Consider the following 144,179-nt stretch of genomic DNA (forward strand, 5'->3'; position numbering starts at 1 on the left):
CATAACTTTAGACTCGATTTCAACCGGGACAACGATCAATAAATATTGTAGGAACGCATATGCATCCAATATATTAATTTGAACCAAATTCATGACCCCATACCAAAACTTTGTAATACCTTTAAACACATTAGTTGACAGGAAAGAATCATTTTAGTTCATATTTTTATATGTTTGAGCTGTTGGTTATTACTTTTTGATGGGAACTTTTTTGTGGTGTAATTTGACAAATTAGATTGCCTAAATTTTAGAATCCGTTTTCACAATACTCGTAATACATTTGGGTTATCTTGTGGATTACCTATAAAGTCAAAAGGGCATTGATATTAAGAGAAAATGGTATGTGTAATAGCCATTTCTTATTAAATACCTTACCAAGAACAGCAGAGCAAAGCGCTTTCAGTATTATTTTTACCCAGGTCACTGGATTCAATATCTATTCTGCACTTTGCAGTGCACATGCTCCACTCCCTAGGGAGCATGACAGCTAGTGGCCTTTTTAATGGGTTTGCACATGCTATCACACTGACCTTTGCATCTCCCGGGTAACCATATAGTACCTGGGTGGAGAGGAAATTTTTAAAGTTAAAGATAAGCTTGAGTTCTGGTAGTGATGAAAAATAAATTCTCACAGATTTCAACAAAACTGACACTGAATGTTCAAGATTACAAATAAATGACATGTGCCAAACCATTTTTTGTAGAAAATGTATGTAACATGCTGCTGATTAATGAACACAGAAAGATAAGGAAATCAAAGTAAAAAGGCCCGATACCTTGTGCTTAACACAAGTCACTATGTGGAAATCAGAGTTGTGGTTTTTATTGAAGTTGATTTCCAGCAAGTTTTTGTGAGTTTGTTTTTATTCCACTCGTTCCAACAATCCAGAATAATTTATAGCCATGATCTCTCGACGTACGATTCCCATACCAGAGCTCAAGATTAGCTTCAATTTCTGTATGTAGATATCCATGAAAGTATATCCCTTTATACATGTAAATACCTGTACCTGCATTTCTGTGACACTAAATTCACATTAAACTCGGCGGAGAAATGGACAATAAATCAACAACAAAAAACACAGAAGATCCAAGACTTTTGTGACTTTCAATTTTATTAAATTGCACTCTCCGCTTTCTAAACCCTGTACCTCATGATACACATACATTAAAAATATGTAGCATATAAATTGACTGCTATCTATTCTTTCTTTATATTACAAGCAACAAAAAAGAACAATTACCAATTAAAATGTACTTTCATTTAAAAAGTATTTATACAAAGAAGAGTCTTCCATTTTACTGCAAAAACTTAATTCTAGCATATCTGTTCATGAATTCCTATTTTTTTTAAATTCATTCAATAAAATATATAACTCTCATGCCTCTCCTATCAACTCTACTGTAAATAACTCATTAGTAGTGTGAAGAATATAAAGCACGCATTATGTGTAAGAAATAACTGAAAACTGGCTGTTGTGACAAATAGTGATGAAAAGCGGTAAAAAGCCGCGTTGGCTGAAAATAAGGTTTTTCTAAATTGAAATTTGCAAATGAGGAAAAAGGAGAGGGCCTCAGATATTCAAACATTCTGACAAGAGTTGTTAATATACAAACAAACAAAATTGTATTTTTCTTTTGTAATGCTTGATATCAGTTCAGACTGTAAATAAATAAGCTCTGAATAAGGATGTCTCACTCAATCTCACACCCCTCTACAGAACTAAATATATAAGAGGTTGACAAGTCAATAAGGTAATAATAGAAATGACAAAATGAGAGATAGAGAGAGAGAGAGAGAGAGAGAGGGGGGGGGGTGGTGGTGGTGGTGCTTATATGTACATCCAGAGAGCAGATAGAAATAAGTAATGAGTTAGGAAAGGAGAGACAGCACTATATACGAAGAAACAAGAAAGAGAGAGTACGTCGAAGGGTAAATTTACTCTTCACCAAATACTGCATATATTTTAAAGTAGGCCGGCATGTACTTCATTGGCTTCTTTTAAAAGTTTGCAATAATTCCAAATTCAAAAGTGCAATTCTAAAGTTATCTGTTGACATTTGAAATGGCATGAGATATTTGAAGGCACAGTGTGGTGCGATCACAGTGAAATGTTTGTGAGAGTTGAGGCTGGTCTTCGTGAATACATGAATATATAATCTCCTTATGTAACTTTCATATATATAAACACATATACAGTATTCCTCTTCCGTGTACTAAATATTATAAAACTACTCATATTCCAGATTCAATGTTTCATGTTAACAACAACGACTTAGAAATGTAAAAGTTAAAATAATAAGAAATAGATTTTTTCCCTTCATTTTCATGCTTGATAATGTAAAAATTCGTTAAAAGGGATATAAGTTACATCTACATACTATGTACATGCCCATGTTATGGCAATTAAAAATATTAAAAATATATTTTTAATAATTTGAATATATAGCGAGGCACGATGGCTCAGTGGCCGGTAGAGCAGTGGTTCGTAACTGGGAGGTTCCGGATTCAAAACCAGGTTGATGCGCTAGAGCCCTTTGATATAAAAGCATTAATCCTCATTACCAGAGAGGACTTAAAGCCATAGGTCCCCTGGGTGCTTACTTTTAATACATGCATACGCAGGCTTTCTTAGCAGTAGGGTTAAACAAACAAACAAAAATAACATATACATTGAGTACACTTACATGCATGGACACACATACAGAAAAATGTTCTGACAAAAGATTCTTTGAGTTAAATATTTTTCCCTCGGTAAGATAATGGTATGAACTCTTGGCATTAACTGGCTTGACATTTCATACTACCGTAATTAACGTTGTATAAACTGCCCTCGTGTATTAACCGCACCCCTCTTTTTCGCTGACTTTTTTTTTTGCCGACTTTCTTTTTGCCGACTTAAAAAACAGTAGAGGACCTAGGATAGAACCTTGTGGTACGCCGTGTAATAGAAGAAAAATTGGAGGAATTATTATTATAAACTACATATTGAAATCTATCAGAAAGATTACTTTCAAACCAAGATGACAGACAAATTTGAGCGTTGTTCTAGTTTCCAAGTGGTGAGTCAACACACCGATTACTGAGCTGGGAGACATTGCCAGGCATAGTGCCAGGTGGAGGGGAATGAATTGAAACTTTTTTTTTTTTGTGTACCGTGTATAAACGGCACCCCCGACTTTGAATTTTTTCGGCGGCAAAAAAGGTGTGGTTAATACACCGTTAATTACCGTAACTTCTTGGCTATAAATAGTTCCAATGGAATTTTAAAAATTGAATAAAGGCAGTACTATATAGATAACATAACACCCTCTCCCACCATACAGGTACTCATTAGACATTCAAAATCTCTGCTATATAGTTTCAAATGTGGGCCGAAATGAAATAACTTCATTTACCTTTGCTAACGTATTTCATTTCAATCAATAATTAGTTTACAACAAGTAAGAATGGAATACATACAGTGAAATTAATGTTCGAATTTGCCTTCATTGTTTACGAATAAGGAAAAAAATAATGAGGAATGATTTTCTTGGTACAGTACTAACAAGAAAAGACTTTGTGGCAGGTTCATTCCACAATCAGAATAATACATAAAATAATTTTAAAAGAACATTATATTTTTTCTTTTGATTAGATGAAACTTACTAAAACACAATTATACTGGTTTTGTTTTATAAAAGCTAAAAACATCCCAAAGTGTACAGATTTTTGTTGTTTTTGTTTTAGTATAAAAAAGAAGGAACATATTTATGTACATGATATGCTATTGGGTGATGATGTAATGATTTATTATTCCATTAAAGAAACCAAAATCATAATTTAAAATTCATAATAAAAACAAATTAAATCATTTTACAATATCTTAATTTAAACCATCATTAAAAACAATTAAAGAAAAACATAATTACTGTTACATCATATTTACATTGTTTATTTACGAGTGTGCCCATCCCCAGATAAAAATAAACTGAGAATAAAAAGAAGGTAGGATGAACAAGACTTGCCCAAAAAGGTGGGGCAAAGAGAACTAGTATCAGTACTTGGAGATCTATTATTATCATAAAACCCTCAGAAAAAGTTTGGAAACTTAATTTTGTTTGAGTATATAAATATTCTCTATGACCTGTAGCTCTCAAACTTACATATACATGTACATGAATTGCAACGTCAAGTGTGAAATGACTCTCATAAACAAGAACTGTCTTAATCAATTTGATGTCATTTTCAATTTCCCATTATAAATGTGATGAATAGTCATCTGTAATACTCCACAGAGAAACGTGCGTACTGAGTGTGAACATTACAGATATTAATGCAGACATTGCTATGCATCAAACCAGATTAAAAATACAGAACAGAAATTAGAGGGAAAAGTTGGACAATATGATATTTGTCCACCACAAATTGTTTGAATATAGTAGAAGAGTAAGTGTGTCAAAATTAAGTAAATTATATAAATAATAGGTTTGGATCGCACTATTACTAAATTAAGCTCTAGATATAACAGGAAGGAAATATATAAATACATACCATAATATATATGTGTACACCACACTGTACATTAGGAATGTAATTTTACTTGCACAATCATATATCATTCACCTTCTAAAAAATATATACATCAACGTAGTATGCAAAAATAATCTCATATCATTCCAATAGCTATTTTACCTTAGTATTGCAAATGAAATCAAATCGGAGATGGCAAAAATAGTTGTTTAGTGAGTGAATATATTATCTCTTCACCAATAAATACATAATTTACAAAATATGTACACGGCGATTGAAGTAGACTGTGCTAGTACGATAAGGCGAGATTCACAGACAGGTACTTTGGTAAATATTTGTGAAAGACGTACCTACACATGTATGAGTAAAAAAAACAGTTACTTTACTTCTACATTTCATCTGCTTAAGTGCAAGAAGGACGTTAACTGGTACACCCTATCAACATCCTTCTGGCTCTAAGCGATAAATTTCTCTTTCCTTTTTACATGTGATCTGTTTGGAGCTTGAAGGGCATTAACTCATTTTACACAGAGTTAATTACTGGGAAATCCCCTTTTGTCTCTGAAAATATGATATTATGTATTTGGAGCCAGAAGGGCATTAACTCATCATTTTACACAGAGTCTGCGCCCTCCTGGCTCCAAACAGACAAAGTGCTTCTATTCATAGTTGTGTTAAGTCATTGCTGCTGAGATACTGTGATAATACTTCCATTAAATGCATCTTTTAAGCTCTCATTACACCATTTAGTACAGTGAATAACAACACAAGGAACTTATGATTATGTGCAACCTGAAAAATAGTCCCAAACAGAAACTAGATCTTTAAAAAATTCTATTTGATAATAATATCAAAAGGAAATATCATAATGGGGACCCATATTTAGTGATAAGTAGATTGAGGAATAAAACTATAACCAAAAGGGAAATTGTTCATGTGTTTAAATGAGATACAAAGATATAGGTCTTGTATCTGTAAACAGCTTTTCAAAGAAATGTAACTTTTCAACTACACATTGGTTCAAGACAAGGAGTCATTTAAGTACAAAGTTTTGATACCGGTAAATAGAATAGAAACAAAGGCAAGCAAGATGGCTCGGTAAATTGAAATGAGATAAATAACTCTATAAACAGATCTATTGCAGCAACTTTAGGGCCCATTAGATAAAATGTCTTTTCATTTTCGAAGGGCAATAAGTCATAGAGCAAGAGTAAGCCTTAGATTGAATAAGTTAATAGAATATCCTATGTAATTTTAGGGCATTTAGGGCATAATATAGGCAAGAAATAAGATGATAAAGTGAGTACATAAGCAGGACGAAATTGTAAAGATCTATAATTTTGAATACAAATATTAAGAATAGAGCATGGAAATCTAGCAATGAAAACCAGATATTTATTGGTCATCTTTAATTTATCTTCATCCCTTCAATAACAAACCAAAGAATAGCACACTTACTTGTCTATCTTTCAATTTAAAGATAATACTTCAGATTCATTTTGAAAATTATTCAGAGGAGCTACAAAGTCATGCTTACATTATTTCAAGTATTTTTAAAAATAAAGTCAAGGGACTGATAATAAATGAATCATTATTGACTGGTGAATAACAAACGAAACAAGAGGTATACTAGAAAGTACATGTTTTTGTAATATAGTGCACATAGGATTTAATATATCATGAATTTTTTACAATTTGCTCATTCTTTTATCTATTTAATAGTCACTGCTACGAAAGATACTTATTGCACTAACCTATTTGGCACTGCAAATGTATGGTGTAAACTTGGTCTTAATTGCTTCTCAAGATAAATACCTATTCTTGATTTATTTTGTAATGCTACAAATAAAGAAAAAAGTGGATTATGACCCTGTTTAAAATACAGTTAGGTATATTCATATCAGTAACATACTCTGCTGCTTAATACAAATAGGAATACAAATGAAATGGTTTTACAACCATGAACTAGTTCCTCTGTAATGGAGAAGCTCTTTTTTCATGAAACATGCAATAACATTTCACAAAACTTGTCATCAGTGACAAAAGACAGTTTTTGTTTTAAGCTACTGAAACCCTTGCTTCTGATTGGGTATCAGCAGATTTGTCACTGATTTTTGTCATTTGTCATTGAAAAAAGGCATTGTGAAATGGGTCCTAGGTGCAGGCACAAAGAAATTTACAAGGGAATTCCCCCACACAAACTATTAGGAATGCTCTTGTTATAAAGACCTTCAATTGAGCAAACAGAGATAATTTTTAATGCACAGAAAAGTGCTTATTAGAATTTATCCAGATGAAGAGACATTTATAAAATTGCTGCATTTCAAGAATTCAATCTGTTTAAAAGCATCCTGCAATAGACTTGCAGCATGATCAAATCGTAACATCTGGAAGGGTTCCTCAAAGGTTTGTTGTCATTACATCACTGGCTTCCCACTGTTCAGATGATAGATCATTCTCTTGTAGTGATTCGCTGGTCCCAGACATCCCTGAAACATCAATATCCTGTGGAGTCACGTCATAGGAGGAGTTTAGTATGGGTGCAGCCCTCCTTGGGTTCGGGGGAGTGCTGGAGGGAGAGACGGTGTACGTGTAGGAAGAAATCTCTGATGCTGGGACGAGCGGGGTGAACTGGTCGTCCAGGAACTCATCGAGGATCTTATCGCTGCTGTTCTCTTCATCGCTGTTGGGCGGGATGTTCCCAAAGGCACCGGGGCGTTTCATCTTTGGGGCGACCGGAGGGGGCACCTTGATGGGGGTGCCAGCGGCGCTGCCCTTCTTGGCCCCTCGATCCAAGGACTGGTGCCCGCTGTCGATGGAGCTCGGTCGGGAATCCGCTCGCCCCATCCGGAGGAGATGGATGTCATTGTGGGTCTGAGAGTCGGCTAGACTGCCGGGGTAGGGCTTCCGAGGGTCACATCATCATCATCATCATCATTACCATCACCATCATCAAACTTTTCAATTATCTACTTGATCAACAAGACTTCTATAATGGCAAAAAGTTAGCTCAGTGCTGTCATAGGAAGATATGAAACTACTACTGAGATATGACACATCATCATCTTCATCATCATCATCATCATCATCATTGTCATTGTCATCATAATCATCATCATCATCATCATCATCATAATCTTCATCATCATCATAATCTTCATCATCATCATAACCTTCTTCATAATCATCTTTATCATTACCATCATCAAACTTTTCAATTATCTACTTGATCAACAAGACTTCTATAATGGCAAAAGTTAGTTCAGTGCTGTCATATGAAACTACTACTGAGATAAAATACCTAATTATCATCATCATTGTCATCATATTCAAACAAACTTTAAAGTACATGTATGAATGCTTCATATACTTACTTTGCACCGTCAACAGTCATGAAAGCATTGTTGATGTTCCCTGATGTGATGCTGTATGTTATGAACTCTCCATCAGGATCTGTAGCCTAACAAAAAAAATCACAAAAACATTATTTGAAATAATTATAACTATAGATGACGAGAAGAGGAAAAAGAAGTAGGATGAGAAGGAAAAGAAGGAAGAAGAGGAGGATAATATGAATTAAAAGAAGGAAAAAGAGGAGAAAAGAAGAAGCATGGGGAGAAGTAGGAGGAGATGGAGGAGGAGAAGGAAGGAGGAGAGAAAGAAGATGAAGAAGACGAAGAAGAAGAAAGAGGAGGTGGAGAAGAAGAAAAAGAAAGAGATGGAGAAGGAGAAGAATGAAGAGAAGGAGGAGAAGAAGTGAAGATGGAGAAGTAGAAGAAGAAGAAAAAGAAAGAGATGAAGAAGGAGAAGAATTAGAAGACGAATCCATTGAGAGGGATAAACAGATAAAACACGTTTTCCAAGGATGTAAGTACAAAGTAAAGATAGAGCAACAGGACTTCTATGACAGTCAAGAGCTATCATCAATATACTACACAAAATACAAGACTAGGAAATCTATCATAAAATTAGAGGGGGGAAGAACAGTCCATGAATACACTGTGTGACCGTTTTTTTGATTTCTGAAGATTTTTTTTCTTCCACATGTGCTGCAATAAAGATTTCCATGGAAGAGTGACATCACTAGAAGTTCATTCTGCAGATCTTACAGCTATTTTGAGATGCAATTAACAATGCTTACTCTGACTGTATCAACGAGGGCGTTGAAAGGCAGGTTTTCATCGGCACTGGTTGAGTAGGATGTTTGATCAAACATGGGTGGCCTGTTATTTACACCAGAGATGATGGTGATGTGAACAAACACATCAGATCTGTCAGAAAAAAAGGTTGATGAAGAAGAACAATATTATTGATAACATTGACCCTACCATCAACATCAACAACTTGATGACCATCACCACTACCACCATGTCCATCATTATCATCAACAGCATCATTATCAGCAGATCAACAACACCACTATCAGTAACATCATCACCATCATCATAAACATCTTCACCAACCTCATAATCACCATCACCATCTTTACCACATCATCGTCGTCGTCATCATCACCACCACCACTTTCATCATAACCATCACCATCAACATCATCCACTATCTTTATCATCATCAACATCATCATCATTCACAATCATCATCACCACCATTATCGCCAACATCAACCCCTCCATCATCTTCATCATCATCATCAACAGAATCACTCATCAACATCACCACTCCTCCTCCCTTCCTCACTGTTTATTTAGGTCTTGAGGAGCCTGACTATCCGAGGCACGAAGCTGGATGATGTATTCCGAGCCGATGACTAAAGACCCTTCCGAGATGAGACGGATAATGACATCGCTATTTTGCTGCACCACGGAGAACAATGCTCTTGCTGGCACGGAGACAAATATATGATCGATGATTGGTGGTAAGGATGTTGCGTCGGCATCAGTAACAGGAATCTATGGTTTAAAAAAAATAATAGTAGTAATAATTCAATGAAATCTACAATCATCCAAATATGTCTTTATAATGTGTATCTACCTACCTATCAATGGTATAAATCTACCAATGTTACAAACAATGATTTACTTCCTCTCAAAGAGTCAATTTATCTCAAACTCAATTTTCCAATACCTAATTTATGGTCTAAGTGGCTATTGCTTGCAGTTGCATAATATGTTTTTGTTTTTATTTAAATTTAGAAATCACTTACTGAAATGACTTCAGTATTGAACGCAGCATTGTCCTTCAGGTTGACTGTATATTGATTTGTTACGGGATCAAAGTACTGGTTTTGTTGAAATTCCGGCGAGTTATCGTTCAGGTCACGGACTAAGATGGTAACTTGGAGGGTCGGGAGCTGTTGAGAAGCTGATGAACAAATAGAAAAGATAAGAATTAAAAATAATGTATTATTATAAAAAAAATAATAAAGCTTAAAGATAACTAGAGTTCCTTGCAAAGTGCCAGCGCACCTTATTTAATAAGGTATCAACGGTACAGTGCTTAAAACATCAGTATTAATTAAGAGCTATATAAATGTAACTATTATTATTATTATTATTATTATGATTATCAAGTGATTGCAAAGTGAAAGAAAGTGGATGCAAATAGGAAATAAGAACACCAGGGTAAATTAAAAAAAAGTTACATAAATATTTATGTAAAAAATTGTTTATTCCAGGAATGAAGCAAATCCCTTTTTTGTCCCGATAAATACAAAAAGAGTCATAATTTTCCCAGAAACAAAAATATTGGCAAAGAACACTATATGCCTGCTTTGTTTTTTTCTCAATTATTCCAATACCAGTTTTATGGTAACCATGCTTTATTTTTTAACCTGGGCATTATTAATTCTTGTGACATAACAAATGATAGTATTTGAAAGGAACGAACTTACCATCAAACTGTCCTGATGTATTGGTTGGCCTTGCTATTATCTGCACAAGAAAAGAAAATAACAATGATCAAACATTTGGAATATAATGAAATAATAAAAGCCATTCATTCAGTTTAAATGTGCCATTTCGGATCGGACACAAGACACAATATGAGATAAATAACTACTTCCTTTTGAGGGCCAATGAAATTCCATGATTTTCCCCTGATATTGGTGAATTTTCTCAAATTCCCTGGATTTGTTTTCCTTACTGGAATAAGGAGATATCCCATTTTCAAGGTTTTCCCCAATTTACAGGATACCCAGGAACCCTACAGCCTCATTCAGGTTTGATGCGGCAAAACCAGAGAGTTAACAAAAAATGATGGCGTAAAGCGTAAAACACTTCCCGTTTGTTTAACTTATAATACAGAGCCTCTGACAGAGGCAGACGTGTGTTTGTGGTGCTCCGTAAATTCCCATATTTTGTGCGTTTATAGTGCACTTTCTTTTGACTGTTATACATCTACGTCTTGGAAATTTTCCTGTGATTGTGGACATTTCACTCTTTTCGACGGTATGTGAACATTTTCCGAGATATATTCGTTTTTCGTCAATTTTAATCCAGTTTTTTAGCGAATTTATATTTCAAATTTGAACACTCTGCGTAGCATCAAAACAATTGTGCGCAAAAATATTGCGCCATACTAGTTAAGTTACGCAAAGGACCAGCAGATACCAACGCAGCAACGTAACCATGGAAACTTTACCAACAAATTTACGTGGACTCCGCGTGAAGCAACTACGTGCTGAGTTACAGAAAAGAGGTATGCATACAAACGGAGTAAAGGCGATCCTTCTTGAAAGACTAGAAAATGCAGTAGGCCTAGACGAAATAAGGAACACTAATGCCGCTGGTGATGTAGATGAAGATAAACATGAAAAGCCAGATGATGTCTTCAATGATGACGCAGACTGCCGACAACTACTGCATAATGTACTGAGTGAAATAAAAGGCTTGAATAGTAGGCTAGATACTATCGAGAAGAAGTTCAACAATCTATTCGAACAGCATACTTCTACTTCTACTTCTACGACGATACTCAGCAGGATCCATAAGTCAGGATGTAGTGCAAGGGAGAAGGAGAAGGAGAAGGAGACGGAGAAGGAGAAGGAGAAGGAGAAGGAGCAAGGGAATCTGAGGGCACAACAACAAGTATCTAGGCCTACCACCAAATATTTCCCGACAATTGCTACGCATAACCGGTTTGAAATACTATCCGAGATCACGGAATCAGACAACAGTGCCAAGAGTGTATCAATGCCAATTGAAGATCAACTTCGTGACTACAAGGCCAAGCACCTGAAGTTGTTCTCCAAAACCAACATCACCCATTCTGAAGTTATCTCTGATGACGCAACTGATGACAGCGACGCAACTGTTGACAACGACGCAACTGATGACAGCTCAGACCGATCTTTGTCAACACCTACTAGTACTACTTCTACTTCACCACCATACCATGAGCAGATAGAGGGATACCGCCACCGACATAGTGTGATCCGCAACAAACGAGATGTAGTTGTGGTCGGTGATTCCATGATAAAACACATCGACGGAAGACATCTCTCCCGCAGCAAGAATGTGAGGTGCGTCTCTTTTCCCGGTGCAAAAGTGAGAGACATATTCACCTCTTCACCTTGCGAGTTTCTCAAGCCAGGGGGAGAACTGATCATCCACGCTGGCACCAATAACATCTCTGAGGGTGCTGGTGAAGTTTGCCACCAAATCACAGACCTCGGCAAGTCTGTTGCTGCCGAGGGGTTTAACGTCTCAGTCTCTACGATCATCCATCGTAGAGGGGAGAGTGAAGCGGACAAGAAGCGGGTTGATGAGATCAACTATCTGATGGAGTTGGCAGCCAGCGAGAACAGATGGGGCCTCATCATCAACAATGATATCAGCGAGCAGCATCTCGGGCGTGATGGCGTTCACCTCAACAGAGCCGGTCAACGAATCTTGGCAGGCAACCTGAAACGCCTCATCAACAGTGCTGACCAACCGACAACACGAGGCCATGGCTGGACTCAACGGTCGTCCGATCAAGTTACAGGCAGTGAACCTGGAGCAAGGCGGCATCAAGCCATCTACCGAGAAAACCAGAGTCTTCATTCTGATGAGGAGAAAAGCAGCCCCGTAAAGTCCTACGCCGAATCTGTTTCTGGGAGATCTTTGGATTTCAGTGCAGTCAAACAGAGGTCACGACTGAAACCAGCCTTCAGACCATCCAAGGTGGACATGAAAGACTGGGCGAAATATCTTCAATTTGTAAGAAGGGTATTGAATTAAGTGAAAGTTTGACAAAATCTAGTGATGATCCGAAAATTATAGTTGACGGTCGAAAATATAAGTTCCCTTGTGGGAACTGTGATAAGCCAGTCAAAATGTAATCAACACGGCCTTCTGTGTTCTTATTGTAAAAAATGGTTTCACACTAATTGTCAAGCTATCAGTTTTTCAGAGTACCGCAGGTTATATTATGAATGCCCTGATGAGAAGTGGAATTGTTTAACATGTTGTCTGCCATCTTTTTGTGACTCATTATTTAACGACGATTGTTTAGAGAAAGAAAGCCAAAACGAGTATAGACTAAAAGAAAACTATTTTAAGATAACGCGCGTTACACCTGAAAAGCAAGCGATAGCAAGAGTAATTCAGCCAAACCTCAGAGATGAAAACACTTCTCTTTATCAAGAATTTGAAGAAAAGTTTAAAGTTAAAGGTCTTCATTTTTTACACCTTAATGTGAGGTCTATTCTAAACAAGATATCGGAACTTAGAATTCTTTTTAAAAGAAAAAGGCTGTCTATTATTGCTTTCACTGAAACATGGTTAAACAATTCCATAAATGATGAAGAAATTGAAATAGACGGATATAAAATCATACGCCATGATCGATCCTCTGGCTCTGGAGGTGGTGTATGTTTCTATATCAGAAATGATATTGCATTTAATATTATGGATGCTATAAGTACTGGAGATACGGAATCCCTGTGGATAAATTTGCTTATACCAAGATCAAAACCAATTGTTGTTGGTGTTCTGTATCGACCTCCGAAAAACAATTTGTTTATCGAGAAATTGTCCAATATTCTTGATACATTAAAGAAGGATGACGAAATAATTCTTTTAGGAGACATGAATATTTGTCTTCTTCGCAAATCGCCACTGGCTAAAAAATATATTGACTTGTTGAGTCTTCATGGGTTTAGTCAACTCATTAAAGAGGCAACACGCGTTACACCTACATGTTCTTCTCTATTGGATCATGTTGGTTGTACCAAAGAAAATAAAATAAGTCAAAGTGGTGTCATTGATCTAGGTATTAGCGACCATTATTTTACTTTCTGTACACGGAAAAATGTTAGACTGGCTATAGGTCATCACAGGACTAATGATATCAGATCCATGAAAAAATATACAGAAGAGTCTTTCAATCTTCAACTATCTGTTGTTGATTGGTCACGAATAACTGACTGTACAGATGTAAATGAGGCATGGTCAATATTTCAACATGTTTTTATCTCAAATTTGAATATGATAGCGCCACTGAAACGGATAAGAATAAAACAAAGATCAGAAACTTGGGTGACTAAAGATATTCTTTCCCTAATTCAAGAGAGAAATATAGTATACAAAAAATGGAGGAAAAGAGCAAAAGATGAGAAGCTCTATAAAAGATACAGAGTATTAAGAAATATGGTCCAAAGAGAGGTGAAAAAGGCTAAACTCGATTACTTACAAAACAAGATAGAAGAAAATAAACAAGATTCGAAAAAACTTTGGCAGAATCTAAAAAGCTTAGGATTGAAAAATAAGAAGCGAAAAGAACAAGAATCTGTCATTAAAATTGATGGGGAATTATGTCATGATATAAGATGGCCATCGCTGATGAATTCAATTCTCATTTCACAAATGTGGCTGCCAAATTAGTAGACAAACTCCCCCCTTCCAAAGACTTTTTCAGCGCAGACAATGATTGTATTCGTGACTTTTACGAAAGAAAAGGTGTACGTGAAAACAGCTTCGAGTTATTACCAATCAGTGAACAATTTGTTTTCAAAGAGTTACGTAAGTTGAATGTATCAAAAAGTACTGGGTTAGACTTGATTCCAGCTAAATTTCTAAAAGATGGTGCGAAGGTTTTATTTAAGCCTCTAAGTTACTTAATGAACCTATCTATCTTGACGAGTACTTTTCCAGAAGATATGAAAATAGCAAAAGTGACTCCACTTTATAAAAAGAAAGATAAAACTGATGTTAGCAACTATAGACCTATTAGTGTTTTAAGCGTAGCATCAAAGATTCTAGAAAAATCGGTCTGTGTTCAAATTGAAAGATACTTCAAAGAAAATGATATAATTTATGAATTTCAATCTGGTTTTCGACATGATTATTCGACTGAAACATGTCTAATTCATTTGACTGATTATTTGAGGAGAGAAACTTCCCAAGGACGCTTTGTTGGTATGGTGCTCCTTGATCTGCAAAAAGCTTTTGATACAGTTAATCATTGCGTCTTATTGAAGAAGTTACAACTAATGGGTTTTGATAAGGCAAGTTTAGATTGGTTCAGATCCTACTTATCTAATCGGCACCAAGTAGTGGCCATTCATGATATTCGTTCCAAACTAATGCCTATAACATGCGGTGTTCCTCAGGGAAGTATTTTAGGCCCAATTCTATTTTCAAGTTATATAAATGATATGTGTATTTGTATAAAAGACTTCAAACTATTATTGTACGCAGATGACAGCGTACTACTCTATTCAAATCCTGATCCTAAATATATTGAGGAAAAGCTCAGTGAACAGCTGTCTACGTGTGTCGATTGGATGACTGATAATAAGCTTTCTTTACACTTGGGAAAAACAGAAAGCATTTTATTTTGTTCTAAAAGTAGTTCTAAAAAGTCATTTGAATTCAAAGTGACACACAATAATCAAGCAATCAAGAGAAAAGAGTCTGTGAAGTATTTAGGCATTGAGTTGGCTAGCGCAATTTCATTTTCATCTTTAGTAGAATCAGTTGTAAAAAAAGCAAATTCTCGTCTGAAATTTTTGTACAGATATCAAAGTTGTATGGATTTAAAAGCAAGACGTACACTCTGTTTTGCTCTTATTCAATGTTTATTTGACTATGCTAACCCTGCATGGTACAGTAACATAAACAAGTCAGATCAAAAGAAGTTGAAGATTATACAGAACAAAATGGTGAGATTTATCAACTGTTCTGGTCCAAGAACTCATGTTGGCTATAGCGAACTTTCTAAAGCTGGTTTTCTTGAAGTCGACCAAAGATCAAAACAACTCGCATTGCATCACGTGCATAAAATATATCATACTAGGGCGAATCATTATATTCGATCCAACTTCGATCTTGTTACTGCCGTACATGATTATAATACAAGAAATAGACGATTCAACTTTAACTTACCAGAAAGAGTAGGTAGTATTGGAAATTCGTTTTATTACAATGCCATAAAACATTGGAATTCCCTTCCCAATGGTGTAAAAGAAATAGGAAACTATGATCATTTTAAGAGGAAATTAAAGGAATACCTAATACTTGACAGTCAGAGAAGAGAAGTGAATGACATGTTATATGATTGAAATTGTTATTCTTCTGTCGGTTCATACTTTTTCATGTTGTATATACTTATGTTTTCGTACGTTATAGAAATTCTACAAATTCATCATTATTTTCCTCTTCTTCCTTCTCCTCTTTTTCTTCTTCTCCTTCTTCTTTTTCTTCTTGTACTTAATATCATTTCTATCATCAGTTTAATGTTGTTATTATTATCTTTAATAAGTAGTTCTTTTAATTTTCTTATCTGTCTGTAAATATTACTATTTTAATTTATTAATTGTATACATGTCTGTAAGGGACCCCACTGGAAATAAGCTCTCGAGCTTTCGTGGGTTATCCTGTTCAAGCTGACTTATTTTTGATCTGTTATTATTGTATATTGTTGTATATTGGAAGCTTGTCGAATAAAAATCAATCAAGTTAATATACGCAGGACCCAATAATTGATGTGCGCAGTTGTCTTTCATTCACACGTTAACTGCGTCATACCTGAAAGCGCCCTGAATTTTCTACCATAAGGTTACTCCATTTGCTTACAGAAACATTGTAGCTTGCTTGTGTTTCAGCATCCAGTGGGGTGTTAGAGAGGCCGCTTTATGAGAGATAGACTCCATTGGTTCCCACGAGGTCTAAGGTGAAAATGGAGTTGTCATTCAACAGATAGCTCAAGCCGGCTTCTTCATCCTATGAGAACAAAAATGAGAAAAGGAGACATTATATTTATATAATATTGGATCGATGGCCTGAGTGGGATGCAAGCTCCTACAAACTTTCTTTGCCTCTCTGACTTGGTGCATTTATTTTGCACGAAACAATAGGCACCGATTGATGTAGGCCTAAGGATTGCATTGTGCAGTACATTGGATTTGCAAAATTAGCTATTTCCAGTCTTGATTAGCTCCATGACCATGACAACCCTTTTAACATCTGTATGAACTCAATCTTGAATTGGAGACAGTTATAAAAGTTTGAAGCTTTTGGTATATATATCTGGCACATGCAGGGATATTATTTCTGTAGTTTAAAAGAGTAAAAGGGGAAGTCCATCCTGATATTAGGTTGGTTTAAATAAAAGCAGAAAAATGAGAGAAACAAATAAGTGAAAGTTTGAGCGATTTCCGTCTAAAATTAGGAAAGTTATGATTTTCTGAAGTTGTCATCAGTGAAACACAGATTGGCAACACTGAGACGTATCTTGCGAGGTCTGATCCAATTTGCTGGGTACAGAAAATTTCATAAACTTTCTTTTTCTTCGTCATCAATGACAAAATGTATATGTTTTTTTACAGGGGATGTATAAAAATGTATTTGCAATTGCTATAATTGAAAATCTTTTTAAGGGAAAACGTCCATTTTAGACTTTTTGTTTAAAGTACAGGGCTAAATGTTAGGGGACCTCGTAAAATACGTCACAGATTTGTGTTTGATTGAATGCACCTTCAAAAATTCATAACTTTTTATCAGTGTTTGCTCTAACTTTCACTGACCTGTTTCTCTCATTTTTCTGCTTTTATTAAAGCAACTTGCTATCAGTGTGGATTTCCCCTTTAATATTCAGTCTTGATAATAATTACCTGATCCAGATCCGGGTCTGTTGCTTGGATGAGCAGAGGAACGATACCGTTCGAGTCAGCTGTTACTCGAGTTCCCGCAATAAAATTCTCAGAGATATAACCAATCATTGTTGTACTTGGGAAAGTTGGCTGGAAATCATTGATGGGCGTTACCTCGATGATCACGGTCGCAGTGCTGCTGCTTGAACCTTTGGTGGCCTTCGAGGGGAGTAAAATCAAAGATTTATTAACCCATAGATAGCAGTTTAGAGTTAATTTGCTTAGATCTCAATAAACTAGCTTTTCCTCCTCAAATTTACACTAATTAATTAAATTTTTCACTTGTATATACATGTAGTTTTTAAAAGTATATATATTGAATTAACCAGTGTACACACTATTACAATTATTTTAATTTCCTACTTGTATATACATAGTTTTAAAAAATATATATATATACCGGTAGATATTGAATTAACCAATGTGTACACACTATTAACAATTATTTAATTTCCCACTTGTATATACATAGTTTTAAAATATATATATATACCGGTATATTGAATTAACCAGTGTGTACACACACAAAAAAAATCAAATAGCATTGCCAATTTAAATCATCAATCTGTGATTATGTAAATGTTCACTTACTGCGACAGATATGACAAAGACGTCATACTCGGATCGGCGGACTTGTTGAAGAAGATTTATCTGCCCCGTAGTAGGGTTGATAGAGAAGAAAGAAGAATATACTTACTGCGACAGATATGACAAAGACGTCATACTCGGATCGGCGGACTTGTTGAAGAAGATTTATCTGCCCCGTAGTAGGGTTGATAGAGAAGAAAGAAGAATATACTTACTGCGACAGATATGACAAAGACGTCATACTCGGATCGGCGGAATTGTTGAAGAAGGTTTATCTGCCCCGTAGTAGGGTTGATAGAGAAGAAAGAAGAATATACTTACTGCGACAGATATGACAAAGACGTCATACTCGGATCGGCGGAATTGTTGAAGAAGGTTTATCTGCCCCGTATAGTAGGGTTGATAGAGAAGAAAGAAGAATACTGCGGAGGTTGCCCTGATATAGACATACAAAGAGCAAAATATGTGATGTTGATCGTGTTTACTGATTGTACAACATACGCTACAGCGGCAAATGGTTGAGCAGTCATTTTGTAACACTGATCCAGATCATGTACCAATAAATGATTTATTGGGTAAAGGCGCCATTGTGTATATACTGATTGTAATCAGCTACCATGCAATGCACGGCAGCGATTGGTCTTAAATTATCTGCACGTGTGTGATACAGCTAGTGGATTTCCTGTAAGAAAGGCAACCGGGATGTTCTACTATTTTTACAAGCTCCAAAGTCACTGCTGTCAACATGAATAGTGGAGGAAAACCTAGAGTCTACATAACTCGTAGGATTCCCAAAGAGGGTCTTGATTTACTCTCGAAAGCGTGAGTACATGCATGCTACTGAATCTTTACAAATTAGATTCGGTTGATCGCGTTTTCTTCCACTTGCCCGTATACCGTACGCGTGAGTGGTATCTGTGCAGCACCTGTCGGTGATCGGCCAGCACAGGCCGCCCGCCCGCCACGCAAGCGTATCGCTGTATGATGATGGGGGTGATTAAATGTCGAACTTCGTAGACATTTTACTAACATGATTAAAGTCTTTTGATATTGGACATATTTGATCCACGATTTTTCGATGTCTGTTGAGTCTTGCACAATTATATTAACATCTCAAAAGATGAACAATTCCAATTTTAAACCATTCTGATGAAACTATAGAAATTTAATTTCCAAAAGTATTTTCAGTTGGACTCGAGATTCAGAGTTCAGACTCGGTCATTTGAATCAATCGCCATGATTATACTGGATTATATAGACCCTAGTCCTAGATCTACATGTAATATTGATCAGTATGGTAGAGCAGCGCTCAAAATACACGGGGGCGATGGGCGATTCGCCGGCCCCTGTGAGCTCCATAATCGCCCCCGTCAGGTTGCTCACGGGGGCGATTGAAAAATTAAAAATCGCCCCCGTGGAATTATAAAATAAAGATTATCTTTTCTGATATAACTTTAACACAATATTGAGTATCAATTTTCAAACCTTAAACCAATGACATGGAACTTAGATGGCGCTTTCTCTCCCATCTCTATGAGTATTACCGATACAAACAACGGAAGCTCGCAGTGGCTATACTGCGCCGGTAGTACCGGTGTGCACGCTGACGCCCAATATCTGCTGGAGCTGGAGACGATCGCGTAAGGACTGAAACATGGAGAAGTTTTTTGTTGTGAAAAGTGTGAATCCTCTGAAATCTGGTTATTCTAAAAGGCCAGCAAATAATGTAACTCGACCAGTAAATCAATATTGAGAAGAAGATCACCAAAGATGTTGCAGGGGCGGATCTAGGCGGTTTAGGGGGTTTAACCCCCCTCCCCCCTTGGGCTGCCAAGTGAAAATGTGATGTGCATAGAAAATGCTATCGTGTGTTCACAGGGTGCTACAAGAATTTTTTTCACCACTTGCCCTGTCGGGCAAGTGGGTTTTCAATTTACTTGCCCAAACAATATTTCCACTTGCCCAAAACTTTAAAGCGAAAAAGGACTCGAGGTTAAAGCATTTATTATCTCGTAATGATAAGTTAGTGTTTTAGATAGCAAATTAATGCACATACATGTACAGTGTAACTGTACTGAATAATAACCTAATATGTCAAAGAAAATGGTCAACAAAGGATGGTTGAAGGTTTAAAAAACGCATTTTATTGATTCTCCATAAATAATCAGATTCACATGAATCTCGGCAAGGTAGAATGGTTCAAGCAGGTTTAAGTTTTTAATATTCAGTCATGTATATCATGCCAAAATTTGTAAATTCTTACTAAACTAGACTAAACAACGTCGCTAAAACCATGAAAACAAAACAACAACGGCTTATATTCTGGGGGTCTCGATACTATTATCAAAATGACTCGCTCGGTCGGATCTTTAGACCGCAGTAATAAATTGAAAACGAGACAAAAACATTCATCTGATTTATATGAGCAGCGAGTTTTAAATAATATGTTCACAATCATTAACAGTCATTATGAATAAATATCAAACATTTGACTTTTTGTACTTACTAGAAAATCCCTGTTGTTTATTCCATTCCGATTCGCACGTGTTCATTTCCCTAGAATAATGACGTCATATTTGGCGTGATTCAACCAATCGGCAATCAGAGAATAGCAAAGGCCTGTCGGTGCGGCCTGCAGAGCTAGAGAGAGAGAGCGCGAATAAGCTCGCAGCTGGTACGATCGCGCTAGCTGTCTCTAGCTAGCTCACGGCCGGCCGTGCGTGGAGGCGGAGCGGCATTCATGGCTTGAAGTGTCACTGTTGCATGCGCGCTGAGCTAGCTGAGCTGGCTAGCTGTCTGTGAAGTTTTTTCGAAATCGGAACGATCGCTTTTTTGCTTCTGGATTTTGACGACGGGTAAGAAGTTGACGGGTGAATGGTAGAGTTCTTGGACACTAGGAAATTACTGTAAAAGTATCACTTGCCCGAATCGGGCAAGTGATAATTTGATTTACTTGCCCGACGGCTCAATTTGGTTGCCCCGGGACGTCGGGCAAGCGGGTTTGTCGCGCCCTGGTTCAGACCTACACAGTATTAGTAGATGTTTATAGATGCCAGGAAAACATCTTTTACGGGGGTTCAAAATAGCAACAACGAAAATCGCCTCGCCACTATGCGGCTCGTGGACGATGCTCCACATCGTATTTGGGTTACCCCCACCCTTAGCAAAAAGTGAGATCCGCCTCTGTGTTTTGAAAGGATATGGTAAAGACTAAAAGTAAAGAAAGAATGTAAATAAGGTTGCTCTGAATAATTAATAAGTAAATTTCTAAGAGGGAAATTGTCATTTTAAATAAATGATAATGATAAAATACCAAGGAATTTAGGAGTTTCATGGGTACCAATTCAATGGAAATTTGTATTAAAATAAGAGCCCCCATCAGCACTAAAAGAACCTCCGTGAGAAGGCTCATGGGGGCTCTTTTTTTGGAAGAGCCCCCGTGGACAAAAAATTAATTTGAGCCCTGGTAGTGACAATAATAATGGTAGCATTATTTATTTTAAACTATCATCAACAATGATATGATAATGATTATGATAATGATAATGGTAATGGTGATGATACAGATAATGGTGATGATGATAATAATGATAATGATGGTGATAATGATAATGATAATGTAAATGTAAATGTAATTACAAATTTAAAAGTAAATGTAAAAGAAAATGTAAATGTAAATGTAAAAGAAAATGTAAATGTAATTGAAAGGTATTAAATGTAAATGTAATTGAAAGGTAAATGTAAATGCAAATGTAAATGATAATGAAAATGATAATGATATTCACAGTGACAAGTGGTAATTTATAATGGTATTAACAAGATAAACGTGCGTACATTTCCAGCCATAGTGATGCTCAAGGGATTAATTTATCTATCAAAAAGGGAAAAAAAAGGTATAAAGTAAAGAACTAACAAGATAGATAGCTTGATAGATAGACGTTTAACAAAAATTAAAGAAAGGAATACAGTGCATCCCAGAAAAAACGAAACCGAGAATTTTGATGTTTTATCATAACTTAATCACAATTATAATTGATAAATGACACATATTTGAAAAGCTTAGATCCTCCTCTTTCATTTGATGCAACTCATATAATGCATATTTCACGCATGAGTGATTAAAACCAATTTGAAGAGAGGAAAACAATAAGTCACTTGGCGGACGATATCTGAATTTCAAAGAGAAAATCACATTTCTAGAAAGTTGAGTTTCTGCCCTTTCATATGACACATCAATCAGGAAAAATGAGCTAGGAATAACAAAGTTCTGTTTGTTTAAAGTAGTGCTTGCATTTCCATAATTGTTTTAAACGAATTCGTTTTCACTGGCTGCCTGCCGTATCAACAAACGAAATTAACAAAAGACTTGACTCCGTTTCGTTGACAATCAGCCGTAGACGAAAGGTTTCCTCTCTTCAAATTGTATAGTAACATGTAGACAGAAATCATACACTGCGAATTCGTTGTGTAACGACTTTACACAACATAGGGTGGTTCACTCCTTACACAGGGGTTGTGTTAAGTTGTGTAAATAAAAATTACACAACTTTACACTGCAAATTTGTTGTGTAAAGTTGTGTAATGTTTTATTACACGACTTAACACAACCCGTGTTTAAGGAGTGAACCACCCAATGTTGTGTAAAGTCGTTACACAACGAATTTGCAGTGCACACACATGTAAATCTGAGATTGTTCATTAATATTATGTTATTAAATACAGTTTGCAGAATCATCAGTAAATAACTATGTTTAGCATTTACAGTCTAAAAAAAATGGTTCCATAAATTAATATATCTGTGTTTGGATCAAGCAAAAAAATGCGTTTCCGGAAGCGAGAAAAAAAATATGGAAAGAGGGGAAGGTCGAAATCTGTTTACATGCAATACTTTTAGTGCACCACGAGGACAACTATATTATGTCAAAGTCATGTTAATCCAGATAAGGTTATTCGAGGAATAAACTTTCAGATTCATATTTAAATCCCAATAAATAATATGTAGTCAAAATTAGATATAGTAACTAAGGTACAATCGACATGTCTACGGGTGCTTCCACTAAACGACATGACTTGAAAAAATAATATGAATGGATATATATGTAATGTTATAGATTAATCATAGTAAATTATAAGTTATTACCATGGAAATAGGTAGTTTGTTCTCTTCCTACTTGTATTTCTTCTCTCTTCTCTCTCCCTTTCCCCTTTCCTAATCTTTCGTAAGTACATCTATATCTACCTAAGATAATAATGATAAGATAGAATGAAATAATTAAAGGTACATTTTGTTGTTTACAAAAAGATCCCTTTCCCTATATAAGGCCGATTACATGCTATTTGCTAGATTCCATCTCTCACACAGGTAATTCCTAATTTGGAAGTCCTAGTTTATGGCCCATATATGGTTCCAATTAATATTCTTGAAATGTGTTATGGAAGTATGAACACAATCGACTTAAAAATACAGTTTTATTTGATGTTTTGTCTGACCCAAACGCTTTTGGGAACAAAATAGCAAAGACTTTCGAAAAAGGCAATTCCAATGGCCTAGCCCTCACCTATTGACATTTTCGAGCATTACAATGATGTATTACGTAATCTGAACATGATTCCTATGGAATTTACAATAGGGTATTGAAATTGCCCTTGAGTTGAATTCTCAAAAGTCCTTTGCGATCATGTTTAGGGCTGTAAACTTCATACAGTCATCATATAAACAGAAACGTTGATGTGCATGGTCGGTAACATTGTATAGGACAAGATTACTTGGACTTGACATCACCTGTGCGAGGTGGGGCATGCTATTTGGTAGCTTAAAATAATAGGTATAATTAATAAAGTAAATAATGAGAGAGGGAGATAAAGAGAGAGAGAGTGAGAAAGAGAAAGAGAGAGAGAGAGAGGGGGAGAGAGAGAGAGAGAGAGAGAGAAGGGGGTAGGGAAAAAGAGTCACAGAAAGTTGCGTGATCAATACGAGGTCATAGTTAATGGTGTCACAGTCTTGTAGGTATCAAATATTTTGTCTAGATATCAATTGGCACAAGGTGAGAAAACATATATTTGTTTGTCTTGTACAATGATTGCCTGAACGAGCAATACAGCTGCAAGATAACGTTGTTGTATATAATCTCACACGTGAGGACTAATGAAAAAGCAACGAGGAAGCTAGCTCACACATAACAAATAGATGTAATTAAATGTACTTCATTAAAAAAGAAAAGAAACTAAATCAATCACTGAGAAGAAAAGCACGCACGTGCAACGAGGAAAAAATAAGAATAAGATAACAGCCCAGTATATACATCAGCCATCTTTCGAAACTAACTACGAGGGTGGCGCTAATTTTCTCTTTCGATTCATAATTAAATAGAGAACAGGATGAGCTCAGAGTTTTTATGTCGACCATTAAAACCATTTTTTTCTTCTTCCGCAAAATTGTATTTCTTCAAGCGAAACATTAATCAGGGGGGGGGGGGCACTGGCGTACCTATGGGGGGGGGCAGGGGGGCAGAGTGCCCCCCCTGACGGGCTCCAGGAGAAAAAAAGAAAAAGGGGAAAGAAAAGAAAAGAAAGGAAAAGGAAAGAAAAAGAAAAAAGGAAAAGGGAAGAAAAAAGGAAAGAAAGAGAAAAAAGGAAAAAAAGGAAAGAAAAAAGGAAGAAGAGAAAAGGAAGAAAAAGGGAAGAGAAAAGGAAAGGAATAAAAATGGGGAATTAAAAAAAAAAAGACCATGGCCGTACGCACCAGGGGGGGGGGGGCAGTTGACCCCAGATATATTGAAAACGTACAGTTTTTTTCCTGAAAATGTAGTGTAGGTCTATACCAAATCCTTCAATTCTACTTTTGAAAATGCAAAAGTACCCTCATGACCAGTTCGGTCGCTCGAACTCCCTTCACTCCTTTTGCTTTTGAAATTCTTCGAAAACTTTTAACGCATCTTTCCCCTTCCCCCACCAGAAAAATATTCCGCATACGGCCCTGAAAAATGAAAACAAATGAAAATAGGAAAATATAAGTGATATAACAAATTTGAAACTCTTCGCTGGCGCGAACTGCTTGCTAGCCTATTTTGTATTAAATGTTTTCACTTGCTCGTCCCCCTGAAAAAAGAAAAGGATTAGTATTGCCTGGAATACAATTGTGCCTGCCCCGACGGGCCCCGACCTGCAACCATGGCAACAATAACACACAATTATGTACCAAATGTTACTAAAAGAGACTAATTCATTTTTCTCGCTCGCTACACACGCTCGCGAATAAAAGGAATTGAATCGCGTTAAACGCGATTGCGTCCATCCTGACCTGCACCAATAAAAACAAGTTTATTTATTAATTTCTATTAAAAGAGAATTTATTTTTTTTGCTTGCTCGCTATGCTCGCTCGCCAAAATGGAATTGACACCGCTAACGTGCCCGCCCCAACCTGCAATAACCAGTTAATAATTATGTACCAAACGTTATTCAAAGAAGTTTTGGTGTGCTCGCGTGCTCACCAAAATGGAATTAACATCACCTTAGACATGATTGTGTAAGCCCTGCCCTGCAACAACAAAAATCTGAAATTTATGAACCAATTATCATTACAAAAATTTTGCTCGCTCGCTACGCTCGCTCGCCAAAATAGAAATAACACCGCTTTTAATAATTACGTCCCTGACATGGAACAATGAACCCCAAGTTTATATACCATATTTTCCCTATAAAAGAGAAGTGATTTTTTTTGCTCGCTCGCTACGCTCGCTCGCCAAAATAGAAATAACACCGCTTTTAATTATCACGTCCCTGACATGGAACAATGAACCCAAGATTTATGTACCATATTTTCCCTATAAAAGAGAAGTGAATTTTTTTTTGCTCGCTCGCTCGCCAAAATAGAAATAACACCGCTTTTAATAATCACGTCCCTGACATGGAACAATGAACCCAATTTTTATGTACCATATTTTCCCTATAAAAGAAAAGTTTTTTTTTTTTCACTCGCTACGCTCGCTAGCTCGTGGAATGATGTGCCCACCACTAATAACCTGCTACAATATCATTAAAAAGAGAAATGTAGGGGGTTGCCTGCCCGCCAAAATGGGATTGACATTACCTTAAACACGATTGTGCCCGCCCCCTACCTGCAACAATGAAACAAATTTTATTTAGCAATTCATTGAGAGAAAGATTTTTTCGCTCGCTAGCTAAAATGGGTATAACTTCACCCTAAACATAATTGTTCCCGCGCCCGGCATGGGACAATTGAACCAAGTTTAAGTGGCAATTATTAAAAAAGAAGTGATTTTTTTTCTTGCTCGCTACACTCGTTTGCAAAAAAATGAAATTAACGTCGCTAACAAGTGAATGTTCCCAGCCCCAACTTGCACCAATACCAGTTTATATACCAAACGTTACTTAAAGATTTTTTTTTGCTCGCTCGCTCGCCAGAAGTGAAAATTAGCATCGCCTTTTTTGTTTGTTTCGGTCGCTTGCCCCCCCTGACGGGGTACCCCAGGTACGCCACTGGGGGGGGGGGGGGGGTCTGGTCTAGGTCTCTACTTTTCTGAAGAGGAGTGTTAATTACACTTGTGTAATAAGATTGACAAGGTCTTCATGTCTTTTGTCCTTTCTGCAATTTATTCTGAATAGTTTAGTTGTGTTTTGTGGCCAAGTTTCTATTTCGACATCACCCCCGCGTGAGAACAGTGAAGATATATATTTTCGAGCTCAAGTACTTCCTTATTTCAGCTTTTAATCAACTACAAAGGCGATATGGGCGCGACAAAAAAAAATGAACAAAATAGGCTAAAGTTCAGTCGATTGCAACGGTTTTTCCCTCTGGCATTCACGAGTGTTCATAAAATTATATAATACTTGTATATGTTTAAGAGAACTAGTCCAATTTGACTATACTACATTGCGACGATCATATCCACTATACAGATTGAGTAATGCGTATGCAAATGAAGATTAGATTTGTATTTTTAGAGCGAGCACATTAAGGCAAAATCGCCTACATTGATAAGCGTGGTATCAACGCAATAAAAAAAACAGCTCGTTCGAAAAAATACAAGACATGAAGTAATTTGCACCAAGTAGTTAAACATGGTCTTGTTTCTGTATAACATACGTACACAGTGTCGATGTAAGATAACGTTAAGTGATTGTGACGATTGGTTTATTTTTCTGAAACTTGTCTGTTTCTTTATAAGTTTATGGATTTATGTATTTAACCAGAGAGTGTAACGAGAAAAAAAATCCAATCTGAAGCTATACTAACTTACACATTGCGTCTTACGCTGTCAACTTATAAATATAACATTTTCAAAGAAAAATCGTCAACATTTATAGAAATGTCATAATTGGTTTAATTTCTGAAAAGAAATCAAGGCCTAAGGTTTTGTTTTCAAATCACAAACACAAAGTGAAAATTGTTTACATCACAAGGCAATGTTAAAAGCTGTCTTTTAATTTGTCGTTACTTTTCTTAACTTTAATGATCTGCATTGATTTTTATTTGATAGTTTGTATTTTGATATGCTTTTTCAAGTTTACACTCATACGCGAATGTATACGGGCTTGGACCAGAAATTTCGTACAAAGGGAAGAGATCTGACCATTAGCTGCATGTTATAACTTGTAAAGTTGTAAGAGAAATAATGCCGACTATTAATGATAATGATGAAATAGCAAATAATTTAGGAGTTTCATGGGTACCACCAATTCAATGGAAATTTGTATTAAAAAAGAGCACCCGTCTGTACTAAAAGAGCCCCCTTGAGAAGGCTCACGGGGGCGCTTTTTATTTTGGAAGAGCCCCAATGGACAAAAAATTAATTTGAGCCCTGTGGTAGAGTGCCCAGTATAGTATTCGGTCACTTAAGGGGAAATCGCTAATATTTTGAATTCTTACCTCTTTTATTTGGCAATCTACCCATCAAAAGAAAAGAAATTTAATCCTCTAACAGGATTTTATAGTCACTTAAAATATAGAATGATGATAAGCAAAATACTTCCGAAAGAAGACGGAGTATTTTTCTGCCCAGAATTCGGTCGCGCCGAATAGAATTCGGTCACGCGATTTGTGCGTGGTATCTCCATTGCCAAGGAGCGAAGCGTATTTGCGCACTATTTTCGCACAATTGCGCGATAAAGCACTGAATGTCAATGCGTTGACCGAATACTGGACGAGCGATACCGCATAGCAAGGGTATCCTATAAATACCTCTTGCACATCGGCAAGTGCGTCATTTGCAAATTCGCTGCGATGGAGCGAACACGGAAGAGCTCCTCTTCACACACATACTAAATTCATTGCGACAGCACACGTAGTTGTTTCGCAATAGACTTCTACATATGGCTATGCATGTTAGCGCATGTGCTAACAGAACGCGGAAGTGCAGAAAGTTGTGCGACACTGACCAATTTCGAGCTAAGTTGGAGATCTTTCCGAGGCCCTAAATCTGATTTAATTTTGAGAGCTACGAAAAGTTGTTCAGCTGCCTGATTTGTGCAAGTTTCGTGGCTCATAAATTATTTTTATGCCTCCGCTACAAAGTAGCCGGAGGCATTATGTTTTTGGGTTGTCCGTCCGTCCGTACGTCCCGTTCTCGTGATTGCGTTATCTCAAGAACCGATTGGTTGATTCCCGCCAAACTTGGGTCATGTATGTATCTCACAGAGCCAATGATCTGATTAGATTTTGGGGTCACGAGATCCAAGGTCAAAGGTCACAGGGCTCATTATTTATGCGATAATGGCTCGTGATCGCGTTATCTCAAGAACCGATTTATGGATTCCTGCCAAACTTAAGTCATGTATGTATCTCACAGAGCCAATGAACTGATTAGATTTTGGGGTCACGAGATCCAAGGTCAAAGGTCACAGGGCTCATTATGTATGCGAAAATGGCTCGTGATCGCGTTATCTCAAGAACTGATTGATGGATTCCTGCCAAACTCAGGTCATGTACGTATCTTGCAGAGCCAATGAAATGATTCGATTTTGGGGTCACCAGGTCAAAGGTCACAGGGGTCTTTATGTATCCAACAATAGCTTGTGATCGCATTATCATGAGATCAAATAGACAGATTACTATCAAACTCAAGTCATGTATGTATCTTGCAGAGCCAATGAACTGATTAGATTTTGGGGTCACCAGGTCGAAGGTCAAAGGTCACATGGCTCATTATGTATGCCAAAAATAGCTTGTGCATGCATTATCATTAAAACCCACAGATGGATTACAATCAAACTTGAATTTAAAAATTGCTCTATGGCGGAGGCATCATTTTTGACTGCGCGCAGTCAAAGTTCCATCTAGTTTAAATTGTTACAGCTGTTGAAACGGCTGTATGACCGAATACTTGGAATGGACCGAATACTGGGCGCGCTACCCTACATGTAGTTAATTTATGGGGAAGATTTCCTTTTGCGACAGCCTGCACCCAAAATTGAAGAAAAAAATATGGGTACAGCTCTAGCTTAGAATGACATAGACCGAATTTTCTGTCTCTTTCGTTCGTTAGCCTCTGATTTGGGTAGGGTCGACTTCTCTCTTTAGAGACAGAACAGGCCCATACGCTTTAGGGTTCATGTTCTGTGTAACGTTTCTTTACACCAAACTTGGCAAAACTACCGGCCAAACTCCATATTTCACTGGATGCATATCCGGTGCATCTTATTTTGAAAATTAGGTATAGCCTGGGCTTAACTACTTCGGTTCCACTTACCAACTAGACTGAAATAATCTGTTTAATGGTCCCTTTTTAGGAAATTATGGATCAAAATCGACATCCATGTTGAAAATCTTGCAGCCGGTTTTTAAACTCTCGCTGCGCATGACGGCGTCTAAATCTCATCCCTTCTAGTCTACGCCAAAGGCAAAATGATTATGAAGGAAAAACTGTGCACGAGCTACGAGTTCGTAATGACGTGAAAATGCTGGAAAATGCCCTTTTTTAATTATTGATACAAGGAGATGAGACTAGAAGTATAGATCTAGTCTTTATCGACCAAGCACTGCGTGATAAAAATCTGAATTTGCAATGTGACTAGATCTCATTTTTATACCTGTCTTCATAAGGAGTGTCGTGGCCGAGGCAGAGTGGTTTAAGGAGCTTGACTGGAGATGCGAAGGTCGAGGGTTTGAATCCCGACACAGCACTAATATCCTTTGGCAAGATATATACCTGCACTTGCTACTCTCCACCCAGGTATTAAATGGGTATCCGGTAGGCGAGGATGCGACCGTCATTGTTGGTCAATCGGTTTTTGAGCGTCAAGTAATGCCTGGCTAGAATGCTACCCAGGGAGAGGTGATTGTGCACAGTGTGTGCGGGCACGTATTGAAACCAATTGACCTGGGTAAGCGCCTAGAGATATTTGTATTAAGCGCTATATAAAAACGGAACATTGTTATTATCATTCATAGGTGTGAGGTTTCAATATGGGACTCTGATGATGCCGTCCCCCAAGATGTCCTTCTCAAGACCGTGCCAGGGATCAGTGGTCTCTACTGTCTCCTGTCTGATCGTATCGATGCTGCAGTCATAGATGCGGCTGGACCGGGTTTAAAGGCCATCAGCACCCTCTCTGTAGGCTATGATCACATCAACCTGGACGAATGCAGGAAGAGGTGGGTCGAAGAATGGAGTTTACAGTTTCTAAATACATCCAGGACCTACATGCATGTAGTCTTGTAATTGGTTTTTACAGATGTGTATCAGTCAGATATGACTATATTGATGTTTGATGATTTAGTTGTAAGTTCTAACATCGAATATCAAATCTGAGGTCCGTCAGAGTCGATTTGTTGGCAAAGAAAAAGATCTGACCCTTGATGTATTATGTACCTCTTAACCACCTTGCATTAATTGTGCTGTATTATATTGTTTTGTCGGTAGTGAGGATAAGTGTCCTAATAAGGGAACAGCGAAAAGAAATCTCAAAGGGAATCTGAGGGATGTTTACTTAACATTCACTTAATATAACATTCAGATAAAGTTTGGCGTAAAACCAGTCGATATACATGTATGAGCAAGGTTATTCCCCCCCCCCACCCTTCAAAAGAGAAAAAAGAAAAACAAGTATTTTCTAAATTGAATTTGTGTATACATGTGTATTAGCAGCCACTTTTGCCCTCTTGCCTATCAAATGGACGTAAAATTATCATATCTTTTTGGAAGCTTTCCATTCTACAATTAACGTTTCCCAAGCATTCAGAGATAGATGAATACACTCTGTCAGACAGGAATGTCTTCAATTAGAAGCTTGAACATTTTCAATGATTGTTTGTATTTCTTATCTTTTAGAGGGATCCGTATAGGTTATACCCCAGGTATTCTGACTGATGCTACGGCCGAGCTTACTGTAGGTCTCCTATTAACAACATCGAGGAGACTTGCCGAGGGTGTCACCAATGTCAAAAAGTAAGTCATAGTTACATTTATCTAGATCATCTAGACTAGGTGTAACAAATTAAAAACTATGTAGAAATTCTTGTCATTAAAAAAAAAAAATAACCAAAAAAACTATTATAAGAAAGTTAGTTGAACAAAATAAAAGCCTGAAAGTGGTCATTCTGGAATAACATGATGTATTGTATATTTTAGCACTGGAGAAAATATTGGGTGATCCAATCCAGAGCAATTTAATTTTTCAGATTTGTATAGGTCTAAATTGCTCTCTATTTCTTTTATTTTGTAATATTTTTTATTGTTGTTTGTAGTGGAGGTTGGGGTACATGGAAGCCCATGTGGCTCACAGGACCAGGTCTTCTTAACAGCACAGTGGGTCTCGTTGGACTAGGCAGGATAGGCATGGCAATCGCCCAGCGTCTCAAGCCGTTCAGGGTCAAGAGGTTCCTCTACAGTGGCAACAACAAGAAACCGAAAGCAGATAGTCTGCCGGCTGAATTTGGTAAGTCATAGAGGTTGCGGTCTAAACATTACTCTGCAGTCAGTTTTCTCACGCTAGCAGAATGCCTTCAGCTCACTTCAAGTTTCCTAGATATCTCACACTAAAATCCTTGTAACCTTAACTTATAAGTTCAGTTCAAGAGAAATCATAACTCTAACACTAATCTATACTTTGTGATGAGAATAAATAATTTTTTTTTATTTAATTCCAGATGAACTTTCAACTCTCAGTTCATGTTGCAAAACAACTTGAGATAGGTCTCATGTAGAGTTTCTTATACCGGTATATCAGCACCTCTAACTAAAAGAGAATTTTAAAAAAACTGCCAGTAAATGTAGAATGAACTCGATAGCATTTAGCTATTGTAAGTGGCACATACTCTTACCTCTCATTGAGAGCAGTTTTATAAACCTGATGCTACAGTAGTTTTAAAGGGATCCGGTAACTTTGTCTCAGATTCTGAAACAAAATCCTGGATTTAGCTCATGATGCAATGATAATTATAAACCTTTAGGTCAGTCAGGAACCCCATGACTTTTACAAGCCGATCGCCTGTCTGATTATCAAGATATTTATGATTGGAATTATAAATTTTGAAAACCGTTCGCCTGACGGTTTTCATAACACTACAGTCTATTGGGGAAAACGAGTATGGTAAAACCGGTCACTCAATGATTTTTACTTTTTTGAGGCACTTCTTGATCATTTTGAAGCGCAATTTTTTTAGGGCTTCAATATTACACCATATCACAGACACTGATAACACGTAGGGCCGTGTATATCAGATTTAACATTGTTAAACGATCCCTTTAATGTGAGATTGGGTACGAATTGTTGGAATTATGTTTTCTCATATTCCTTGTAAAATATTTTTTTTATATAATTTTTTGTTTAGTATACAAGACCCACAGCAAAGGGTCAGTGTACAAGTAAATGAATACTGTTTTGCCAAGACACACACATTGTGTTAATGCACAAAGTACATTCTTAGTGTTATAAAGTGAGTCGTTAACTAGGTGAAAAGTCGCTCACATATTTGTTTCTGTACATGATTAAAAAAAAAAATCAGTGTGCCCTTTGAGGTAATTGTATGTGTAATCTTGGGAGCAGTGCAAGAAAAATCTCACTTGGTTTGAATGTTGTGATTGTTCATATGTTTGTTACATTGTACAGTTTATGATGTTTTAACTCTTTATACGATACACCAATAATACAGGTGCCATGTTGTATAATTAATCATGGGATAGATAACCAAGAGATTCAAGATTATTCAACTGTTTCCAGTGCAAGATTAATCTATACCACTATGTTTAGGTGAAGTTGTTAATGGGAACTAGAATTTAGCACAAGTGCTAGTCGAGCCTAGTTCCATTCTTTGGCAAGATTTTTTTCTGTTAATTTGTTTTTACATATGAATGTAAAACTTGTTTGTTTTGTATTTACATATATCACTATAAATAATACGCTAAGACTCCGCGGGGGGCATGACGTCTCCGCGAGCCTTTGTATTCTATTGTTTTTTAATGAGATCGCCGACCAAAGTTGGTGCAGCTATCTCCTCCTGAACCCTCCCCTCGGGGTACTGGTGCCCGGTGCCATCGTCCGCAGGAGAGTCTACTCTGTGGAATTGGCTATACTCGGCCCGAGGTCCTCCTCCGTGTCGACGTCCAGGGCGAAAACAGACGCGATATGCATAATGCATGATATGCGTGACAACAGAGATACCTCATGCATATTCAACATTACATCCGTATCAAAGAGACACATAACAGATGACCATCAACTCACATTATGTTGCGTATTAAATGCTCTATGCAAAGGGCGGGATTACCCCCGAGTAAGCCATCTTGCTATAGGGTGTGCTTTGTACTAGCTGCACAAGCCAGTGAGATACACGGGGCTAATTCCCGTCGATGTCCAAACTTAGAGACCTATTTCCATCATGATTGCCACGATTTTTATATAGTTTTCGTGAATGGAGGTATGAAATCAAAGCTTATTTTGTGATTATTACGGCCATGTATACTGAATTTTGATTATCATTTTCTAAAGGAAAGTTTTCACAAGAAAACCATTGGACTGACAGTTCAGTCGCAAGCTAACTTCAGTCAACACACGTACAGTATACACGGTGCTGCGGCCGGGGCCGGGGCCGGGGCGCTTTGACTGAGCTGCGCTAGAGTCGAAGAGTATGGGGGGCCAAGCAGGCCAATATTCGTACAACTATACAATTACACATACGTCTATCCATCCATCGAAGAACCCGTCAACACAACAGCGTCGGGCCGAAGTGCCATAAATTTGTTTCTTATATTTACAGTAAATGACAAGAAAGCATTAAATAAGGTTATGAATTGTACATTTGCATATTAATAGTTCAATATCAACCAGACAGAAGCATGTGACTTCATGCATTGCAAAATTACAATCAGTTGCGTAATGAGTAAAATTGTTGGGGGGGGGGGGGTGCAGAAAAAAATCTGCATCACCATGCACCATTCTTGCATGTTACATGAAGGCTCCTAGAAACGTTTTTCAAAGTGGGGGGGGGGGGGGGGTCAGATCGCAGCGGGTTGAGTGTATATAGGCGTGGGGTCCACGGGTTTCAAGGGGCTATAAACCCCCGAAAGCTCAGGGGTTTTAGGCATTTAATTAGGGTCAGATAAGTATATTTTTATGCCTCCGCCACCGAAGGTGGTGCCGGAGGCATCATGTTTTCGGGTTGTCCGTCCGTACGTCCGTACGTCCGTCCCGTTTGACCGTTATCACAATATCTCAAGAACCATTTAAGATTAAAACTTAAGACTCGGGAATAGTATTTATCACCATAGGAAGACGATCTGATTAGATTTTGGAGTACGTAGGTCAAAGGTCACAGGTCACAGAGGTCAACTTATGAAATTCCTTGTATTGAGTTTGTTAGCGCGATATCTCAAGAACCATTTGAGATTTAAACTTCAAACTTAAGGATAGTATGTATCACCATAGGAAGACGATCTGATTAGATTTTGGAGCACGTATGTCAAAGGTCAAGGGTCACAGAGGTCAACTTATGAAATTCCATACATTGAGATTGTTATCATGATATCTCCCCATAGGAAAGAAATGAGCCTGCCGCATACTCCTGCGGCAGACTTGCCGCAGATCTGCAGCAGACCTGCCGCAGACAGTCATCTTTTTCACATGCAAATTAGTTTTGCCGCAGACTTGCCGCAGACTTGCCGCATACTCTTTCAGTATGATGAAGAGTCTGCGGCAGGTCTGCCGCAGACTTGCCACATACTCTTTCAGTATGATGAAGAGTCTGCGGCAGGTCTGCCGCAGACTTGCTGCAGACTTGCCGCATACTCTTTCAGTATGATGAAGAGTCTGCAGCAGGTCTGCCGCAGACTTGCTGCAGACCTGCCGCAGACTCTTCGTCATGAATATTCATATCTCATATAGACCTGCTGCAGACCTGCCGCATACTATTCATATCCAGTACGTGGCAATAAAGTATGCATGTAGAAGAACCAGTGATAAACTGATTGATACTTCATAATCGATATTACCAATTAGGTAATACCAATATATATATATATATTACCGATTAGGTATATTCTATTCTCAATTGTATTAACTTCATCACATTGATCATTTGAAGTGTATTCAAGAGTAACATTTAAAGTGACACAGGCTCGTACACATATATATACTAAATATGTATATTGTTTCTTGGTTAGTAATCATAGTTTCTTGGTTAGTAATCAATATATCTATTGCTTAAACGTGAATGTAATTGTAACATGATCAGACAAAATAATCTATTGGTTAATAATGGCAAAAGGAAAATAGAAATCACAAAAATGATGTGCATTGTCTTAATTTGCTTAACAAATCATGATAAATGTATTTTTCTGTCACACGTGTAAAGTAATAATGAATATGCATGAGATGATTGGTTTCAATTGGCCCTATTAGACTTTAATGGGATTTCCTGTGGCAGACCTGCCGCAGACTGTCCCTGTGGCGTACTGGTATGCGGCAAGTCTGGAGCAAAGTTTCGCCCTGCCGCAGATCTGCCGCAGACTGTTCCTGTGGCATACTAGTATGCGGCAAGTCTGGAGCAAAGTTTCATCCTGCCGCAGATCTGCCGCAGACTGTTCCTGTGGCATACTAGTATGCGGCAAGTCTGCAGCAAAGTTTCATCCTGCCGCAGATCTGCCGCAGACTGTTCCTGTGGCATACTAGTATGCGGCAAGTCTGGAGCAAAGTTTCATCCTGCCGCAGATCTGCCGCAGACTGTTCCTGTGGCATACTAGTATGCGGCAAGTCTGGAGCAAAGTTTCATCCTGCCGCAGATCTGCCGCAGACTGTTCCTGTGGCATACTAGTATGCGGCAAGTCTGCAGCAAAGTTTCATCCTGCCGCAGATCTGCCGCAGACTGTTCCTGTGGCATACTAGTATGCGGCAAGTCTGGAGCAAAGTTTCATCCTGCCGCAGATCTGCCGCAGACTGTTCCTGTGGCATACTAGTATGCGGCAAGTCTGCAGCAAAATTTCATCCTGCCGCAGATCTGCCGCAGACTGTTCCTGTGGCATACTAGTATGCGGCAAGTCTGCAGCAAAATTTCATCCTGCCGCAGATCTGCCGCAGACTGTTCCTGTGGCATACTGGTATGCGGCAAGTCTGCAGCAAAATTTCTTTCTGCCGCATACTTCGGCATACTCTTTGCCGCAGACTAAAAGTCTGCGGCAGGTCTGCGGCAGGTCTGCGGCATACTTTTCACTTTCCTATGGGTCAAGAACCACTGGAGATTTAAACTTCAAACTTAGTGATAGTGTGTCACTATAGGAAAACAATCTGATTACATTTTGGAGCACGTAGGTCAAAGGTCAAGGGTCATAGAGGTCAACTTATGAAATTCCATACATTGAGATTGTTATCATGATATCTCAAGAACCACTGGAGATGTAAAAACTTCAAACTTAAGGATAGTATGTATCACCATAGGAAGACGATCTGATTAGATTTTGGAGCACGTAGGTCAAAGGTCAAGGGTCACAGAGGTCAACTTATGAAATTCCATACATTGAGATTGTTATGTGGACGCATTCTCATTAGAACTGACAGATGGATTACTATTTAACTCAGGAAATCTTGCAGAGCCAATGAACTGAGTAGATTTTAGGGTCATGAGGTCAAAGATCAAAGGGTCATATATGTATATGAGAAATTGCTTGTAATCACGATATTCTGAGAACATGTTAATGGATTACAATTGAACTTGAATTTGAAAAATTTCTTCCGTTTCGGTTTGTAAAATTGCTCTATGACGGAGGCATCATTTTCGACTGCGCGCAGTCGAATTCCATCTAGTTAATACTTTATTTGTGACACTGGCAGGTCACTAATTGGCGTGGGGTCCATACGAAGATTTGCGTAGTGTTGCGTACCAACTACGCTGGCTTACGTTACTATATGCTGAGGGACGCAAACAATTCAACATGTTTAATTTTTTCGCGTACTTTCGGTGTAGAAACTTGACACAGAAAGTACGCCTTTTTACGCAACACTACGCTACTGTACGCCATGCCTACGCAACAGTGCGCTACCCTACGCCAGATCGACAAAGCAGTAAAAGCTTTCCACACAGTAAGCAACCGTAAGCAATCATAAGCAAACCTGTACGCCAGCCTACGCATAACCTACGCAAGGACTACAGTGAAGCAACATTTTTCCATTAATACGCAGCCTAATTTATGCGTAGTCGGTACGCCACACTACGCAACTCTACGCAGTTCCAGTCTGAAATAGGCTTAAAGAATAACTACCGGTAGATTTTTTTTTTTATGAATGGCAAACAAAGTTCTTGGTGGTTTTAATTTAGAGAGTCTCTATATATCTATTTACACCCCTCGCCCCCCTCTAGAATCCCGCGGATTTCCGCGGGTCCTGCTAGTACAACAAAATAATACAATATCATGTAACTTTTTTTCTTTACTAAAATGAAAAAATAAAAATAAAAAAGCTTAAGCGTTAAAGCATTATAATGAAAGAAGACAAATCTTTGAAGAAATATAATCATACACATGTACGTACATGCACAAATCCTGTAAAAGCTTAAGGCCGCTATAATCGTTAACAAGGAAGTGTATACATATATAAAAGGAAGACGAGTAATATAAAAGGAAAAAACGAATGGGGATGGGATTGAGCCCACGTCATTTACATAGAAGGTAGGTAGAAAGATGTCTACGAAAAGATAACCAGTGTTAAAAGGGTTGTCATGAGCTAATCAAGACAGGAAATGGGTAATTTTGAAAAACCATTGTGTACTTGCACAAAGTAATCCTTCTGGCAATAGGTGCCTGTTGTTTTGTGCAAAATTGCATGTATGGCAAACGAGCAACCGTGCACAGTGGTGAAGAAAGCAGCCGAAGTGTTGCTGCATACAAAAAGTTATGACCTTATTTAATGATGTGTATATGAATGATGAACATGTTCCTCTTTATTTCCCCACAGTTTCCTTTGAGACCCTAGTGAAGGAGTCTGGTTTCGTGGTGGTTAGTTGCTCCCTCAACGCTCAGACCAAAGGGCTCTTCAACAAACAAGTCTTTGAGAAGATGAGCTCCAATGCTATCTTGGTCAACATTAGCAGGTGAGAGAAGAGGGGTTAATACACTGCAAAGAATTTGATTCCTTAAAATGCTAGAGCACTGCAGTGGACACCATGTTAAAGGCAGTGTGATAATAATGGAGCGCCAGAAGTGGCTATGTGCTAGACATATCACTATGCATGATTCCACTATCAGTATTACAGTCAAACCTGTCTTAGTGACCACCTGTCTGTAACGACCACCTGTCCATAACAACGACTTAATTAAAATCCCCCGTGAGATTTCTGTACACCAAGACCACCTGCCTAACGCGGCCAGCGGCCTCTCATTTTGTATTATTCATATTTTACTTGTTAAAACAATTTTTTTTGTTGCTGCTGTAAACAATTATGGACAATTCACACCCTAAATACCCCTTTAGTTTGCTTGACAAACCACAGCCCAAGAACTTTATGTATGTAGATTTAAATGTGGACCTCCATATTAATATTGTTATTGAGATAACTGAAAATCCAGATTACCATGCAATTCCAACTTTTCATTTAAAAACAAAATATCTCTAATTTTTCATTTGATGGTGGTTGCAGAGGAGCTGTTGTGAATCAGGATGACCTCCACGAGGCTTTGACCACTGGTCAGATCAGAGCAGCTGGTCTTGATGTGACCACTCCAGAACCTCTACCCACTGACCATCCACTCCTCAAACTCGATAACTGTGGTAAGTAGCCTACCCAGTTGTATCCATTCATACAGAGTTTCATGTGGGAGTGTTCACATAGGCATTGTTTTATACACATGAACCTATTGCACGGAGGCTGTCCACTCTTGTCCAGTGATACATACATGTAGTTCAACTCATAGCAGTTCAGGGTTTCCTAAAAGTCTAAATGAATCAGCTATTCCACTCTTTCATAATTAAAGGCAAAATTGAAAATGTGTATTAAATGAAACAGTGTGAATAAAAATCACAAAAAATTAACATTATACACAAAAATTGCAATTATAAACTTCACTCTGTGTTTTCAATTTAGAGGCTATAATGATGATGTTCAATTAAACTGCTCTTATTCATGAATGGTACAATATATATTGAAGCAATGGGCCGACCCCAGCAGTTTTTGCTCATTTATAAATTGTAATTCATAGCATTTTTCTGGATGAAAAAGGTGACACCAAGATGCTGGTTAATGGGGATGTGTTATGCTACAGTGTTGAGCTTTATCAATCCATGTACCGGTTTCTCTCAATTTAAAAAGGGCAAGATCAAAACCCTTTATAAGTAAATACCAGTTTCTATCAATTTGGAAAAGGCAAGTCTAAAAATCTAAGGCAACTTACTTATCTTTTGCAAAGGGCAAGGTTGAACCATAATGCTGTGCAATTTTAAAATCAATTTTTCTCTTCCTTGTTTTTCAGTTGTCTTTCCTCACATCGGCAATGCCTCAGAGGAGACAAGGATAGCCATGTCCATCCTCACGACACGGAACCTATTAGCCGGTCTCATGGGCGAAGAGATGCCAGAAGAGGTCCAATTGTAATGCAGGTCGGACTTAAAGGTATAGACCAGTTTTGGAAACGCCCCCCCCCCCCTCTCAAAAAATGAAATGGAAGCTCTTATTACCAATCATGTGAAAGAATATGTTTTGACTAATACGTGAGGATACAAATTTTGCCGGGAACCCGCCTACTAATTGATATATGTGGTACGTGTCGCGTAGTCCCATATACATCTTTCTGTGTACAGTGCTTGTAACTTTACCAAGACTGGACCAAATTTCTTAATCATTTTGATGATTCCACAACCTTGCAGTACACACCAATACTTATATGCTAGATGATCAACCTTTTCTGATAGCAGATCGATTCCACAATGTTTCTTTCACGATGCAATCGCATGACCAGAAGTCTTTTTCTTTAAAGTGTAACAATCACAAATTAATTTGTTTGTTTTATATGTTAGTTGTTCTATGTCGTAATACTGTTTTCAAAATATGACCTTCAAATAGTACTTCTAAAAAGAAATTTTGGAAGTTTAAATATACTCTCACTGATCAATCATAAAGGCAACTGGTCAGTAGAATACTGGACACACCTGTATAAGATAGGGCTTCTAGGATACTCAAGTTGGACTTGGGTTCCAGGTGCGCAGTTTTGTGTTAATCTCTGTTTTCGTCAAACTCCTTCACCCTGTGTTCTTTTATATGATTTTATACATTCTAGCTGTACAAAAATTGTGTTCTGTTAGGTGATTGGTACATGTACCAGTGAAATACAGACTGTTAACTACAGGCGTTACCACCGCAAGTGAAATAAATGTAGATTTTAATTGACTTTGCAGCTTTATAGGTTTTGTTGGCACTATGAAATGCTGCACTAGCCCCAGCAATAATAAAGGGCATCGTTTCACAAAACCACCATAAGTACAAGTTCACTGACATGCCATTGAAACACAGTATTTCAATGGGTTGTTGTGGAACTTGTACGGTCTTGTGAAACGCTATCCAGGTATGTAAATTGAAAGTGACAAGCTCTACACTTAGTGATGGTATTCTGTGAGAGGGTATTCTTTATAGCAAGGTAGTAGAAAAAAAGCAGCTGAAAACTATTTATTGCTGATCTGAAGAGAAAGATATGCCTACATCTTAGTTTTCATGAATAATCAAATTCTTTATGAATATTACATAATTTTTTGTAAGCAAATATACGAATTGATCAATCTGAGAGAAAGCATATTTACAAACACTGAGAACCTAGGATACCATCTGCTGAGCTGAAAACTAATCATGTAAAAATCTAGATAATCAAACGTCAAACGATATGCATTTCTTTTAGAAAAGATGTCTAAATTCACTACATTTGTTTGGTAAATATGTCTGATGTGTTTGTGTATTATTTTCAATTTTTGAAGGCTACCTAAAAGGCTTGTTACCCTTTGTTGTTGTATTCATGCATGCAGGGATTATATCTCAAATATTATAACATATTGTTATTACAGGGTAGAACCAGCCAGACACAAAGTGTCAATAGCTCAAATTATTTGTAGGTCTCTAAAGAAATTATTTCTTGAGTTTCATTAATTATGATCCAGCCATTCTCAAGTGCTGCTACAGTAAGACAATTTCCAGAGCTTTATCTTGTAGAATAAGTTCATCAAAAATAGATCAGAGAAGCAAGGTCATTATTTATCAGGGAGCTCTGTACAGTGTGTGAGGAAAGTACCCTGTATGTTATATTTTTCAGGACTTTCTGTAATGGTGCTTGGTATAGGTAGTGTGTAATTTGTTGGCGATGTTTGATAATTATTTATAATTAATTTTGTGTGTATACTGTTGTATATTCAAGGGAAAATAAATGCAAAGGGCAATTTGTCCCCCTGAACTCACAAAAAGCCCCATCGATGGAAAAGAGCCTTTGTTAAAAACAAAGAAACAAAACAAAAATTCTATAAACTGCTGCATCTACAGTTCACGGAAAGAGAATCCATGATTACATAATCATTACAAATGATACATTATTGTAAAGGGATATATACATGTAAGCAGGCTTTTGAATGATACTAACGTCAAATACGTTTTTAGTAACAACAGAGATATCAATGCTCAAACGAGGTCTGGAGTGGCAGAACTTTTTAGATTTGAGGAGTTTAAATACATGTATTTATACCAAAGATGTGTTGCTTGATGTACAAATGATACATGTTAACTGGACAATGTGCACATGAAATAAATAGTAATAAAGGTCTTTATCAAAATTACTGTTTCGAGTGTCTTCTTTTTGAATGGTTATATAGGTTACACACATTAGTTGACAGGAAAGAATCAATTTAGCTCATATATTTTTATGTTCAATGATTTTTCTTCCTATTCTCATAAATACAGTTGACTCTGCATTTAACTAGCTCAAGTCAAATTTTCCATAAGGCGACCAAATAGATTTGATTTGTGTAGATTTAGCACCTGGGTGAAGAGAAGAAATTTGGATAAAATGTCTTGCTCAAGGACATGAGGCTGCATAATTATAGAGGGAAGGTTGATCCTACATGTAGAAATATACATATACATGTATCACTCACTATGAACATGACCGACAAAGAAAGCGGACAAAATATACAGTTCCTCAGGTAGACAAAGGAACGTCCCTTCACTGCCATTATGTAAAAAGGTGAATATGCATGTGACCCCTGTTCTACACATTTTTACATAATAGCAGTGAAGGGATGTTCCTTTGTCTATCTGAGGAACTGTATATTTTGTCCGCTTTCTTTGTCCGTCATATTCATAGTGTATGAGAAGGTTGAGTTCTGGGGAGAGGTGAAAATACTTTGTGTCCGTTATCATTCTTATTATGCAAGTGTGGAACAACAGAAAAAAAATGTTCCCTGAAAAGCATGGCTCTTAAAATACCTTTATATTTTAAATATGACAAGTAACAGCTAAAAAACGAGGACCAATTTTTGTACTGTGCTCGCTACTTAACCAAGACTGCGTCAAATTTCCTTTCATTTTGATGACTCCAGAACCTTGCAGTACACACCAATACTATGCTACATGATCAACTTTTTCTGATCGATTCCACAACGTTTCTTTCACAATGCAATATATCGCATGACCAGAACTCAATTGAGAGCACTTTTTGTAAATTAATTTCTGATGTACATATCCATGCTTGTATATCCCTTTATACAGTCAATGTGCATGTAAATACCCGTACCTGTATTTCTGTGACATAAATTCACATAAAACTTTGCATAGAAATGGACAATAAATCAACAAGAAACACAGAAGATCCAAGACTTTTGTGACTTTCAATTTTATTAAATTGCACTCTCCGCTTTCTAAACCCTGTACCTCATGATACACATACATTAAAAATATGTAGCATATAAATTGACTGCTATCTATTCTTTCTTTATATTACAAGCAACAAAAAAGAGAACAATTACCAATTAAAATGTACTTTCATTTTAAAAGTATTTATACAAAGAAGAGTCTTCCATTTTACTGCAAAAATGTAATTCTAGCATATCTGTTCATGAATTCCTATTTTTTAAAATTCATTCAATAAAATATATAACTCTGGTGCCTCTCCTATCAACTCTACTGTAAATAACTCATTAGTAGTGTGAAGAATATAAAGCACACATTATGTGTAAGAAATAACTGAAAACTGGCTGTTGTGAGTTTGTGACAAATAGTGATGAGAAGCGGTAAAGAGCCACGTTGGCTGAAAATGAGAAAGAGGAGAGGGCCTCAGATATTCAAACATTCTGACAAGAGTTGTTAATATACAAACAAACAAAATTGTATTTTTCTTTTGTAATGCTTGATATCAGTTCAGACTGTACATCGCTGAAATAAATCTGAATGAGAATGTCTCACTCGATCTCACACCCCTCTACAGAACTAAATATATAAGAGCTTGACAAGTCTGGTAATAATAGAAATGACAAAATGAGAGATAGAGAGAGAGAGAGAGAGAGAGAGAGAGAGAGGGAGAGGGGGGGGGGGGTGGTGGTGGTGCTTATATGTACATCCAGAGAGCAGATAGAAATAAGTAATGAGTTAGGAAAGGAGAGACAGCACTATATACGAAGAAACAAGAAAGAGAGAGTACGTCGAAGGGTAAATTTACTCTTCACCAAATACTGCATATATTTTAAAGTAGGCCTGCATGTACTTCATTGGCTTCTTTTGAAAGTTTGCAATAATTCCAAATTCAAAAGTGCAATTCTAAAGTTATCTGTTGACATTTGAAATGGCATGAGATATTTGAAGGCACAGTGTGGTGCGATCACAGTGAAATGTTTGTGAGAGTTGAGGCTGGTCTTCGTAAATACATGAATATATAATCTCCTTATGTAACTTTCATATATATAAACACAAACAGTATTCCTCTTCCGTGTACTAAATATTATAAAACTACTCATATTCCAGATTCAATGTTTCATGTTAACAACAACGACTTAGAAAAGTAAAAGTTAAAATAATAAGAAATAGATTTTTTCCCTTCATTTTCATGCTTGATAATGTAAAAATTCGTTAAAAGGGATATAAGTTACATCTACATACTATGTACATACCGGTATGTATATGAATATGTACATGCCCATGTTATGGCAATTAAAAATACATTTTTAATAATTTGAATATATAGCGAGGCACGATGGCTCAGTGGCCGGTAGAGCAGTGGTTCGTTCCGGGAGGTTCCGGATTCAAAACCAGGTTGATGCGCTAGAGCCCTTTGATATAAAAGTATTAATCCTCATTACCAGAGAGGACTTAAAGCCATAGGTTCCCTGGTTGCTTACTTTTAATACATGCATACGCAGGCTTTCTTAGCAGTAGGGTTAAACAAACAAACAAAAATAACATATACATTGAGTACACTTACATGCATGGACACAAATACAGAAAAATGTTCTGACAAAAGATTCTTTGAGTTAAATATTTTTCCCTCGGTAAGATGATGGTATGAAACTCTTGGCATTAACTGGCTTGACATTTCATACTACCGTAATTAACGTTGTATAAACTGCCCTCGTGTATTAACCGCACCACTCTTTTTCGCCGACTTTTTTTTTTGCCGACTTTCTTTTTGCCGACTTAAAAAACAGTAGAGGACCTAGGATAGAACCTTGTGGTACGCCGTGTAATAGAAGAAAAACTGGAGGAATTATTATTATAAACTACATATTGAAATCTATCAGAAAGATTACTTTCAAACCAAGATGACAGACAAATTTGAGCGTTGTTCTAGTTTCCAAGTGGTGAGTCAACACACCGATTACTGAGCTGGGAGACATTGCCAGGCATAGCGCCAGGTGGAGGGGAATAAATTGAAACTTTTTTTTTTTGGTGTACCATGTATAAACCGCACCCCGGACTTTGAATTTTTTTTTTGGCGGCAAAAAGGTGCGGTTATTACACCGTTAATTACGGTAACTTCTTGGCTATAAATAGTTCCAATGGAATTTTAAAAAATTGAATAAAGTCATTACTATATAGATAACGTTACACCCTCTCACATCATACTGGTATTCATTAGACATTCAAAATCTCTGCTATATAGTTTCGGGTTTGGGCCAAAATGAAATAACTTCATTTACCTTTGCTAACGCATTTTATTTCTATCAAAAATTATTTTACAACAATAAGTAAGAATGGAATACATACAGTGAAATTAATATTCAAATTTGCCTTCATTGTTTACGAATAAGGAACAAAATGAGGAATGATTTTCTTAGTACAGTACTAACAAGAAAATACTTTGTGGCAGGTTCCTTCCACAATCAGAATAATACATAAAATAATTTTAAAAGAACATATTTCTTTTGATTAGATGAAACTTACTAAAACACAATTATACTGGTTTTGTTTTATAAAAGCTAAAAACATCCCAAAGTGTACAGATTTTTGTTGTTTTTGTTTTAGTATAAAAAAGAAGGAACATATTTATGTACATGATATGCTATTGGGTGATGATGTAATGATTTATTATTCCATTAAAGAAACCAAAATCATAATTTCAATTTCATAATAAAAACAAGTTAAATCATTTTACAATATCTTAATTCAAACTATCATTAAAAAAAATTAAAGAAAAATATAATTACTGTTACATCATATTTACATTGTTTATTTACGAGTGTGCCCATCCCTAGGTAAACTAAAACTTAGATTAAAAAGAAGATATGGTGAAAAGACTTGCCCAAAAAGGTGGGGCAAAGAGAACTAGTATCAGTACTTTGAGATCTATTATTATCATAAAACCCTCAGAAAAAGTTTGTAAACTTAATTTTGATTGATTATATATACATTCTCTATGACCTGTAGCTCTCTATACTTACATATACATGTACATGAATTGCAACACAAGAACTGTCTTAATCAATTTGATGTCATTTTCAATTTCTCATTATATATGTGATGAATAGTCATTTGTAATACTCCACAGAGAAACATGCATACTGAGCGTGAACATTACAGATATTAATGCAGACATTGCTATGCATCAAACCAGATTAAAAATACAGAACAGAAATTAGAGGGAAAAGTCGGACAATATGATATTTGTCCATCACAAATTGTTTGAATATTGTAGAAGAGTAAGTGTGTCAAAATTAAGTAAATTATATAAATAATAGAAGGTTTGGCTTGCACTATTACTAAATTAAGCTCTAGATATGACAGGAAGGAAAAGAAACAAAACAATAAATACATACCATAATATATATGTGTACACCACACTGTACATTAGGAATGTAATTTTACTTGCACAATCATATATCATTCACCTTCTAAAAAATATATACATCAACGTAGTATGCAAAAATAATCTCATATCATTCCAATATCTATTTTACCTTAGTATTGCAAATGAAATCAAATCGGAGATGGCAAAAATGTGAGTGAATATATTATCTCTTCACCAATAAATACATAATTTACAAAATATGTACATGTACACAGCGATTGAAGTAGACTGTGCTAGTACAATAAGGCGAGAATCACGGACAGGTACTTTGGTAAATATTTGTGAAAGACGTACCTACACATGTATGAGTAAAAGACAATTACTTTACTTCTACATTTCATCTGCTTGAGTGCAAGAAGGACGTTAACTGGTACACCCTATCAACATCTTTCTGGCTCTAAGCGATAAATTTCTCTTTCCTTTTTACATGCGATCTGTTTGGGGAGCTAGAAGGGCATTAACTCATTTTACACAGAGTTAATTACTGGGAAATCCCCTTTTGTCTCTGAAAATATGATATTATGTATTTGGAGCCAGAAGGTCATTATCTCATCATTTTACACAGAGTCCACGGCGCACGCCCTTCTGGCTCCAAACAGACAAAGTGCTTCTATTCATAGTTGTAATAAACCATTGCTGTTGAGATACTGTGATAATACTTCCATTAAATGCATCTTTTAAGCTCTCATTACACCATTTAGTATAGTGAATAACAATACAAGGAACTTATGATTATGTGCAACCTGAAAAATAGTCCTTTTTTCATTTGATAGTTGCATTTAAACGTCAAAAATGAATATATTAGTTTGGTACCCATATTAAGTGATAAGTAGATTGAGGAATAAAACTATAACCAAAAAGGACATTGTTGATGTGTTTAAATAAGGATATAGGTCTTGTATCTGTGAACAGTTTTTCAAAGAAATGTGCCTTGTCAATTACACATTGGTTCAAGACAAGGAGTCATTAAAGTACAAAGTTTTGATAAATAGAATAGAAACAAAGGCAAGCAAGATGGCTCGGTAAATTGAAATGAGAGATAAATAACTCTATAAATAGATCTATTGCAACAACTTTAGGGCCCATTAGATAAAATGTCTTTTCATTTTTTGAAGGGCAATAAGTCATAGAGCAAGAGTAAGCTATGGATTGAATAAGTTAATAGAATATCCTATGTCATTATAGGGCATTTAATATAGGCAAGAAATTAGATGATAAAGTGAGTACATAAGCAGGACAAAATGGTAAAGATCTATCATTTTGAATACAAATATTAAGAATAGAGCATGGAAATCTAGCAATGAAAACCAGATATTTATTGGTCATCTTTAATTTATCTTCATCCCTTCAATAACAAACCAAAGAATAGCACACTTACTTGTCTATCTTTCAATTTAAAGATAATACTTCAGATTCATTTTGAAAATTATTCAGAGGAGCTACAAAGTCATGCTTACATTATTTCAAGTATTTTTAAAAATAAAGCAAAGGGACTGATAATAAATGATTCATTATTTACTGGTGAATAACAAACGAAACAAGAGGTACGCTAGAAAGTACATGTTTTTGTAATATAGTGCATATACACATAGGAATTAATATATCATGAATTTCTTAGGATTTACTCATTCTTTTATCTATTTAATAGTCACTGCTACGAAAGATACTTATTGCACTAACCTAAATGGCACTGCGAATGTATGGTGTAAACTTGGTCTTAATTGCTTTTCAAGATAAATCCCTATTCTTGATTTATTTTTGTAATGCTACAAATAAAGAAAAAAGTGGATTATGACCCTGTTTAAAATATAGTTAGGTATATTCATATCAGCAACATACTCTGCTGCTTAATACAAAGAGGAATACAAATGAAATGGTTTTACAACCATGAACTAGTTCCTCTGTAATGGAGAAGCTCTTTTTTCATGAAACATGCAATAACATTTCACAAAACTTGTCATCAGTGACAAATGACAGTTTTTTTTAAGCTACTGAAACCCTTGCTTCTGTTTGGTTATCAGCAGATTTGTCACTGATTTTTGTCATTTGTCATTAAAATAAGGCTTTGTGAAATGGGTCCTATAGGTCTATTGTCAAGTGTCAGGCACAAAGGAATTTACAAGGGAATTTCCCCTCACAAACTATTAGGAATGCTCTTGTTATAAAGACCTTCAATTGAGCAAACAGAGATAATTTTTAATGCACAGAAAAGTGCTTATTAGAATTTATCCAGATGAAGAGACATTTATAAAATTGCTGCATTTCAAGAATTCAATCTGTTTAAAAGCATCCTGCAATAGACTTGCAGCATGATTAAATCGTAACATCTGGAAGGGTTCCTCAAAGGTTTGTTGTCATTACATCACTGGCTTCCCACTGTTCAGATGATAGATCATTCTCTTGTAGTGATTCGCTGGTCCCAGACATCCCTGAAACATCAATATCCTGTGGAGTCACGTCATAGGAGGAGTTTAGTACGGGTGCAGCCCTCCTTGGGTTCGGGGGAGTGCTGGAGGGAGAGACGGTGTACGTGTAGGAAGATATCTCTGATGCTGGGACGAGCGGGGTGAACTGGTCATCCAGGAACTCATCGAGAATCTTATCGCTGCTGTTCTCTTCATCGCTGTTGGGCGGGATGTTCCCAAAGGCACCGGGGCGTTTCATCTTTGGGGCGACCGGAGGGGGCACCTTAATGGGGGTGCTAGCGGCGCTGCCCTTCTTGGCCCCTCGATCCAAGGACTGGTGTCCGCTGTCGATGGAGCTCGGTCGGGAGTCAGCTCGCCCCATCCGGAGGAGATGGACGTCATTGTGGGTCTGAGAGTCGGCTAGACTGCCGGGGTAGGGCTTCCGAGGGTCAAAGGTCCCTGACGGGGAGGTTGATTTAGATGGGATGGATGGAGTAGAGGCCTCAGAGTTCGTATATGAGCGATCCTAATATAACAAATTAAATCAGAAAACAAAGTTCAGAAAATAAATAGTAGTATATAGCAAAATATGATAAATGTTAATAACATTATCTTGAAACAAGGGCATAATACATTATTTTTTCTGCATCATTTGAAAATTTAATTGTTTACTAAGAAAACAATATACAAGTTGCTTCATATACAAAATGAATTACAAATTGAAAGATAAAAAAAGGAAATGGCATAATTTGAGTATAATCAAAACAATTGTTTCACAAAAGTTAACTTGGGTATGTGAGACAAGACAGTTGGTACAAACATACTTATAGAATTGATGATAATACCATAAATACTTTAGATCTTCTTTTCCTCAAACAATTATTTGATGGATACATTGGACAGCAATTTTTCAAAGGAAATGTTAGAAAGTGGTGAAATTTGGAGAAACAATGAATTAGAAATAGTTCAATTAAAGAAATCTTGAAATGAGTAAATTCACAGCTGTTAGGTTCAGAGTAAAAAGGTGTGGCTCTAGAATGCAGAATATTGGTAGTGAAATTGAATTAGGAAAAATAATGTATTGCTTGAAAAAGAACAAAAGAACAAAGGATAAACTGTGCCTCAATGTATTTCACTGATACGTGGTGTACTTCTCCCATTTAGTCACTTAACCGTTCTTGGAATTTTCTATAGGCATTTTGGGCAATGGTTTTATACAAGGATGTTATCGATAAATATCAAGCGTCACATACTGAACGCAATCTTACAAAAAATGTTTGAGTAAAAAACGATCTACTAGTCAAGAAAAAGTCAATTGTATTGCCTGCAATTATGGGGTGTATGATAACTGCACTACAACGTTTTAAAATTACAAGAAATCATCTAAATTGTAGATTGTGCTTTACCAATAACTTATATTCTGATTTTTTTTTCTTTGACGAAATGTATTTTCAAAATCAAGAACTTAATTCCTGAAAAGGTACATGACTTCTTGAATAAGATAGAGACCTATTTTGTTTAATTTGAATTCAAACATATCAACACGTACTGCATGGTTTTACCAAACCTTTACAAAACTGGATCTGACATACATGTACAATGAAGGTGTGCCTATTTTATTTGGTTTTCCTATTTTATTGAGACACCATGTAGACTACATGAAAGTGCAGAGAACTTACAAAAACAGAAAGTTGAAGCTAAAAGATCAAGATGATGGGAGGCAGATGACCTAGATCAGCTGACACGTGAATGACCCCCAGAGCATGATGGTGGAAGGTTAAAGGTCAAAGGTCACAGGGTGGGTATATGTAAAAGATTGGAGTTCGGTATATATTTTCATTTTTAGTGATGAAGATGAGATGAAAAAGTGATTAGAATTTGTAAGAGATGATCAGAGATGTATGTCAAATAGATAATAAGATGGTAGGAAAAGAAAGAGGTCTCAATCCATTTTCCAAGCAGCAAATTGAGTCGTGTGGATTTTGACATTGTTTTAGATTAGCATGAATACAAAAGTTGCATGATGTAAAGTTAAATTCAATGTTATTCAAAACAACATGAAAGAAAGAGTAAAACAGAATAGTTTGTGTATCATTGTATATAGTTGGATATTGACATTGTTTAAAAATAGCATGAATACCATCAATACAAAAGTTGGATTATGAAAATTAGAATCAAGGAAATATTTTGATCAGAGAGAGAGAGAGAGAGAGAATCAGAATAATTTGTGTATGTGAGTGAAATGTGAATTGCAAGGTGGTATTTAGGAAGGATGGGAAAGAGAGAAAAAAAAGATAAAAGATTAGCATAATTTTCCCATCTCAAAGAAACAAGGCATATGCCCAAAGAACCAGAGAAAATATGGATAATTATATAACAGCTCTGTACAGGCCAATGACAAAATAACAACATGAATATATTTATCAGTCGCAAACATAGACATGTGCTAACAGTGCTACATAAACTTAACAATGGAACTGTAAAACTTGAGAATCAATAAATTGATTATATTAATATTTGTAAAGTAAAGAAAATTTAAACCCCAAAATATCAATATATCTAAAATTTCAAGTTGAATCAAACTGTTTTTGACTTTTTAAAAATTTGATGAATTAATCTTTAGTTAGATATTTTAATTCATTAATATTTGATTTATAAATTCATCTTCATTGAAAAATTCCTGACATTAAAGTATTAAGCAAGAACATTAAAGTACCAGAAATCTCAACAACAATTTTAAGCACATCAAAGTTTTTAAAAAAATCCCAGCAAATTCAGTAAACATTGAACACATTAATTTGCTTGATTACATAAAAACTCTTTCTACTAATGCTCAGAGTACAGAATCAATTTACAACAAGTCATTTTCTTTACTTTTATCAATTGTACTCAAAACACCCAGAAGGAAACCAGAAGAAAAGAAAGGACACCAGAAGGAAAGAGAGGAAAAATAAGAAGAATGAAAAACAAGATGGACTTTTAGGGTGAGATCTTGTTTTGGGTAGGACTATACGCTACCAAGCCAACGTCATATCACCCTTTTTTAAAAACTATTAAAAAAAAAAGACATCCCTGCTTCATTTGTACTAGGAGCTGTGGTAAGAGGAGACATAATATAAATGTACTATATTAAACTAGATTAGACTAGCTTCGACAAGACTAGCTCCGACTCAAAAAGAGTAGACTAGAACTGACTTGACTCAAATAGAGTAGACTAGACTAGACTCAACTCAAATAGAGTAGACTAGACTAGACTTGACTCAAATGGACTAGATTGAACTGGACTAGGCTAGGCTAGGCTAGACGAGAACCTTGTCCTACATACCTCATCCCTGTCAATGAGGGGGTTGGACTTGGTCTGGTACGGTGAGGATGAGAGCTCCCTCTTGAGGTCCGGATCGTCATCCACCGAGAGGGCGTGGTTGGTGTACCCCGTCCCCGGGCTGAAGAAGGTCGAGGGGAGCTCTTCGGACCTGGAGTAGGCCGGGAGGGTTCCTTGATTGCTGTAGGAGGGCGAGTCCAGGTCCGCACTGCCGGGTAAAGTGGCTGTCATACCTCTATTAGTCAGGAATAAAAAAAAAATTAAGGGTAAAAACACTTTCAAGTATAAAATGTAAAGAACATTAAAGGTAATACAAAGTTTTGGTATGGGGTCATCAATTTGGTTCAAATGAACATATTGGAAGCATATACAATCCTACAATATTCAGTGATTGTTGTCGCGGTCGAAATCGACTCTAAAGTTATGAAATTGTAAATAATGAACACTTTATGTTGAATAGCTCCCTCTCAAGGTCAAGGTATTAATTATGCTATAAAACAATGTTTCTTGACTAAAATTGACCGATTAGCTATTCTCGTTCGGAAATTATATACCACAACTACATACTCTGAAATTTTCATGGTCGCAGCTACCATTGTACGGCCGTAGGAGCTATTTGAAATTTATCGTGTTTTAGGGGCTACAATTTCTGATGTTTTTAATACATCCACAATGGCATCCAAATATATTAAAATTGTCAAGAATCACTATCCACCCATTTTTCAAAATTTCCCAAAACTTTGTAATACCTTAAAGGTTTCTGTTGCATAATAAATCACTGAAAATATCTCAAACCCATAAAAATAATGACATTTTCTGGCAACAAAATACATATGGCACTGGGTTATGATACAGGAAGGTACACTTTGTTGATAACTTCCAAAACATATAGGAAGCTTATTAAACATAAATTCTTCAAGTATTATTACAACGTTAATTGTTTTTTCATCAATATTTGAAACTGAGTAGCAGAAGAACTACCACACAGCATTGCATCTCGAATCTCATTCTGTGTAGTGGTATCATGTACCACTCAAGTAGTCAAATTTGCTATCGACATGTACATGTATGCTTGGGACTATCAATGGTCACAAATGACTTTCTTTAATAAACAGAAACGGGATAGGTAAATTGCTTGTTCCTATAGAATGCACGTTTGTATTTTCTGTTCAATTTAACAAAAGAAAATTGAAAGCACTAGTTGTGGAACCAAGGTAGCTAGTCAATCTTGTTGATCTATAGCGCCCGCCCAAGGGAAACACAATAAGTGGTCTTTGTAGACAGGTTCCTTTAGTACATTTTTCAATGAGAAACCATTTTCAAGGGAAACACAAAAAGTAGTCTTTGTACACAGGTGGTCTGTGTAGACAGGTTCCTTTAGTACATGTTTCAATGAGAAACCATATTCAATGAAAACAAAAAAATGTGGTCTTTGAAGACAGGTGGTCACTATATCTACATGTATATCTATAAAGCACTTAGAAACATTTGTATTAAGCGCTATATCAAAGCGGAATATTATTATTATTATTATAAAGCAGGTTTGACTGCACATGTGAATGTTTGTCATCATACTGACAAACAACAAAGGGGTTGGTTCATGCAACTAAATCAAGATGAGATTGAGTCTAGCTACCTCATGAGATTATCCTCTGGCAAGGTACTGGTCCCAGCTAGGATGCTGTTAGCAACAGCCATAGCTTCCTCATCCTCAGGCCCAAACTCAAGAGTACGTTCCTATAAGGGAAATAGATTGATTGGTGGGTTGGGTTGAACAAAAAATGGGTGATTGTTCATCAACATATTAGTCATATCAATAATTCTGTAATATGTATATGGATTAATTAACCAATGCATGAATAAATGAATGAAATAATTAATAAATTAATCAATAAATCAATCAATGAATATTAAATAATTCAATTTTGTTCTTCAATGTATTCATTTACATAAATCAATAATTCAATAAATTGATTATTTATTCGTTAAAATCACTTATAGATTTCCATCTATCAATCAATTACTCAGTCAATCATATCTGTCAATAACCATTACAGCAATCAATTAATTCTTTATTATTCAACCAACCAGTCAATAAGTCAATCAATTAATCAACCAATCAATCAATAAAGCATTCAATTAATCTATCATTCATCCATTCAGCCATTTTCTCATTCATACCCTCTAAGAATAAGATGATTACGAATAAGGAGTAAAAGAATTAACGGGAGAGAAAAGAAGAAGCAAGAATAAAAAGACAGGGCTCACTCTAAAGGTAGAATGTTTAGTATTTTTCCAAGTTGATTTTTACCTGTGTTTCACCATCAAACTGCCCGTCAAGCTGGTCGCTCGCCAGAAAGCTAGGTGTACCACTAAAAGCAAAGAGATTAAATGAAGGCAATTTAAAGATGGTCTTTCTTGACATATCATTTTTTTTTCATAAATTAGCCCAAACATTTATCCTGATTGAGCTGATAGAAATATTGATATGTATAAATTGCTTGTAAAATAGTTCCACTACATTTCTTAAATTCTCAATGACGGTATATTACTATCAAGCAGAAAATATAACACCAAATATCTCCAAGTGAGATCCCCTCTCTTGTGGATGAATCAGTATAACATATTTGAATAACTGTATACTAATATATATATATTCAAATTTGAATAATTGCATAATGTTATTTGCTTGTCTACTAATCTACCAAAATGCTCTCTTTATCTGTCTTAAGTGTAGAAAATTATATCAGATTTGAGTGAATTCTTGTACTTGAAATGCTATATCTTTCTTCTCTATTCATACACATCGTAATGTTAAAACAAAAAATGGAATTAATTGGTTAGGAGCAAAAGGGGACAACATCAGAAAACAGGAGGGCATGCAATGTATTAGCAATGCATGAACATGCTACTTAATTAAAATAACTTTGTATTCACACTTACAGTACATAGCTGATTAGTATAATGTATAATATAGCTTTTATTCTTTTTGTAGGTGACATCCTTTTCATTTCCAAACGTTTCATATATTTTCTTATCCTCCTATAATTTTTCTTGCATCATTTTCCATTCCTAATTGCACCATTACCTTTCAGTATAAATATAATTATGCTTGATAAAAAGGGGACAAAAAAAATCATATCAGATTTTAAATAAATCCTAGTACTTGAGATTGTATATCTTCTACTCTATTCATACACGTTATGCTTGATATAAAACTCATTAAATAAGTGCACGATGTATATTTTATCACAGCTAGTGAATCGTGCAAGCATTGTTTTCTAGATGCAGAAAATTCTGTCTTGCATAATTTGTAAAATATTGCACTTACTTTGGAAACATATCATCGCCCCTGCAACCGGGAAGGACCAAAGAGAAGCAAATATCTTGTTTAATTAGCAAAGACATAACTGTATTTGCATAACATTTTAGAATTAAAAATAATAACATGCCCCAAAAAGTTGATTCAAGACAGACTGCTGCTGCCTTAAGTCATCTTTTTATCATGTTTTCTTAAAAATAAATGATTTCAATTCATTTGCAATGATCCATTGGAGCGCATAAATTGGGGAAATGGAAACAAACAAAAAAGAGAATGGGAAAAGAATGACATGAAGACAATTATCAAACTTTTGAGGGATTAATGGAAGAATTTATGCTTCACAAATTAATAACAAAGTAGGATACACTTGTAGAGATGAAAAAGATATAATATTTCAACAAAAAGGTACATGTTAATGTATAATCCAATATAAACAACAACATTCATGCCAAAAGCAGGAGAGGACTTTAGTTGGAAAATCTAGCTATAGAGGCAGAAATGAACATGCAATATAATCAGAAAAGCACTTTAAAAAACACTGTCCCTAACAACTAGTACCTAATTTAACCATGCATTTTGTTTTCTGTGGAGTTTCTTTCTTTTTTTTCAATAAAAAAAACATGCATTGGGTGAACCAGATATAAGGATTACATAGACTACATGTATATTACTTTTCCGCTCAACAGAATTACCATTTTTTTTAATTTAAATTTTTAAACTTTCACTTATATTTTCTTAGGAGTAAGCATTGGGTCAAGCAACAGATACTAAAGAATACTAAACCTTTACGACTCTTCTGAATTACTATATGCTATTTGGGATTTCTTGAATTTCAATTTTTTTTAAACTTTTACTTATATTTTCTTAGGGGTAAGCTTTGGGTCAAGCAACAGATACTAAGAATAAACAACCTTTACCATTCTACTGAATTACCAAATGCAATTTGAGATTTCTTGGGGTTTTTTTTATTAAATTTTTTTAACTTTCATTTATATTTTCTTATGGGTAAGCATTGGGTCAAGCAAAAGAAACTAAAGAATAATAAACCTTTACCACTCTTCTGAATTACTATACGCTATTTGGGATTTCTTGGGGCTTCTTGAATTTCAATTGACAAACCTTTTCTTCGACCCCTTGGAACTTTTGGAATTCTTTAGCTTTTTGAAACGTCCTCCTTCTGGTTTCTCACTTTTGTTTCACAATAAATAAAGTTTAAAACAGTTTCTTTTTAGATTTTCGAACCGTCAATTAAAAAGAAAAAAAGTATTTTGTTGCTGGTCTAATATAATCAAATGAATTGGAATAATTTTTTTTAATGAAATAGAAATAACACTATGAAACCCCTACTTTATTTTACAAATAGTTTATCCCTGTATATAAACAGATGTGTTTAACCTTAAACAAAATTGTATTACTTTATTATTCTTTAAGTTAAATAAGAGTTGAATATAAAGAACAAGAACTATTATTTTACTTGTTATTCAGATATAGTGTGAACCCAAATGAAGATTTTTATGAAATTACTATTTTACAATGATTTCCACTTTCAAGAAATATTCTTATGGAATGAAAATTGTGCACACTTGACACTATGTTTTAAACCCAGCATATCACAAGTTGTTATCGCTAAATGTTAATTGCCCGAGTTTTGTTACCTTGAAATCATTGAAATATTAAACAATGAATCTAATTTTACAATAGGAGTGATCAATTGAATGATGAAATGAGAATAGGTATTAAATATTATAGAATATTATATATCTCATGAAACAAACAAAATAAAGCTTGTGTTAAACGCAATTTCAAAGACATTATGTTAGTCAAAGGTTAAAGGTGAATAGGATTTTAGTTCCACACAATATGAATGAAAAGGTACATAAAATGAGAAGAGATGGAACATGTTATCAAATTATCAACAATTCAAACAATTTATAAATAAAGACCTACTCACGCTTGATTTGACTGATCTTCATAATATACAGGATTTGATCTGTAAAAATTATACAAAATTCATCTTTGTTTATCAAATTAATTAAAGGATTTTCATAAAGAAATTCCAGGCCAGCTTTTAAGAATGCAATTAGGAGTAGGAAATTTTTTTTTCGTGAATGGTTGATTGAAAGAAAGAATGAATGAATGAATGAATAAAGAAATAGATGATGCTATTAATGTTTAAAAAAATGGAATTGATGTAAATGTTGAGTATTTGAAATACATGTAAGTCTTTATTGTATGGACCATATACAGCAATATTGAATACTCTGATTTTAAAATGGCCAAATTAAAAAAGCTGTACTCCTTAATGGTTCCTCCATTATATTGACATTCATGAATAGATTATAGCAGAAATAACTAAATGATGTAGAGTGTAGAAATTTTGTGTGGAGAATTAGATCCTGTTAGGATATGCAATAAGTCATTTTAAATAGATACACATGCATTTAACGTGCTTATCAGTGCAGATATACAGAAGCATCAGGAGAAAATTGGTTAAAAATACTTGATAATCAAGGATACTAAATGAATATATGATGGATAAGATACAATGTATGTGAATGTATCCAGAATATTTAAGCAAAAAAAAAATCTCTTTGATCTAAATACCTGTTGTTTTTTGTTTTTTACAAAAAGGTATCAAGCTTCTAATTGCACATTACAGATTAGGAAAAGTATGGAGGAAAATACAACAATGACTCAACTAGCATGTTATTACATAATTATAGCTGTTTCATTGGCTGATAATTGTGCATTTGATTCAAACATTTGATTACATGTTTTGTTGTATGGTTATTATAGCATTTTGCATGATAAACATGAAACTACTATCAAAGCAAGAGAATGATGTACATTTTACCCATACAATCTGTTTCACAAATTTAGAAGACTAAAATAAATAGTGTATATTCTCTATATAACTTTGACAAATAAACAACAAACATACATGCAGAATAATATAGAGGTATACACTTGCAAGCAAAATGGAAAAAAAGATATAACATAATAAAATTGAGAAATGTAGGGGATGGGAACAAAATACATGAAGAAAAAAAAAATCATTATTTAGAATACCAAATAACATGGTATAAAAGGTTTCAGTCAGTTGATGATTTTCAGCATTCAAAAGGCCTCATATTTCTGTTAACAAAAAAGATATCAAAGGGGCAATTTATAACCACTGACCAGTGGGGACTTTCTGCTGTAAGAAAATGATACATATTTTCTAAATGTGTATGGTGTTACAACTTTTTTGCAAGCGTTACAAAGTATCAAAAGTGCTTATTTGGTAAATAAATATTACTAATAAACAAACAATATATGTATGACAATGCATGCAATGATGATTATCGACTGTATGAAATGGACAGCTTCAAACATGAAAATGTAACCAATCACCAATGACTTAATTAAAAGCTAGGGACTTGATGAATTCATCATATACACTTTACAAAAAGAATTAATTTTTGGGACCATGTTTTATGAAGGGATTTTTTTTCCCCCTCATGCATCTCTGTTCCTATAAACTCAGTCATTATATATGACAGAAAAAATAAAACAAAAATTATACACATGTTTATAGTTCTACCCACAATACACAACTGAATGGTGACAGTTCAATGAGACTAAGAATATCGAACTGAGTTTCATTGGGTCTGGAATAAGTAAACTAATCCCTACTTTCAACAAAAAGAAGTGTACAATGTAGAGAGATGGAATTGGAAAGTAGGGTTTAGTCTATCTAATCTAGACTCTGTATAGCACAGTTTATTCAAAAACATGGAAAATTTCTCTCTGCCAAGCAGACTGGCTAACAATACATGCATACATGTGCATTTACAATGGTAATTAAACAACATCCACATCTAATATAGATACTAACCCATTCAGAATTAAAGCTTCAAGCTAAAATATTTTTTTTAAATTTCATTTGCAAATTGGCAACAGTGGTACCTTTCTTTTGATGATGTAGGTTTCTAATAAAAATTCATGTACCTGAAAAGACCATTTATGAATGAGAATTACTTGTGGATATATATTTACAAAATTTCAGAATTGGCCATTTATATGGGAAAACAGTCATTTTGAACTTTGTAACATGTTGCCAAATTCATTTTCTTTTGATAATTCCTGGCTTCAAACAAAATAAAAATTGACACATTGTGAGCAGACATTTTTTATCTCTCTATGTTCATACATCAGGGGGGTGTTTCACAAAGATCCTAAGTTGTAATTATCTCTAACTTGTATTTAAAAATTGGATTTAAAAAATGGAAAGCTGGTAGCATCTTTGAAAGTATTTTGTAAAAGTTATTCTAAAAGGCGTAGAATGTTGATTCAAGTCATTCATATTTTCTATTATCAAGGAGATTTCATGTAATTCATGTGGAATTAATGAAAAGTCTAAGATACTTGAATTTTTGCTTTGAATATATTTCATTTCAAGGCTACAAATGGCTCTCCATAATTTTTAAGTCCAACTTAGAGTTAAGTTTGACTTTGGATCTTTGTGAAACACCCCCTGGTATATTTCTTAAAATTCTAAAGTTGAAGTTCTTAAAGCCAATTATTCTGAATGGGTATACGCAGTTGTAATTGAGGGAAACTTCATGAACAGATGTGCACAGATGTGAAATGCATGAGATGGAACACAGACGGGGTGACAGAAAAACAAGATTGAGTTGCGGCAGAAAACTTACGTCGAAGGTAAAAAGGCTTTATCAGGACACTGAGCCCTGAATGTACAGTGAGCAGAAGAAGTGAAGATAGGCAGATAGCAATGAGATACTCAACCAGATACAGTCCCTCCAATATACATTAACTATACCCAAACTACCCTTTTACCCCAATGGAGTGGTCCAATTTGTCATATGGAGGATTACTGACAAGGATGATACCACTCTATAAGAAGGTGACCAAAACTATAATCATGCTTATCTATGTTTAAAAAATACAACTCAAATATGAATTGAAAGACCTTGATATAAAGACCAACCAACAAAAAAAAAGGTCCACTGTAACCATTTGTAAGGGACAAGAACTTCATATTGTTGTATGGCTATACAAGAAAATAAGCCATAAAAGTATGTCTTTAAGAAATCTTTCATATCATCTGGATATTCTACATCTGATCACTTCCCAATTCAACCAATCCCATTGATAAAGGTGGAAATCCTCTATGGAAGGAACCATTTCCCTTAGCAGGGTGATACTAATTTTAAAAACCATGTTCAGAATGTTTTTTATTTAGCATTTAAAGTACTCTGATCTCATATCTTGTAGAATCTCAATTAAGTAGAATAGAAGCATTCCTCTCTATTTAAAGAATCAACACTGAATACCAGACTTAATTTAAAGACATTTCACTTAATGGTCATAAAATGTCCCAAAATGGAAACATAACATCTATATCTATTGCAAGAATTACATGAAAGCAGAAGAATTAATAGTTACTGACGAACTAAGAAAAGTCGCAGCAAGGTGTCATTAAATAAAGCTCAGTTTAATGATCTGGATAAAGATATTGAGCAGCGTATAGTCTAAAGAGTGCAGAGAAATCTGAAGGGATACATCAATAGTGTAGTTTTTGCCCTGTTAGGAATACACACTACATAAGGAAAATAAAATTCGACAAAAAACAAACGTTGTTTTTAATACATGTACATGATATGGATCATAACATTGTTTTCAAATTTACCAATGTACATTTTCTTTGTATGCATTCACTTATACACAAGTTTGATTCAAATGCTTTAACATGCCTTTTGCACGCATTTAATTCAACAGGTTTTATGATGAAAAGTTCTAAGATTTCCTAGCCACTCATGTAAATTCCTTTTGATTAATTTGTAATAATAAAATACAAAACTGTATCACAAGTTGAACATTGTTGCAAAATCGATATAGAATATATAAAATGGTTTTATTAACTGAGTCACTAGTATTTCAGGGGATGAAACTTGGTCGAATATTGCCTAAATATGGAAGAGTGCTCTCTGTCCAATGACAAAACATGTAATCAGGCCAAAAGAACTTGAAACGAAAACTGATCAGGTATGTGAGATAGCAATAGTTTATCTTATGTTTTTATTTCTAATTATAACTAAGCATATAACTGAAATCCTTAAATTCCGTTTAAAACTCAGTAATGACGAAATTCAGCTGCACAATCATTCAATCTGCCATCATTATCATATTTTTTTAAAACGTTAAAAAAGTCATGAAAAGAGATGAATCAACTTACATTTCCAAGTCTTCACCATTTCCATAAGGGTTGAATGTGTTATACATTGATGGGAGATACATTCGCCCTGCTTTATCTTTCTCCATTTCTCGTCTGGAAATGAAAAGATAAGAAAAGAGGTTGTGTTTAATAAGAAAAAAAAAAAGATTAGACTTACCATTTAAACATCTTTTGATTGAAGAACCATCATTCCAGCTCCATCTTCCTCTAAAGTTCTCGTAATCATCAATATAATCATAATCATTCATCATCATCATCATCATCAACAGCATCATATCAACATCATAATCATCAACAACATCATATCAATATCATTGACCGGGGTAATAGTATATTTGTAAAGCGCTTAGAGACGTTTGTATTAAGCGCTATATAAAAATTAAATATTATTATTATTTATTATCATCATCATTGTCCTCGTCAGTAATATTATCACCACCATCAGCAGGATCATCCCCCCCCTCCCCTCCCCTCCCCCCTCTCTCTCTCTCTATCTCTCTTCCTCCTCCTTCTTCTTCTTCTTCTTCTTCTTCTTCTTCTTCTTCTTCTTCTTCTTCTTCTTCTTCTCCTCCTCCTCCTCCTCCTCCTCCTCCTCCTCCTCCTCCTCCTCCTCCTCGACTTACTTCTTCCATGATATGATGACCACACCGATGGCTATGACCACGCAGATGAACAGCACACAAGCTAGGCATATGAGAGCAATGGCTTCCACCGTAGGGCCATTACCGTCTGGGGATACTCCTGGGCCCGTCGTGGGTTGGGTCGGTCTCCTGATGTCTGTAATTGTCTTATTCTCTACAATGGTTGAATAGCGCTCATTGAGTGAGGTGTTTTGAGAAAGAAGGATCCTAGAGGGGGGCAAATGTTTATTTGTAGCATTGAATGATGGTGAATTAAACTTAACACATAGATAGGCAAGCAGAAAAGAAGTCCAAGTTAACAAATAAAATGTAGATATTTCTATATTAGGAGATATGTAACACAGGTGTGTCAAATCATGAAAAGCTGATCTCTTATCCTATCTAAAATGAAATACATGACTGGGTATTAGGATATTCTTTATTTTACCATAACATGAATATTTACTACACAGGAAAGAAACATCTTTTGGCAATTTTTTGTTCAATATTTGATCTATTGTAGAAGATTTCACTGATAGTTCACTAAACAAATGGGCAGATTTATTATTAGAATTATCAGGAAATGTAGACAGCAGTTGTCAAGTTGAATTAATAACTCACATGTTTAACAAGGCTGAAGGAAGTCCTTACTACACACCTCAGACAACAGCAATTGTTAAATTTAAATCTAATTGCCACTGTGCAAAAACACACAAGTTCACATCCACTGTAATTACATTCTATACCAAAGTGAAGTCGTCTTAAAAACTTAGCAAATACAGATAATAAAGTCTGTTTTGGGCACCAGAAAGCAAGAACATTTGCACACAGAGAAGTTCTGTAAAGTAAAAGAACCGAAGCAACCTGCAAGCAAGTACAGTTGAACTTATCTATAGCGACTGCCCAAGGGAAACACAAAAGTGGTCCTTGTAGACAGGTTCCTTTAGTACATGTTTCAATGAGAAACCATTTTCAAGGGAAACAAAAATGAGGTCTTTGTCAGTAGACTGGTGGTCACTAAAGCAGGTTTGACTGTATATTGTTTGGATTTCATCAATGGGGTTCTTACTCCACCATGTCGTTTCCTAGTATTGGGTCCCCGTTGGCGTCGAGGGCATAGAAGAGGACGTCCGATCCCGTCGGGTCCAGACCATTACCGACCTCTCTCTGGCTCACATCCTCGATGTACACGTCGGCAGTGAGAGCCTCTGATAGGATTTCAGAGAGGGCGTCCTGGTTCTCTCTCATAAGGTCAGGGTCGATGTTACCAGCCAGGATGGCACGATGGGAGTTGTCGATCAGAGATATCTGCATGAAGATCAAGGAGTACAGGACAATTAGATGGTATACCTAGCTGGTGGGAAGAATTCCTTGAATGCCTTCAGCCTTTCTTTTAATGACGCAACTTAAAGCCCCACTGTACTACTTGTAGCTATCTGCTCCCTCTATATAGAAAACAATGCATAAGTGGTGCCTGTTGGTTCCACATGATTCTATTTTTCTTGTGTTAATTGAGAGCTGAGTTGATGAGATTACAATACACCTGTCAGTGACCAGCAGGGTGGTCTTATCCTTCCTGGCCAAACTAGTGCAGACAGGTTTTAAGCCAAGGAGTATGTTGTATGATTCTGTAGTGTCTTGAGTATACATTGACATGGAGATACATGTACATATATAAAAATTGACTGTTGAATCTATTGATTTCAAATGGCTTAATAATAGAGGAATAACTCAGGTCCTATAGTTAAAGGGTTCACTGTTTAGACCTCACAAAATATTGTAGCATTTCACAAATACAATATTCCGTCATTCGATTCTTTGCTCGCATACAAGGCATGTTCTTTCTCTAGACCTAGGCCTACTTCTTGCAATAGCTGGGTTCTTTCTTGATATTAAACATGCACATATTTGATTGACATTTGAATTTTCATATTTAAAAACAGATAGGTGTATGTTTTTAAACTACCGGTACAGGTTAAGGTTCGACTGAATCATAAATACAACAATATTAATTTTCAATTCTCTTTGAGCTTTACATTTTAACTTGGAAAACATAAACATAAAACAGAAATATGCAACACTACTGCAGAAAAGATAGGTCATCTCAAGGATTTTCTTGAAAGTATAAAGAAATTGTATATTCCTAATTGGTATGGTATGGTATTTATTTCATTCTTCATAAAAAACATATACAATACATACAGAGTATTAAAAAAAAAAGAGAGAAATATATAAATACATGTAGAAGGGTAACATTACAGATAATATGAATACAATAAAATTAACAAGGAAATTAGTTAAGAAAGAAAATTTATGTCGAATGAGGGGTCAACAAAAAAGAGCATTTAGCCTTGTTAAACGTTGACCCCTAAACAAATACGTAATTAACATAACATTAAGAAGAAAAAGAAAGCAGGTAGAAACAGTAAAACGGAAAAGGAAAACATTGTACAAAAAAAATAACATATATATATATATATACATACTATGATATTCAGGTTATTGAGTACAAATTTGATAAAAACAATCGGAAGGAACGTTTAAAACTATTTAAGGAAGGTTGATTCTTTAGATGGTTTGGAATCGTATTGTCAAGGGTAGAGAATTCCACAGAGCAGTTGCTGATGCCGTGAATGATGAATATTCAGAAAATGAAGGATGAATATCTAGAATACCTAATTGAGCATGGTCTCCGCCATGGAGAAGTTATTGCTTGGATCATAAACATAATACAGAAAAATAGAACACTACTGCAAGAAAGGATAGGTCTTAAGGGCTTTCTTTTGAGTATGAAGAGAATATAGAGAGAATATATATTCCTAGTAGAATTCCGCAGTGTAGTTGCTGATGCCACGAAGGATGACTATCTAGAAAATGAGCGATGAATTATGTAGAATACCTTGACCATGGTCTCCGCTATGGTGAAGTTATTGTTTGGATCTTCTGCCAGGACGGTATATTCAAACTGACTGCCGGCTTCCTCTCCCTCAAGACTCTGAGTCGTACTGAATATCCCTGTAGCTCGGTCTATCCTGAACAAAGGTTCTCCTTGTACCACGGCGACAATGGAGTAGGTGGATACACCGTTTTCTCCCTCATCATCGTCAAAGGCCTGGTGGAAGATAATAATAATAACGTTTTATTTACCCAGGGTAGCCACTTCAGTTATAAAACGGCTCTTCCAGCGGGCCCTGCATAACATAATATGTTATTACTACCCTTCTCCAATCTAATATGCTGAGCGCCTAGCTAGAAGGCAGAAGGTCCTATTGTTATAAGACTTTGGTGTGACTCGGCCGGGGTTCGAACCCACGACCTCCCGTTCATGAGGCAGGTGCTCTAAGCACTGAGCCACCATGCCTGATATTATAACATGTCGAGAGAGATAACTGTAACTCTCCATAATCATAGGTCAATCTATGGCACTCTGTCACATAGATATTTTGTGATATCTTTAACTAATATATACTCAGTAATATAAATCAAATATTCGGGGGAACTTTTTTAAACAAGGCCACCATGGGCTTTTTCTTTGTTCTCCTATTTCATTTGAAGTTATTGTATAAACTGAACATTCTTTGTATGTATATATACTTGTATGTTTATTTGCATTTGCTGTGTTTTTTATGAAAATAAACAAACTGAACTGAGGTATACAGTTTAGTTGGACACCTACATATACATTTATGTTGGCAAACACGATCACTTATTTAGCGTTATCTAAAAATGTGTTTTTTGAAATAAAATCTCTTATTTCAGGAACCATTAAATGTCTAATTTTGAAGATTTGATAAATAGCCTAGATATGTCAAAATGTTATCATAAAGTGATAACGCATAGCTAAGATGCAAGTCTCTCTGCCTCTACCGGGTACAAAACTAGGAGTGATGAAATTTAAACTGGCTTAGACATTCTTTACACATACACTGGAACATGCCAAATTCTTCTGATGTGCTTGTATTTTGCATTGGTTTCAAATAACAAATAACCATGTCCATAACTGAGCAACTATTTCAGCAAATAATCTCATCCAGTACCATAGAATATTTAAAAATGACAATATTGATATATTTACCTCAACTGCAATGACCTGTGTCCCGACCCTGGCTACGGTAGAGACCCCAGCGTAATAGTTCTCCTTGAGAAAGTATGGTCCGTTGTCGTTGATGTCTGCAACGTTCACGTAGATGTAGACAACGTTTGGGTCGGTAGGCTCAGCTACTTCTGAGAAGAGATCTAGGAGGTGAAAAATTGAAGATGTCAAGATGAAGAAAAAACTTGGTATTAAAGGTAATACAAAGTTTCGGGAAATTTTGAAATTGGGTGGATAATGATTCTTTACAAATTTAATATAATTGGATACCCCTGTGGTTTTTTTTTATAATCACTAGAACATTTAGCCCCTAAAACACTTCTGCTTTCGAGAAAAATTCAATATAAATTGAATATAAAAATTTACCGGTGCTCCCGGTAAATTTTTATAAATTTCAAATACGGCTGTACAATGGTAGCTGCGACCATGAGAATTTCAGAATATGTATAGTTGTGATATATAATTCCCAAACGGAAATAGGTAATCGGTCGATTTTAGTCAAGAAACATTGTTTTATAGCTTGATTAATATATTGACCTTGAGAGGGAGCTATACAACATAAAGAGTTTATCATTTACAATTTCATAACTTCAGACACGATTTCAACCGCACAACGATCACTGAATATTATAGGATCGCATATGTTCATTTGAACCAAATTCATGACCCCATACCAAAACTTTGTATTACCTTTAAGTTCTGTTTGATCAAAATCAATATTGTCTTTCACTCTTACGTTACTCTCCCTCTTTAACAATTTTTTTTTCTCTCAATTTATCTGTAAGAGTAACAAATACAAGAGTAGCAATAATAATTTGTGAAAATAGTAATATTACATTCAACTTTACATTGCCAATTTAATGATTTTGTTGCTAAAGTTACTCTAAAAAATTAACAGCATTACACTGTTTGAAAAGCACCAAAATTAATCAAACTTTTGTCATTTACTCTTTCTCCTCCTGTACTCATAGAATCTAGTCTGAAAGGTAAAACAAAAAAATGAAGACATACATGTATAAGAAGCTTTGTACAAAACAGGGTACATTGTTCTTCTAGCTTCAATTAATTTACCTGCTTGGCGCCTCTTTCTCCGACCAGTCTGCTCCGGTAGATTGTTTTCATCCGGGGTAGCTCCTTGTATGTTGGCCTGGACCGAGATAGAGTAGTTTTCCACTAATTCACGGTCGAGAGTCATATTCGTGTAGATCGTTGCTACGTTGTCGGTTGTATTCATTGTAAAGGCACCTGTAGAAAGAATTTCCAGATGTCATGAATATTTGCAAATGTACATGTACAGTACATGCAGGTAAAAGTAATAAAATACTACTTTAATTTTCTTTTTCATCTTCTTTTTCATTGTTGTATGTGTGTTTGCATGTTGTTTCATCTTTTGCACTAGCATGTCTTGAGCATTTAATTTAAAGTGCATTTGGTATTTTACAAATCTTTTTTAGTACTATATCATTATTGTTATTTATATATTATTTTAAACAGTACATGTAGTAGCCAAAGTAGTATTGTAAAGTACATTTATAATAGTTGTAGAAGTAGTGAAAATAAAAGTAGAAGTCAATATAGAACTGTCTGTATAGTAACACATCAGGAGCTCTTGCAGTACAGTAGAATGTATTCATAAATTCATATCATTTTCAATATTATTGTTGTTGTTGTTGTTGATGTTATTATTATTACCATCCTCCTCCTCATCATTATCATTTCAATTACTATAATTATATATTGTACTGTCTACAGCAGAATTAACAGCATCAGCATCAGCATCTGAAGTGGTATTAGATAGGTCTAAATTAAAGCATGAGATTAGATTAAGAGTTCTTGACAACTTACTTGGGTCGGTTGAATTGACTATGGTGTATAAAATAACATCTCCGATATTGGCCATGGCTTCGATGACAGCCACTACAACGCCTGGTTCCTCTTCCTCCATTACATCATCCACACTATACATGGAAGGGGGTGAAAATATGACAAAACTCCTGGTTTTATATGCTGCATTTTAAAATGTTTCTTCCACTCGTCTCTCTCTCTCTCTCTCTCTCTTCATTTTATCATTCATTTTTTGTTATCCTTTTCCACATTCTACAAATTTAATTACATTTCTCCTTATTTCCATCTTTCACTCTCTCATCAACCTCCCCCCTCCCTCTCTCTTGCAATCTCCCCCTCTCTCTCTTTCCATCTTCCTTTCTCACTCTCTCTCTCTCTTTCCTTTCATCTTCTCTCTCCTCTTCTTTTTTTCTTTCTCTCTCCTAATCTTTCTCTCTCTCTCTCTTCTCTTTCTTGTCTCTCTCTCTCTCTCTCTCTCTCTCCCTTTCTTTTTATCTCTTTCTTTCTTTTACTCTCTTTCTCTCTCCCCCTTGCTTCTCTCTCTCTCTTTCCCTTTCTTTCTCTTTTGTGTCTTTACATTACACGTACATCTACCCAGGAAATATATCAAGATTTTCTCGCTCCAACTTACATGATGACGTTCTCGGGGAAGATAGGTTTTTCCACTCTGAGCAATATTGAGAGAGGAACCATTGCTATGTTAGCCGGATCTCCGCCATCACTGACTACTATTGTCAGCTGAAAGGCAAATAATTCAGGAAATGGATAAAAGTTGAAGAGTATGCATCAATACAACACTGCTTATATGCACCCTCTTTTTATCAGACTTATGAACGATGCTAGAAAGTTGCAATCAATTACAAATCCCCCAAATCAAGCGTAAGTCTTGCAATTATTTCAAATTTGCAATTGATCGCAACTCAACTTTCTTGCAATGCCCCGTTAGTAAGAGAAAGAGAGAGTGGGAGAATAAAAGCTAGATCTAGTTGACTTATTTCAATTGTTAAAACTTTAATCCAAACAAAATCCAAGGAAATTCCTGAGACTAATGGGGCATTGCAAGAAAGTTGAGTTGCAATCCATTGCATATATCAGTTGCAAATTTTGCAACTTGCAATCAATTGCAACTTTCTTGCAATGCCCCATTACTTTGCATGCAGGATAAAGTCACTTGCTATTGATCTATTCATTGGGTGTGTGAAAATTAATACATGGCATATCATCAAGCTTAACGAGAAGCGTATAGTTATGGTGTAAAGTAAACGCATATGTACACTCTATAACACATAAACTGACTTAATCTTACATGTCGTCATTAAAAAAATATTGCTATCGAGATTTGTCATCAAAACTTAATGTCCACATTTTTAGCAAGATTTTTGATGATCTTTGATAATAGCTAGGGGTCACTCTGATCATTAAAAAAATAGTGCTATCGAGACCTGGCATTCAAAATTTATTGTCCGTATTTTAAGCAAAATTTCTGATAACCTTTGATAAGCTAGTAACTCTGATGCGAATCAAAGAACATAAATACATTCCCTTGTTTATCTATTAGAGATATAATTCTTTCATCATATTTCAAATTAAACAAAATTTGAAGTACCAAAATGTCCACTTATTGAAGCAACTGGTTTAGAATGTATACATGTAATCTGCATTCAAAAATATGTTTGACAATATACCTGTTCTTACATAATATTCGCAAAATCTTTGGAAATAAATTTCAGGGAGATTTGTTTGCATTTCAAGGAAATAGACATCCTTTTCTACTTACATTATGCCACATGGTGGTATTACTGATGTCACCTATGACATAAACATTGCCTTGAGTTGGGTCTGTAAACTCAAACAGATCTGACGGCGGTAAAAATCTGAAGGTCAACTCAGAATTTGGTGAGCCCTGCAGAAAGATGAAAATATTGAAGGTTAGTATGACAATCATGATTTCTTATCACTGCATATTAAAATGGAAAATCAGTTTTTCCTGTAGGTAAAATCACATTGTTTGGCAGTCTACCATATTCATATGGACCCTCATTGAAAATAGGTATCCCAAATTATCATGATAGACTGCCGAAATAAATATGATATAATTTAGGTGATCTCAATGATCGTGGTACAGAAATTTGATTGGATATCATATCGTCACTGTTTTAAAAAAAAATTGCATTCACTTTGCGTGACGATTTTCCTCACTACCGTCACTTCGTGAAAACAAGGACGATATAATCATTGAACTAGAACTCCAAATCTTCTTATGATTCAAAGTAAAATTTCAAACTAAATCAATCAAATGGAGATGTTTTGTGACAAGTTTATCATCACAAAGCAGAAATCCTTTACTGCTATTAGCAGTTGTCGGTCATGCTTTAGCATGTCAGATCCAATAGCTTCAGTAAGCTGTACATTTTGAAGAAAGAAAAACTTCAATGATGATTTCTGGTGGGAACAATATATTTTAAGAAGGACCATAGTTACCATGATTTTACAACTCTCAGAAATTGTGTGGGCCCATATCTGTTTACACGTATTTCAAAATTTCAAATATTTAGAGTCTTAAAGAAGGCTCACCGCAGGGTCTCCGTCTGTGACAGTGATATTGGCAAGGACTATATCTCCTATCTGGTACTCTCGTAGAGCGATGACATCATACTGGGTTTTTTCAAAGCTCGGAATGTTGTCGTTCACATCCTGTAAACAAAGGTCAAAGGTCAAAAGTCTTTTGAGTTGAAATCTTGAATCAGTAGGGGGAGGATTATAAAAATTGACTACGCAGTGACAACATTTGTAAACTTTTAATGCTATTAGGCTAAATATTCTAGAAAGTAAATTGTAAGCTTGATCTTGACTTGAAAATACTGACATATGCTTTCTTATACAGTAAGCTTATGGTTGCACCATGTGTGAGAGAGGGGGGAGGTTTTAAAACTTGACATCACTTGTAAACTTTTAATGCTATTAGGCTAAATATTCTAGAAAGTACAATGTAAACATCATCCTGCCATTAAATACTGCTCCATGGAAAGGAAAGTCTACATCCAATTCTTCCATCTTTTTGTAATAATTGTAACAGGTAACTATGCAAACCCTAGCCAAAGATTTTGAATTCTACATGTATTCCCCCCCCCCCCAATTTTTGTGATATAAACTGGTAACAGCTCAAATCCTAAAGACATGTGATTTCCTTCAAGAAGACATTTGCAATTTGTGACTAAAAGAAAATTACATTACATTACATTACATAATATATACAAAATAAATATATATATAATAAAAAAAATTCTACTCACCGTAACTACAATTGTAATATTGGCCACATCGGTCAAATTTACACCATCTACGTCCGTGACGGTCACCTCAAAATAGAACGACCTTGCACCAATATTCTCATAGTCCAGCGGGACGAGAAGAGAGAGATTACCGGTCAGAGGATCTATACTGAAGATGTTGGTTTCCCCAGCAGTGATAGCATAACGGAGAGGTGCATTAGCATCCCGGTCCAGGGCCTGATTTATGGGATGGTGAAAAGCATTTGTATGAATGAATTGCTATTATGTCTTTGACCTTTATCATTGTAATGAATATTATACCCAATCTTTGTTTAATGATGAGTACTATGTTTACTGCTACATCTAAGCGCCATATGTATACATGTTATTGTTTCAAAACCATTTTGTATTTGTTGTATCAGTGCTCTGATCAGTATACTGTAAAAGCACTTACTAAGAAACATTTATTATTATTACAATTGTTATTATCACTACACTGCATGTATACTTTTGTAAAGGTGTGGTGAATAGTCTAGTTGATAAGTCATTGACTATGGACCTCGTGGTCTAGGGTTGAAAATTTTCCGCCAAGGCACAAATGACCTTTGGCAAGACATTAGTCTCTGTTTGCCACTCTCTACCCAGGTGAAATAAATGGGGCATCAGAAAGGGGAAAATACCTTGAATGCTTACCTGTCTTACACGAAAGCTTGGCAAAACTTGGGGTAGAAGTGCTATGTATCCTCAGAAAAAAAAACTTTATATATTCAATTATTTCTTTAGGAATACAAATCCGACATACGCGGTCCATATTTAATATGACCAAATCTTCCTAATATGTTCTTTGGCATATTTCACTGGGTATATCATATGAGGAAACTAAAGGGCATATACCTGGACTGCAAAAAACCCTTGCAGAGGAGTGTTTTCCGGCACCTCAATGATGTACTCAGCCGACTCGAAGACTGGCCGGTTATCGTTCGTATCCTGCACGACGATGACGATATCCAACGTGGCCGAGAGAGGATTAGTGGTCGTATCCCTTGCCATGACAGTCAGGGTGTAAATGTCCTGCTGCTCCCTGTCTAGACCGACCGTCGTGAAGATGCGGCCTGTCGTGGGCTCGATGCGGAACTCAGGCACCTCGGGCAGGAACGAGTATATGATGGCAGAGTTTGCTGAGTTGAGCTGGTCTTGGTCAGTAGCCTGGGAGTGACAGATTAAAGAAATAGCATAAGCTTCATTCTACAGCTTTCAAGCCTTATGCATGACAAAGTCTAAGCGTGCCGCTAAAGATTTTCCTTGTTGTGCAACAATCTCTCGATCTCTTTAAAAAAAGGCATCTCAAAACTAAGTAGTTTTGTACATTGTTCTTTGAAATATATAACCTGGACTTATTTTGTGTTCTTCTTTGTTCTTGACACAAAAAGGTGCATTTGAATATGCGTATGGAAAATCCATATGTTTATAACAAGAATTTTATTTATTATCATTGTAATTATCATGGTTTCCTAATTAGGCAAGTATCAGAGCTGATTGACAAACGTGGCATATTCAGGCACCGAGTTTGAACTTGAATACTCACCTGTACTTGCCCTACTAACTCATTGCTGATGCTTTCTAGGATCAAGAATGTATCCGCGCCGGAGAATACCGGAGGCTCATCATTGACATCGTTGATGGTGATTAGGACTACAGCAGAAGCAGTCTAAAATCAGAAGAAAAAAGATGATTCATTTGTTATATTGTCTATTGTTCTCATCATATTTATAATAGGCAGAATGTTTAGATTCAATGTTGAACCCAACTGTCTTGGCATGTCATTGCAAAAAAAAAAAAGATGAACTTGTTCTGTTATAATCAGTAAAGGAAATCACATTAACAAGAAATAACTTGAGTTATGCATAATATACAGTTTGTTTACATGCACTTCAAATCACTTCCTCATTCAAATTAGGCTGAAATAAAACAAAGATATCATTCTTTCAATACACACTTGTCTTTGAGTTTGCAACTTCTTGATGACAACACAGCATCTTTTTTGCTTAAAGATATATCAAACTCTAATATAATCTAACTCTTGGTGAAATCTGTAAAAAAAAGAGGAAAATTAATTGAACTCCTTGGACATGATACAAGCTATAACAAGCAAATGGACTTAAATTCATCTAGGATGGTCCTGAAATTAGTCCTGGTTACAGGGCCTACATGCAATTAGACCTGGGGCCCGTTTCACAAAGCCTTTTTTAAAAACACAAATGACAAATATCAGTGACAAATCTGCTGATAACCAATCAGAAGCAAGAATTTCAGTAGCTTATAACAAAAAATGTCATTTGTCACTGATGAAAAGTTTTGTGAAACGCCCCCCAGATTACTCACCAGGTTTCCATCTGAAGCTTCCACAACCAGTGAATAGGAAGCAAGGACTTCTCGGTCTAGTGAGCCCTGGACTCGAATCTCTCCATTGCTATAAAGAAAAGAAGTCCATCGTCAGCTTCATCATCATCATCATTATTATCTTAATAACACTTGCAAAAGCAAAAGGAGCCCTGTGCTGTCTAATGAAGATGTGAACTTCTAATGATACAAAAACATCATCATCATAATAATCATCACTACCAACATCGTCTTCATCATCATCATCATCATCATTATCACCACCATTATCATTTTCATCATCATCATCATTATCATCATCATCATCATCGTCATCATCTTCATCAGCATCATCATCATCATCATCATCATCTTAACCATCCTCATCCTCATCATCATTATCATTACCATCACCATCATCAAACTCTTCAATTATCTACTTGATCAACAAGACTTCTATAATGGCAAAAAGTTAGCGTAGTGCTGTCATATAAAGATATGAAACTACTAATGAGGTATGACACATCATCATCATCATCATCATAATCATCATTATCATCATCATCATCATCATCATCATAATCATAATAATCATCATCATAATCATCATAATCATCATAATCATCATCATCATCATCACCACCATCAGCAGCATTATTGTCATCACCATCATAATCATCATAATCATCAGAAGCAGCATCATCACCATCATCATCATTGCTGGTTCTTAAATTCGCATTGCACAAAACTCAGACCGTTCAGAACATGCATAAGAAGTCACATTTATATTTTATTTGGTTCAAAAATTTGCGGACACAGACTTTAGCGCCAAATCCGCGAAAATTAATGTACCGCAAATATTTCAGCATTTGCAATAGCTCAGTGCTGTCATATGAAACTACTGCTACTGAGATAAAATACCTCATTATCATCATCATCCTCATCATAATCAAACAAACTTTAAAGTGTGAATGCTTCATATACTTACTTTGCACCGTCGACAGTCATGAAAGCATTGTTGATGTTCCCAGACGTGATGCTGTATGTTATGAACTCTCCATCAGGATCTGTAGCCTAAAAAATCACAAAAACATTATTTGAAGAGATTATAACTATAGATGACTAGAAGAGAAAAAAGAAGTAGAATGAGGAGAAGTAAAAGAAGGAAGAAGAGGAGGATAAAATGAATTAGAAGAAGGAGAAGGAAAAGGAGGAAAAAAGAAGAAGCATGGGGAGAAGTAGGAGGAGATGGAGGAGGAGAAGGAAGGAGGAGAGAAAGAAGATGAAGAAGAAAAAGAAGAAGAAAGAGGAGGTGGAGAAGAAGGAAAGGAGAAGCGGAAGAAGAAAGAGGAGGTGGAGAAGAAGGAAAGGAGAAGCGGAAGAAGAAAGAGAAGGAGAAGAATGAGGAGAAGGAGAAGAATGAGGGGAAGGAGGAGAAGAAGTGATGAAGGAGAAGTAGAAGAAGAAGAAGAAGAAAAAGAAAGAGATGGAGAAGGAGAAGAATGAGGAGAAGGAGGAGAAGAAGTGAAGAAGAAGTAGAAGAAGAAGAAGAAGAAAAAGAAAGAGATGGAGAAGGAGAAGAATGAAGAGAAGGAGGAGAAGAAGTGAAGAAGAAGTAGAAGAAAAAGAAGAAAAAGAAGAAGAAAAAGAAAGAGATGGAGAAGGAGAAGAATTAGAAGACGAATCCATTGAGGGGGATAAACAGGTAAAACACGTTTTTCCAAGGATGTAAGTATAAAATAAATATAGAGCCCAGGACTTCTATGACAGTCAAGAGCTTCCATCAATACACCACACAAAATACAAGACTAGGAAATCTATCATAAAATTAGAGGGGTCGGGGGACAACAGTCAATGAATACACCGTGTGACCGTTTTTTTTTTTTTTTGAAGAATTTTTTTTCCCACATGTGCTGCAATAAAGACTTCCATGGAAGAGTGACATCACTGGAAGTTCATTCTGCAGATCTTACAGCTATTTCGAGATGCAATTAACAATGCTTACTCTGACTGTATCAACGAGGGCATTAAAAGGCAGGTTTTCATCGGCACTGGTTGAGTAGGATGTTTGATCAAACATGGGTGGCCTGTTATTTACACCAGAGATGATGATGATGCGAACATACACATTAGATCTGTCGAAAAAAAGGTTGATGAAGTAGAAAAATATTATTGATAACATTAACACTACCATCAACATCAACAACTTGATGACCATCACCACTACCACCATATCCATCATCATCATCATTATCATCAACAGCATCATTGTCAGCAGAATCAACAACACCACTATCAGTAACATCATCACCATCATCATAAACATCTTCACCAACCTCATAATCACCATCACCATCTTTACCACCAGAAGCACCAATATCATCATCGTCGTCGTCATCATCACCACCACCACCATCATTAACCACCAACATCACCATCACTACCATTATCATCAACACCATCATTATAACCATCACCATCAACATCATCCACTATCTTTTATCATCATCAACATCATCATCATTCACAATCATCATTCACAATCATCATCACCACCATCATCACCACCATTATCGCCAACATCAACCCCTCCATCATCATCATCATCATGATCATCAACAGAATCACTCATGAACATCACCACTCCTCCTCCCTTTCTCACTGTTTATTTAGGTCTTGAGGAGCCTGACTATCCGAGGCACGAAGCTGGATGATGTATTCTGAGCCGATGACTAAAGACCCTTCCGAGATGAGACGGATAATGACATCGCTATTCTGCTGCACCACGGAGAACAATGCAATTGCTGGCAAGGAGACGAATGTATGATCGATGATTGGCGGTAAGGATGTTGCGTCGGCATCAGTAACAGGAATCTATGGTTTCAAAAATAATAATAATAGTAATAATTCAATGAAATCTACAATCATCCAAATATGTCTTCATAATGTGTATCTTCCTACCTATCAATGTTATAAATCTACTAATGTTACAAACAATGATTTGCTTCCTCTAAAAGAGTCAATTTATCTCAAACTCAATTTTCCAATACCTAATTTATGTTTTTTAAATTTTTTATTTAGAAATCACTTACTGAAATGACTTCAGTATTGAACGCAGCATTGTCCTTCAGGTTGACTGTATATTGATTTGTTACGGGATCAAAGTACTGGTTTTGTTGAAATTCTGGCGAGTTATCGTTCAGGTCACGGATTAAGATGGTAACTTGGAGGGTCGGGAGCTGTTGAGAAGCTGATGAACAAATAGAAAAAGATAAGAATTAAAAAATATTGTATTATTATAAAAATATAAAGCTTAAAGATAACTAGAGCTCCTGTCAAGTGCCAGAGCACCTTATTTAATAAGGTATTAACGGTACAGTGCTCAAAACATTAGTATTAATTAAGAGCTATATAAATGTAACTATTATTATTATTATTATGATTATCAAGTGATTGCAAAGTGAAAGAAAGTGGATGCAAATAAGAAATAGGAACACCAGGGTAAATAAAAAAAAAAGTTACATAAATATTTATGTAAAAAATTATTTATTCCAGGAATGAAGCAAATCCCTTTTTTGTCCCGATAAATACAAAGAGAGTCATAATTTTCCCAGAAACAAAACTATTGACAAAGAACACTATATGCCTGCGGTAACCATGCTTTAATTTTTTACCTAGGCATTATTAATTCTATATTTGAAAGGAATGAACTTACCATCAAACTGTCCTGATGTATTGGTCGGCCTTGCTATTATCTGTACAAGAAAAACACAAAAAACACATTGAATAAACATTTGAAATATTATGAAATGATAAAAGCCAACCATTCATTTAATGTGCCATTTCGAACACAAGACAAAATATGAGAGAATAACTACTCCTTTTTGAGGGCCAGTGAAATTCCCTGATTTTTGCCTGACTTGGGTAAATTTTCTCAAATTCCCTGGATTTTTATTCCTGACTGAAAGAAGGGGGAAACTCATTTGGTTTTTTTTTTCCTTGATTTCCAGGATTACCAAGAACCTTACAGCCTTATTCAGATATGATGCGGCAAAACCAGAGAGTTAAAAAAAAATGATGACACAGTGGCGGATCCAGGGGGGCACAGGGGGCACGTGCCCCCCCCCCCCCCCCGGCCAAAAAAAATATGTTAAAATCAGCCCTAAATTCGCCCAAAACATACTGAAAACCAGGGGCGTGCCCCCCCCCTGACCAAAAGAAAATGTATAATTGTTTTTATTTTATTTTATTTTAAAAAAATTTAAAAAATGCCAATGGCTGACCTAAAAAGGTAACCACCCCCCCCCCCCCCCCCCCAACGGAGCAAAATGTCAAATTTAAAAATTTTGTGACCAAAATTTTTTTTTTTAAATGTCCTCTTACCCCGCCCCCCCTACTTATTCAGCGGCTGGCTGAGTCGTTGCGATTCTTTTTGGGACTAAAAAAATATATATATATATATATATATATGTTCTCTTTCCCACACGGTGCCCCCCTGGCAAGAAATTCCTGGATCCGCGTGTGACATAAAGCGTAAAACACTTCCCGTTTCTGTAACTTATAATACAGAGCTAAGTTAATATGCGAAGGACCCTTGATGTGCACAGTTGTCTTTCGTTCACTTGTTTACCGCGTCATACCTGAACCAGCCCTGAATTTTCTACCATAAGGTTACTTCATTTGCTTACAGAAACATTGTAGCTTGCTTGAGTTTCAGCATCCAGTGGGGTGTTAGAGAGGCCGCTGTACGAGAGATAGACTCCGTTGGTTCCCACGAGGTCTAGGGTGAAAACAGAGTTGTCATCCAACAGATAGCTCAAGCCGGGATCTTCATCCTATGAAGAAAAAAAATGAGAAAAAGAGACATTTACATAATATTGGATCGATGGCCTGAGTGTAATGCTGGCTCCCACAAACTTTTTTTGCCTCTCTGACTGTGTGCTATTTTGCACAACACAATAGGCACTGATTGATCTAAGGATTTCTTTGTGCATTCATTACATTGGATTTGCAAAACTAGCCATTTCCAGTCTTGATTAGCTCCATGACAGCCCTATATTTACACGGGTACAGACTAATCTTGATCTGGAGACAGTTATATGAGCTGGAAGCTTTTAGTATATATATCTGGCACATGCAGGGAGATTATTTGTGTAATTTAAAAAGAGATAAAGGGAAAACTACACTCTGATATTAGTTTGGTTTAAATAAAAGCAGACAAATAAAAACAAAAATAAGTGAAAGGTTGAGCAATATGTGATTAAAATCAGGACAGTTATGAACTTTTAAAGTTGTCATCAGTGAAACGCACACAATTGGCAACACTGTGATGTATCTTGCAAGGTCCTCTCCAATTTGCTGGGTATAAAAAATTTCATAAACTTTCATTTTCTTATTGATGACGAAATAGATGAGAAAAGATACATTTTACTTTTTTTTAGTAAAGTACCGGGCAAATGGGAGGGGACATTGTATAATACGCCACAGAGTTGCCAATTGTGTATGATTGAATGCACCTTCAAAAATTCCTTACTTTCTTATTTTTCATCGGTTTTGGCTCAAACTTCCACTGACCCTAGTAGTTTAATTCTCTCCTTTTTTTCTGCTTCTATTAAAATCAACTTGCTATCAGGGTGGATTTCCCCTTTAAAGTGACTCAGTAACATATTGCCTCAGATTCTGAAACAAAGTCCATGATTTAGCTCATGCTGCAAATCATAATTATAAACCTTTAGGTAAGTCAGGAATCCCATGACTTTTTCGAGCCAATCCCCTGTCTGATTATCAAGATATTTATGATTGGAAATCGAAATTTCAATTTTCGTTTTCTTAACGTTTTTTAATACCACAACAGTCTATTGGGGAAAATGAGTATGGTAAAACCAATCACTCAAAGATTTTTAATTTTTTGAGGCACTTCAAGATCATTTTGAAGCACAATTTTTTAGTACTTCAATATCACAGACACTGATAATACGTAGGGCAATGCATCTCAGATTTAACTTTGTTAAATGATGCCTTTAATATCCAGTCTTGAAAATTACCTGATCCAGATCAGGGTCTGTTGCTTGGATAAGCAGAGGAACGATACCGTTCGAGTCAGCTGTTACCCGAGTTCCCGCAATAACATTCTCGGAGATGTAACCAGTCATTGTTGTATTTGGGAAGGTTGGCTGGAAATTATTGATGGGCGTTACCTCTATGATCACGGTCGCTGTGCTGCTGCTTGAACCTTTGGTGGCCTGCGAGGGGAGTATAATCAAAGATTTATAATCCCATAGATAGCAGTTTAGAGTTAATTTGCTTAGATCTTAAAGGGAGTGTGTCATCACAAGACTATCTTTCCCGTGGGCCTACTCGGGAACAATCGGGTATAATACGACTACGGACGACGCTACCACAGCATTCAGGTGCATGCAACATACACGAAACCGAAGCGCGAGGAGAACTTCGGTCTGTTTCGCGAACGCTAGCGTGCGCTGACCCAATTAATCAAGTCCATTCGTTTACGTGCAGTTGTCCAAAAGGAAACGTAGATGGCGTTAACCAGTATTTCCCATGACACACTCCTTTTAATATACTAGATTTTCCTCCTACTCAAATTGACACTATTTATTTTAATTTTCCACTTGTATATACAGGGAGTTAAAAAAAATTGAATTAACCAATGTGTTCACACAAAAAAAATAAAAAATTGTGAGTTTTAGATACTACTGCCAATTTAGAGACTTTAAAGCGGGACTGCACTACTTATAGCTACTTGCGCCCTCTATATAGCAAAAAATGCCTAAGCGGTACCCATTGGTTCCCCATGATCCCCTTTTTCTTATGTTAATTGAGAGCTGATTTGATGAGATAACCACCTAGTTGTCAGTGACCACGCTGAGTTCTAATCCCTCCTGGCCAAACTAGCGCAGACAGGCTTTAATGGTGACTTACAATAAAAGTATTCTTAAATGTGTGATTATGTTATTATAAATGTTCACTTACTGCGACAGATATACTAAAGACGTCATACTCCGATCGGCGGACTTGTTGAAGAAGGTTCACCTGCCCCGTAGTAGGGTTGATAGAGAAGAAAGAAGAATACTGCGGAGGTTGCCCTGATATAGAGATAAACAAAGAGCAATGAAAACAAGACATTATCATCATCATTATCATTGTCATTATTGTTATTATTATTATATATGTCATTTGTTGCAAATCCTTAGCCTAAAAATATATGTCTATTTCCATTTTTCCATAATATAACTGAAGAAAAAATGTTTAGTTTCTAGGAAATAATATAAAAAATAGAGAAAATGGGATTGGTTGACGTGGCCAATATCCCAGTTTGTTCCCAATTTGATTCCAAATATTTAATTCCAAATAATTAGACGCTTACCTCCAGTGAAGGAGAACGTTACAGACTGCGGATCCACGGTCCCTCCAGAACTATTGACAACCCTGATCTGGTTCGGGGAGAACTGCAATGGACCTAATCTTGGCTGCAAGAAAATAAATTAGAAAGATAAAAATAATTTTGTACATGAATATGAAAGATGGCCTAATGTGTTAATATGTTTTATTATTATTATAAGGTTTATTGGTAATGTATTTTATGAGAAAAGAATACTCTGTAAACAAAAATTATGCTAGATTTTTACACAGAAGAATAAATTCTGATAACAAATGTTTCAAAGATTTGATCCCTGTCTAGAAAAAAAATCTCTGTATGACTACATTCAGTATAAAATATATTAGCATTATATTGGTCCTAATGGAACAACGGACCAATAGATTAAACAATAAAATGGTCCTACATTACGTCCTGCTGGTCTATAGCCAAATGAAAAATTTAAAGAGCACCACTGGGACTGAAATAGAAAATGTCTAGTGATATTAATTATTTCATGTTAGTGATGGCCTGTGCCATTCCTCAGTTGCCATGACTTTCCATTATTTGGGGAGATGTAATTGTCTTCATTTCCATGACTTTTCAGTTTTTGACCGTGGGATCCCTGTCAATGGGTTGTCTGTGATTTTGTACTTTCCTGGAATGCTGCTTTATAGAGAGGTGATTTGATTTCTGGGCCCCATTTCACAAAACTTGACATTAATGACAAATGACAGTTTTTGTTATAAGCTGGTGAATTCCTTACTTCTGATTGGTTATCAGCAGGTTTGTCACTGATTTTTGTCATTTTTGTCATTTGTCATTGAAAAAAGGCTATGAGAAACGGGGCCCAGGTCATAAAAATAAAATGTCTACCAGCTCTTTGGACATGTTTAGAGGATCAATGGGATACTACGTGTGTAGACGTTCAAAGACAAAGATAATCTCACCGTTTTCTCCAGTACAGAGGCCCTGTATTCCACGTTTGTACAAATTGTTGTGTTGCATCCTACAAACATTGGAGCTTGGTCATCAGCATTCAGTACGGTCACGGTCAGCGTTGCCATCGACGACCGCGGAACAACACCTCGATCCTGTAGAGATTAATAGTCATTTGTTCAAACTCGTATTTACTAAAATGGTTATCTTTCATTGTTAAAGCTTATCTGTACTAGTTTATAGGAGGGATTACAGCACCCTGCAAGGTCACTGCACAGGTGGTTATCTCATCAAATCAGCTCTCAAATAACATAAGAAAAAGGGGATCATGGGGGACCAATGCTCACCGATTAGGAATTGTTTTCTATATAGAGGGCGCAAGTAGCTACAAGTAGGACAGGCTTTAAAGCATCTCAATCAGACCCTGAATATATTCAGAGGGACAAACTTTTTCTTCTCTAACACTTGATGAAATAGTAACCCAACATAATGGATTAAACTGAAAAGGAAACCATTTTATTGAATTTTATCAACTTGAGCTATCCTTTTCACCTGTGACATCAATCCACTTCCCCATCCCCATCCCCCTCCTGGACATTGCTTTCTTTCATTCTCACCTTTGCTACAATTGAGACTATCCACTGTTGTCTTGACTCAAAGTCAAGAATCTGTTACAGTGTCACCTTCTAAGTGACATCACCCCTCTCTCTCCCCCTCCAGGAACTCCTCTCCTAGACCCAACCCCCTCCCCCTCCTGGACAGTAATTACTTTTATTCTCACCTTTGCTAAAATTAAGACTATACTCACTGCTGTCTTGAAATGTGGATGGTTTGCAACATCGTTACCTATGACATCAACATCCCCCCACCCTCCAAACCCCTTCCTAGGCATTTTATTTTATTCTCACCTTTGCTACAATTGAGACAGTCCACTGTTGTCTTGTCTCAAAGTCCAGGCTCTGTAACAGGGTCACCTCTCCTTTACCAGTGTTTGGCATGTCAAAATAGGAGTTTGACATCTGCATGAAAAGATGAAAAAAATGACTAATAAAGAGGAAGAATACCCTGCTTTTTTAGACACATGTAGGATGTAAAATTGGATGCCCCAACAACCATTGAATTAGAGAACAATTCTAGACAGATCAAACCCCTAACTGTCAGTAAGGGGGTCAAATTTACATGTATATAGAACAGAAAAACTTATACATTCAGGTACATGACATGATTGGTCATTTAAACACAATAACAAAAACAAAGTCCTCAGCCATTTGTTCAACAATATTCTGGATAAAATATTCAAAAGAATTACATTTTTAGATGTTTTACTTAGATGTATTGCAGAAAGTCCATAGCATATTTTTTTCTAAGTTTCCCAAACAGGAGGAAACAGACACCAAGAGAAGAAATAATCCTGCTATACTATTAATGAAAATCACTTTGATTATTCCATTTAAATTTTTTAGAGTAGACTTAAAAATCATTAACCTAACAAAAATTAGCAAATGTAACAAATACCTTTTAGAATTGAAAAGTTGTATAAGCAAACGTTTTCACAGACCTGTACAGATAGATTGCAGATGACAGGGAAAGACACTTTTGCAAGGCGTTGTTATTGCGATAATTAAAACAGGCTGCAATACAAAACATTGTTCATGTTCATTCATATATCCACGAACGATAAGCAAATTTTGCAAAAGTAACAGCTTATACAGTAAATAAATACAACATAGTCAAAATGCACATGTGAATTACCGGATCATTTTGATTTGGTACAATTTCGAAGCTTATCTGGCCGTTGCGGTTGTCACCATCGTTATCATCGGCTTCTATCCCAGCAAAAATAACTTCATTGATTGCTGTAGCCTGGAAAAAAGAAATATTAAGAAAGGTGCATTTTATAAAGGAAACAATTTAATCACCGAAATTCGCCATAAATATAGGTTTGGGTTTTAATCTAGTTATCCTATATTCTAAATATCAGCTTCATATATTATTTCTGTATAGAGAAGGGGTGGGGTAATAAACAGTTCCCCCCTTCCTCGACCACCCCCAATGTCAAATACATCTTACTACGAATGTAAAAAAACATCATCCCTGTTGATAATAAACACAATATATATATCAACACTTTTAAAGTAGAAAGAGAAAGAAAGTTGAGGCATGAGAACAGACTGCAAACAAGGCGGAGCCAGGGGAGAGGGAAAAGAAGGAGGAGAGCCAGAGAAAGGTAGAAAGATATAGGAAAAAAAAGAAGTAGAAGAAGAAGAAAAAGTGAGAGATAGAGAGAATTAAACATACCTCTGATACAGACACTGTATATGGCGCTCCAATGAAGAACGGTGTGTTGTCATTAGCATCATTCACTTTAATAAGTATGTCATAATTAAAGTTGATCTAGAGGATTGAGAGGAAGAAAAAAAAAAGAACTTTTGATTCCTATATTAAGGATTTAAGAGCATCCATTCCATGAATTAAATTGTCTGAAAATGAAAAACGTGTACAATATGATCATTTAATATGTATAATTTCATTTCATTTTGATATATTTACATTTACCATTCAACACTATGCTTAGTCAATAGCATTCTCATATATTTTGTCTATTTCGAAATTGATGTGCCTCCAATCGAATGGCATTCTTTTATTTCAGTTGTAATAATTCATAATAATTTAATAATTAAATGTTCATATTACTATCAAGATAAGGTTACATTTCCACAGAAATTATAATCATACTTATCAATATCATGATAAGCGCATATCGATCTGATTTGTACTTCTCATCACTGAATGTGGTTTTCATTTTTTAAATTATTCTTTAATCGCAATATCAGAACTCAAAATGAGGTTAAAGGAGAGAAAAATACTGTTCTAACATAATAACTTACCAATGTTTGACATTGTACCGTCAAGGAAATGGATTTCACTGCATTTGGGGGCTGCAAGAAAGGAAGAAAAAAAAGATGTGATGTATGACCCCTTTCATCGATTGTTTTCATCACCACTATGAATACCATCACCATCATAGTTCAGTAGTTCAGTACTATCACCACCATCAGCACCATCATCAGCATCAACACTATTACATAGCACCAAATAATCATTATATACCTCATACATAGATTTTCATTGGTCAAAACTATATCACATGACAAGGAGCATCTCGACCTATCATTGCATCAGAGGGTTTTGGAGTACTATCACAGGGTGATGATAGTTTGTACAATTACCCTCGTAGTCGGTTAATAAGTGCTTACTATATCACCATAATCATCACCATCACCACAACTATCACCACTACCATCATTATCAACATTACGACCGACACCATCATCCTGATCACCACTATCATAATCATCATAATCCTCATCATCATTATCATTATAATCCTCATCATCATCATCATCATTATGTCCACCATCAGCATCACTACCACAATACCACCATCAGCATTAATACCAACACTATCACCACCATGATCATCATGATCATCACCATCATCATCACCATCATCACCACCACAATTATCATCACCACCACTACCAACAACATCAGCAATAATATCAACACTATCACCACCACAATCATCCCCATCATCATCACTTTCATCCCCATCATCATAATTTAAAAGTTGAGATGTTGACATACATCTGCATCCACTGTTTGGACGAGCATCAGCTGCTTGGTAAGGACATTGATAAAAATGCTTGGGTTATCCTGAGTGACCACTAGAGTTATGGAGCCGGAACTCCCGGTGATGCCAGTGATTGGCAGGAACCCAATTGATGTCCCTGCAGAAAAGAAAACAAACAAACAACTTGAATATTCAAAATATTTGCACAACAACAACAAATGAAATTTAATTCACTTTCAGTTACAGTTTTGTAAGTTCAATGATGTCATTTTTTGTCATGATATATACCAGTATTTTAAAAACTTGTCTCTCAGTGGCTATGATAACAACAAAACTTTCCCTATGATTGCAAATGCAATTGAAACTCTCTTAGTTATGATGTAAATGATTTACGTATCTATTTGAGATTCACTGTCAACTCCTATCAAATGTTGTGTATTCCGTTTTATTTGATGTTCATTTGAGGGATTAAATCATTTATTTCTGGAGTGATACAATGTGATTTGCAAATACGTGTATGGACTGTAATATACTTGATTATATGTTTTGCCCTTTCATTATCATGAAAACAATAATTCAATTCATTTTTTAAAAATGGGACATTTGTCTAACATACAATTACTTTTGAGAACAAAAATGCACATTATCACCATCATCACCGTCATTATCATTATCATCACATCATCATAATCACTACATCAACATCATCACTACAATCATAATCATCATCATAATCTCTTCATCTTCATCATCACTACAATCATTACCACCACCAATACAATCATTATCATCACCATCATCGCTACAATAACCATCGCCACCATCAAAACAGTTATCACCATCATCATCATCATCATCATCATCATCATCATCATCATCATCATCATCTCTTACCAGCAGGATTTGATTCACTTATTTCAAACTCAATTACTGGATCAGTATTAAGCCCATCTGATCTCTGGCATTCTAGAATGCAAAGAAAACAAAATAACCAACTTTAAAAACAATAACATTCCTGCATTATAGAATCACTTTTTTGACAAAAAATGCTATAAATGAATGAAGGGAGATAGAATTTGCAAATGAAGTTTAACAACATGAGATGACAGATACACTGAAAAAAATCCCAGTGTTATGACTATGGTTTCTTCCACAATTTTACTTCATCATGTTAATTCATACAAGTAATTTACAAGGTAACATGAAGCAGTATAGTAACAAATGCTAAATGACTAAAAATAAAATTCCTTTTTTAATAATTATTAACAATCCCACTATCTTCTAAGATGTGCATTCAAATCAAAATGAGTTTGAACGAGACATCGGTCAACTTCTATATATTATGGTTTTGTGAAATGATTCCCAGATCTACAGATCAAGAATAGCAGCCAGGAACATTATTAATATAAACATAGAAAATATCAACATTTTGATAATGGACAATCACAATGTAGAACTAGTTCTGGGTGCAGAAGGATACAAAATACTATTCTTGTGTTTTTTCATCTTTAATTCTATGCACACATGAAGAAAAGAAGAAGTAGTGCCTGCAAATACAGTGATTTCAGTAAAAGATGCACAAACAAATGAAAAGCACAGCCACAGGAATTTAATGGATCTTAAATAATTCAAGTATCAAAATAGCACAGATAAAAGAATTAAAGAATACATCATCCTAGTTTTAGTAACATACTGGTTGTTAAAGTAGTAGTCTACCATGATATTAGTTTGATTTGAATGAAAGCAGGGTTATCTCAGAAACAGGAGGGAATCTTTGAGATGGTAAAAGGGCAGAAAGGAAAAGTATGAATTAGTTTTATTAGGCCATAAAACAGCCTTTCAAACTTACCTTGGCCTGATCAATCGATGAACAGGAGGGAAAACAAAGGGATGCAAATACAGATATAAACAACCACATTAAACACATATTTACAACAAAAATATATTAGTGCATTAATTATCACATATCCCTGTAAAACCAGAACTTTTTACAAATTTTACCGATTGGTTCACATTATGAAAATTTCAGGCCACAAGAGTGATTAATTTACCTGTTTGGAGCTAAAAGGATATTAACTCAGGCTTTGACACAGGGTTAATGCCCTTCTGGCTCTGAACAAAGGAAATCATATTAATAAAAACACAATTTTTTTGAAAATTGTGACAATTTCTTGCTACCAAAGCAGGGCCATCATTGATGATTTTGTTTTCCATATGTGAACATTTCCATGGACAATGATTTTGTTGCAGTGTAAAGTGCACACATATTTGCTTCCTGTGCGTAAACATATTTCTTATGTATACCTACTTCAATTGCATATTTTGAGTTTTTTCAAAATTGCTAAATAATGTGCAGAGTTTTAAACATTCTTTGATTACTTAAGACTCTTCTTTAAAAGAAAAATTTTCTACTAAATAAAACTGAACTTTCCAGATAATCGACCTGTCCTAAAAAAAATTGTAACAATATAAGAATGTATGTAAAAATTAAATGTGCTGTAACCACATTTAGTTTTCAATGATTATTTCATATAAGGGTTATGGAATACTAGCATTGGTCTTTAAAGCTATATGAAATTAACTATCAGTTAAGGTATTATAGCAAAAACAGACTTTATATATATATATATATATATATATATATATATATTATGACAACACCAAAACATGTATGCACATTTTGTTAAAATGTTTAGACAACTGACAAAATCAAAGTTTATAATGATAACAACTTTAACAAATCATATATTCTGGACTCTATATATTCCTTTTGCAATACAGGTAATTTCAATGATCTTAACTTTTTTTAAATGTAGTATCATGGTTTTTTTTTTTTTTACTCGGGGACATGATTTGTTTTCAGCAAAATGCACTATTGGTATTTTCTACAAAACAAAAGTGTTTTACAAAGGTGCACTTAATATTCATTTCTGAATTTTCGCAGTCCTTTTCCAAGATGCATTTGCTACAAGTACATCTGTGCTATTTTTCTAGTGTGTTAATCACGCACAGACAACCATGCAAACCAAGTGTAAAATCTTTAATGAAAAACAATGATGCTTTTTGTGTGAATGCAATACTGTCATTTCTCCTTTTTTCTATTTTCTTACTATGCAAACATCTTATTTCCTACAAATCATAAAAATCAATGAAAGATGATCATGGCAAAAACTGCATTCTAAACTTGAACAAAAATCACATCATCTGTTCAGAACCACTATATGTTAAATTATAAGAAAAACCTATTAACATACCTCATCATAAGATACAAGTGTTTTTATTTCTTTTTCTTTGTTTGTTGGATTTCTCAAGTTAAGCAAACTGAGCAATATCTTAATGGATTTTGCGCCATATAAGAAACAAGCGTATGTATGCACCATTGTGTATGTTAGGGCATTGACTCCATTTTAAAGTATAAAGTTCAATGCCCTTTTGGCTCCAAAAAGATGATACAATATCTGTTTACTCACGATCCTAAACTTGAGTTTCAAAATGCAAGTTCTGATTTTTTTTCTTCAATGTTCATTATTTATATCATAACTCTTCACAATCACTAATATTTTCAGCAATGTGCTTGTGAAAATTCTTACCTATTCCTGGTATCTGCCTCTTTTGACGATCTGTTAGAGCACAACATCAACAATTTAGTTACATAAAATAATATTAGTAAATACCATGCATAAAAAACTTGTACAATTTAACATAATCATTAATAAATCATATCCTTTGTAAGGACAACATTTGTTATATCAAACGACCAAAACAAATGTACAATGTCTAAATTGGGCCCTGTTTCATAAAACTTTTTGCCGATAACAAGTGCTAAATTTCTATGACAAATTTGATCTCAGCCAATCGGATGACACAATTTCAGTAGCTTATATAACAGTTATTGTAACTTGTTATTGATAATATGTTTCATGAAACAGGGCCAGAACCAAATGATGATTGGCATGCATTTACTCTCTTGATTAAACAAAACAAATACTGTATGTTTGGAAAATTAGTGGTTTCTATTTAAATAGTTAGTCGGAACAACTTTCAAAACATGTAACATGTCCAAATTTTAGAAGATCCCTAATGAGATTTTACATAAGGCATATTTAATTTTGCCAGTGAGGAAAAGGTGGACACTATATGCACACATTATTTTATACTATATAAAATGATAACTATGTTAAAACATGAATTAAACATGCTAAGTTACATCCACATAGTCTGAACAAAATATGAATATATTTGATTATTTTGTAGGTGTTAATTCCATGAATATTTTAGAATATCAAATTAGGAATAGATGAAAATATACACCATAAAAAGGAAATAAAAAATAATATACTCACCAAAGGCTGTTGAAGTGAATAGAAAAATAAAAGAAAGAGAGGAAAAGAGAATAAAAGAGAATTAGACTACTTTTTCTTGATCAATGCTTTCATTGTTATCATAAGAAAGCAATACTGACACACGTATACATGTATATGATGACAGGAGCTGACTGGGCGATGGACATATCATGCTCAACATACAATTACTACTGGTATTTTTTATGTATTTTTTACAGCCATCCGGCATCGCGTAATGCTCACAACAAAAGTACAATTTTGTTGTTGTTGTTTTTTTAATTATCCTTCCTGGTTCCTGAATTAAAGAAGATTAAATCACTGTTCATTTCCCCCATTAAGCCCTGTTACTGTAATGACCCACTTAATCAGCTTACAAAAAAGAATGCCACAGCTACATTAAAAAAAAAAAAAAAATTATATGCAAATAAATGGCGATTTTGAGGTGGAAAAAAATAGCTGTGTGCAAGAATGGCCCATACAATCATGTCTAATATTTGTGTGTTATGCAGGGCTCAGCACTTACACGCATCCCAAAATTAGGTCCACCCCCCCCCCCTCCACCCAATTTTGAATTGTTCACATAAGGCTCATGCATGCAGACTTTAAAGCCCAACTGCACTACTTATGGCTACTTGCGCCCTCTATATAGCAAACAATGCCTTATCGGTGACCATTGGTCCCCCATGGTCCAATTTTTCTTATGTTAATTGAGAGCTAATTTGATGAGATAACCACCTGCCAATTATGGCCATGCAGGGAGGTCTATTCCTTCCTGGCCAAACCAGTGCAGAGGGGCTTTAAAAGCTTGATTCGGACCCCTTCATATTAAAAAAAGTTAATGTGGAGCCCTGGTACATGTTTTGTATTGATCAGGACCCATCAATTCCAATCCCCATGATGTAATACACACTTCTAATGGCCTATATCATCAACAACAACCTGGGCTCAGCGAGGCAGCTGTGATTGGACAATATTGATCCACCCATCATGTGATACGGGATCAATATTCAAATGAGCCGTTAACAAAATATGGTGGGTAAATATTATGTGGGTGTACGAATTTGCATTTCATTAGCATGAAGCCAATAGGCATGTGTAGTATTAAACACAATTAGTATAGCACGTGGTAGATAGTTACATGTTGTACAAATTATATCATCACAGCTCTATCCATCTGAATCAAGTAATGAAGAAAAAAAAGTTGATATAAGCCAGTACACCTCTAATAAATAAGCATAGTAATGGTCCAACTTTGTAAAAAGTGTAGGAGAATTTAACTATGCATTATTGTTTTAGGGCCTATTCATAGCCCTTTTGTAAAATTATGTAATTTCATTATAATAATTGCTTTGAAAAATTGTATTATTATGTCAGGTTTGAATTCAAAGTAATCTATTTAATAATACTTGTACTAAATATAGTTTCCTTCCCAAAATACCCCCTCTCTTAATCATTCGACTCTCTCTCTCTCTCTCCTTCTCTCTCTCTCTCTCTCTCTCTCTCTCTCTCTTTCCTCTCTCATTTCTTTATTCTCCATCTCTCCTCTCTTTATCTATCTCCTTTCTCTCTCCATTGTTTTCTCTTCTACCCCTCCCTCCCTCCTTTCCACTTTCCACTCTTCCTTCTCCCTTCTTCCCCCTCTCATATCCCTTATCCACCCCTCCCCCTCCCCCCCCCATTCCTCCTTTGCCCCCATATACTCAACTTTTCCATAATCAATCTGTTCCTGACATGTCACCCAGCACTACTTTGAAGACAGATGATGAATCATAGTATTTCACTATTAAGTGGCACTTTAGTCATCCCCTGGGTCATGATCAACCTAAAGTACCTAAAGTTGAAATGTACTGTTTTACAATATTAGTGAAAATAACAGGCAAATTAACAGTTTGTCCTATTTTTCTGTTTGAAAGATTACCATACTCAAAGAATATACAAAAGTGTTTACAAGTGGAAAGCATACATGTATAGTTTAGTTCTTTTGTTTTGCTTATCTGTTTCTTGGTTTGTTTTGGAGGGGTAAACATGTAGATACAAAGATGCAGGAACTATATATACCTTTAAATGAACTTAAAATAGAATGATTACCTGCTAATTGTAATTTCTTTAAAAGTATTTCATTATTTCACATTTTAAGCAGCAGAAATCTGGGGGAAAATCCTAGCCATTAATTAAATCAAATTACAAACCAGTATCAAACTGGAAATACGCAAATATTCTCTTTCTCATTTTTGTGATTACAAATATGAAAGCAGCAAACAATGAATGCTTATATCAATATGGATTTCTCTCCCCCCCCCCCCTCTCTCTCTCTCTCTCTCTTACCTCCTCTCCCTCTCTCTTGTTATCTTTCTCTCTCTCTCTCTCACCTTTTACTTTAAAACTCCCATACTTTTCCTCAATCCTTAACATCAGAAACATACAATTTATGAATTCTGCGACAGCACTTTCTCAAAATCCCATCACGCTTCTCCATGCAGTCCAACAGCCATAGATTAATGTATTCGTATTCTCTCTATCACAAATGTCTCTCCTTTCTTTCTGTCTGTCTGCATGTCTGTCTGTTTCTCTCTCTCTCTCTCTCTCTCTCTCCCTTTGTCTCTCTCTCTCTCTCTCTCTCTCTCTCTCTCTCTCTCTCCATCCATCCTACCTACTTCATGCAGTCCCACAGATATATTAATGTACAGTATTTATATCTTCAAGTCATGTTCTATTGCAAAGCTGGGATCAATATTTTATCCAGGATGCAGGGACTGGCTCCGACAATGGGCCCTGATCAATAAATTAAAGATTGGTATGCTGCATGCATTGATGAATACCACCTGATCGCTATAAAAGTAAGAGGATAAATCAATACTTAATGAAAGGATGAGAGGCCACTTTGGGAAGTGTAGAAGAGAGTAGAGACTGTATGTCATTTTGCATCACCAGGCCATGATCAGTCAAACCGTGATAGAAACCAGTTGCATGTAAAACCCTGTATCTTGAGCAAATTAGATATTTAAAAGTCTTTATCTCTAATAGAGGTTCTGTGGTCTTGTGCATGGACCAAGAATCACAAGTTACAGTATTTAAATATACCTGCCATGACACTGATATTCTTTGGCAATACATTAATCTAAATTTGCCACTCTCCACCCAGGTGAAGTGAATGGATACCAGTAGGAAGTGATTCTGGGACTGGCAAACTGACTGCTTTGATATCAGCACCTTCATCTGGGCAGCTGGACTAATTGGGATAATAAACCAAAGCTCTTCGGAAGCGCATCTATTGTTAATATGTGATATGTGCTATACCAAAAACTACTCAGAATATCATCCTCATTATCATCATCTTCATTAATATTATTACTATTATCTCACATGTTCAGTTCATCTTCTATATGACAAAAGGAAATATTATTAAACAACTAACCTCTTTGAATGAAATATTTAAAAATTGGTTTGTGACTAAATTCCAATTGAAAGATAATTAGCTACAGTTACATTGCAGTTCTAACCTGAACTTTTATAGAAATCTAACTATGCATATCATTTCTAATCCAGCAATATAGAGTCTTACAGGGTAAAATTTCCCTAAATGGTCATTAAACATGAATTGTAAATTCAATATTACTTCCTCTAAAGGGTGGTTTGTGTTTCATACAATGCAGTCATATTACATGCATCATTATATGGTTGAATTACTTCAAGGTTTGCAGATCAAAATAGACTATACAGGTTCATGGTTTTGTTTGCTAAAAACAGTATTTATGGATACATAACATGTCAATTAGCCTATGATTTCTTCACAAATAAATCAAAAAGTACCTAATAATACTATAACTCTAAAATAATTGCTATGACGTTTATTTGAACAAACAGGTGAAGGCCAAAAAGTGCTACATTGCAAAACACCTTTCTTTGCACTTTAAAAATACATGATGATGACCTAATTAGTTTTCAGTATTTTAGTCTTTGCAATTTTGTAACAAAAATGTCATCTAAAATAGAGGAATATACTCTTTATACCTCTTTCTATCTACATTGTTCTTTGCAATTTTTAACAAAAAATGTCATCTAAAAAAGAGGAATATACTCTTTATATCTCTTTCTAACTACATTGTTCTTTGCAATTTTGTAACAAAAATGTCATCTAAGAAGAGGAATATACACTCTTTATATCTCTTTCAATCTACATCGTTCTAGTAATTTTAACATACTATGTAGATGAAGGTCTGATATCATGGTTATGTACCTCTAAATGTAGATAATCCTAAGCCTAAAATATTAAGCCACCTCTCATGCACACACCTTGATCTAGGTGACCGCGCCTTCTTTTCAATTGCATCCAAACTCTGGAATAATCTCCCTCCTAATGTCCATGAAGCCCTTTCCTTGATTCATTAAAGGGTAGATTGAAGCCACATTGTTATATCAAATACATCATTGGTTGCTATGTAAACAAGACGGTACGCATGAACGGATGGATGAGATTGAACATACCTTTTTACATGTACATGCATGAGTGGATGTGGGATGCGCTATAATTAGATGCTAGCATACATGTTTATATTAATACCTGTGTCTCAAACACAGATGTTTCAGACTGTACACACATCTACTGTATGATATAAACCCACATCATTTTAAATTGGTTTTGGAGTTAAAAATAGGAAATTTCCTCAATCTCTAAAATTATTATTGGATGCTTGGAAAATCAAAATGTATCAAATTCATTTTCCATTCATTTTGAAGGTGGAGAAACAGCATTTTGAAAATCCTTTTCAATAATAATAATAATAATTTTGTTTACTAAGGGAAGCCTGATCAGCACTATACTGTTCTTCCTGATGGCCCTGCAGTTATTATCACCCCAGCAATTGCCAGGTACCCACTAACACCTGGGTGGAGAGGGACAAATGCAAATTGATGTCTTGCCAAAGGAGGATAGGTGCCGAGTTGTGATTCAAATCCGCAACACTATGGGATTGAGAGTCATGTGAATAGGGCACTTTACCACGACAACTCCTTTTCATTATTGCATGAGGAAATTCTTTTTTAATTATAAGATTAAATGATGCATGAAGTCATTTTCAAATACTTGTATTCACTCAAATTTAAAAATACACTGGATTTCAAGGAAGGATACTTAACGACAGAGTCACAAAACATCAGCCTCTGTCAAACTGCTATTGTTACCACAGACTGTCCTTTTATGTGGCATTATACTTGTTTAATGTTTGTTTTTCTCACTCCATTGTGAATACAAACGCGTGACAGTTTAATGTTTATTTAATAACACCACCGTGAGGGTTTATAGTATTGCCTTTTAGCCTTGTCACACAATGGTAACACATCAGAAGTGATTTTAAAGATGTATGACCAATTGAACCAGGAACCAAGAACAAGATTATTAGAAAGGCCAGTGAAAGAGAGTGAGAGAGTGAAAGAGAGTGAGTGAGAAAGAGAGAGAGAGAGACAGAGAGAAAGAGAAAGAGAACGAGAAAGAGAAAGAGAAAGAGAAAGAGAAAGAGAAAGAGAAAGAGAAAGAGAGAAAGAGAGGATGAGAAAACAATTCATAGTGACTAATTTTCTGAAACAAATATTGCTATTAAAAATTGGTTTATTAATGAAATAGAATGCAAATGAAATTTACTATGGCAATAATTATAACACAAACATTTGTTCTTAAATCTCTAAACATATATGCTTTGTTTATTAACACAATGTATATTATTTGATATGATCTCTCTTTCTCTCTCTCTCTATCTCTCTCTCTCTCTCTCTGTGTATTTCTCCACCCCTCCTTCACTCCCTCCCTTTATCACTCCCACCCCCTCTCTGTCTGCCTATATCTGATACAGCTTTATGTATGTCTGATCTCTTCCCAATTACAGCATGTCATTAACAAGTCTGCCTCCAAACTCATGACTATAGACAGACAAATGCACATTAATGAATAATGATTCTTTGAACTAATTTTATATTATTCTTGCTTTTGTGTGAATAAATTGATTCAGACTAACGAAATTGATTTGGACATATGTATTTTCCGTATATCAAGCCTAGATGTACCACTCCCTCTGGAATAATAATATTGATCCGTTTAAGTAAACATTGACCAAGTCTTATTGATGTAGCCATCAGCAAGACAAAACACCAATTATCAAATGCAAATAACCCCCATTCACACAAAGAAACCTATATGTTTCCTATGAAATCTGTAGTTAAATTTTAAGTTTAGTTTAGATATTGCTTCAAACAAGAACTCAATGATGAATCTGGGTTGACTTGTCACATGAAGGTCATATAATGAAAGGTCAAATACCAAAGGGAAGGTTTGGGCCTCATTCTAAACAAAAACTCATAATCAAAGTCAACTCATGTGAACATAGTATAGTTAAGAAATGCAAACAAATTCTAGCATTTAAAAAAAAAAACAATAAGGAGCAAATTTGTAAAAATCCCTTTAGGGAACAGAACAAGATGAAGTATATTATATATTTCCAATCATATTTATTCAAATTTTCATAATGAAATCACATGACACTTCCAATTCAACGCAGGACTAATTTCTTAGCTTGCTCTTGAAGGCTTCATTATCTATTATCATAACCTCTAGTCTAGTTTCATCTGAATACATTCAGAAAACGTTTCAATTTCAACCTGAATACAGACTTTGCTAAAATCTTATTGTTGTGTCAGTAGCAGCTATATTGTTTCAAAGAGCTGCATCTGATTAAAGATTAGTCTATATAGCTCATACACTTCAGACTCTGGTGAAATATTGCTTAGTTTTTTCAACAGGAAATTGGACTAGGGCTCATGCTGTACGACCGCACTGTCTGCTTAAGATGTGGAGTTATTCATTCATGTACATGAATTATTTCTTGTGTAGGGGTTCTAGCCTTCTAGGGTGTTTTGGATAATTTACTAATGGAAGAGCTGCATAGCACAAACCAAGGTCCCACAACATCAACGTATTTGCCTATGTGGGAAACTAGCCAGGTCTACAAGAATTTGCTCAACATGTTCTATAGATGGGGTCCGAATACATGGGCCATAATTATTGATTTGCTCAAATATCTGAGTACTTATTTTGTTTCTTTTGGACACCTGACGCTGACAAAATAGAACAAGACTTTCAAAGGTATTCGTTTTCTATTTTTTGTCAAATCATCACAGTTAGATATATCTTAACTTATGCCCACAGGTTTTAATAAAATGTATATCTATTGAACTGTTTGTATTTATGTTATAATTATGTACATATTTGTGTGTGACCTTTAACAGAAATAAATTAAAGAATTGAACTGAATTGAATTGAAATGGTAATTTGTAATTTGTATGCTCCAAATGGAAGAGTGTATGCCTTTCAGGAAAGTTTGGTTGCCTTAATTGGACGAGTAGAGAAATGGATTTCTAAGCCCTGCTTTTAGACTAATTCCCACACTAGAGAGAAAAATGTTTCTCAAAATCCCCTGCAGGAAATTAAAATTAAATGATTAGTATGCGCATCTCTGACCTGGATACACAGACCATTAAGTTTATTAGTTATTAGTCTAGTGTGTGAACGGCTTCATCCATCATGTAAAGTAGTGTCTATTTCACTACAAAGTTTTGTGATAAGGATGTGGTGTAGTGCCTAATGTGTGAACACATCCACATACATGAACCATGGTCACACCTCCACAAAGTTCCAAACCAACAAACTCTACACCATTTGGGGTAATCATCTACTTAGTCTAATGTCTGCGCCATGTTATTACAATTATAAATGAATTTTATTACAATAATCAATGAATAATTGTTTCTTATTTACAAAGGGTAAAAACATCAGTACTCATCTGCGATTATCATTATCCCAGCTACTGCCAGGTACCTATATTTACACCCAGGTGGAGAGTGGCAATTGTGGATTAATGTTTGGCCAAAGGAATTTAATGCCGGGCTATAGGATTTGAACCCTCAACCCTTGCAACGAGAGTCAAGGAAATGTACCATCATGACACCTTCTTCTCGTGGTGTGACCAGGGAATTAATGAGTGACCACTTAACTGACCTTGCGGACAATCAGTTGACCTTTTGCTGCTTTAACATTCCCCCTCATTGGCAATATTGATTAGATGCTTCACATTCCATTAGAATCACTTCAGAGTTAATGTAATCTTAATGTGCATGGCTCCTAAGTAACGAGGTCCCAGTCATTTTATAATCAATCCCGTGTCTGCATGATATAAATGTTGATTGGTAAAAAAAAATATTTCAGCATGGCTTTGACTTAACCTTTATTTTAGCAGCACTCGCAGACAGGCTGCCATATTCAACTTTTGTTAGCCAATCGCAATGCTAATATCTAACCCGTTACCACTCATTTATCACCAATGTGACTGTAATCATTGTTTTTTTCATTGTTTTCTTCTAAAAACTAGCCTCTGGCATTATATTACAGATGACCAACTACATTCCCTTTGGCCACTGACCAGAGTGAATAATCAATAAAACTCATTAATCTCATCTTAAACCAATCGCAATGGTAATATCTGACCTTATATCAATCCTTTATCACCAATTGGACTGTAATCATTGTTTTTACTTCTTCTGAGAAATAGCCTCTGGCATTATATTACAGATGACCAACTATACATTCACTTTGGCCACTGACCAGCATGAATAATCAATGAATAATCAATAAATGACCACAACTATGTGAGGCCAGCATAAACGATTGAATGCACTTATGAACTTTCTGGTCAGTAAAAACAGGGAGTGTTTTCCAGCGACATGGGCAAGGCAACTTGGAACAAAATCAATAGCTTTGATTTTTGATCTTCCAGGTATGCAAATGAATTATTTGGTCATCTATACCCATCTCATTATATAACAATGGAATTTTATTTTCAGTGGTCCCTTTTTACACTGGATCTCAATATCAATTTGCATATGATGTACAGTGAGACATGCATGCAAAGGACACCCCTATGAATAGTGGCCTTAAGGAAAGTTTAAGTAAATGTACATGTCAATACATATGTCATTACATATACATGTACCAATAAACCTGAAGAGTACATATAACTTGACTTCCTAAAAATTGTCTCTCAGCAGACAAAATACTTCATTGGCTATGTACATATATTGTCAATGGCAGTAAAGCTACAGTCCCATATACGTCCCGGACCGTCCCGGACCATCCTGGACCCCATCCGGGGTGATCCGGGATTCGGTCCGTGTTGACACCGTGTTGGCACCGGGGTGGTCCTGGATGGTCCTGGATGGTCCTGGGCGGTCCGGGAGTCGACCCCGGATGTTTTTGACGGTCAAAAACTGCCGGGGTGGTCCGGGACGGTCCGGGACAATAGTTTGATCCGGGGTGATCCGTGTAGCCACCGTGCTGGGTCCGGGGTCATCCGTAGTGGCGCCGGGGCGGTCCGTGTTGATCCGTGGCAGTCCGGGAGTGAGTTATTGACCGCCAAGGACCATCCAGGACCATCCAGGACCATCCAGGACCATCCAGGACCACCCCGGTGCCAACACGGTGTCAACACGGACCGAATCCCGGATCACCCCGGATGGGGTCCGGGATGGTCCGGGACGGTCCGGGACATATATGGGACTGTAGCTTAAAAGCATCACACTTTTTTTGAACAAAACATCCCGGACCATCCCGGATCACCCCAGACCATGGTCCGGGATGGTCCGGAGTGGTCCGTGCTCGTCCGTGCTGGTCCGGCTTTATATGGGACTGGGGCTTAATGGCCTTCTTGTGTTTTGAATATGGCCTCCATCACCTGCCAAGCTTCTTGGAAATTGCTTTTACAAACAATATGGCACCTTAGTAACAAATAATGGCATTTCTCTAAATTATGAAAATATTGAGAGAGAAAAACACTTCTTATGTTCATAGCTGTTGAATAGGAATTGGTTCCATCACTTAGCGAGTTTCTTGGTAATTGCTTTTTGAAACAATACAGTTTTTCTCAACCTGTTGAATATCAATATTGAAATTTTATTTTCAAATTGTGTATGGAATGGGTTCCATCATCCGTGGGGCTTCTTGGAAATTGCTTTTACAAACAATATGGCACCGTTCTAGCATATACTGCCAGAAATTTTTCTAAATTGTAAAATTATTGAGAGAAGAAACCACTCCCTTTTTTCATAACCTGTTGAACAAGAATACAATTCATTTCACTTGGCTTCAGCTTGCCTTATATGTACATGAATCAAACATTTTTTGGCCTCGTTAGATTATTATCTGACGGTGATATCTCGTCATGGTTTTCTTAATTGTGTCTGACCTTAGTTCCACCTGTTGCCATAGCAACCCATGCGTTGCTATTACATGAAGGTACATAATAATGCTCTGGCTGCAGAAGTGTTTTCAACATCATTATTACAAGACTTGTTATCATCCTCCCATCCCTTGTGTACAGTGTTCATGAGCGTACAATTTTCTGACAGTCACACAAGTAGAACATAATGTGTGCAGTGTCCATGTTACTCGTGGCTCTGCTTGAAAGACAGCCCACTTGTTGATTCAGACTGGGTATTGCAATTTATGAAACATCTTTCACAATTCAGCTTTAAAAATTGAACATATTCTAGTTGCTGTGTGACTTCATAAATAAGTGATCAATAAAAGGTCCAGCTACAAAATGTCATGTGTAGTTTGTGCTCTAGGTTTCTTTTTTTTAAATTTTTTTTTAACTAAAATGTTTATATTTCATTTTGAGCAGATAAATCGCAGAGGTTCATGGTCATCACAAAGAATCTGATGTGATTGTGAGATGTTAAAGATTCATAATGAAAGAAAGGCGGTAAGAACGAGAAAACAGGTGTGAGAGGGACCAGGATGGAAACAAGGAAATGGAGGGAAGTGGGAGGGGAAACAGAAAGAGGGGGAATAGAGAGAGAGAGATAGATAGAGAGATAGAGATAGAGAGAGAGAGAGAACAAGGAGAGAAACTTCCAAAAAGGAAGAGAGAGAAAAAAGAGAGGGAGGGGATAGGAGAGAGAGAGAGAGAGAGAGAGAGAGATTTGGTAATTATATGGGTAGAAATGTTGGACATTTTTTTGATGGCAGGATGTACCCCCCCCCCCCCCCACCCCCATGTTTAAAAGGTTCTACATTAAAAGATACAGATGTTGATAGGCAAAGGATGATACTAGGTGAATTATCCAAAGCCCTCAAAGTCAGAGAGAAAGTGAGAGAGAAAGAGAGTGAGAGAGAGAAAAAGGAGAGAGAGAGAGAGAGAGAGAGAAAGAGAGAGAGAAAGAGAGTGAGAGAGAGAAAGGAGAGAGAGAGAGGGAGAGAGAAGAGAGAAAAAGAGTGTTATATATGATGATAAATACAAGCAGATATATTGTTTATCTGCATTTGGGCGATAATTCAATGGTAAGAATGTATTGATTAAATTGAGTGCGCTGGTGTGATCCGTGTGAGGTGTGTTAAAAATCATTACATGTTTACTCCCTCCAACTTGTAGTACCTACTGTATTATATGATTCATGCACAAGCATATGCACGGATTGCATTCAAATCTGAACTACATCCAGAAATCTGCTTTGATTAGGCGAACTAATCCAATTTATATTTTCGCATCCTGAAACCACTATGACATAATTTGTTGTTATATTCATAAATATCCGATAATGTCAAATTCTATAAATATCACTGGAATGGGCTATGTTGAATACTAGAGATAAATATCTACCTTTACGGAATATTTTATTGCTAGAGATATATGAAAATGAAGACAACTATGAACTTCCATGACCACTATGCTGTGTTCATTTGAAATATTTAGTCTTCTGTATTCACAGTTTATTATCTCACTACTTCTTCTTAGCTCACCCTTTCATACTTCCTTTCTTTTGCTTTATTTTTCTTTCTCACTTGTGACAATTCGTGCCATGACCAATTTTTAGATAAATAGGTATCTTCCTCTTTCCTATACATCTCTCTTCCTCTTTCTCTCCAACAAACACACATCTCTCTCTCTCTCTCTCTCTCTTATCTTTCTCTCTCTCTATCTCTTTATCTCTCTCTCTCTCTCTCTCTCTTATCTTTCTCTCTATCTATCTCTCTTATCTTTCTCTCTATCTATCTCTTTATCTCTCTCTCTCTCTCTCTTATCTTTCTCTCTATCTATCTCTGTATCTCTCTCTCTCTCTCTCCCTCTCTTATCTTTCTCTCTATCTATCTCTTTATCTCTCTCTCTCTCTCTCTTATCTTTCTCTCTATCTATCTCTGTATCTCTCTCTCTCTCTCTCTCTCTCTCTCTCCCTCTTATCTTTCTCTCTATCTATCTCTTTATCTCTCTCTCTCTCTCTCTTATCTTTCTCTCTATCTATCTCTTTAACTCTCTCTCTCTCTCTCTCTCTCTCTCTCTTCCTTCCTGATCAATGCAATGATTAATTGATCATCAATATCTCTCTCTCTCCTCTCCTACTTTTTGTTCTCTTTATGAACACTCATGCGATAAATACATCCATCTCTTCCTGATCTCCTTCCTCAACTTGTACATTATTTCTCTCTCTCTATCTTTCTCTCATCAATCACATGATCCACCAATCATGCAATCAACACTGCCCCCCCCCCTCTCTCTCCCCCTCTCTCTCTCTCTCTTTTATCTCCCTCCTCCAGTAACTGTCCAAAAACGTTCTTTATCTCTATCTCAAAACGCAGAGGATGTGCATTTGGATCAGAATCCCTCACATTATATTTGAAAGGAAGCTATTGAACAGAATCAATATCTTTTGTATAGTCAATATTCATAGACAATCTCAAAAACTTTCAAGTAATCAACTTGTAGGCAATTTCAATAGCCCATTGTATTTCCCAGGTATTTCCTTTAAAAAAAAAATCATGTTTGTATTTAATGTGTCATTTCATAATTGTTCCCACATTTCAAAATACAACACACAAGGCTTTTAAAACGCCCGAGGCTAATTTTTCAAAAGTCTTTGCTATTGTGATATTAATCTACCACCCTGCTAATCATGTAGGAAAATTAGGAAAATTAGTAAACAAAATGACTAAAGATTGCTTACCTTGTGTTGGAGTTGGTCCTATAAAAGTTAGCACTGCCAGCAGCACTAAAACATGCAATTTAAGTCCCTGTAATCTCTGATGGGTTGCCATTTTGGTAAACAGAGTTCTCGTAAAGCGACAGTTCGCTGGGCTTAGACCAACCTCGGTCCTCCTCCTAAATGGATCTGGTCTTTCGTTGGGAGGTGCTGAGAAACGTCCTCCATGGCATTGGGAACACACACAGCTGCACAGGAGATTTTCACGCCTAGTCATTGTTACGTGTCCACGTTTCTCACAATCGCGTCGGTTGTTTTTCCCTCCAATTCTCTTTAAACTAGCATTGTAAAATCTGTGAGATGAAAAGAGATAAACAAATGAACAAAAGAAATTGTTATGACAGTTGAACTGAACTTCTTTCATCAATAGTTGAGATAAGCCCAAAGATGTTTGGACAGATGTGAAGATTTATCAAAAGGACTTTTTCACCGATTGGTCATATATGTTACGAAAATGTAAAGTGAAAATAACTGGAGCATAAATTTCTTCTGGTTTTGATGCCTTCTGTTCCTTTGCATTTGCCTTTTTGGGGGTTTTGGTCTTTTTTCTTATTTTTGTATTCATATTTTGTTTTTACAAGGTAATACTAACATTTATTTGGTCATGTACCATGAAAGGATGAGCTTATCAAATAATCTGAATCAACAGTGTGCATGCCTGAATTAAACTTCCAACTCCAAGGCAGGAACTATTAGAAGGGAAGATGAATGCATCCCGATAGTTTCTTTCACGATGTAATTATATGACTAATGCTTCCTTGTATAGCAGGTCCTCAGCGGCTCTGAATGGGACTACTCTGCTTTTTCAAAGAAAACATGGATAATGATAATAATAATACATTCATAGAGCACAGAAACTATCCAATATTAAGTATATATTCTACTGCGCTACAAGAGCTCCTGGTATGCTTAGATTTACAGTTAATAAAAAGATGTGATATCAGTTTTTATTTAACTTAGATGGTGATTTCCTGACTTCCAAAAAGGATGAATGAAGGAAAGAACAAATGAATAAATAAATGTCATCTTTATCAAATGACAAGCCTCATATAATTCAGATTTTCTCATTCTCTAACTTGAGAACTAAGCTTGTTATCATTCAATCCTGTCACAGCTGTTTTGTTGGAAATTGAATGAATATTGAGAAAACTTCACAACTAATTGGGAATAGTAATAAATTGATTGAACTGATTATAAGAGAACAACACATTTTCATTGACTAAATAATACATTTAGATGATGTACAAGAAGATTTTTTTTCAGGGGTACGTGCCCTGACTAATTCCCACTATTGTGTTTGTCTGATTTCCTTTCCTCTAAATTACTATAATCTTTTACAGTTCAGGGATGTGTGCCCCCATTGTGTTAAGTATATGATGTTTCCAATTGTCAATTGTAATTTATACACTTTTGCAAAATAAAAGCAAGTGCACTTTTTTATTACATCGTTGTTACCATGCCGACCAACATCACTCTTCTGTTGTTCACTCTTGATCTAGCCTAGCAAGATAGAATGATTTAAAATTCTGGTCGATATATTCCGGCGAATGCAAGAATGATTGCACTGCATCATTCTCCTCCCCTGATATATCCAATTATATTGAGTCTTTCAATTAGATTGTATATCCTTCTCTTTTAATAAAGTATAACCTTGAATTTGATTGAATTCTATACCACTATCAAAATTAACTCTAAAAGCAGGGCTAGACACTAACAGGCATGCAGGACACATGGGCACCTAAAATAAAGATTCTGACCCAGAAATGTCATAATTTTGACATACCGTAGGGCTCATGCTCACAGACTCTAAAAGGGAAAATCCAGAGCCCCCTTTAAAGCCATGCTACCGGTATCATGCACTCATGCAGTATTCTTTCAAAATGTTCTCTTTTTCCCACAATCAATCAACTTGACAAAAATATTGGGGAAGATAGATGCATTGATTGGTCTTATGGAATTATTAGTGTGTAGATGAATTGTGAATGGAAATTGTAAAGGCGTGTTCACTGATCACACAACATAACTCTCTTTTAAATTTAACTACAAGGAAACAAGGTTGCACTGGTAATAAAATACATGATAAAAAGTATTCCCTTTTCGTTATTTTATTGGGTACTGATTTGCAGACACAACACTTGCAAAGTGTAGTCATGCAAGCAAATAAATGATTCAGAATGAGAATCACATTAATGAGGATCGTGGATATTGCACGAAGTTTAAATGGTCATGTATGAGATGGACATGAATAAATCAAATGCGATGAATAAATAGAGCTTACGACAATGGTAGAAATGACGTCGAAAGTCCATGAAGATGATGACGGATGAAACGAAGAAAGGGGCTCACGCGATGATTGTGCGGAGGCTTGATGATGGAAACGCGACTTCGTTGACGTGGCTGAAGAGCCGAGAAGAACGCGATGTCGATGCCGACGCTCATGATGATGATGAATGTAGCGCTCGGGCGAGAAGAAAAGAGAAGAGATGTGGCGCTCGACGACGAGGCAGTGAGTCGCTCGATGTCGGAGGCCCAGGTTGAAATGCAGACATCAAAGCCGGTATAGTGGTGATCGTGAAGAGCAGTGAGTCGCTCGATGCTGGATCGATGAGCCGGACTTTGAAGTGAAATCATCAGAGTTGCAGTGAGATGGACTCGTTGATGAAAGTTCAGACGAGCTACAGTGAATCGAGCTCGGGTGTGAAGAGAGCTACCGGAACGAAGCAGCTAGCAGCTCCCAGCGGAGAATCAGGAGCCATGTCGGTTCCTGATTTAAGCGTTCCACTGCAAGACTGCCCGTCCTTTGAAGACGGCAGGATAAAGAGATGATGTGCCATACAAGAGGTGATAGGCACGGAAGAGAATTCTCCAATTGAAATGCAGGAGGTTAGAATTGTAGAAGGATTTGCTCCTTGTGTATGCATTGAGCAAATTGTGATGGTAGAGGTGACATTCTCATATTGACGTGTTACTTCATCGAAGAACTATGAGAAGTGTAGTGGTGAAGAAAGTTGGAGAGTATGAAGTTGTTTTCATCCTTCTTGGGAGGCAGGATAAAACAAAAAGGGTTCTATACCAATTTCTGGGAAGGGAGAATGAGTCACTGGTGATTACCAGGTACAGGGACATTGAAGCCATTATGCTGACACTTGTTGATAAATATATAGGGGTGGCAGTGCCTGGCATAAGTCAGAGGGCAATGTCCTCCCAAATTGGGTTTGTAAAGTAACAAATGAAATTGAGAAATGAAGAAAGATGAAATGAGGAAAATACTACAGTCTCATGCAAACACAACAGCAATTTGCACTGAACAATTGGTAGCAGTTACAAAACATGTAAAAGATTTCTGTATATCAGTAGTAAAGATAAAGACAAAGAAATCAAAGAAAATAGCTTCCAATAGGATCAGACAAAGAGGTAATCGATGTGCCTTGTTCAAAAGCCAAGGTCACCCCAAGGGCTTACAAAATGTTTTGTTCCTTTTGTTGTTGTTCACAGGACTATAACACTGTTGGGGAGGCATTATAGACCCCCCCCCCCCCCCCCCCCTGTGGTTCAGACTTTAACAATTCATCACATAGCTATGCATGGATTGATTTGTCCTGATTTATGTTTCTTAATAATGTGAATTATATGCTTACATCTACAAAGGCTCTATAAAACCAGTCAACCTCTCATTCTTGAGTTATGAAGAAAAAAAACACCCAAAAATATCAAATTTACAAGGGGTATGAATAATTCATAGACTGTATGTATTGTGTACTATACATTATTGAGATGATCTATAGTATACTAATATTCACAAATATCTCAATGTGGATTAATCAATTCTGTATCTCCTAGAATCCATAAAATGTACTTCCTTAAAGAGTAATGGACTGGCAGCCATTTAACTCCAGCAATTCCCAAGACTTTGTACATAGGCCTAAGCATGCCTAGAACTGCAGATCAATTGATATCCTTCCTGAGATGACAATTTGTATGTTCGGAGCCAAAAAGACGTTACCTCCTACCACTTTATAGATTTAGCACCCTTCTGGCTCCAAACAGACAAATTATGATTTTAAAGAACTTTCAAAGTTAGCAGTAGTACAATATCAAGAGGCAAAGTGATGGAATAAATGTACGTTTCTCAACAAATGCATTTACAAGAAATTACTGCAAAGTGATGTAAAAATCACCAACTCTGCTGATGAGAGCCAGAAGGGCACTAAACCAGTATTCAAGTGTATTAGTTAACGCCTTTATGGCATAAATCAATCATTTTTCAGAAGGCTATATCTACAGGGGCAAGGATTAGGCGGTAGCAAAATATTAAAATACATCAACGGTCATATTCAACATCTGTTTTCAAAGTATCAATACAATCCTGATAATCAATACCAGTGTGGGAGGTCTATTACTCACAATGGGTGGGGCGTATTTCGATGGAATTATGACGGTTTGCTGCACAGTTTCCTTGTTTGCGAGCCGTAGAAGGGAATACACCCAAATGTTGAATTCTTTAAATCTATGACTAATATCTTTAATGCTTTTGTGCCTGAAACACAATTACAATAATGAAGTAATATAGCTACAAAACACACCATGACCCTTAACCCTATCTAGCCTGGGCATTTTTGAAACTGCATAGCCTGGGGGGGGGGGGGGGGGAGGGGGGAGGGGGGCTTTTAAAGTCCTCCCCCCCCCCCCCCCCTTGGCTAGATAGGGTTAAAGTGTGAATTAAACTTTTCTCTCTTCTTTCCTTGAAATGATTGTGACAATATATTAGATAGATACAGTTTGTATAATCCCACAATTTTACTGATCAAGCTTAAGTGATAGATATGGTGAGTTCTGAGAACATATAAATTTTATCAAGAATACATCATATTATTTTTAATCATTTTATGAAAAGAGTTAAGAACGATTTATTCATAATAAACAAGAGTATGATCTTTTAAACTGTTGAATGATTTAACACAGTTGTGTGATTTAATTTTATCTGTTCATATATTAAAGGGATTGGATCGCCAGTTTCCATGTGCAGAAGGCCATAATTCGCTGACACCAGACTTGGTGGAAATACCATTAATGGGGGTACAAATTTGCACACAGCAAACCCATAGTCCAGTCAAGAATTACCCCCTAATCTCTCGGAGAGCTCGAGAGTCTTCGGGCAAATCAAAGCATTACATAAGGTCCAATGGTCATAAAACTCAAGGCTAACCCTGGTGATTGACAACACCTGTTATTGGGTAAACACCCGAACGGTGTCGAATTCCCCATGAGAGCCGACTACTCAGTGACTTTAATGTTTCATAATGATACAATGTACAATATTACTGACTGGATAGACTAAAACTTGACATACTCCCCTGTTCATTCCAAATATTCTTACTATAATTATTTTGCTATACAACATGGAAAAGATAAACAAGCCTAAGAATAGGGCAATACTGAAAACAGATAATTTACATTTCTGTACACATGTAGTCAGGTACAACAAAACCATGCCTATTGCAATGCGACATGACACATATTTATGCATTCAATCCTGTGTTTATTTCCATGTCTATTGTTAACAAGAATTTTCTCACCTTTTACAGAAACTAAAAATGCTTACACTTTAAATCAATATAAAGTGGGCGGTAATTACTGTATGTTAATTTCTGGGTAGGGCTATATACAGCACTGAAAGAATATGGGAAATTAATGCCTGACAAATTCAAAACACATTTTAACAAGGGGAAAATTTATTTATATCTCTTATTTGCAATGCTTCTAATAATCTTACAGCAAAATGTAATTTGGTGTTACTTAGATTTTTGTCTTTTCCACTTCTGGAAATGACTGAGTAGACATACAGTACACATACTGGTGTATAGAACCCGATATTATTGTATGTTACATTTACATGTATATACTGTATGCACAGTGTATATGAAGCTTTAGGATGACTATACTGGATATCAAAAGTCATAAGAGTGGAAACCTTGTAGATCTCGACAAAATCTCTTGGATCATATCGTCGTTGATTTTACGAACCGTCATAAACCACTTTTTTCTGTCAAATTTCCGAAATTCAGATTTTTATACATTTTGAAAGCCTGTCCTCCACTCTATCGACTGGCGAAATTTGAGACCATAATTCGGTTTATTTTAAGAATAAGAGCAAATTCAAATTTCACCGAAAACGTCCTATCGCCTCGAGTAGTTTTACGAAGTGACCTAAACCTTCGTGACTGTTCGTAAAATCACAGTTGGCGCGCTATGTTTTGTTACGATCCGTCCTATCCAGTGTAAACAAGACCACGGACTCATCGAACTTTACTTACAAGTGAAATCACACTATTTTCAGGAGCTGATCGCCGTGGTAAGCATTTCTCCTCAATGTTCTGTATGTTTTAACAACTATATAATATATTCAACCTAAGCTAAAATCCCGTGATAGGGATAAAATAGGTCCTTGCTTAAAACATATCGTCTGCTATTTATTATGGCTTTATGCAGTCCCATTCATATAAATTTCCGTAGGGTTGTATGTTGTTATATTATCATGTTTATGTAGAATCATTTCAGATCTAGCCTACTAGAGATATGATGACTGTAATTATAGCTGTATTTCGAACGTCAGTGTCATGCTAGAGTTAAATTGTCTTGAATAAATTAAGTTAACAAAGTAAAGATCGGACAAATATCTTTCATTTTGTTGTTACTGTCTGGTGCATGGTGTGGACGTCATTGTTTTTTGTTTTTGTAGATCTAGAATCTAAAAGTAAGACCTACTTTTTCTTTTGTTAATAGATCTATTATCAATGGCAATGGTAACAAGGTTGTCTCATACTAGACTCTAGTTCACAACTGAGTGAAAAGATTTAACAAGAGAAAGCGTAATAAAACGGTAATAGATGTACTGTATAGACTCTAGACCCTACCTGTTAATAGTAGCTCTAGACTAGATTCTAGACCTAGAATCTAGTCTACTAAATAAAGTTTTTTGTAGTCTAGACTAGTACTACTAGGATCTAGGCCTATATTCTAGTATATATCTAGACCTCTACATGAACTCCATACATGAAGCTATTGAGTTAGATTTGCATGTCTATACTAGTCTAGATCCTCAAATGTGTTGATGTGATGGCTACGGCCTAGATATGTACATTAAATCTGATATAGACCTCTAGATCTAGATCTATTTTTATATCTAGGAAAGCTTGCTCACCAAAATTATTTTTGGATAGATCTACATGAGTGTTAGAAAATAGGAAGCATTGTGAAGTTCATCTAGTAGAGGCAAGATTCCTACTTTTAGGCCCAAACTTACAAAGGAGGTTTAAATTTAATCTATAGTTTAAATCTTCATTTACATGACCCATGGTCTAAAATTAACGCAAAATAAGCGTGACACAGTCCAAGGTCTAATATTAGACCTGTGCTAGGCAAGGTACGCTTAAGTGGCACTAATTCGAAACCAAGGGTTATGTAAATGAGGGTTTAAACCATGGGTTAAAAATAAACCGCCTTTCTGTCTAACTCTTTACATTTTTTTGTTTTGTTTTTATTCTAGGAACAAATCCTTGCATGGATGAGATTGATGTGGTGGTCCAGTGGGACCGCGACAAGTCCAAAAACACAGTGGCCTTGAACGACCTGGTGCTGAGGAAGAATGCTTCCCTGAAAATTGGAGCTACTGTAAAGATGAAATGGAGAAAGGGGTGGTGGAAAGGGAGGGTGGAGCAAATTATCTCTAACCGTGAAGAGGAGCCGATGGACATTGAGGGGGAAGGCATGACCGAAGAAGATGATAGTGAGGAAGATGAAGAGGATGATGATGAAAATGTACCATTGGCATCATATGGTAAGTAAATCAAATTACAGACCATTTATATTTAGATGAACATGTGATAGCATTCTAAAATCCACATTAAGACTTGTCAGTCTATGATGGATGTTTATTTTTAATATAATAAAAAGGACTAGTGAACTCAGCCTGTACTTTACGGGGTTGTCAGTATTGTTGAGATGTACAGTATAGTAGTGATGTATTTACTGCCTTCAAATAGTTCAGCTTTATTTTTATTGGGGGGGGGGGGGGGCTGTACGCTCTCTTTAACAAGTTTTATATGCAATCGAACAGAATATGCTGCATCCCTCAACAAGTTAAAAATACAAATTTTGTTTTTGTTTACTATATATAATACAATAAACCTTTTTTCTTCTTCATTCAAGCCATATGGCCCAGATAAAGACTATTTGGAATGTTTGTTCACATTTGTTTTCATTTTCTTTAATATTACAGTGAAACGCATCTGCTCCATTCCACAAATCGAAGGTATGAACTGATTCTATGCATTTTTATATCTTTGTGTTTTCTTAATTCGTCAAGGAGATCACTATAACATTGAACTTATCTGGCAATTTAAATTGTGGGATAATTCAAGCTATGGCTTAAATTAATCCAAGGTCATGGCCGTGGATGCCCTTTTGATTGGCCTCAATGCCCCTCCCATTGTCCTTGGAGATTTTTTGTGCCCTTTCCAATTCTTCCTATTTGTGCTGTTATATAGGAATGTGCCCTACAGAAAAGTGGCCTTGCCCTAAAAATATTGATATTTAAGGCATTATATAACCTGTATAACAAATGTGAGTTAGGTACAGCAAGGAACATGGTTTAATTCAGTTTATAAAGTTTTCCTTGTATTAAGTTGTACATTGAAATAATATTTTCTATATATGATTTATACTACTATACCTCGTGGTCATTTCATTTACCAGGTTTGAAAGTAACCTCTTGAAAATTGGGGCAAAACTGTGTACTAGTTACTCATTATCTCTGCGTTTTAACATATTATTTGGCCTCAGAAATGGAAGTCTTCACAGAGTTAAGTGCAGGAGGTCAAGGCTATGCAGTCCAACAAGAACAGCCTCGTACTGTAGTCCAGAGTCACCTTGCAGAAGAGCTAATGGATACTGAGGTGGAAGAGATTACTGAAGAGGAAGATAGTGAGGATGATGATGAAAATGTACCATTGGCATCATATCGTAAGCAAACCAGACCATTTTATTAGATGAACATGTGATAGCATTCTAAAAAACACATTAAGCCTTGTCAGTCTATGATGGATGTTTATTTTAACATAATAAAGAGGACTAGTGAACTCAGCCTGTACTTTACAGGGGTGTCAATATTGTTGAGATGTATATAGTGATGTATTTACTTCCTCCAAAAGGTTAAGCTCTGTTTCTACAAATGGAATCTGTCCTTTAGAACTAACACCTGACAACACCATCTGTGAATAATATTAGAAATCAGCCAAAGTTGTTTTATGTAGCGGTCAGCTTTATAGCAGCATGTAATCTGAAAATGTAATAATCCATGTATATCAACATTTGCACTTTTCTTTATTGCCATTATTGTTCATTACTTTCCACACTTTGTGCTCATCTAAATCATGCACACAATTTTGTTCATTTCTGTTTTTCATAATATCAGGAAGGGTAACACTGATCGAAGGCGGAGAAGGCTGTGCCGTCCAGCCAGACCATCCCTTTACAGTAGTCCAGAGTCACCTGGAAAAGAACTCCCTCCTTGAAGAATGTCCCAGGCTCCCCCCAAAATCTGCAACAGTGCAGGAACAAGGTAATTAAAGTAATAGATTTATTGTTGTTAGAAGTTTGATAAAGCTATACATTTGTTCATTACTTTCCACACTTTGTGCTCATCTAAATCATGCACACAATTTTGTTCATTTCTGTTTTTCATCATATAAGGAAGGGTAACACTGATCGAAGGCGGAGAAGGCTGTGCCGTCCAGCCAGACCATCCCTTTACAGTAGTCCAGAGTCACCTGGAAAAGAACTCCCTCCTTGAAGAATGTCCCAGGCTCCCCCCAAAATCTGCAACAGTGCAGGAGCAAGGTAATTAAAGTAATAGATTTATTGTTGTTAGAAGTATAATAAAGCTATGCGTTTTTGTTCATTACTTTCCACACTTTGTGCTCATCTAAATCATGCACACAATTTTGTTCATTTCTATTTTTCATAATATCAGGAAGGGTAACACTGATCGAAGGCGGAGAAGGCTGTGCCGTCCAGCCAGACCATCCCTTTACAGTAGTCCAGAGTCACCTGGAAAAGAACTCCCTCCTTGAAGAATGTCCCAGGCTCCCCCCAAAATCTGCAACAGTGCAGGAACAAGGTAATTAAAGTAATAGATGTATTGTTGTTAGAAGTTTGATAAAGCTATGCGTTTTTGTTCATTACTTTCCACACTTTGTGCTCATCTAAATCATGCACACAATTGTGTTCATTTCTATTTTTCATAATATCAGGAAGGGTAACACTGATCGAAGGCGGAGAAGGCTGTGCCGTCCATCCAGACCATCCCTTTACAGTAGTCCAGAGTCACCTGGAAAAGAACTCCCTCCTTGAAGAATGTCCCAGGCTCCCCCCAAAATCTGCAACAGTGCAGGAACAAGGTAATTAAAGTAATAGATTTATTGTTGTTAGAAGTTTGATAAAGCTAAGCGTTTTTGTTCATTACTTTCCACACTTTGTGCTCATCTAAATCATGCACACAATTTTGTTCATTTCTATTTTTCATAATATCAGGAAGGGTAACACTGATCGAAGGCGGAGAAGGCTGTGCCGTCCATCCAGACCATCCCTTTACAGTAGTCCAGAGTCACCTGGAAAAGAACTCCCTCCTTGAAGAATGTCCCAGGCTCCTCCCAAAATCTGCAACAGTGCAGGAACAAGGTAATTAAAGTAATAGATTTATTGTTGTTAGAAGTTTGATAAAGCTATGCGTTTTTGTTCATTACTTTCCACACTTTGTGCTCATCTAAATCATGCACACAATTTTGTTCATTTCTATTTTTCATAATATCAGGAAGGGTAACACTGATCGAAGGCGGAGAAGGCTGTGCCGTCCAGCCAGACCATCCCTTTACAGTAGTCCAGAGTCACCTGGAAAAGAACTCCCTCCTTGAAGAATGTCCCAGGCTCCCCCCAAAATCTGCAACAGTGCAGGAACAAGGTAATTAAAGTAATAAATTTATTGTTGTTAGAAGTATAATAAAGCTATGCGTTTTTGTTCATTACTTTCCACACTTTGTGCTCATCTAAATCATGCACACAATTGTGTTCATTTCTGTTTTTCATAATATCACAATATACTTCATTTTTTTCTCACATTCCTCACTTAAAAGAAAAAAACTGAGAACTTCAAGCATTTAATTTTAACCAACATCAGGCTGTAAAGTGTGTCCTATTTTTTCTTTTTGAACCACAGTTTATCTAATATATAAAGTATTTCTGCATTCTATTTGACAAACAGATATTCATGATCCAGACCAGCCAAGTTGTGAAAGCCTCCTTTGTGAAGGTGAGGTGTTTGCTGCTTGTTTCAGATGCCAAGCTTTACTATGTTTTGAACATTTTGATAATAGTGAAGAATGTGATTGCCATGGTCTGAATACCCAAGATCCATATCTTGAGAATTTCCAAGTTGATGGTTATGATGAAATCCTCGTACAAGAACATGAGAAAAACTGCAATGAAAATGTGCATTTGTCAAAATCTGGATCTGTAAAATCAAAAAATAAGATTGTTAAGGAACTTCGAAACAAAGGTGAGCCCTACCTATCAGAAAAATCAAGAAAAACAATGGCAGGACGTAAAAATCTGCCATTCAAGAAATGTGATAGTTACATGTGCGAGCTAAAAAGACTTGAATGTAACATCATCACTCAAGAAGTCATGAAAAACGTACGAGAGGATTTCTATGGATTGGGTACTCTGACTGGGCAAAGGGAGTACATAGCTAGACACATCAGCACTACTCCTAACAAGAAAGGATTACGTAAGAACTTAACCTATTTCCTGCCAAGTCCTATTAACCCTGGGCATAGATTGCCAGTGTGCCAAAAGACTTTTCTTACTACACTCGGCATAAGTACTCGCCAAGTAAGAACGGTCTTGGCCAAAACCTGCAACAAGACAGGTACAATGGAAAAAGATAGGCGAGGGGGCAAACAAAATCTGGATCCCACACAAAAGGAAAAGATCATTACTCACTTACACAAATTCCCAAGAGTGCCATCTCACTATTGTCGTGCGAATTCAGAATTCACTTATGTTGCTCCAGACCTCACAAAGGCAATAATGTATCAATTATTTGTGAAGGAACATGGAAATTGTGCCTCACGAAGTACGTATGTAAAAGCAATGAAATCAATGAAAATCAAGATCCACAAACCAAAAAAAGACATGTGTGGATTGTGTTCAAATTACACCAATGCTCAGGGTCAGCTGAAGGAAGATCTAAAAGAGGTATACGATGCACATAGGGCAGAGGTAGAGAAGGTCAGGGGTTTGAAGGCACAGAGCAAAGAGAAAGCAATTTCATCTGACCAGTTTGCCAGTGCTGTATTTGACCTTCAACAAGTCATGTACTTGCCAAAGTCCAATAGAAGTGAAATATTCTATAAGAGATGACTTGCTTGTTACAATTTGACTGTATATGATTTTGAAAAAAGAGATGGACTTTGTTACTTGTCTAATGAAACAATAACTAAAAGAGGATCGAATGAAATTGCTTCCTACCTTCTAGACTACCTCAGAGAAGTTGACAAAAAAGGCGTAAAGGAAGTAGACTTCTACAGCGATGGATGTGCTGGTCAAAACAGAAATTCGGTCCTGCCAGCAATGGCTATGGCTTTCATGAAGGAATGTACAAATGTAGCAGCAATCACTTTTCATTACTTTGAGAAATGCCAAGGGCAAAGTGAGTGTGATTCAATCCATTCCCATATAGAGCAAAGGCTCTCAAAATCACATGAACTTATGCACCCTGTCCAACTTTCCTCCATCATCAGAGAAGCTAGATCAAACCCAGGTCCTTACAGGGTCAAGTGTGTCAGGACCCAAGACATCTTGTCCTGGCGATCATACTCCCAGCAGCTGGGTATTCTTAGAACGAGGACATCGGATGAGGGTGTTTCTGTAGACTGGACTATGTTCAAACAGGTTCAGCTCAAGAAGGAATGTCCCATGCAAATCTTTTTCAAGACTTCACATTTACAGGATCAGTATAACACACTCTCTATAGGCCAGGGTCGTCGTAGAAACCCTGCACAGTCTCTACAGCTTCCTGGTCAGCTTTATGAGAGTAGACCGAAGCTCTCTCAGGAGAAGTATGGTGACCTCGTCAGTCTGTGCAGGGGATCTACTCCAGTGATAATTCAACCAGAACTTGTTGAATACTACGAAAATCTTCCTCATTGAAGCACTGAATATACATATTAATTTTCCTATATTTGTATTTGTTATAAACAGATTCTCCAGTTACATTTTTCATCAGAAGGAAGGTGATCGAGGCATACTTCTGAAAGAAGCTAAGTAACTTTATTCACATACATGTGTATTAGGTTTTTTCTTTTTAACACGGGCAACAAACTGTGCTGTAGTAACAATTGCAATTATTTTTCCATGCAGATAATGGTCCAGCATCTCTTGTCTGCATTTAATTTAACTAGAATCACATAACTGTACCTGACTGATATGTGCAGTCAGTAATTCTTAGTGTACTATTTAGATTGCAATTGCTATCATGGTTTGCAACCGCATGAATGGCTTTTTGAAAGCTTCATTTGTGTAAATCTTACTGTGCCAGTTAACAATTCATTGTGTCATTTCTTAAAGGAATAATAAGATGCATTGCAATTAGGACCTGTACTGCTGTCACAGTGATGGTCATTGAATTTTGGACTGGTTGTATTACCAGTCACAGAATAGATCCAGAGTATGGCCCTTTTCCCTTTCAACTATAAGCAGGGAAGTATATTCCACTTTCAGTCTTTTGATATACTTAAAAAAAACGAATCTTTTATTGTTGATAACATATGAATTGATCAGCAGTAACTTTAGATAAATTGGAGACATTTTAACATTTACTTATTAACACAGCTACACCTAGACTTTTACAGGAAAGGTGCTGAATGTCACACTGTGGACTGTATGCTGAACTCGTTTTGATACATTCACATATCAAATCTTTAGAATGCACACTTTTGCTCTGATCTTGGTTACTAGTTGCAGCTATTCTACCAGGAATTTTAAGATGCATTGAGTAGAAACGAGAGGACCTAAAGCCGTCGATCCCCTGGTTGTTTACTTACTAACAAGCATTTATGCTTTCTTAGCAGTCAGGTAAATTAACAACCAGTAAAAAAAAAAGTTGTATCAATAATAAGCAGGACTTGTGCTGTCACAGTGATGGTCATTAAATTCTGGACTGGTTGTATTACCAGTCACAGAATAGATCCAGAGTACGGCACTTTTCCCCTTAAACTAATTACCTAGAATGCATACTTTTGTTGTTGAGTATGACCATTTATCTACTTTGGTCTTGGAAAACTGCCAAATTAGGGCCAACTGTTACTGTTTTCTAAAACTCATGTTTAGCAGGACTTGTGCTGTCACAGTGATGGTCATTGAATTCTGGACTGGTTGTATTACCAGTCACAGAATAGATCCAGAGTATGGCACTTTTCCTCCTAAATTGAGCAGGGACGTTTATTCCACAGTCATTACACGTCACACATTGTATGTGACACTGTAGATTGTACGCTAGACTTGTTTTCATGCAGTTACAGATCAAATTCCTAGAATGGCACTTTTGCTCTTGAGTAATACAATTTATCTATATTTTTAGAAAAAAAGCCATGATAATGATTACTTGTGTCTTTTCTTCCAGAAATTTCAAGATGCATCCAGAGCCGGTACAGCACCTCTCCTTAACAGAGTACAGCACCTCTCATTAAAGTAAGCAGGGAAGTTCATTCCGCTATCAATCTTTAGATATGCTTCGAAAAACCTTTTCTTTTATTTTTGAGAAATATTAATTGATGAGCAATACATTTTCATAAATTTGACAGGTTAGGTGGAGACATTATAATATTTAATTATTAACACTTAAACCAGGCTTTTATAGTAAAGGTGCTGAATGACACACTGTGGACTGTATGCTGAAATCGTTTTGATACAGTCACATATCAACTCTCTAGGATGCATACTTTTGTTCTTGAGTAAGAAAATTTATCTACTTTTGTCTTGGAAAACTGCCAGATTATGACCAGTTGTCATTGTTTTAACATATTCCATACTAATGTTTGGCAGCTAGGACCTGTGCTGTCACAGTGATGGTCATTGAATTTTGGACTGGTATTACCAGTCACAGAATAGATCCAGAGTACAGCACTTTTTCCCTTAAACTAAGCAGGGAAGTTTATTCGACAGTCATTACACGTCACACTTTGTGTTGTCTGCTGGACTTGTTTTCATACAGTCACATATCAGATCTCTAGAATGCATACTTTTGCTCTTGAGTAAGACCGTTTAACTTCTTTGGTCTAGGAAAACTGCCAGATTAGGGCCAACTGTTACTGTTTTCTAAAACTATTCCATATCGATGTTTAGCAGGACTTGTGCTGTCACAGTGATGGTCATTGAATTCTGGACTGGTTGTAATACTAGTCACAGAATAGATCCAGAGTACGGCACTTTTCCCCTTAAACTAATACCTAGAATGCATACTTTTGTTGTTGAGTATGACCATTTATCTACTTTGGTCTTGGAAAACTGCCAGATTAAGGCCAACTGTTACTGTTTTCTAAAACTATTGCATATCGATGTTTAGCAGGACTTGTGCTGTCACAGTGATGGTCATTGAATTCTAGAGTGGTTGTATTACCAGTCACAGAATAGATCCAGAGTACAGCACTTTATTCCTTAAACTAATACCTAGAATGCATACTTTTGTTGTTGAGTATGACCGTTTAACTTCTTTGGTCTAGGAAAACTGCCAGATTAGGGCCAACTGTTACTGTTTTCTAAAACTATTCCATATCGATGTTTAGCAGGACTTGTGCTGTCACAGTGATGGTCATTGAATTCTGGACTGGTTGTATTACCAGTCACAGAATAGATCCAGAGTACGGCACTTTTCCCCTTAAACTAATACCTAGAATGCATACTTTTGTTGTTGAGTATGACCGTTTATCTTCTTTGGTCTCGGAAAACTGCCAGATTAAGGCCAACTGTTACTTTTTTCTAAAACTATTGCATATCGATGTTTAGCAGGACTTGTGCTGTCACAGTGATGGTCATTGAATTCTGGACTGGTTGTATTACCAGTCACAGAATAGATCCAGAGTACGGCACTTTTCCCCTTACTCTAATACCTAGAATGCATACTTTTGTTGTTGAGTATGACCATTTATCTACTTTGGTCTTGGAAAACTGCCAGATTAAGGCCAACTGTTACTCTTTTCTAAAATTATTCCATATCGATGTTTAGCAGGACTTGTGCTGTTACAGTGATGGTCATTGAATTCTGGACTGGTTGTATTACCAGTCACAGAATAGATTCAAAGTACGGCACTTTTCCCCTTAAACTAATTACCTAGAATGCATACTTTTGTTGTTGAGTATGACCATTTATCTACTTTGGTCTTGGAAAACTGCCAGATTAAGGCCAACTGTTACTGTTTTCTAAAACTATTGCATATCGATGTTTAGCAGGACTTGTGCTGTCACAGTGATGGTCATTGAATTCTGGACTGGTTGTATTACCAGTCACAGAATAGATCCAGAGTACGGCACTTTTCCCCTTAAACTAATACCTAGAATGCATACTTTTGTTGTTGAGTATGACCGTTTATCTTCTTTGGTCTCGGAAAACTGCCAGATTAAGGCCAACTGTTACTTTTTTCTAAAACTATTGCATATCGATGTTTAGCAGGACTTGTGCTGTCACAGTGATGGTCATTGAATTCTGGACTGGTTGTATTACCAGTCACAGAATAGATCCAGAGTACGGCACTTTTCCCCTTACTCTAATACCTAGAATGCATACTTTTGTTGTTGAGTATGACCATTTATCTACTTTGGTCTTGGAAAACTGCCAGATTAAGGCCAACTGTTACTCTTTTCTAAAATTATTCCATATCGATGTTTAGCAGGACTTGTGCTGTTACAGTGATGGTCATTGAATTCTGGACTGGTTGTATTACCAGTCACAGAATAGATTCAAAGTACGGCACTTTTCCCCTTAAACTAATTACCTAGAATGCATACTTTTGTTGTTGAGTATGACCATTTATCTACTTTGGTCTTGGAAAACTGCCAGATTAAGGCCAACTGTTACTGTTTTCTAAAACTATTGCATATCGATGTTTAGCAGGACTTGTGCTGTCACAGTGATGGTCATTGAATTCTGGACTGGTTGTATTACCAGTCACAGAATAGATCCAGAGTACGGCACCTTTCGCCTTAAACTAATTACTAGAATGCATACTTTTGTTCTTGAGTAAGACAATGTATCTACTTTGGTTAGTGAAAACATGCCAGATAACCAATTTGTTATTACTTTTCTTTATAACAATAAAATATAACAGTGATTGTGTCGCTGTGGGGATGGCGATCCTTGAAATGAAATTGAAGTTGTATATATGAATTGATCATTCCTATTGCAGTCATTAATTAGTACCTAAACATTTATAGTGGAGATGGAGGTAATTGATGTTTTGACTAATTCTAACGCATTCACAATTAAAATAGATAGCAGGTCTTTTCAGGAGAGAATTGATATGATGAATTGAATTATAAATTGTGTACATTTATTTTAGTTAAGTTGTTACCATCTTCTATAAAGTTTAACAAACAAAATAACTGAAGAGAAAATCTAACAGCATTCTATACATGAAAGGTACACTATTGGTTGTATACATGTTTTATATGACTGGGATGTAAGAAGATTTTAAATTATTTTTCTGAAAGTTGTATGAGGTACTTCATTTTCCAAATAAATGCTTTATTTTTTATTCTGGATTATTATCAATAATTGTATATCTACAAAATTAGATGTTGGCTTATGTCTTGAAATCAAAGAAAATCTATGTTCTGTAAATGACATTGAATGAAGGCCCTTGCATTTATCAGTGATACTTGATGTTAATTGAGAATATAAGGGAAATTAAATTTGACAGTGCTTTCTTAAAAAAAGATAGAAAGAAAGTTGTATGATACGGACACAGCAACACAGGGGGTAAGCAGGGCAGAGGTCTCCTTGATATACCTTGTATCTGAGATTTGAAAATAATATTCCTCACCTCCTGGCAGAGCTAGGGGTAACCTAGTCTCTTTTTCTTTTTCCTTTCTTCCATTCTCGTATAACAAAGTGACTGTTTTTCCCTCCCTAACAAAATACCCTGGTGCCACTCCTAGTATGACTTATTGAATGTTCAATCTTAATCACTTATTCTCTTATATTCACAACTGACATTTCTATATGCAATTTGTTTAAACTGAAAGTTTATTCTTTTTTTCAGTATTCATGGATAAATTGTATAGTACAAGGCCGTTAAGTGAATTAATATATATATATATTGAAACTGCAAAAAAATTATAATTTAACTTATGAATTCAGAACTGTAAATAAATTAAGCATTTTATCAAAACTGAAATGTATGTTTTGTTCACTTTGAAGTTAATGAGCAAAGGTATGCCAGAAGAGGTTTGAGAGTAAATCAAATGAAATGAAATGAGAGTGCAATGAGTGTCATGGTTTGAGTCAGATTTTGGGGGTATGAGGGGGGGGGGGGGGGGGGAGAGAATGAAAGAACAGAAATTGACCATTAAGGTATGATGTCATTGGAACACAATCATGAGGGGGCTGTCGAGGATGACTTGTGAGAGTGTAGCATTTATAAATATATATGTTCAAATATGTTAATGAATATCTTTAAAAAACAAAACAATTATGAAATTATATGAACTTTCGCCAAATCTTGTAATTTGTCATATGCATGCAGTTTGATAGTTGGAGCTGCAGCATTTATTCTTTGGAATTTTTTAACAATTAGATAGATATGACGAGTATTTCTTTAAGTGATAAATCAAGTTTTAACCAAATGGAAATATTTAAGATTAAATATGTAGAAAATATAAATAAAATAGTTTGATAGACGAAAAGTAAGGGGTAGGAAGAACAAAATAGAAAATATGAAGTCTAGTATTTCGGGAAATGTCATATAAAGATTGCTTAAAATAAGCATTTATTCGCATGTGAAAAATTACCTGGAGAGGCTTAATATTTCATAAAATACTCTCTCGAGCATTTTTTTGGGGTAATTATAATTAAACTCATTATTATTAGGAGTATAGTAAATATTATTATTCGTGCATTAATTACCAAAAACTAAGTGACTTTACGAAGCGTCCTTAACCATACGCGTAGTATGCGCTTGTGTTGCACGCATACGTTTCGTGACTTTACGAAGCGTCCTAAACCTAAGTTGCAACACCATCAAATCACGCGCATTCAATTTATGATTTTACGAAGTGACCTAAATGCTTATTGCGAGAAAATCAGCAGTTGCTGAAATGCCGCGATATGTTTTTCTACAATTATCATATTATTAAATTGAATTCATGCAAAAAATGGTGCAATATTACAAAACTAGAGAAGTTATGCTTTACATTGATATCAAACAAAACGGAAGGTTTCTGTAAACATCTGAGTAACGAGCGTCGGCAAAATGCTCTAACTTTTGAAGCGATTTTCTCCACAGTTTAGTTTTGCCTTTAAAAGGGGTTTATGACGGTTCGTAAAACCGCCGACGATATGGGGGCGAGAATATAATCGCATGTGAATTAATGACACGAGGCACACTTGTTTCCATGGAAACACTTGCATCATTCTCTCTATTATACAGCTAATATGTAATCTGGAAATTGGAAATTTAGTACTTCTGATAAACAACTCACCACAGAATAAATTTGTAAATTTGGCATTTCAAAGTGATAAATATCCAGTGGAAAAGGAAATGTATAAGTTGCAACTTGTTTTTTGTTTAAAACACATGTAGTTTTTCTCTTCCAAAAATCAATGATTATATCATAAAAAGCTTAAAGTTTGATGTTATATACTTTCTGAAAAGGGGAGAAATTGTTATGCCTTTTTGCAACATCATATGAAAATGATAATTACCGGTAGTCTTTCTTCAGGGAGCACGAACGATCCCATAAATTTAACATGCCAATTCCATCCTACGCATAATGATTTCATTAAAACATCTTTCACACTGCTTGGTGGGTAATACATTAAACATCCAGCCCACACAGCACATACTTTGGACAATTATGCACATCCTTCCAAATTAACAAATCATTTTTATCAAGCATCCAATTAGATTTTCACAATGACATTGTTGTGCTGCTCAATGGCGTGGAACTACTTCCTACTAATCTAAAATTGAAAGAGATAAAACTACAAATTACAAATTTATCGGCAAGCAATGGTAGGCGTTTGCTCATAAATTTAATTTGAGAATGACAATATGGTACTGGTCTCTGCATCTTTCAAGTAATTTTGACTTCAAGTAATTATCATAGAATACTTCTTAGTATTAAAATGAAACCCCTATTTGTGACTTCTTTCAAGTCAAAATACTTTAAAAAGAGGAGTGGTTATTTTTTTAACCAAAAATCAAAATAAATTTGTGTCTGTGTCTTTGAGCAGATAATGGACTACTGACCATTATAATGTGAAATTCAAAAACAAAATAAAAAACAAAAGGAAGAATGAGAAAATTCTATTCTGGAGGCAGATATTTTGGAAACTTTCATATGACTTAAACATATTAATAATAGCTAATATAATTCTATCCAATATAATGAATCTACAACAAAGTTGCTTGCAATCCCAAAGCATTTCACAATTTGATATACTTGAATAATTTTAAAAATCCACTTAAAAGAAAAGTTTAGCAACTATAAACGTACAAAACTTCATGCTATCTAACATTTCTTAAAATATAAGTATGAAAAAGAATCTATTTCGTACATGCACATTCAAAGTTCAATATTCAACAGTTATTGACAAAGGCTTGCCAGGTGCTCCTGTAAATTATAGGAAGAGAGAGCATCATCATACTTGTAGATTATGCATATGAACTCATCTCTGGGTGGAAGGAAACATGCACTGCTAGATATAGATTTAGATCTCTGAGATTGACTTTCACACCATTTGAAGCTAGGGTGATAGAAGAATTAGGTTATCTCTTTTAAACGAAACCCCTGTAACTTAGTTACTGGTGAATAATTCCATTACAGATTACAGAAGTGCTTAACCATCATACTCGAAAAGGTAACAGGGGAATATTCTGTCTCTTTGAGCAAATATAAAAATGAGGCTAAAGTGTTGGATAAATGTACAAATGGACAAAGCTTTTTTCATCTCTTCTCTGAATTCTTTAGGGGGTGTGTCATTTACCCAAAACACAGGAAGCCTTTCAAAAATATAACATAATCAAAGTCTAAAATAGAAACTTTTACGATCGTATTCGGTGGAGAATACAAATGTATATGAAATAGAATGTGTTAGAAACATAATATGTTGCCCAATTTTCATTTAATGGGGAGACAAATTTTAAAATGGTATACCTACTTTGTGCAGTTCAATTGTTAATGGTGAATTACCAGAGTCCAAAATGTCCAGTCGGTTTAAATGCCAAGGGTAATTCACTTCATACAATATCAATGCCAACATACAGTATCTGGTAAAACAAGGCAAAATATTCTCTTTTCAAATATTCTTCATTTCTATGAAAACACTGTGCAATTTAAATTGTTGATTGTTATTTTTTTTTTTTTTTTTTTTACAGATTTACCTTTTTGTTTAATGTTGCTATAAAAAAGAGTAAAGGAAATGACGAGATAAAATACACATGAACATCCTCCTCAATGAAAAATCTGGTATGAGGAATGAAGTTTCTCGTTAGTGGTTTGGGGTTTAATTGAGCAAAGAAAGCGTTAGCATGTAAATACAAAACCCATTCAGCTGGCAATTATATACAGCCACACTCAGTCATTGTGTACATACAAACATCCTTTTGTTACAATCAACATGCATGTAGTTCTGCGTCAGTACAGTTGAGGTGCAATGTTTGGTATACACTTCTAAACAAGCCTAGCAATTGATGTCATAAAGTTCACCCCATGTCTTTTGTCTGGCCTAAATGATATGGTTTGAAACACAAATGTATGTTCTTCTTTTGAAGACACAGGAATAAAACATTATTGTGAAATTTGATCCTACTGCAGACTTTGTATTGTACTCTGAATGAATGGAACACAAGATTACAACTAAACATAGAATTGTTTTTTTAAATATGAAAATAAAGCCTCACAGCTCACTAGTACAGTGCTCTTGTATTTTGTATAGCCTTGAATTACCACTAACTAATTTGAAAGCTATCAAAAAAATTATGTCACTGGATTGCATATAACTCATTCAATTACCAGACTAATTACATTGTCATAAATTGTTACAACTGTCGTAGTGTAGATATTTTCCTCCGTTTCTTCTGTGTAATAGAAACGTGCCATTTCAGGATAAAAGGTTCTTGGTAACAGGAATATATTAAAGTCATAGATGATGATGTACAATATGTCCATCTAAATGTTTTTCGAAAGATATTCTGCTCCTAATATTATTCATGCTCTTTGAAATATTTTATACCTCAATGAAAATGTCTCCTTTTCCATAGACTCTAGTGATCAGGTTTGAGCAAACATAGTTCCTTCTTCTTTTGTTGCAAGAAGTGCCAAAAAGTTTCCCTAAACATTTAATTTCTTGAGCTCAGATTGAAAGTCCCCTCTGGCTACAATTAAGGCCTGCCGCACCAACTTTGATTTTTATTCCTTTTGATAGAAATCAATGAAAAACCCACAGATTGGGTCGGTGCTTTTGTGATGGATTGAAGGGCGCACAATTGATGATCGTGAGAACTGAGAAGTCCCTTAGGCCATGAATACAGGCCCTCCCCATTCAGCTGAGCTAAACTTCTCATACAGCAATACAACCACTGCACATTTATTAGATAAGTAATGTATCATCTTTTCTGAAAGTTGTATAAATTCTTCTCACCAGGGGAGTGTTTCACAAAGTCTAAGATCAACTTAAGTTGAACTTGAACTATGGCAGGCAATTTATGCCCTTAATAAGTCTTGAACTGAAAAATTAGAGGGAATAAACTTTAAAATTATGATCTTTAAATAATGTTTTTTCCTTAAAAAATAAAGTATAAAAAATGTGAATTCTGTAGTTTTGTGATGTCTCTTGAGAGACCAACGGTGAGAGCAATCAGTGGCATGAATGGCCTGCCATAGTTCAAGTCCAACTTAAGTCGATCTTGGACTTTGTGAAACACCCCCCAGGTGAGATATGAGCAGTGCATGCTTCAATCGGAACCTTGACAAAGAACAAGGGTCTATTATCTATGAAATCATACCGAAAGAAAATCACATAACTGGGTGGGAATTATCATGAGTATGCACTGATATGTACGTACCGGACATCAGTAATTTTGTGAGCTCGAGGAACGTTCATGAAAAGCTAAAACTAACCATGTGGTGTAAGCTATAATCTCCCTGAAACTAGTTCAACTAGTGTAGTCTGTCATTAGAAGTTATAATGACAGACTACACTCCCCTTCCGCTATACAATATGGACTTTTCGATTTGCATGTTTATAAGTGGACTCGACGTACGCGGTCATTTTTAAGCAGGGTTGATGAGGCACACTGACGGTTGTTCGTTACCTTTTCGATTTTACACAACTACGGCGCTTGGTGAGTGCGAAATTTGATCGAATAGCTAAAGATCCAACTCCAAATTCGTTGCATGAGACTGTTCTCAAATATTATGCTGCAACAGATTAGCGATGCATAAATAAAATGTGCTCATTTTATGAATTATTCTGCTTAGTAAGCGCGAAATTCGATCGAGAAGCTAAAGACACAACACACCAAATTCGACGCATGGGACTGATCTCGAAAAATATGCTGCAACAAATTGGCGATGCATAAATAAAAGTGTTCATTTTATGAATTATTCTGCAACAATTTTAATTTAAGGGCAATTACAGACACGAAAATGTGTTAATTTAAGAGAATTCACGCTTCCACCACTCTCCGGTTCTAGAATTAGGTCAATTGGGTCCATTTTGTGACTTCAATGTGATGTTTCGTGCCTACAAAAGATTGCTTACGAACATGTATCGTCACAGTTTGCGAACGACGGCAAAACAAGGGCGAACGCGTTCGAGAATTCTGCTACGAACGATGAGCTCGTCGATGCGCACGTGCACTGCTTCAAAAGTGACCGCATACGTCGCAGTCCACTAGTCAACGGGCAAATCGAAAAGTCCCTATTAATACATTAATTAGCATTAACTGCCATGAATTTTGCACGAATAATGTCCCCTTGTGTGAATGCCCCTACTTAATATCCAAGCGAGATGAAAAGGGAATTAGGTCTGAAGGTGTAAAGAAAGGATGATGACCTCAGATGAAATCAATATCTTAGGGTAATTTGATGAGTAAGATGTCCTCCAGACATCAGGGTGCTACAAGAATTTTTTTCACCACTTGCCCTGTCGGGCAAGTGGGTTTTCAATTTACTTGCCCAAACAATATTTCCACTTGCCCAAAACTTTAAAGCGAAAAAGGACTCGAGGTTAAAGCATTTATTATCTCGTAATGATAAGTTAGTGTTTTAGATAGCAAATTAATGCACATACATGTACTAGGCCTGAGTCAATCCGTTTAACCGACGGTTATCCGACCGCATTCATCAAAACCGTTTGGCATTTCTTGCTCCGTTTAACCGTTATTTTTATACATTTTGGAATGTGCTAATAGCCGGTGATAAAGATAATCAAAGAAACCGCAGTGTAATGTTACACCCTGGCCGCTGCGCGCCAGCTTTCTGGCAGCAGTAATCTCCATGAATGAATTTGTAAACAATAAAACAACCAGCCCCCATATCTCTGTTCTCACCCTCTTTATTCCCTTCTCTCTGCAATGTGTTTATCGCTCATGTACCTTTTCTTATTACTGCACTCTCTCATGTCCCTGCATGCCTGGTCCATGCATGCTCTCTCAGTCACACACACATGTACACACAAACCTCCGGCGCCCAAATACACTGTACATACACACAGATAGAGAGCGCATGCTTATCACATGCACACATGTGGGCGTGGCTTCTTGACCTCCCACTGAACTGGGTACAGTGAAAGCACGCGCGGTCACCAACCTGTAATTTATGCTGGTATCAAACTCCACCCACATAGCTAGAGAACCTTCCTGATTGGTCACTAACTTGGATCAGCTCATTGCAGGGTGTGTCTTGGGTGTGTGTGATACACATTTCCACATAATTTCATATGGCAATGATACATGCAGGGAGCTCTCTCCCTGACCACGTGCAAACATTGCATTGCAAAGGCATATATAAACACGTCACAGATCAAGCTGTCTTCACAGAGTAACTTTGCAAGTTTGCAAGGTTAATCATGATATCAGATTCAGAGGAATAATAAGACATGTTTTATGTTAACTGTACTGAATAATAACCTAATATGTCAAAGAAAATGGTCAACAAAGGATGGTTGAAGGTTTAAAAAACGCATTTTATTGATTCTCCATAAATAATCAGATTCACATGAATCTCGGCAAGGTAGAATGGTTCAAGCAGGTTTAAGTTTTTAATATTCAGTCATGTAAAAAAGCATAATGACCCTGTTGTAAAAAATATGATACAAACATGTCATTAATGGTAGCCACATGTACCATGGTGCAACATCACATGTGTGTCTGTGCAAGCCGCTGTCATTTGGAAACGTAGGCTAATTTTCAGCTGTTAATAATTTGGGTCAACTCTTCCATCAAGAAACGTCATGTAAATAATGGGTAATCAACTATTTTAAATAAAGTACGGACATTTTTATTTCATCATTCACTGCTATAAATATCATGCCAAAATTTGTAAATTCTTACTAAATAATAATATTGAAGATATTTTACGATAAATCTCGGATAAGTATGCGAAAACTAGACTAAACAACGTCGCTAAAACCATGAAAACAAAACAACGGCTTATATTCTGGGGGTCTCGATACTATTATCAAAATGACTCGCTCGGTCGGATCTTGAGACCGCAGTAATAAATTGAAAACGAGACAAAAACATTCATCTGATTTATATGAGCAGCGAGTTTTAAATAATATGTTCACAATCATTAACAGTCATTATGAATAAATATCAAACATTTGACTTTTTGTACTTACTAGAAAATCCCTGTTGTTTATTCCATTCCGATTCGCACGTGTTCATTTCCCTAGAATAATGACGTCATATTTGGCGTGATTCAACCAATCGGCAATCAGAGAATAGCAAAGGCCTGTCGGTGCGGCCTGCAGAGCTAGAGAGAGAGAGCGCGAATAAGCTCGCAGCTGGTACGATCGCGCTAGCTGTCTCTAGCTAGCTCACGGCCGGCCGTGCGTGGAGGCGGAGCGGCATTCATGGCTTGAAGTGTCACTGTTGCATGCGCGCTGAGCTAGCTGAGCTGGCTAGCTGTCTGTGAAGTTTTTTCGAAATCGGAACGATCGCTTTTTTGCTTCTGGATTTTGACGACGGGTAAGAAGTTGACGGGTGAATGGTAGAGTTCTTGGACACTAGGAAATTACTGTAAAAGTATCACTTGCCCGAATCGGGCAAGTGATAATTTGATTTACTTGCCCGACGGCTCAATTTGGTTGCCCCGGGACGTCGGGCAAGCGGGTTTGTCGCGCCCTGGACATGGAGACATTTTGTGTTTTTTTAATTAAAAACAGCAGCCAAGGGTATATTCATGTATTCATCATTGTGATATGGAATTGTATGTGCTCTAGATCTACACAAATACAGGCTTACCAATGGTTAATATTACGTCATAACACAATATGTAGTATGTGGCATGCGTTAATAAATGTTTTCTATGAGTAACTGCAACCTTGTAAACATTGGCAACATGGATTTGATAACAAAAAATGAAATAATTTTGCCCCAAGGTGTGCTGCAGACACTTTTATTATTCATGAAAAATGAAGAAATATATTAAGGGTATGCATTATTCCTGTGGGAATATTACATATATTCATGTACAAATATCAAAATCCTTTCCCAATATCTGTTCATAATTAACCTCTATGCCCCAATTTATCTACTGTACATGTATATCAAATCATATACCAGGGGTTTAATGTATATCTGTTTGAGCCGCACAAAGACCCATGCTCCCCTATGACATTTTACAGCACTCGCTGAGCACTTTCCGTTTTCGATTTCCAACATCAAATATTTGCTAAGCGGAGCCCTGCTTGTATACAACTCATATGAGAATTCAAATTTCTCATATGAGAAGCAATATGTGGATAAAAGCAAATGCATTGATCCACACAACGGCATATCCTTGACAAAATTTAGGAAAAAAATCAGCCCGGTGTATAATAAAATCCAACATGTTTTAATTGAACTGGTAGATATATTATATCTGTAAAAGTGCATACGATCATACTTTTAAATATTATTTTATTACATGATATTACTTTCATTCCAAAGGATTGTTAACAAATATTCAAAATTTTTACATTGTACACATTGAGCATTTCATTCTTTTAAGATGCCTAAAATTTTATATTGCCAGATACTGGTAATATCTACAAACAGATGATTGGGATCATTATGGAATTTATTATGAAGATATTTCAACCCTAACCATATAACCTTGCTTAAATTATTTATCAGAATAATCATTTGGGCATGTATTGATGAAGAAATATTCAGATTAGAATATTTTACAAAATACAGTAAACAATACATTGTCTGAAAATACTATGGCATTTTGTTTTTGCAAAGCAATAAAGGCCAAACATACAGTATATGAATACTAAAATATGAAGAAGAAAAAATTCAGCTGCAAAGTGAATATATATACACCCAGGATGACTATACCACAACGAAGCAGAGACAAACTTGTAACAATGCCTTTTGAACACTGTTGACATAAAATGTTTGATGTACGTCCCAATCAGCATTTCAAAACCATAAATTATTGACCAAACGAATTAGATATCCACCATACTGCCATGACCACAGGAGACGGTCTTTAAAGGAAGCTGAATATTCACTGACCGTAAGATAGAGATGGACATCTGCCCTAAGCTTGCGTTGCTATGGAAACCCTTCCCTTCGACAAAGGGAGAAGCCATAGCATGGATTGGACAGACTAGTCTACAGCATCAGACACTGTTTTGTTTGGGGTATTATTTGTTACAAAAAAAATTGTTGCTTCCTTGAGCATATCAATATATATTGCCCGTCACTAATATTAAAGCTAAATGTATCATTTAAGCCAAACATTTGTCAGCTGATGGTACATAGAAACAAGACTGAAAATTGCAGAGAAATGTCATTTGTTATTGTTAGTTTGAAAGGAAGCATTCCTGAATTTGAAGATACTTATGACATGAAATCCTGAATTTTGCCAGATGCATCATTCAACAAGATATAGTGATAAAATGTGAAAACTACCAACTGTTCTTGTTTACATACACGCACAAAAACTAATGTAAATTGCAATGTGATTGTATGTGTTTAACCATGTACATTGTAAGTGTCCCATACAGAGTAAGCTATCACCACAAATATTAAATCCCACTGTTAATAACATCACCAATAATTTATAAACACATTTTATTACAGAAAATATTCAAGAAACAATAATCTTGATCTCATCCATCAAAGATATATAACTAAATTTAAGATACCTTTAATCAGTTGTCTGCAGTTGGCTTGCTGTTAGGTTAGACTAGATAAGTAGTACCCTGTGTTAGTTTTATACCCACACACGAATAATTTCTCCCCATGAACTGCCATTTGCCTGCCCGTAATGACTTTGAAAAGGACGACGGTAAAATTCAACACAAAGAGGCTCGGAAATTAAATGGTTAGTGTGATATTGGCCCTACAGTCAGCTGGTAAATGGGATTTCTATAGTACTAATGACAATGACGTGTGATAGTCCAATATAAGGAGATGGATTGGTATTTAATGCACTCCCATTTGGAGGACAGGTTCTATCAAACTGACTGATAACACTATACTTTACTTGATGGACCGTACCTCATTTATTTTGATCGAGTGTGAAATAGCTATTGAACACAGATATTCTAAAGATAACTATAAATGCATATTCAGTTCAATATCCCCCCTAACATTAATTGCTCAAATAGACTCACTTGACAGTTTTTGCTCAAAAATTATAACTGATTCTAATATAAAAGATGTTTGTAAACATTGTAAATTGTATGTTAGGTTTGTTCAAAATTCTATATATTGAACATATACCCTGTATTTTGAATAAAGAGACAAGTAGATAAATAATAAACAGGTGCATATTGAGCTATTTGTTGCATAATGTGACATATATTATTGGGAATGATGGTGTACATATAAGCACGTCAGGAGCTCTAGCAGTGCAGCAGAATATATTTCCATGGTATCCACGCTTTATCAATTTATATTATTATTCATTACTGTAATCAATAAATGATCAACTCAAATGAATCTAGATGGAAGATGGACTGTATTTATCTGGATTCTGCACAGTATGCGTAATTTCATGAAATTTCACATCCTGTCTTTGATGCAGAAATGTCATCGGGCTTTGGTTGCTCTCTCCCTACGTGCCTGGGCAATGGAAAGAGCAATTTCAGGAGACCGTGCTGCCATTGGCGAATAAATAACAATCAAATTCTACAATTACTTGGAAAACTGATGCAAGTCATGTGTTATAATCAACTCAAATATACCTCATGGAACCCGATAATGATTCTAATAACATCACGCAATGAGATAGTCTGCTCTGTCCCCATCTCCATATACAGCAGTGGAGACAGTCAGATAGAGGAACTTGTTGAATATTTACATGAACAGACATAACTGATCAGAAAAGAATTAGACCGGATCATTTAGCCGATGAAGTCATCCGTCTGATGATGAGAACCACTTAAAAGTACTTCACCCTCTACGAATTCATGATCTATATAGATGCAGAACTTCTGATAACAGCGTAAATATGATTCCCTGACAAGGGGTACAGCAGGGAGGAGGGGGAGCTACATGTACAATGTAGTCATGCATTTTTTAAATGGGCAATTCCACGGTAACGGAAGGACACTCAGACAAGATTTTTGAACTTCAGGTTCATACTAAAAGAAATGTTTTATTAGTATGTATTAAACTATGGGGAACAAAATGTGTTTCAGTCAAGTGGAAAGCTTCATCAACTTCACAAAGTTTGGATAAACACTAATTAACTGGAAAAACCATGTCCATTTTTATGTCCTTCCGTTACCGAGATAATTAATATGCACATTCTTAAACTACTTAACTATAATGACAATTTTTTGGGGGAGAATTAAAGGCACTTATATAGGTATTATATCTGTACTGTTTCACATCTTATACTAATAAAACAGATCTTTTAGTATGAACCTGAAGTTCAAAAATCTTGTCTGAGTGTCCTTCCGTTACCGTGGAATTGCCCAAATGGCAATCCATTAATGCGCTGTGCTCCATCCTAAATGCGATGAGAGATTGCTGACTTACTCCTACACAGCCAGTATATTGGATTTACAATGTAATGAGGTTTTTTCTGTGACTGACATGAGGTAATTTAAAATGCTTCGTGGGCATGCAATCCAATTTGACAACAAATAATTAATGATACAGAATGAAGTCAATACTAAAATGTATTATTCATTAAAAATGTAATATAAATGTTTTGGATACAAGAATGAGGATATGTACAATCATGAGTAGATTGATTAAATTTAATTTCTTATCTCTTTTCCCAAATGAATGCAATAAAACCTGTGGTAAGTGTTTTACACAAAAATTCTTTAGTATCCCTTATCATAATAGGCTTTTGTATAGTGCCGTTTATCTAGAAAATCTAATCCGAGGCGCACTTATTATTACCCCGCCTAGCTGCCATTACAGTGCTCCATCATTTTAAGGAATTAATTCCTGCCAGGTACCCATTTACATCACCTGGGTCGAGTGTGGCAAATGAAGATTAATGTCTTGCCAAAGGACATTAGTTCCGTGTCGGGGATCGAACCAAGTCCTTTGAATTTCAAGTCAAGTGCTTAAACCACTCGACTACGACACTTCTGTAATTGAACCAAATCTTTATTCCTATCTTTCTTCTTCATCTAATTAGTTATTTATCAGATGATTTTTTTGCAGATGAATTTTCTCATTTGTTTGCAGTTTTAACTCAGAATTTGAACCTGAAGCAGATGAAGTGAGGAATATTGATGGAGTTCAAGTTCTATACTTCAGTTAATTGAGGGTACTGTACACATAGTCACAAGTTCAATATTTGTCTTTGTTTTGGTTTTGATTACAAATTCCTGATGAGTGACTATTATCTCTAGGTGCATTGAATACATTTTTTATTCTAGACATTGAAATCTTTATGAAAACCAGAGTAAAGTTTGTTGAATCAATCAGTTTGCTGGAAAAATAAAGATTACCATTTGTGCCTCTCTATATATTGTTCACATTTTCTTTGTGCTTAGCTGTAAACTGAAACCAGTTGTTATTAAAACCAAGGCGCATTTCATTGAATTACATATTTCACTTCATTTCGATGTGGCATGAAACGAATCTGCATAATTACAAGTTTGAGGGTAAACAGGACAGGCGCCTAGGTTGACAGCAAGGTATACAGAACACCACTGGACAAATAGTGTTGCCATAGAAACATTTTGCATCAATATGCAGTTCTAGAGAGAGAGAGAGAGAGAGAGAGAGAGAGAGAGAGAGAAAGAGAAAGAGAGAGAAAGAGAAAGAGAGTGCAAGCAAACATAATGAGTTTGATGGCATCAGTTTCAGATTCGTTTGTACTCCGACTCATAGACCATGATTATGCAGAGAAGATGATGAGGAGGAAAAGATGAAAATCAAGAAGAGAAAATAATAATTTGTTTGAGGTTATTTCCTTTTAAGTTGGATGCATATGTATCGGAAGTTAAATGCAATCCACAACTTGACATACATTTGTTGTTGTTTATTAATCATCTTGCTGTACGAATTGTTGAACAATATGAGAGTGAAAGTTTTAAAGAGAGAAGATATAAAGAGGGAAAAAAAGAGGGAAAAAAAGAGAGAAGATAGAGAGAAGAGAAAGAGGAGATAGAAAGAAACAGGAGATAGAAAAGAAGAGGAGAAAGAGGGAAGATATAGATAGAAAGAAATAAGAGAGGGAATAGGCAAGGAGTGATTGAGAAGTAGAGAGAGAGACAGAGAGAAAGAGAGAGAGAGAGGTGGGGGTAGAGTGAAGGAGGGTGAGAGAGAGAGAGAGAGAGAGAGAGAGATAGTGAGAGAGAGCAAGTCTACAGAAGAAAGAAATTTATTCTACTTCTACATCTATCCCCTCTGTAAAAGGTTTAGGAAAGACAATACTGGCAATATGAAATCTCAATGAGCTACATTCAACAAGTCCACATCTTACACAGATGAGTTTAAAAACATCACCTATGAGAGACAAAAAGGGCATTGATAATCATATGGTGTGATTTAGTGCCTTCTGACTCTAAGCAGATAAATTTACACATAAAATCTTCTCATAAATGGTATAAAGCAATGACCCTGGTACATGTTAATGTACCTACTGAAAATGAGATAAGGTGTGAAATAACTATTATCATTTATGAATGGCAAATCAAGTGTAACTGATCTAAGACACGTCCAAGTCTAGTGAAGACACTAAAACTTTAAATTGCTTTCCACTATACTTTTACTGGGAAATGAATCTTCTTTGCATGCAATAAAATGAGAAGGGGAGGTTAAAAATGAGGAATAGAAAGCTGAAAATTTACATTGCAATCTATTGCATGTATCATACAACAACACAAACAGAGAAATGGGGTGTTTTTTAAGTAAAAATGCAGTATATTATCATAATCCTAACCCACCCTAGTTCTGTTGGTAATGGCTATATATATACAGAGACAGAAAGCAGGGTTTTGTATTGATTGCACAGTCAAGGCCATATGACGATTCAAAATGGCCGCCAATTAATAATTCCCAAACCAGAATAGCTAATTGGGTTCACGAAGTGACACTAAAAGCCAAACTCTCTGCACTACATCTCATTACCCTGCATCCTACACACATTCACTTCTCGTAATGATCAATTCTACATGTGCATTATAAATGTCTGCACTTGCAGTACGTACATGTATGGCACTTGCAAGTTTTGTCCCTTACTTGACGGAAGGGCGTTAACTCATATAGATGAAATGCCAGTTGTGTTAATCAATTAATTTACAATGCATGAATGTCTTTTCCCAGTGAACTGATATATCTTTACAAAATGTACATGACATGAATGCATTCAAATACTATAATATACATGTACACGTCAAGTTATCTTTAGTGCTATATTTGAGGATTTCAGGTAGGACAGCAGCTCGGCAAAAAGCAACAGAAAATGTCTGGGTTTATTTTGAAGACTTGAAACAGTTTAACTTCAGAATACACAAATATTGTTACAGTACATGACTGCAATTATTTCAATGCAAATACTTTGTCTCATAGTCATTTCTATTTTCTGCTGGTATATTTACAATTCAAATAAACATAAAGAGAGTCCAAACAATGCAAATAAAATTAAATATGTAAGCCTTCTTGTTGCCCATTTTGGGTTATAGTTTATGTGCTTGTATTAAAACACAGTTATCAGTTGCGCATTTAACATGGTAAATGGAAATTTTAAAATGTAAACTCTGAGGTATAACCTGCAAGAATCCTAATACCCCGCAAGAATCCTAATACCATATCATACATGTATCATAAATCCTCACTACCATTGCACTTTGTATATGGCTACCACTACAACTTCATATCAATTAAAAGTCCATTTGTATAATTTCACATAATATTATTTATGTGTTCTCTCTCAGTATAAAATTTGTCGTATTTAGGTATTAAAACCAATTGCACAATGTACATCACGTACATGTATCTGTCAAATTAAAAAATCTATCACCAATCACCAATTCATTGCAATATTTTCACCAGGAATGTGATTTATAAAGATACAGAGAATTTATATCATACACACAATTTAGTGGAAAGAAGCTGCATTTAACCATCAACTAAAAATAAGTTGTGTACCTTGATTCAGTATGTGTTTTGCCAGGCATGTGATCAACTTTTCATATCAAAGCATCACAATCCCATTGCAATATTTTACAAGGAATGGGATAGAAAAGAAACAGAGAGAATTTTCATCACAAAAACGAATTCAGCGGATTGAAGATTGAAGCTGCATCTCAATCTAGCCATCAGATCAAAATCTTTTTGTAGCTTGATTGGGTACGTGTTTTGCTAGGCATACTGTGCTCAATTTTTAATTGCATCTCATTTCCTCATTTCAACTCATAAAAAAAAATTTCATCCAAAAATAGTGGACTGATAGATCGCAATATATGGAGGTTTATCCATAATTGACTAAATACAATACCTCCATTGCAGCCTTATCCTCCTCTAAATTCTCCAAAGCCTTGCTAAATGGATTTTAGAAATTGTACATGCCAGCTGAATTCACCAATTTAGAGAAACATAACGTATGAAAATATGAATTTAATTGATTCATGCAGCACGGTTTCAATGATTATTTTGCTTTAAACACCACGCATCCCCACCAACCCTTCTCCTATTTTTAAGTATTAAATATATTTGTCGAAACTTGGTTGAATGATTTTTGTATCATCTTACTCTTCTACAAATTCCTCTCCATTAGTTCATTTCTACTCCCCTTCCTCTTTTTTCCCTTTTTTTCCTGGTTCAGCAATACTAGATAAATGTAGCTGCAGTTTTGCGAATATCAAAACAAAAAAATGATGCAATGCTAAAGATTATTTAAATGGCCATTCTTGAGATAAGCTTTCCTCTTAAACACAACACTCTTTTGGTTTTCACTTTTCTATAGCTATATTTTAAAAGTTCCAAAAATCAGTGAACAGTTTGTGAGGAAATTGATTTGAGCTCAAAATTGCTTTCAGTTCGCAGGGATTTTTAATATAATTACAGATTTTAAAAATATAACTTGCCATATTATATCAGCCTAATCCTTGCGCATCATATTCTGTTCAATGATTTGTTAACACCCCTAACCTGGGAATATTCACACAAAGAAGAGAACGGTCGGCGTGGCAATACAAGAAATTTACGTCATACAGATGTGAGAAATGGCATAGTAACGAGAACTGGGAAACAGGGGGTGTATTGGTCACTTGTAAACATGATTTGATCTATCTATCTATCTATAAAGGTATCTTCTCCCATCTCAGAGGTTGATGGCAGCAATCTACCGCACATCTCTGTTCTCTGCCATCCTAGTACACTCTTGCAGTGTCATTACACTCCATGTCTTGATGTTCCCCTCCAGGTTACTAGTTCTCAGTTTCCCTATTGGTCTGGTACCTTCCACTTTTCCTTCCAACAAATCTTTCAAGGGACTCTGATGTCTTTTAATGCGGCCAAAGTATTTCACTCTTCTTTCACTAACCATTGTTATCAGGATAATTTGTTTTAGTCCTGCCATATGCAGTATTTTTATGTTAATTTTCATTATCATGATAGATATGATATACACATTGTTGAAGCAAAAGAGAATTTCAATATTAAATTGATTGACTTTCCTCCATAACTAAAACACGATTTTCTTTGTATAAAAGAAGATTACTTTAATATAGCCAGGGCTCAATATTAATAGGTGCCCCGTACATGATAGGGCCTCACAATTCTAACTCCTGACTCCCCTCCTCCCCCCCCCAAAAAAAAAAACAGACTCTGAAGAACTGACGTGGGGCTCTGTTGTATCATGTTATTATATTCTGTCTTTTTTTCCAACCTGAAATAAAGAGGGATTTTAAAAACAAAAATTAAAACAAAAATTGGAGAAATTATGTTCCGTGAACTGTCTTTAAAATTTCTCAGCCAAGCATATATTGATTCATCTGTCATTCTAACTGGATTCTTCTTCCATAAGTTTAGGAATAACAAAGAACATGTCATAGCAGAATTAAGTTTACCGGTACAGATATACATTATAAGATTCAAAGGGGGGTATTTAGCTGCCCCTCTGCCCCAATCTTTCCTAACTTTGTCCCCAAATTTTAAGCAGCAGCTGGCAGGGCCGGCCCTCCCAGAAAGTTTGAGGCACACGTGCCACCTCCCTAGAATCAATACACCCAGGGTGTAGTAGTTGAACAGTTCAATGTCGCTGAAAGCGCTCATAAAGCCTTTCTTTTGTCTCTTTATGGATTATTGTTTGCGATGGTTGGACGCACATGACAGATGCTTTCAAATGAAAACCCAGGTCTGAAGTGAGAACCTATACAGAGACACTTTTGTTGAAAACTAGTGATCTGATTGGTGGGGTTTTACTATGCTAATGAGGTTGATTACTCACATGACAGCAAGGAAAACATTACATCAAGATATTTTTTCTAATGTATTTGCATATTGCTATGTAGGCAAATCTTGTTCTAAATGAAAAAATAAACATTATTGCCATTCAAATGTAGATGGCATTATTCACATCAGCAGTGAACCCCAATAATAGCAAATCCCAACTCTATCATTCTTGGTCTAAGTTGCCTCTAACCACGCCCCCCCCCCCCCCCCCCCCCACTCCATGGTTGGAGTGACTGCATTCATGTTCCCAAAATCTCTGGTAAAGGCGTACTTTTGGCGTGATAAGGTCTGGCCCGAGAATCATTAAAAAAAGGGGTGTTTTTTTCTCTCTCTCTCTCTTGACTCCTGAGAAAATTTTAAAAGGGGGTTATAGAATATCTTGAATATCATAAATAAGGGGTACATCGAGCAGTGTTCCGGATTTAGGGGGGGGGGTCTCTAAGGCAGGAAAAGCCCACGAAAGGGGGGGGGGGGTTCAGAAATGTTGGCCGTCCTGAGACAGGGGGTGCTTTCAAAGGAAGAGAACGAGCATACGCGTACCCTAAATAACACTGAGTGAGAGGGCCGGGCCTCATACTATTTTTTAAATCTACCTTTTGTTCTGCTTTCTAATATAATTGAACAAACTTATTTGGGGGACTGGCGATCGACTGCCTGTTAATATCACTTTATTTGTATGCTTTAGAATGTTAAGTTTCAGTGTTCTATAACGAAACATTTGTGTTTATCAATGGCTTAACTCCAGTGCTAATAAGAGCAAATTCACATTAAATGTTGAATTAGCAATTACTGGAGGGGGGGGGGGGTATTCCTGTGGTGATCGATAACATTGTTTTTGATCTTGTCATCATTATCATAATTATATATTATCATTATTATCATCATCATCATCATCAGTATCATCATTATCATTATCATTATTATAATTATTATTATTATCATTATCATTATTGTTATTATTATTGTAGTATTTTCAATAATTAGATTATTAACTTATTATCAATATAATTCTGATTTATGGTCACAATTAATGGGAGGGGGAAAGGGATCTTTTACAATAACCCTAAGCCTTGGGTCTTTCCCCCTGTATAAATAGGGACTTTTAGATTTGCACGTCGACATAGTGGACGTACGTGTGACGTCGTCGTCCTTTTAAGGCACTGGTAAAAGGAGGTCACATTACCTTATTAAGGACGTCACACGTAGCAGTCCACTTTATATGCAAATCTAAAACTCCCTAATGATTAGGATATGCAGGGTACACAGGGTCCCCCACCCTCCCTACTATGATTAACAAGAAGTACAGTGGTGTAAGGAAGTCTGTCTCCTACAAACAGTAACAGGGCATCCATTTAACCTCCTATCCAAGGGATTTTGGAAAACTTAACACGATTCTCTCTGTCATAATAATAAAACATGAGTAAGGAATGATTCAGAAATATATTTTATTGGGTCTATAACTATGTACATATAACAAAATCTGTCTGCTTGGAGGTTTTTTCAACAAATATCTTTTTTGTCGTTTGACAGAGCCAGAAATTCGGTGAATCAGCTCAGCAGCTCGCAGCTGAACATATCCAAACTTCCAAAGAACTTGAATGGATCTAGAACATGAGCTTTGAGCTAGTCAATTACACCTTGATTAGCATATTCGGTTTGAATTTGTATGAATCTTTCCAGTTATGAACCTCTATGACTGAAAAAAAAACCTTCAAAAGAATGTGTGAGAATTTAATGTCAATTTTAAACCTGGAGAAGAAGAACGGCGCGCAATATGTGCTGGATACCTACCGCGCGCGTCCCGCATCTCGATCTCTCGATGACGCTGGCCTCACGACCGCTGAGCGCACCCCATCGACCATCCCAACCCTTGCGATATCCAAGCACCATCCAAATCCATTCAAACGTCAAAATAATCCATGGGAGAAGCTCAGTTTAAAGAAATTTAACTCACCGATTGTCTGCACTTTCTCATCTGTCAAAGTTTTCCTTTTCTTCTGTCACAGGCACAATTAGTTCAGATGGAGTAGTATAAAGTGTCTCTTTTTGGAGGAACGCAGGAGCACAACACAAGCAAATTTGGAATTTGAAACCGCCACTGAACTCGACTTTAGCAGACTACACAGCTAGCTAGCCACACAATTACAACGCGAGGTTTAGCTCACAAGAGGGCGCCTCATAGTCCAGAGTCATTGATTAGGAGAGTTTTGTCAACCCGGTTCGAGTCGGTCACTGCTTTTATTTTTTGGCAAGCATAAAACAAAATAACATTGTGACCAAGTGAAACCAGTTGGTCAAACTCTGTGTATAGATGGCTCTGCTAGGGCCAAACGAAAGTGTGCCAAAATAGGAATTGCACATGTCCTGTTGTTGGAAGGCATATAGGGATGCTTCTAGCAATAATTATTTCTCTTGGAAATGCTTTTTAATTGTCCATTTTTTCTAGAAACTGGAATAAAATGTGATTTTTCTAGCATTTTGTCCGAAGTAACAACTTCGCTAAATGAAATGTTTACATTTCGGGGGAAAAATCAGACTATTGTTGATCATGGTTTTAGTTTCAACTCACTGGTTAATCCTCAGTAGTACGGTACCGGTATCAATAAGTTCAAATCCGAAAGCTGTTAGGTGCGCGTCGGCTCAAATTTAGGCTTAAATATTGTAAATATGGAGATAGAAAATTGGTTCTAATTTAAAAAGTGGCAACAAAAATTGCAGCCAAATTTGGTTTCAATGTAAATCTATATCATTCTTGGGAAGTTTGTATTTTTTTATTTTAAAAGCGGAATTCGGGAACAATGTTAAAATTTCTCTTGAGGTAATGAACACAAAAATATGCGTTCAAGCAAGTTCATCACAAATAAGTTATGAATAATAAGCTTTCGGATTAGAACTGACTGATATTAAAAGGAATAACTATGAAAAACATCAGACTTGGAATTCGATGGTCTTTAAAATTCTTCATAACTTTTGTGCCTCTCAGACTCATTACAATTTGTTTCTCATTACATTTTTTTAAACATGCTATTGGAAATCTTTCTTTACCAAAATCATGCACACAGGGGCGTCGCCAAAAGGGGGGTGTGGGGGTGCGACACCCCCCCCCCCCCACCTGTCAGGATATTGTCGGTAAAATTGCACTGCCGTCGGGAAAAGAAGAGAAAAGGGGGAGGGAAAAAAAGAGAGGGAAAGGGAAAGAAAAGAAAAAAAGAAAAGGAAAAGAAAAGAAAGAAAGGAAAGGAAAGGAAAGAAAGGAAAAGAAATGAAAGAAAAGAGAAGGATGAAAGAGAAAAAAGAACAAGAGGGAGGAGAGGAAAGAAAGGAAAAGGAAGAAAAGAAAGAAAAGGAAAAAAAGAAGAAAAAAAAAAGGGAAACAAAAGAAACGGGGGATGTAAGAGAGGAGAGAAGAGAGGGGAGGTAAAAGCCTGAGAGAGGAGGAGTGGGAGTGAAAGAGAGAGGGGGTTGTTGGGTGGAGTCGTCTCGTCGAGGGAGCAAGAAAGACACGGGTAAATATGTTGCTGTGTCGGGTCAGCTGTGTCGGTATTCTTGCTCGATTCTCGTGTACTATATCAATGCACAAGTTTAAAGTCGGTGAGATGTATATTGTCCGTCGGCCGACAAATTTTTTTTCCCTACGAACTGTGACTTTTTATTCTCTGTGACGACTTCGAGAGTGACTACAACTACAATATTTGTATTTTCTCGAAGTTTCACTTTCCTATAATATCTGCTAAAGAAATCAGAGATTAATTTTTTTTCGGGGAAACTAAATTCAAATAACGATTAAGAGTCAACAACGGTACGATGAATCGTCTTCCTTTCTCATTTTGATGAAACGCCAAAAATACCGCGCTTTGCGCGGGAGGGGAAAATTTATTTAGACGAGTCGGGAATGGTACAACGAATCGTTTTCTTTCTCTAATAATTTAAGGAAACGTCTAAGCTTCCGC

General features: G+C 36.0%; 4 protein-coding genes across 6 annotated transcripts; 2 read left to right on the top strand and 2 right to left on the bottom strand.

Annotated features, from left to right (window-relative positions):
• The first annotated feature begins 18,242 nt into the window (after positions 1-18,242).
• On the top strand, positions 18,243-40,299 carry LOC105438914 (glyoxylate reductase/hydroxypyruvate reductase-like). Its single transcript, XM_030979838.1, has 7 exons — positions 18,243-19,016; positions 30,605-30,808; positions 31,485-31,601; positions 31,901-32,091; positions 38,596-38,731; positions 39,278-39,408; positions 40,107-40,299. The coding sequence occupies exons 1-7, from the start codon at positions 18,940-18,942 to the stop codon at positions 40,226-40,228; spliced, it is 978 nt and encodes a 325-aa protein (XP_030835698.1). The 5' UTR covers positions 18,243-18,939; the 3' UTR covers positions 40,229-40,299.
• An 8,648-nt stretch (positions 40,300-48,947) lies between these two features.
• On the bottom strand, positions 48,948-56,166 carry LOC115921755. Its single transcript, XM_030979839.1, has 5 exons — positions 56,002-56,166; positions 54,982-55,042; positions 54,307-54,407; positions 52,674-52,905; positions 48,948-49,874 (listed from the first exon to the last, which is right to left on the bottom strand). Exons 1-5 carry the CDS (start codon positions 56,118-56,120, stop codon positions 49,284-49,286), a joined length of 1,104 nt encoding a protein of 367 aa, XP_030835699.1. The 5' UTR covers positions 56,121-56,166; the 3' UTR covers positions 48,948-49,283.
• A 1,582-nt stretch (positions 56,167-57,748) lies between these two features.
• On the bottom strand, positions 57,749-104,217 carry LOC105438912 (protocadherin-15-like). 3 transcript variants are annotated; one of them, XM_030979840.1, is made up of 36 exons: positions 103,769-104,217; positions 90,731-90,736; positions 89,978-90,007; positions 88,237-88,242; positions 87,282-87,353; positions 86,402-86,544; positions 85,642-85,692; positions 85,052-85,147; positions 84,506-84,616; positions 83,662-83,772; positions 82,765-82,908; positions 81,824-81,926; positions 81,430-81,542; positions 80,484-80,681; positions 79,128-79,274; positions 78,155-78,194; positions 77,532-77,689; positions 77,102-77,313; positions 76,445-76,574; positions 75,428-75,513; positions 74,443-74,530; positions 73,646-73,768; positions 72,955-73,266; positions 72,082-72,297; positions 71,363-71,482; positions 70,566-70,691; positions 69,420-69,526; positions 68,789-68,901; positions 68,015-68,188; positions 66,926-67,086; positions 65,750-65,962; positions 63,920-64,158; positions 62,854-63,078; positions 62,231-62,323; positions 60,687-60,722; positions 57,749-57,982 (listed from the first exon to the last, which is right to left on the bottom strand). In XM_030979840.1, exons 1-36 carry the CDS (start codon positions 104,166-104,168, stop codon positions 57,940-57,942), a joined length of 4,746 nt encoding a protein of 1,581 aa, XP_030835700.1. In that variant the 5' UTR covers positions 104,169-104,217; the 3' UTR covers positions 57,749-57,939. The 3 variants fall into 3 exon arrangements, with proteins under 3 accessions (XP_030835700.1, XP_030835701.1, XP_030835702.1); XM_030979841.1 differs by lacking the exon at positions 60,687-60,722; XM_030979842.1 differs by lacking the exons at positions 88,237-88,242; positions 89,978-90,007 and having other exon boundaries at positions 103,769-104,216.
• Positions 104,218-110,129: 5,912 nt separating this feature from the next.
• LOC115918228 lies at positions 110,130-117,688 on the top strand. The gene is made up of 12 exons (XM_030979843.1): positions 110,130-110,156; positions 111,351-111,641; positions 112,083-112,115; positions 112,646-112,825; positions 113,277-113,423; positions 113,555-113,701; positions 113,835-113,981; positions 114,115-114,261; positions 114,395-114,541; positions 114,675-114,821; positions 115,122-115,169; positions 117,122-117,688. Exons 2-12 carry the CDS (start codon positions 111,365-111,367, stop codon positions 117,172-117,174), a joined length of 1,473 nt encoding a protein of 490 aa, XP_030835703.1. The 5' UTR covers positions 110,130-110,156; positions 111,351-111,364; the 3' UTR covers positions 117,175-117,688.
• The last annotated feature ends 26,491 nt before the right edge of the window (positions 117,689-144,179 follow it).

Source organism: Strongylocentrotus purpuratus, unplaced genomic scaffold (assembly GCF_000002235.5).
Source record: "Strongylocentrotus purpuratus isolate Spur 01 unplaced genomic scaffold, Spur_5.0 spur5_scaffold_10, whole genome shotgun sequence".
NCBI classification, from domain to species: domain Eukaryota; kingdom Metazoa; phylum Echinodermata; class Echinoidea; order Camarodonta; family Strongylocentrotidae; genus Strongylocentrotus; species Strongylocentrotus purpuratus.

What these genes read in the sequence shown, in the direction of transcription:
- LOC105438914 (XM_030979838.1), top strand. Translation starts at nt 18,940, where the DNA reads ATGAATAGTGGAGGAAAACCTAGAGTCTACATAACTCGTAGGATTCCC. An exon ending in CTTGATTTACTCTCGAAAGC is followed by an intron (nt 19,017 to 30,604) that starts GTGAGTACATGC and finishes TATCATTCATAG; the next exon opens with GTGTGAGGTTTCAATATGGG. An exon ending in GGTGTCACCAATGTCAAAAA is followed by an intron (nt 31,602 to 31,900) that starts GTAAGTCATAGT and finishes TGTTGTTTGTAG; the next exon opens with TGGAGGTTGGGGTACATGGA.
- LOC115921755 (XM_030979839.1), bottom strand. Translation starts at nt 56,120, where the DNA reads ATGTTATTATTTTTAATTCTAAAATGTTATGCAAATACAGTTATGTCT. An exon ending in AGTTTGATGGTGAAACACAG is followed by an intron (nt 54,408 to 54,981) that starts GTAAAAATCAAC and finishes TTTCCCTTATAG; the next exon opens with GAACGTACTCTTGAGTTTGG. An exon ending in CCAGAGGATAATCTCATGAG is followed by an intron (nt 52,906 to 54,306) that starts GTAGCTAGACTC and finishes CCTGACTAATAG; the next exon opens with AGGTATGACAGCCACTTTAC.
- LOC105438912 (XM_030979840.1), bottom strand. Translation starts at nt 104,168, where the DNA reads ATGAAAGAAGTTCAGTTCAACTGTCATAACAATTTCTTTTGTTCATTT. An exon ending in CCCTCGTTGATACAGTCAGA is followed by an intron (nt 75,514 to 76,444) that starts GTAAGCATTGTT and finishes GTGATTTTTTAG; the next exon opens with GCTACAGATCCTGATGGAGA. An exon ending in GTCATCATATCATGGAAGAA is followed by an intron (nt 62,324 to 62,853) that starts GTAAGTCGAGGA and finishes TTTCATTTCCAG; the next exon opens with ACGAGAAATGGAGAAAGATA.
- LOC115918228 (XM_030979843.1), top strand. Translation starts at nt 111,365, where the DNA reads ATGGATGAGATTGATGTGGTGGTCCAGTGGGACCGCGACAAGTCCAAA. An exon ending in TGTACCATTGGCATCATATG is followed by an intron (nt 111,642 to 112,082) that starts GTAAGTAAATCA and finishes TTAATATTACAG; the next exon opens with TGAAACGCATCTGCTCCATT. An exon ending in TGCAACAGTGCAGGAACAAG is followed by an intron (nt 113,424 to 113,554) that starts GTAATTAAAGTA and finishes TCATCATATAAG; the next exon opens with GAAGGGTAACACTGATCGAA.